This window comes from Zea mays, chromosome 9, assembly GCF_902167145.1.
Source record: "Zea mays cultivar B73 chromosome 9, Zm-B73-REFERENCE-NAM-5.0, whole genome shotgun sequence".
NCBI classification, from domain to species: Eukaryota; Viridiplantae; Streptophyta; class Magnoliopsida; order Poales; family Poaceae; genus Zea; species Zea mays.
This window is the reverse complement of record NC_050104.1, coordinates 110,265,252-110,407,847: the sequence shown is the minus strand read 5'-3', so window position 1 is coordinate 110,407,847 and position 142,596 is coordinate 110,265,252. Positions and strand designations below refer to the sequence as shown.

General features: G+C 47.4%; 5 protein-coding genes, 4 long non-coding RNA genes, 1 other non-coding gene and 1 pseudogene across 18 annotated transcripts; 5 read left to right on the top strand and 6 right to left on the bottom strand.

Moving 5' to 3' along the window:
* Window positions 1–26,345: 26,345 nt before the first annotated feature.
* LOC103638846 (uncharacterized) lies at window positions 26,346–29,241 on the bottom strand. 3 transcript variants are annotated; one of them, XR_002265060.1, is made up of 6 exons: window positions 28,931–29,241; window positions 28,142–28,844; window positions 27,353–27,408; window positions 27,145–27,263; window positions 26,806–26,978; window positions 26,346–26,543 (listed from the first exon to the last, which is right to left on the bottom strand). It is a non-coding gene; the product is annotated as an uncharacterized lncRNA (long non-coding RNA). The 3 variants fall into 3 exon arrangements; XR_002265059.1 differs by having other exon boundaries at window positions 27,353–28,844; XR_004852719.1 differs by having other exon boundaries at window positions 26,350–26,543; window positions 26,806–27,203; window positions 27,353–28,844.
* Window positions 29,242–30,152: 911 nt separating this feature from the next.
* LOC111590133 (uncharacterized) lies at window positions 30,153–32,125 on the bottom strand. 2 transcript variants are annotated; one of them, XR_002749217.2, is made up of 5 exons: window positions 31,868–32,125; window positions 31,411–31,641; window positions 30,708–30,922; window positions 30,550–30,591; window positions 30,153–30,465 (listed from the first exon to the last, which is right to left on the bottom strand). It is a non-coding gene; the product is annotated as an uncharacterized lncRNA (long non-coding RNA). The 2 variants fall into 2 exon arrangements; XR_002749216.2 differs by having other exon boundaries at window positions 30,339–30,465; window positions 31,479–31,641; window positions 31,868–32,098.
* A 35,811-nt stretch (window positions 32,126–67,936) lies between these two features.
* Window positions 67,937–69,589, top strand: LOC103640171 (ubiquitin carboxyl-terminal hydrolase 3). Of its 3 annotated transcripts, none has more exons than XR_002265079.2 (6): window positions 67,937–68,028; window positions 68,104–68,216; window positions 68,634–68,678; window positions 68,832–68,943; window positions 69,052–69,113; window positions 69,217–69,589. XR_002265079.2 is itself a non-coding variant. In XM_020544256.1 (6 exons), exons 2-6 carry the CDS (start codon window positions 68,173–68,175, stop codon window positions 69,313–69,315), a joined length of 324 nt encoding a protein of 107 aa, XP_020399845.1. In that variant the 5' UTR covers window positions 67,937–68,028; window positions 68,104–68,172; the 3' UTR covers window positions 69,316–69,585. The 3 variants fall into 3 exon arrangements, 1 of the variants encoding a protein (XP_020399845.1); XM_020544256.1 differs by having other exon boundaries at window positions 68,104–68,178; window positions 69,217–69,585; XR_002265080.2 differs by lacking the exon at window positions 68,104–68,216 and having other exon boundaries at window positions 67,974–68,028; window positions 69,217–69,328.
* Window positions 69,590–70,571: 982 nt separating this feature from the next.
* LOC103640170 (ubiquitin carboxyl-terminal hydrolase 3-like) lies at window positions 70,572–72,224 on the top strand. Of its 3 annotated transcripts, none has more exons than XR_002265105.2 (6): window positions 70,572–70,663; window positions 70,739–70,851; window positions 71,269–71,313; window positions 71,467–71,578; window positions 71,687–71,748; window positions 71,852–72,224. XR_002265105.2 is itself a non-coding variant. In XM_020544264.1 (6 exons), the coding sequence occupies exons 2-6, from the start codon at window positions 70,808–70,810 to the stop codon at window positions 71,948–71,950; spliced, it is 324 nt and encodes a 107-aa protein (XP_020399853.1). In that variant the 5' UTR covers window positions 70,572–70,663; window positions 70,739–70,807; the 3' UTR covers window positions 71,951–72,220. The 3 variants fall into 3 exon arrangements, 1 of the variants encoding a protein (XP_020399853.1); XM_020544264.1 differs by having other exon boundaries at window positions 70,739–70,813; window positions 71,852–72,220; XR_002265106.2 differs by lacking the exon at window positions 70,739–70,851 and having other exon boundaries at window positions 70,609–70,663; window positions 71,852–71,963.
* Window positions 72,225–82,931: 10,707 nt separating this feature from the next.
* On the top strand, window positions 82,932–84,077 carry LOC111590168 (chaperonin-like RBCX protein 1, chloroplastic; annotated as a pseudogene).
* Window positions 84,078–91,189: 7,112 nt separating this feature from the next.
* Window positions 91,190–92,937, bottom strand: LOC103638844 (E3 ubiquitin-protein ligase GW2). Of its 2 annotated transcripts, none has more exons than XM_035962620.1 (5): window positions 92,641–92,922; window positions 92,450–92,501; window positions 92,266–92,311; window positions 91,882–91,963; window positions 91,190–91,487 (listed from the first exon to the last, which is right to left on the bottom strand). In XM_035962620.1, the coding sequence occupies exons 1-5, from the start codon at window positions 92,857–92,859 to the stop codon at window positions 91,464–91,466; spliced, it is 423 nt and encodes a 140-aa protein (XP_035818513.1). In that variant the 5' UTR covers window positions 92,860–92,922; the 3' UTR covers window positions 91,190–91,463. The 2 variants fall into 2 exon arrangements, with proteins under 2 accessions (XP_035818513.1, XP_008659865.1); XM_008661643.4 differs by lacking the exon at window positions 91,190–91,487 and adding an exon at window positions 91,501–91,806 and having other exon boundaries at window positions 92,641–92,937.
* Window positions 92,938–93,046: 109 nt separating this feature from the next.
* On the bottom strand, window positions 93,047–93,119 carry TRNAE-CUC (transfer RNA glutamic acid (anticodon CUC)). Its single transcript has one exon. It is a non-coding gene; the product is annotated as a tRNA-Glu (tRNA).
* Window positions 93,120–101,006: 7,887 nt separating this feature from the next.
* LOC103638842 (uncharacterized) lies at window positions 101,007–102,070 on the top strand. The gene is made up of 4 exons (XR_002264781.2): window positions 101,007–101,077; window positions 101,151–101,205; window positions 101,353–101,506; window positions 101,954–102,070. It is a non-coding gene; the product is annotated as an uncharacterized lncRNA (long non-coding RNA).
* Window positions 102,071–103,289: 1,219 nt separating this feature from the next.
* On the bottom strand, window positions 103,290–104,899 carry LOC100283867 (GDP-L-fucose synthase 1). The gene is made up of 2 exons (NM_001156765.1): window positions 104,785–104,899; window positions 103,290–104,702 (listed from the first exon to the last, which is right to left on the bottom strand). Exons 1-2 carry the CDS (start codon window positions 104,804–104,806, stop codon window positions 103,738–103,740), a joined length of 987 nt encoding a protein of 328 aa, NP_001150237.1. The 5' UTR covers window positions 104,807–104,899; the 3' UTR covers window positions 103,290–103,737.
* An 8,760-nt stretch (window positions 104,900–113,659) lies between these two features.
* Window positions 113,660–117,184, top strand: LOC100191682 (hemolysin-III family protein). The gene is made up of 3 exons (NM_001137111.1): window positions 113,660–114,310; window positions 114,452–114,620; window positions 116,356–117,184. Exons 1-3 carry the CDS (start codon window positions 114,012–114,014, stop codon window positions 117,043–117,045), a joined length of 1,158 nt encoding a protein of 385 aa, NP_001130583.1. The 5' UTR covers window positions 113,660–114,011; the 3' UTR covers window positions 117,046–117,184.
* A 22,152-nt stretch (window positions 117,185–139,336) lies between these two features.
* Window positions 139,337–139,873, bottom strand: LOC109942403 (uncharacterized). The gene is made up of 2 exons (XR_002265173.2): window positions 139,780–139,873; window positions 139,337–139,639 (listed from the first exon to the last, which is right to left on the bottom strand). It is a non-coding gene; the product is annotated as an uncharacterized lncRNA (long non-coding RNA).
* Window positions 139,874–142,596: the final 2,723 nt, after the last annotated feature.

The window sequence follows — 142,596 nt, the reverse complement described above, 5'->3', positions numbered from 1 at the left end:
CCATGCGGCACAATTGACTTACAGACAGGAGGTTGTACCCTAATGACTCTACTAAAAATACATTTTAGATAGAGTGCTCGCTTGTGATGGCTATCTTTCCCAAACCTTTGACCTTGCCTTGGTTCCCATTTCCAAAAATAATTGTATCCTGGGAATCCCTGTTCTTGACGTAGGAGGTGAACATCTTCTTCTCCCCCGTCATGTGGTTTGTGCATCTGCTGTCGATTATCCAGCTAGATCCCCCGGATGCATAAACCTGCAAGGCAATTTAAGCTTGGGTTTTAGGTACCCAACTCTTGTTGGGTCCTACAAGGTTAGTCACAATAGTTTTTGGAACCCATATGCAAGTCTTATCTCCCTTGCATTTGGATCCCGACTTCCTAGCAACTACATTTTCATTCTTACAAGAAAGTATAAAAGAAGTGTTGCAAGCATAAAAAATAGTAGTAGGTTCATTACGCATTTTCTTAGGTACATGATGCACAACATGATTTCTCCTAGGCCTACTTCTACCATGAACACAAGTCGAACTAGAGGCATACATAGCATGTGAATTAAAAGCATCATGATCGTAACTCCTATTATAATGAGTATGATTAGCAATTTTCCTATCATAAATGAAGGCATGGTTCCTTTGAGGATTACTAACCATAGGTGCCTTCCCTTTCTCCTTGTTGGGAATGGGAGCCCTTTGGCTTGTTAAGTTCTTGATTTCCCTTCGAAAACCAAGTCCATCCTTAATTGAGGGGTGTCTACCAACGGTGTAGGCATCCCTAGCAAATTTTAATTTATTAAAATTAATTTTGCAAGTCTTAAGTAGAGCATTAAGACTTGCCACCTCATCATTTAATTTGGTAATAGAAATAAGGTGTTCATCACAAGCATCAACATCAAAGTCCTTACATCTATTACAAATAATGACGTGCTCAACACATGAACTAGTTTTGACTTCCTCTAGCTTAGCATTTAATTCCTCATTTAAACTTTTTAAACTAGAGACCGATTCATGGCAAATAGACAATTCAGAGGATAACATTTCATTTCTCTTAATTTCTAAGGCAAGGGATTTTTGCACACTAATAAATTTGTCATATTCCTCATATAAAATGTCCTCTTGTTTTTCTAACAATCTATCCTTTTCGTTTAGAGCATCAATTAATTCATTAATTTTTTCTACCTTAGCTCTATCTAAACCTTTAAACAAACTAGAGTAATCTACTTCATCATCAGAAGATTCCTCATCACTAGAAGAACAATACTTAGGTGTATCTCGAATACTTACTTTCTTCTCCTTGTCCATGAGACACGTATGGCGTTCATTGGGGAAGAGCGAAGACATGTCGAAGGCTGAGGCAACTAGTCCCTCATCATCGGAGTCGGATGAGGAGCAGTCAAAGTCCCACTCCTTTCCAAGGTGCGTCTCGCCCTTCGCCTTCTTGTAGTTCTTCTTCTTCTCCTTTTTGTCGTGTCTTTCTTGTGCCTGGTCATTCTCATTATCGGGACGTTGAGCAATAAAGTGACCAGTCTTACCGCATTTAAAGCAGGAGCGCTTTCCCCTTGTTTTGTTCTTATTGGGGTACTCCTTTCGTCCTTTTAGTGAGGTCTTGAAACATTTGATGATAAGCGCCATTTCATCTTCGTTGAGGCCAGCAGCCTCCACTTGTGCCACCTTGCTTGGTAGCGTCTCCGTGCTGCTGGTTGCTTTGAGAGCAACGGTTTGAGGCTTGTAGATGGGTAGTGGGCCATTAAGAGCATCATCCACGTATCGTGCCTCCTTCACCATCATACGCCCGCTCACGAATTTTCCGAGAATCTCCTCGGGCGCCATCTTGGTGTACCTGGGATTTTCACGAATAAGATTCACAAGATGGGGGTCAATAACTGTAAAGGACCTGAGCATGAGTCGGACGACGTCGTGGTCCGTCCATCTTGTGCTTCCATAGCTTCTAATCTTGTTGACCAGAGTCTTGAGCCTGTTGTAGGTTTGTGTTGGCTCTTCACCCCTGATCATGGCGAATCTCCCTAGCTCGCCTTCCACCAACTCCATTTTGGTGATCATGGTGGCGTCGTTTCCCTCATGAGATATCTTGAGGGTGTCTCAAATCTACTTTGCATTGTCCAAGCCTCTAACTTTGTTGTATTCATCCCTGCACAAAGATGCTAGCAAAACAGTAGTGGCTTGGGCATTTTTATGAATTTGCTCATTAATAAACACGACATTGTGAGAGCACCTAGAGGAGGGGGTGAATAGGTGATCCTGTAAAAACTTAAACTTATAGCCACAAAACTTGGTTAAGTGTTAGCACAATGGAATTAAGTGGCTAAGGACCAAGCACTTGTGAAACACAATGGTCACAAAGAAAACAAGCACAAGAGACACGATGATTTATCCCGTGGTTCGGCCAAGTATAACACTTGCCTACTCCACGTTGTGGCGTCCCAATGGACGAGGGTTGCACTCATCCCCTTTCAAGTGATCCAATGATCTACTTGAAAACCACGATTGTTTTCTTTCTTATACTCTTTCCCGTTTGCGAGGAATCTCCACAACTTGGAGTCTCTCGCCCTTACAACAAAGATCAAGGTGAAAGAACTAGAGTAAGGGAGGGAAGCAACACACACAAATCCGCAGCAATACGCACACACAACCAAGATTTGAGCTCGAATGAATCGCAACAAGTTCACCACTAGAACGGAGCTCAAATCACTAAGAAAGTCAATCAAGTGCGTGGAGACGGAGTGTGGAAGATTTAGAATGCTCAAAGTATGCTTGGGTGACTCCTCCATGCGCCTAGGGGTCCCTTTTATAGCCCCAAGGCAGCTAGGAGCCGTTGGAGGCATTCTTGGAAGGCAATTCTTGCCTTCTGTCGGTGGCGCACGGGACAGTCCGGTGCACCACCGGACATCCACTATTCATTGTCTGGTGCGGATCTCCTTCCTAAAATGACACAGCCGACCATTGGATCTTCAGGCTGGTTAGCGCACCAAACACTGTCCGGTGCACATCGGACAGTCCGGTGCCCCCAGCCGACCGTTGGCTGGAGACACGCGTCGCGCGCGGATTGCGCGGCCGACCGTTGCGCTGGCGGCCGTTGGCTCACCGGACAGTCCGGTGCACCACCGGACAGTCCGGTGAATTATAGTCGTATGCCGCCGACGAATTCCTGAGAGTGGCCAGTTCGCCAGAGCTGGCCTGGCGCACCGGACACTGTCCGGTGCACCACCGGACAGTCCGGTGCACCACCGGACAGTCCGGTGCACCACCGGACAGTCCGGTGCACCCAGACTGAGCAGCAGTTGGTTGTACGCAGCCAACTCTTTTCCAATCCTTTTCTTTTCCTGATTCTAGCACTTAGACAAATATATTAGTACATAAAAACTAATGTACTAAGTCTAGAAACATACCTTCTTGTTGATTTGCACTTCATTCATCATTTGGCACATAATTACTGACTCAAAGTGTGTTGGGCACTTAATCACCAAAATATACTAGAAATGGCCCAAGGGCACATTTCCCTTTCAATCTCCCCCTTTTTGGTGATTTATGCCAACACATCAAAAAGCAACAAAAAGAAGTGCAACATCAATGCAATTGAGAACAAAAGTAGTCTTTGACAAGATTTGACATATTTGGATCATTCTTTGCCACCACTTGGGTTGTTTTTGCAAATCAAATTCATTTTCTTATGTCTAAGTTAAACACTCATGTTTAGACACAAAAAGAGATAATCCAAGAGTAAAAATGATTAAGAGCCAAAAACTCCCCCTTTTTCCCATAATCAAACATTCTCTCCACAAGAGACCAAATTTTGATAGTAAGAGTTATTTTAAATATTTCACAAAAAAAGTCCTACTCTATTTTTTCAAAAAATTCACAAGTGGTAGCTGATCCATTTGCTTTGGCCTTATTTTCTCCCCCTTTGGCATCAAGCACCAAAACGGGATCAATCTTGGCCCTTTAACCCCATTGCCTCACCAAGTTGTCAATTAAGAGCAAAAAGGCAATAAGAGCATAGAGATGAACTTGGAGTTAGTTACCCTCACATCGGAGTGCAGTGGAAGTCTTTCATGGTCCAAGTCCACCTTTCCCTTTCAATTCACCTTTGAGACTAAATTAAGTAAACTCAAGCACACGGTTAGTTTCAAAAGGTCAAGTTGTAGCACATCTCCCCCAAAATATGTGCATCACTCACACATGGACTTTTGATGTCCGGGGATTGCTTGCACAACTTGAGCACCTTAAATAAACAACAAAAATGCATAAAGGAACCTGATCAAGGACATAACACACATGTATGCTATAGATCAATCCAAGTTATGCGAATCTAAGACATTTAGCTCACTACGCAGCCTGCAAAAGGTCTTCTCATCTAAAGGCTTGGTAGATATCGGCTAGCTGGTTCTCGGTGCTAACATAAAACACTTTGATATCCCCCTTTTGCTGGTGATCTCTCAAAAAGTGATGCCGGATGTCTATGTGCTTTGAGCGGCTGTGTTTAACAGGATTGTCCGCCATGCGGATTGCACTCTCATTATCACATAGGAGTGGAACTTTGCTCAGATTGTAGTCAAAGTCCTGGAGTGTTTGCCTCATCCAAAGTAGTTGCGCGCAACACTGTCCTGCGGCAACATATTCGGCCTCAGCGGTGGATAGGGCAACAGAAGTTTGTTTCTTAGAACTCCAAGACACCAGGGACCTTCCTAGGAATTGGCACGTCCCTGATGTACTCTTCCTATCAACCTTGCATCCAGCATAATCGGAGTCTGAGTATCCAATCAAGTCAAAGGTTGACCCCTTTGGATACCAGATCCCGAAGCAAAGCGTAGCAACTAAATATCTAAGAATTCGATTAACAGCCACTAAGTGGCACTCCCTTGGATCGGATTGAAATCTAGCACACATGCATACGCTTAGCATAATATCCGGTCTACTAGCACATAAATAAAGCAACAAACCTATCATATACCGGTATGCCTTTTGATCAACGGACTTACCTCCTTTGTTGAGGTCGACATGTCCGTCGGTTCCCATGGGTGTCTTTGCGGGCTTGGCATCCTTCATCTCGAACCGCTTGAGCAAGTCTTGCGTATACTTCATTTGTGATATGAAGGTTCCATCGTTGAGTTGCTTCACTTGGAACCCAAGGAAGTAGTTTAACTGGCCCATCATCGACATCTCGAATTTCTGTGTCATCACCCTGCTAAACTCTTCACAAGACTTTTGGTTAGTAGAACCAAATATTATGTCATCGACATAAATTTGGCACACAAATAGGTCACCATCACAAGTCTTAGTGAAAAGAGTTGGATCAGCTTTTCCAACCTTGAAAGCATTGACAATTAGAAAATCTCTAAGGCATTCATACCATGCTCTTGGGGCTTGCTTAAGTACATAGAGCGCCTTAGAGAGCTTACACACGTGGTCGGGGGTACCGTTCATCCTCAAAGCCAGGGGGTTGCTCCACGTACACCTCCTCCTTTATTGGCCCGTTGAGGAAAGCGCTCTTCACATCCATTTGGAATAACCTGAAAGAATGGTGAGCGGCATAGGCTAACAAAATGCGAATAGACTCTAGCCTAGCCACAGGAGCAAAAGTCTCCTCAAAGTCCAAACCTACGACTTGGGCATAACCTTTTGCCACAAGTCGAGCCTTGTTTCTCGTCACCACCCCGTGCTCATCCTGTTTGTTGCGGAACACCCATTTGGTTCCCACAACGTTTTGCTTGGGATGTGGCACCAGGGTCCAGACTTCATTTCGCTTGAAGTTGTTGAGCTCTTCCTGCATGGCCAACACCCAGTCCGGATCTAGCAAGGCCTCTTCTACCCTGAAAGGCTCAATAGAAGAGACAAACGAGTAATGCTCACAAAAATTAGCTAATCTAGAGCGAGTAGTTACTCCCTTGCTTATATCACCCAAAATCTAGTCGACGGGATGATTCCTTTGAATCATTGCTCGGACTTGAGTTGGAGGGGCCTGTGGTGCTTCTTCCTCCATAACTTGATCATCTTGTGCTCCCCCTTGATCACACGCCTCTTCTTGATGAACCTGTTCATCATCTTGAGTTGGGGGATGCACCATTGTTGAGGAAGAAGGTTGATCTTGCTCTTTTTGTTCCTGTGGTCGCACATCTCCAATCGCCATGGTGCATATTGCGGCCGATGGAACATCATCTTCATCTACATCATCAAGATCAACTTGCTCTCTTGGAGAGCCATTAGTTTCATCAAATACAACGTCGCTAGAGACTTCAACCAAACCCGATGATTTGTTGAAGACTCTATACGCCTTTGTATTTGAGTCATAACCTAACAAAAACCCTTCTACAGCTTTGGGAGCAAATTTAGAATTTCTACCTTTCTTCACTAGAATATAACATTTACTCCCAAATACACGAAAGTATGATACATTGGGTTTGTTACCGGTTAGAAGTTCGTACGACGTCTTCTTGAGGAGGCGATGAAGGTAGACCCAGTTTATGGCGTGGCAAGCCATGTTCACAGCTTCCGACCAAAACCGCTCGGGCGTCTTGAATTCACCAAGCATCGTCCTCGCCATGTCTATGAGCGTCCTGTTCTTCCTCTCTACCACACCATTTTGCTATGGTATGTAGGGTGCGGAGAACTCGTGCTTGATTCCTTCCTCCTCAAGATACTCCTCCACTTGAAGGTTCTTGAACTCGGACCCGTTGTCGCTTCTTATCTTTTTCACCTTGAGCTCAAATTCATTTTGAGCTCTCCTTAGGAAGCGCTTAAGGGTCCCTTGGGTTTCTGTTTTATCGTACAAAAAGAATACCCAAGTGAAGCGGGAAAAATCATCAACAATAACAAGACCATACTTACTTCCCCCGATGCTGAGGTAGGCGACGGGTCCGAAGAGGACCATGTGAAGTAGCTCCAGAGGTCTTGATGTGGTCATCACATTCTTGCTGTGATGAGTACTTCCCACCTGTTTACCTGCTTGATAAGCTGCACAAGGTCTATCTTTTTCGAAAGTTACATTGGTTAGTCCTAACACATGTTCTCCCTTTAGAAGTTTATGAAGGTTCTTCATCCCAACATGTGCTAGACGGCGATGCCACAGCCAGCCTATGCTAGTCTTAGCAATTAAGCATGCATCTAGATCGGCCTCCTCCTTCTAAAAATCAACTAAATAAAGTTTGTCGTCTAGTACACCCTTAAAAGCTAATGAACCATCACTCCTTCTAAAGACAGACACATCTACATTGGTAAATAAGCAATTGTAACCCATATTACATAATTGACTAACGGACAACAAGTTATACCCGAGCGATTCAACTAAGAACACATTAGATATGGAATGCTCGGATGAAATAGCTATTTTTCCTAGTCCTTTAACCTTGCCTTGATTCCCGTCTCCAAAGATGATCGAATCTTGGGAATCTTTGTTCTTGACGTAGGAGGTGAACATCTTCTTCTCCCCCGTCATATGGTTTGTGCATCCGTTGTCGATAATCTAGCTTGAGCCCCCGAATGCATAAACCTGCAAGACAAATTAGGCTTGGGTTTTAGGTACCCAACTCTTGTTGGGTCCTACAAGGTTAGTAACAATCGCCTTAGGGACCCAAATGCAAGTCTTGTCTCCCTTGCATTTAGCCCCTAATTTCCTAGCAACCAAATGCCCCTAATTTCCTAGCAACCACTTTCTTATTTTTACATGAGAGTACAAAATCAGTGTTGCAGGCATGAAAAACAGTAGCAGATTCATTTTGAATTTTCCTAGGCACATGATGAACAACATTGTTTCTAGGTATATTTCTACTATGCATAAAGGAAGAACTTGAAGCAATCATGGCATGTGAATCATAAGCATTATAACTCCTATTATAATGAGCATTCCTAGAAAATTTTCTATCATAAATAAATGCATGATTCTTTTGACTATTACTAGCCATAGGAGCCTTCCCTTTCTCCTTGTTGAGAATGGGAGCCCTTTGATTTGTTAAGTTCTTGACTTCCCTTCGAAAGCCAAGCCCATCCTTAATTAATGGATGTCTACCAATGGTGTAGGCATCCCTAGCAAATTTTAATTTGTCAAAGTCATCTTTGCAAGTCTTAAGTTGGGCATTAAGACTTGCCACTTCATCATTTAATTTTGCAATATAAGTGAGGTGCTCAACACATGCATCAATATTGAAATCCTTACACCTATTACAAATCACAACGTGTTCTACACAAGGACTAGATTTATTAACTATTTCTAGCTTAGCATTTAAATCATCATTCAAAATCTTCAAGCTAGAATTAGATTCATTGCAAATAGATAACTCAGAGGATAGTAATTCATTCATTTTAATCTCTAAGGCAAGAGACTTTTGAACACTAACAAATTTGTCATGTTCCTCATACAAAATGTCCTCTTTCCTCTCTAGCAGTCTATCTTTTTCATTCAATGCATCAATCAATTCATTAATCTTTTCTACTTTAGCTCTATCTAATCCTTTGAACAAGCTAGTGTAATCTACTTCATCATCACTAGAGTCCTCATCACTAGAAGTAGAGTACTTATGAGTTTCTCGAGCGTTTACCTTCTTCTCCTTTGCCATTAGGCAAGTATGGCGCTCGTTGGGGAAGAGCGACGATTTGTTGAAGGCCGAGGCGGCGAGTCCTTCGTTGTTGGAGTCTGACGAAGAACAATCCGAGTCCCACTCTTTGCCAAGGTGCGCCTCGCCCTTCGCCTTCTTGTAGCTCTTTTGCTTCTCTTTCTTCCCGCCCTTTCCTTGTTCCTGGTCACTAGAGTTATCGGGACAATTTGCTATAAAATGACCAGTCTTACTGCACTTGAAGCAGGAGCGCTTTCCCTTTGCCTTGTTCTTGTTTGAGTACTCCTTATGTCCTTTCAATGCGGTTTTGAAGTGCTTGATAATGAGGGCCATTTTATCCTCGTTTAGCCCGGCCGCCTCAACTTGTGCCACCTTGCTGGGTAGTGCCTCCCTGCTACTTGTTGCCTTGAGAGCAACCGTTTGAGGCTCGTAGATGGGCATTGGACCATTCAATGCCTCATCAACGTATCTTGCTTCCTTGATCATTATACGCCCGCTTACAAATTTTCCAAGTATTTCCTCGGGCGTCATCTTGGTGTACCTAGGATTTTCACGAATTGAGTTCACAAGATGAGGATCAAGTACAGTGAAGGACCTGAGCATAAGTCGGACGACGTCGTGGTCCGTCCATCTCGTGCTTCCATAGCTCCTGATCTTGTTGACTAGGGTCTTGAGCCTGTTGTACGTTTGGGTTGGCTCCTCCCCCCTGATCATTGTGAACCTTCCTAGTTCGCCTTCCACCAACTCCATCTTGGTGAGCATGGTGGCATCGTTCCACTCATGAGAAATCTTGAGGGTATCCCAAATTTGCTTGGCGTTATCCAAGCCGCTCATCTTGTGGTACTCGTCCCTGCACAAGGATGCTAGCAAAACAGTGGTAGCTTGTGCATTTTTATGAATTTTCTCATTAATGAAAATGGGGTTGTCAGTACTATCAAAAAGCATTCCGTTTTCAACGATCTCCCAAATACTTGGATGGAGAGAGAATAGGTGACTACGCATTTTGTGACTCCAAAATGTGTAGTCTTCTCCATCAAAGTGCGGAGGTTTCCCAAGAGGAATAGAAAGTAAATGAGCATTGGAGTTAACCGAAATACGCGAATAATCGAAAGAAAAGTTTGAGTTAACCGATTTCTTTTTCTCGTCGCTGTCGTAGTAGACTATCTTCTTGATGCGCCTCTTCTTTTTCCCATCCTTCTTCTTGTGACTCGAGCCAGAGTCAGTGGGCTTATCGTCTCTTGGCTCGTTGAAGATGGACTCCTTCTCCTTATCATTGACCACCATCCCCTTTCCCTTAGGATCCATCTCTTCGAGCGATTAGTCCCTTTTTTGAAGAGAACAGCTTCGATACCAATTGAGAGCACCTAGAGGGGGGGTGAATAGGTGATCCTGTAAAAACTTAAACTTATAGCCATAAAACATGGTTAAGTGTTAGCACAATGGAATTAAGTGACTAAGGACCGAGCTCTTGTGAAACACAATGGTCACAAAGAAAACAAGCACAAGAGACACGATGATTTATCCCATGGTTCGGGCAAGTATAACACTTGCCTACTCCACGTTGTGGCGTCCCAATGGACAAGGGTTGCACTCAACCCCTTTCAAGTGATCCAATGATCCACTTGAATACCACGGTTGTTTTCTTTCTTATACTCATTCCTATTTGTGACGAATCTCCACAACTTGGAGTCTCTCGCCCTTACAACAAAGATCAAGGTGAAAGCACTAGAGTAAGGGAGGGAAGCAACACACACAAATCCGCAGCAATACGCACACGCACAGCCAAGATTTGAGCTCGAATGAATCGCAACAAGTTCACCACTAGAACGGAGCTCAAATCACTAAGAAAGTCAATCAAGTGCGCGGAGACGGAGTGTGGAAGATTTAGAATGCTCAAAGTATGCTTGGGTGACTCCTCCATGCGCCTAGGGGTCCCTTTTATAGCCCCATGGCAGCTAGGAGCCGTTGGAGGCATTCTTGGAAGGCAATTCTTGCCTTCTGTCGGGTGGCGCACCGGACAGTCCGGTGCACCACCGGACATCCAATGTTCATTGTCCGGTGCGGATCTCCTTCCTAAAATGACGCAGCCAACCGTTGGATCTTCAGGCTAGTTAGCGCATCGGACACTGTCCGGTGCACACCGGACAGTCTGGTGCCCCCAGCCGACCGTTGGCTGGAGCCACGCGTCACGCGCGGATTGCGCGGCCGACCATTGCGCTGGCGGCCGTTGGCTCACCGGACAGTCCGGTGCACCACCGGACAGTCTGGTGAATTATAGCCGTACGCCGCCGACGAATTCCTGAGAGTGGCCAGTTCGCCAGAGCTAGCCTGGCGCACCGGACAGTCCGGTGCACCCAGACTGAGCAGCAGTTGGTTGTACGCAGCCAACTCTTTTCCAATCCTTTTCTTTTCCTGATTCTAGCACTTAGACAAATATATTAGTACATAAAAACTAATGTACTAAGTCTAGAATCATACCTTCTTGTTGATTTGCACTTCATTCATCATTTGGCACATAATTACTCACTCAAAGTGTGTTGGGCACTTAATCACCAAAATATACTAGAAATGGCCCAAGGGCACATTTCCCTTTCACATTGTCAGTGCTATCAAAGTGCATTCCATTTTCCACTATTTCCCAAATGCTAGGATGGAGAGAAAATAGATGACTACGTATTTTATGACTCCAAAATGAGTAGTCCTCTCCGTCAAAGTGTGCAGGTTTTCCTAGTGGAATAGAAAGTAAATGTGCATTCGAATTGTACGGCAAGCGAGAATAGTCAAAAGAGTAATTTTGATTAACCGTCCTTTTCTTTGACGAAGAATCGTCATCATTGTCGTCTCTTGGTGAAGAAGAAGATGCATCGCTGTCGTAGTAGATGATCTTCTTGATGTGCCTCTTCTTCTTTCTGTCCTTCTTCTTGTGACCCAAGCCTGAGTCAGTGGGCTTGTCATCTCTTGGCTCGTTGAAGATGGACTCCTTTTCCTTGTCGTTGACCACCATCCCCTTTCCCGTAGGATCCATCTCTTCGAGCGGTTAGACCCTTAGATGAAGAGTACGGCTCCGATACCAATTGAGAGCACCTAGAGGGGGGGGTGAATAGGTGATCCTGTAAAAATCAAACACTAATAGCCACAAAACTTAGTTATAAGTGTTAGTACGGCTAAGTGGCTTGAAGCGAGTTCTTGTGAACACAAACAATCATAGAGAGATCAACACAAGACACACGATTTTTATCTCGTGGTTCGGCCAAGTAACACTTGCCTACTTCCACGTTGTGGCGTCCTAATGGACGAGGGTTGCACTCAACCCCTTTCAAGTGATCCGATGATCAACTTGAATACCACAATATTTTTCTTAGACTTTCTTCCGTTTGCGAGGAATCTCCACAACTTGGAGCCTCTCGCCCTTACAATGATGATCACAAAAGAAGCACAGAAGTAAGGTAGGGGAGAGCAACACACACAAGACTCAAATCCACAGCACAACCACGTACGCAAGTCACAACTCGAGCTCGAAGTACAACACACGGAGTTCGCAACTCAAATGGAGCTCAAATCGCTAACACAGAGAATCAAATGCGTGGGAGCGGAGTCTGGATGCTTTAGAATACTCAAAGAATGCTTGGGTGACTCCTCAATGCGCCTAGGGGTCCCTTTTATAGCCCCAAGGCAGCTAGGAGCCGTTGGAGGCCAACTTGGAAGGCCAAACTTGCCTTCTGTCGGGTGGTGCGCCGGACAGTCCGGTGCACCACCGGACAGTCACTGTAGCTGTCCGGTGCGCGATCTCCTTCCTTTTCTGGCGCATCCGATCGTTGATCCTCGGGGGTAGTTAGCGCACCGGACAGTCCGGTGCACACCGGACAGTCCGGTGTGCCCAACCGACCGTTGCTGCGGGCCACACGTCGCCCGCGGATTGCGCGGCCGACCGTTGCGCTGGCGACCGTTGGCTCACCGGACAGTCCGGTGCACCACTGAATAGTCCAGTGAATTATAGCCACGTCGCCTTTTCCATTTCCTGAGAGCGACGAGTTCGCCGCGGATGACTCACCGGACAGTCCGGTGCACCACCGGACAGTCCGGTGAATTATAGTTGTACGTCGCCGTCGAGTCCCGAGAGCGGCCTTTTCACGCGGACCAGCCTGGCGCACCGGACAGTCCGGTGTGCCAGACCGAGCTGAAGATTGGCTGTACAGAGCCAAGTCTTTTCCTTTCCATCTTGTCTTCTTTTCTCACTGTTTCTAGCACTTAGAGAACTTCAATAGTATTCAATAACAAATGTACCAAGTCTAGAAACATACCTCATGCCTTGATTTGCACTTTTCAACCTTTGATACATTAGGATTTAAAGAACCGTGTTGGACACTTAATTACCAAAACATTATAGAAATTGCCCAAGGGCACATTTCCCTTTCAATCACACAGATCAAAATTGAGTTATCTTTCTCTTTTCTCAATGGGTTCAAGGCTCTCCACACACTTGGAGGCTCTTGATCGCTTACAATCTCAATGGGAGTCTATCTCCAAGCTCAAAGATCAGAAGAACATAGCACAACTCAGCTCACTCAAGTGCACTAGCTCACTATCTCACAAAGAAAGGCTACACTTAGCTCTTTATTTTACTTCTAGCACTTGGGACACTTTGGTATGTTGCTCTTGCATGTTGTTGAGTTTGTTTAGCTTTGGATGTTTAGAACACTAGTTGGGGCCATATATATATCCCCCAACCCTTCAAATAGAGGTTGCAACACCTCCCAAAAACAACACAACAAATGGGTGAACCGGACCGTGAATAGTGTTTGGTCAGGTGTGCACCGGACCTCTGACATCTATTTTGTCAGTAGCCTTTGGAGAAAGGTGTCAACCCTATCGGGTGCACCGCACCGGTCCTATACACTAGGTAGGTGCCACATCATCTGACCGTTGGACAAACTCATCGAATCGTTGGGTCTATTGTTGGTCCGATGCACACCAGACTTCAGTCAGGTGTACCAACTACTCAGGTTCTGAAAAGAAGCTCTCTATGCACTCAGTCCGGTGACCTATCTTGTGCACATCGGATTGGTCTGATGTGCCAAGCTTCAACTACCTAGAAAACATGCACTCTACAAAACTAGTCTGGTGCACACCAAACGTGAGTCCGATGCACCAACTGACTTATTCCTGAAGACAACCTCTCTAGGAACTTGGTGCAATGCACGATAGTACTACATACTTTGTCTAACTTGAGATATTCTTCTTTGGCTTTTGTTGTGTTGTTGTCTTGAGCACTTCTATAACTTAGACAAACATATTCTTAGTCTAGTTATACTCTCTGGGTCATAGGTCTTCATAGTTTTGATCTTTCCAACTCAAAATACTTACTTTGTCATAGAATTGACCCCTAGAACCCATATTTCCAATTCTTAGCTTCTCAAGGATTCCAACCATACCTAATATGTTCCTAGGGTCATTGAAACCTTTCTAAGTATTAAAATGGCCCAAGACACATTTCTAGCTTAATATCCCCTTTTAGTCTCAGTCTGGGATATTTCTCTAAGCTTGTGCTTTTGTTTTGATCTTATGATCATGCAATCATTCACTTATCAAATCAGTTAGTCCACAAGGTTGTGATGGTCATCAAACACCAAAACCAAAATAGAAATGATTTAAAGTCCATTTCCCTACCAATGAGTATAATACATCAGAGAGGTTTGGACTGGAACTATGAACATTGCATGTTGTGCATCTAATCACCTATTTCATAACTGATTTCTCGAGAAACTCCCCTATAAGTTGCTCAATGAAAGAAGTCGAATATCTCATTCTTCTAGGTGTTTGGGTGCAAATGCTACATCTACAAGAAGCATAAGCACCTACAGAAGTTTTAAAGGAGATGTGATATTAGTTTCTTACTTAGTTACTCATTGAAGGCAAGCATATAGAGTATTAAACCATGCCACTCGCTTGGTAGAAAAGACATATGATGTGAAATTTGATGAAACTAATGGCTCCTAAGGAGCAATTGACAATTTTGTAGGGGATGAACCATAAATGGAGGGAATGAATAGTATGGTTGTTCTTCGAGAACTTAGGCGCACAAGTGCTAAAACGAACTCCTTGGTTAACAGTTAAATAGTGGCAACGAAAACTCTTCATGTAAAACATAGGCATGATAAAGTCTCTATATAGCCGAGTTTAGAGGACTAAGCGAACGGGGAAGATCAAAAGACAACAGACCTGAGTAGACATGGGATATAGGAAACTTCCATCACCAAACGTGTAACTCCTAGAGTTACAATTTAAAACTCTCATACGCACAACTCTATGGCTGTCTGTCTTTCCCAAGCTCTCACACTTGACTATCCATGGGCTCACTAAGCCTCGACTCTGGTATCATGGCTCCTGAGGCCTCCAGCACCTTGACACGTGACATCCGAGGCCTAGTGCCCTAATACCCTTAGCCTTTGGTGCCCCAGATGCTCTTGGCCCTCGGTACCTTGGGTGCTCTGACGGGTTTTTAGAATTTGTTAGATATTTATGTGTCAATCTTAAAAATACTAACAATATATATACAAACGGTTCACCATGCAATGCGTTAAAATAACCTTTGAACATGTCAATGGACCACTTTAATATCGTGATAGTAAAGTGTCTAATACTACAACAAACCATAGCTATTCAATGCATCATCGTCTCAAGCACCCCTCCGACAACCATAACTGGCCTTCTGTGGTCATAAAATTTCAACTACCTGTATAGTCTGCATTTGTGGAAGTGAAAAATAATATCTCCGTTATCAATGGTCCTTCATTCTTTTACCTTATATAAATATCTATTAATCATAGAGGTCTTTTTTACTTCTCTCACCTACTTCCCATACAAGAGAAGGGGAGTGAGGGAGGAGTCTCTGACATAGCAAATCGATCTGGTTATTCCCTCCGTTCTAATATAAAGACGTAAATATCTTTGATTCAAAGACCAAGAAATATATTTAATTGTCCCTATCAACGTCAGTAGTACTGTATCTACATACGCATATTTAGATAGAGCATGCCGTATATCATGAGACCAGAATAAGAAATGATATATTAACTAATAAAGTGGGCTTCCGAGCAATTTGTACAGTCACGCCACGCGACATAGTTACTGTGGAGTACATTTGGTCAGAAGAGCATTGCCAAGTGCATACTCGTACTTACTTGGTTCACGGCCGATGAAATAGTGTTTATGCGACGAGACTATACGAGCTCAAGACATTTAGCTGCCAATTAATTTCTAGTACGTTTTCTCAACAACCAGGCTACATGTTACAGATGGGTAAAAAGTAATATACTAGCAGTCGCGCACATATGACGACGGTACGTTCGTCCTGGCCAACGCACATTATTGCCGTGACATGTTCGTGTACCTGCATGCAATGCCCGTTCCATTTCCGCTGGCCTGCCCGGCTCATTCTTTCATTAATGTTCAAACGTACACACTGAGGCTGACTGGCCTGCGTTGCTCGATCTACTAGTCACCAATACCGTGCCTTGGCTCTCAGTCTCAGCAGAGCAGAGTCACAGTCGCAGTCGCAGGGCTTCTCCCCTTGGACACCCCTACTGTAGTTGCAGTACTGTACTGTGGATGGGAATGAGATGGATCAGTGTAGCAGTAATTGTTGGGTGGTCTTGGCAGCACAGCGGAAACCTACCTCACCACGCAGCAGCACGCGTGAATAATGAGTAATAAATCAGTAAAGACTTGCATCACCTACGACTAAAGTTTAGATTGTACTAAAGTTGGGCTATAATTTAGATGGAGCACTTTTAGTCGAAGTGTGTTTGAATGTAGAGTAAAAAGAGCTAAAAGTGAAAAGATTTTGTGGACATAGACTCGTGATCACAGTTTAGTTGAACACCAAATTTAGCACCTGGACGGCCAGTCGGTCCGTCTATATAGCCCAGATGGTCCACGGGATATCCTAGACGGTCTGTAATTAGATTAATTCAGGCAGGAGTCCTTATCCCTTGCATGATTATCCTAATAAACCCCGCAGGAATTGTTGGAAAATAACTAGGAATGAGTCAAAACCTCCCCTATATATATATGAAGGAGTACGATCGATTGAAACACACAACAGTCAATCTATTAACCCAATTTTACCTTATGCATTAGGAGTAGGAGTAATTTAGCCTTACTTATAGTTTCTCAACCTCAATCTTCACCACACTTTGGCTCTACGTTGTCTAGAGGCATCTTAGATGACCTACCAATGCTAAGAAAACCCTAGGATCTTTTCTTCACACCGGGGTCTCTCCCGGGACGCGAGATCCAGGTTATGCACGAGATTCACAAAGCCCTCTACGCCCTCGTGAACAGTATGTCGCCTCCACGCGGATGGTATGTGCGCCCTCAGAGAGATCCACATGGTCTCGTTCTCTGTATGCGAGATCTAGGAGATCACCGATGTTTAGGACAAAAGGCGCCAACAATTTCATTTTAGTTTATTTTAAACAGTCTCCAGCATATTCCTCTATATTCTTTCTTACATCTGTTCTTTGCAGTCTCTTCAAAAGGATTCCCCTCATTTATATATTATGGTCCCTTATACATAAATATCTATATTAAAAATATATTTGCTTTAGATATTTAGAGGTGTATGTTTGCCATATCCTCAAATAATTTATACATATTTTTGTTTAATTTGTTGTTTAAAGTATTAAAATAGATAGAGGAGAGGAGAGACAATCTCTAAATATAGATGATACAAGAACATCCTCTATATTTAGAGGATGTTGCTGAAGAAGATACGGAAAGAAATATCCCCTATATTGTTAGGGGACATGAGCCTTTAGCAACTGCTACAACATAGCCTTAGTTCGTATTTTATAAATAATGGACTAATGGTAAATTTGGACTAACATTACAATCTATTTCAATTTTATTTACATGTTTGGATACCTAGGTCTACAGTTTGGATGACAAAAATTTAGTTGGATATCAAACATGTCCTAAAACTAGTTTTGGTGGTGGTTTTCATGCCACAGACTCACGTATGTTACAAAAAAACATAGATAAATTTCATCAACATGAAACTCTTGTCATCACATAAAATTTTATCATACTTTATCTATATTAAAATAGTTATAATCTCTACTTCTATAAATCACCATTTTTTTTAGTTTCCATTGTTGCTCCTTTTGTAAAAAAACTCCTTATACTTCTTTCTAATCTAACTGAAAGGGAAATGTGCCCTTGGGCCATTTCTAAGTGTTTTGGTGATTTAGTGTCCAACACAAGTGTCTAAGTGTCAAATGGTGGACGAAGCACAAATCAAGTATAAAGGTATGTTTCTCAGACTTAGTACATTGTTTTAGAGACTAATGTATTGTGTCTAAGTGCTGAAAACAGGAGAAATCGAATTGGAGAAGAGATGACCTTGTTCAGCCAAAGCCAGCTCTGTCTGGGTGCACCGGACTGTCCGGTGGTGCACCGGACAGTGTCCGGTGCGCCAGGCTGGCTCAGGCGAACTTGCGGCTCTCGGGAAGAAATAAACGGCGTACGGCTATAATTCACCGGACTGTCCGGTGTGCACCGGACAGTGTCCGGTGAGCCAACGGTCGCCGGGCCAATGGTCGACCGCTTAATCCGGGCGCAACGCGTGGCTGAGCCAACGGCTAGAAGGGGGCACCGGACTGTCCGGTGTGCACCGGACAGTGTCCGGTGTGCACCGGACAGTGTCCGGTGCGCCAACGGCTCCAAGCCTGCCAACGGTCGGCTTCGCCAAATAAGGAAGGAAATCCGCACCGGACAGTGTCCGGTGCTGCACCGGACTGTCCGGTGTGCCAGGCGACAGAAGGCAAGAATTGCCTTCTCGGATTGCTCTCAACGGCTCCTAGGTGCCTTGGGGCTATAAAAGGGACCGCTAGGTGCATGGAGGAGAACACCCAAGCATTCCTTGAGCACTCTTGATCACTCACACTCCATTCTTGCGCACTTGTTCGACATTCTAGTGATTTGAGCTCCGTTCTAGTGTGCTAGTCTTTTGAGCTTAAGTCTGGGTCTTGTGTGTGCGTATTTGCTGTGATCTTTGTGTCTTGTGTGAGTTGCTAATCCCTCCCTTACTCCGTGCTTCTTTGTGAACATCTTTGTAAGGGCGAGAGACTTCAAGTTGTGGAGATTCCTCGCGAACGGGATATAGAAAAGAAAAGCAAATACTGTGGTATTCAAGTAGGTCTTTGGACCGCTTGAGAGGGGTTGATTGCAACCCTCGTCCGTTGGGACGCCACAACGTGGAGTAGGCAAGCGTTGGTCTTGGCCAAACCACGGGATAAACCAATGTGCCATCTCTGTGATTGATCTCTTGTGGTTGTTGTGTTTTGTTGAGACTCCTCTCTAAGCCACTTGACATTATTGTGCTAACACCTAATCAAGTTTTTGTGGATTAAGTTTCAAGTTTCACAGGATCACCTATTCACCCCCCCTCTAGGTGCTCTCAATTGGTATCAGAGTCGTTCTCTTCTAGAAAGGGACTAACCGCCCGAAGAGATGGATCCTAAGGGGAAGGGAATCGTGATCAATGATAAGGAGAAGGAGTCCTTCATCAACGAGCCGAAGGATGACAAGCCCACCGACTCGGGCACGGGCCACAAACGAAAGGATGGGAAGAAGAAGACAAGGCGCATCAAGGAGATCGTCTACTACGACGACAGCGACGAGTCCACTTCTTCCCAAAAGGACAACGACGACAACGACTATGAGAGAAGGAAACCGGTTAATTCGAACTTTTCTTTTGACTACTCTCGTATTCCGCAAAGTACAAATGCTCATTTGCTCTCCATTCCACTTGGCAAACCTCCTCACTTTGATGGAGAGGACTACGGATTTTGGAGCCACAAAATGCGTAGTCACCTGTTCTCTCTCCATCCGAGCATATGGGAGATTGTGGAGAGTGGAATGAAATTTGATAGCTCGGATAGTCCTATGTTTATCAATGAACAGATTCATAGAAATGCACAAGCTACTACTGTGTTGTTAGCCTCTTTGTGCAGGGACGAGTATCATAAGGTGAGCGGCTTGGACAATGCCAAGCAGATCTGGGACACCCTCAGGATCTCACATGAGGGGAACGACGTCACCTTACTCACCAAAATGGAGTTGGTGGAGGGCGAGCTTGGAAGATTCGCAATGATCAGGGGAGAGGAGCCAACCCAAACATACAACCGGCTCAAGACCCTCATCAACAAGATAAGGAGCTATGGAAGCACACGATGGACGGACCACGACGTCGTTCGTCTAATGCTAAGGTCCTTTACTGTACTTGATCCACATTTGGTGAACAATATCCGTGAAAATCCTAGGTACACCAAGATGTCGCCCGAAGAAGTTCTTGGGAAATTTGTAAGCGGGCGAATGATGATCAAGAAGGCGAGATATGTCGACGACGCGTTGAACGGTCCAATCCATGAGCCTCAACCCATTGCTCTCAAGGCAACGAGGAGCAAGGTGGCGCAAGTTGAGGCGGCCGGGCTCAATGATGGAGAAATGGCCCTCATCATCAAGCGCTTCAAGACGGCGCTAAAGGGTCGCAAGGGGCAGCCAAGCAAGACCAAGACAAAGGGGAAGCGCTCATGCTTCAAATGTGGTAAGGTTGGTCATTTTATTGCTAATTGCCCTGACAATGATAGTGACCAGGAACAAGGGAACAAGAGGGAGAAGAAGAACTATAAGAAGGCAAAAGGCGAGGCACATCTTGGCAAGGAGTGGGACTCGGATTGTTCATCGTCCGACTCCGACAACGAAGGACTCGCCGCCACTGCCTTCAACAAGTCATCCCTCTTCCCCAACGAGCATCACACTTGCCTCATGGCAAGGGAAAAGAAGGTAAGCGCCCGTAACACTAGTACTTATGCTTCTTCAAGTGAGGATGAGTCTAGTGACGATGATGAAATAGATTATTCATGTTTATTCAAGGGTCTAGATAGAACCAAGGTGGATAAAATAAATGAATTGATTGATGCTTTGAATGATAAGAATAGATTGCTAGAAAAGCAAGAGGATCTCTTATATGATGAACATGATAAGTTTGTAGAAGCTCAAAACTCCCTTGCTTTAGAAATAAAGAGGAATGAAATGCTGTCTTGTGAATTGTCTACATGCCATGACTCTATTTCTAGTTTAAAAAGCATAAACGATGACTTGAATGCTAAGTTAGAAATAGCTAATAAATCAACATCTTGTGTAGAACATGTTGTTGTTTGCACTAGGTGTAAAGATTCTAATGTTGATGCTTGTAGTGAACACCTAGTTTCAATTTCTAAATTGAATGATGAAGTGGCCAGTCTTAATGCCCAACTTAAGACTAGCAAAAGCGAATTTGATAAGTTAAAATTTGCAAGGGATGCCTACACGATTGGTAGACACCCCTCAATCAAGGATGGACTTGGTTTCAAGAAGGAAGCCAAGAACTTAACAAGCCATAAAGCTCCCATCCCCGCCAAGGAGAAAGGGAAGGCCCCTATGGCTAGTAGTGCTAAAAAGAACCATGCTTTTATGTACCATGATAGAAGACAGTCTTATAAGAGTTGTAATGCTTATGATGCTTTTGAATCTCATGCCATGTTCGCTTCTAGTTCTTCCTATATGCATGATAAAGATATGTCTAGGAGATATTTTGTTCATATGCCTAGGAGAAATGTTGTTAATGTTCCTAGGAAAGTTAATGAACCTTCTACAATATATCATGCTTTAAATGCTTCCTTTGCTATTTGTAGAAAGGATAGGAAGATAGTTGCTAGAAAATTAGGGGCAAAATGCAAGGGAGACAAAACTTGCATTTGGGTCCCTAAGACAATTGTGACTAACCTTGTAGGACCCAACAAGAGTTGGGTACCTAAGACCCAAGCCTAAATTTGCCTTGCAGGTTTATGCATCCGGGGTTCAAGCTGGATTATCGACAGCAGATGCACAAACCATATGACGGGGGAGAAGAAGATGTTCACCTCCTACGTCAAAAACAAGGATTCCCAAGATTCAATAATATTCGGTGATGGGAATCAAGGCAAGGTAAAAGGGTTAGGTAAAATTGCTATTTCATCCGAGCACTCTATATCTAATGTGTTTTTAGTTGAGTCTCTTGGATATAATTTGTTATCTGTTAGTCAATTATGCAATATGGGATATAATTGTCTATTCACAAATGTAGATGTGTCTGTCATTAGAAGAAGTGATGGTTCACTAGCTTTTAAGGGTGTATTAGACGACAAACTTTACTTAGTTGATTTTGCAAAAGAGGAGGCCGGTCTAGATGCATGCTTAATTGCTAAGACTAGCATGGGCTGGCTGTGGCATCGCCGCTTAGCACATGTGGGGATGAAGAACCTTCACAAGCTTCTAAAGGGAGAACACGTGATAGGTTTAACTAATGTGCAATTCGAAAAAGATAGACCTTGTGCAGCTTGTCAAGCAGGCAAACAGGTGGGAAGCTCTCATCACACCAAAAATGTGATGACCACATCAAGACCTTTGGAGATGCTTCACATGGACCTCTTCGGACCCGTCGCCTATCTAAGTATAGGAGGAAGTAAGTATGGTCTTGTTATAGTTGACGACTTTTCCTGCTTCACTTGGGTATTCTTTTTGCAGGATAAATCTGAAACCCAAGGGACCCTCAAGCGCTTCCTAAGGAGAGCTCAAAACGAGTTTGAGCTCAAGGTGAAAAAGATAAGGAGCGACAATGGGTCCGAGTTCAAGAACCTTCAAGTGGAGGAGTACCTTGAGGAGGAAGGGATCAAGCACAAGTTCTCCGCTCCCTACACACCACAGCAAAATGGTGTGGTAGAGAGGAAGAACATGATGCTTATAGACATGGTGAGGACGATGCTTGGAGAGTTCAAGACCCCCGAGCGCTTTTGGTCGGAAGCCGTGAACACGGCTTGCCATGCCATCAACAGGGTCTACCTTCATCGCCTCCTCAAGAAGACGTCGTATGAGCTACTAACCGGTAACAAACCCAATGTTTCATATTTTCGAGTTTTTGGAAGTAAATGCTACATTCTAGTGAAGAAGGGTAGGAATTCCAAATTTGCTCCCAAAGCCGTAGAAGGTTTTTTGTTAGGTTATGACTCAAATACAAAGGCGTATAGAGTCTTCAACAAATCATCGGGTTTGGTTGAAGTCTCTAGCGACGTTGTATTTGATGATACTAATGGCTCTCCAAGAGAGCAAGTTGTTGATGTTGATGATGTAGATGAAGAAGTTCCAACGACCGCAATACGCACCATGGCGATTGGAGATGTGCGGCCACAGGAACAAGATGAGCAAGATCAACCTTCTTCCTCAACAATGGTGCAACCCCCAACTCAAGATGATGAACAGGAGGCGTGTGATCAAGGGGAAGCACAAGATGATCATGTAATGGAGGAAGAAGCACAACCGGCACCTCCAACCCAAGTTCGAGCAATGATTCAAAGGGATCATCCCGTCGACCAAATATTGGGTGATATTAGCAAGGGGGTAACTACTCGGTCTCGATTAGTTAATTTTTGTGAGCATTACTCCTTTGTCTCTTCTATTGAGCCTTTCAGGGTAGAGGAGGCCTTGCTAGATCCGGACTGGGTGTTGGCCATGCAAGAGGAGCTCAATAACTTCAAGAGAAATGAAGTTTGGACACTGGTGCCTCGTCCCAAGCAAAATGTTGTGGGAACCAAGTGGGTGTTCCGCAACAAACAAGATGAGCACGGGGTGGTGACAAGAAACAAGGCACGACTTGTGGCAAAAGGTTATGCCCAAGTCGCAGGTTTGGACTTTGAGGAGACTTTTGCTCCTGTGGCTAGGCTAGAGTCCATTCGTATTTTGCTAGCATATGCCGCTCACCATTCTTTCAGGTTGTTCCAAATGGATGTGAAGAGCGCTTTCCTCAATGGGCCAATCAAAGAGGAGGTGTATGTGGAGCAACCACCTGGCTTCCAGGATGAATGGTACCCCGACCACGTGTGTAAGCTCTCTAAGGCGCTCTATGGACTTAAGCAAGCCCCAAGAGCATGGTATGAATGCCTTAGAGACTTTTTAATTGCTAATGCTTTCAAGGTTGGGAAAGCCGATCCAACTCTTTTTACTAAGACTTGTGATGGTGATCTTTTTGTGTGCCAAATTTATGTCGATGACATAATATTTGGTTCTACTAACCAAAAGTCTTGTGAAGAGTTTAGCAAGGTGATGACTCAAAAGTTTGAGATGTCGATGATGGGCGAGCTAAGCTATTTCCTTGGGTTCCAAGTGAGGCAACTCAAGGATGGGACCTTCATCTCCCAAACAAAGTACACGCAAGACTTGATCAAGCGGTTTGGGATGAAGGACGCCAAGCCCGCAAAGACACCAATGGGAACCGACGGACACACCGACCTCAACAAAGGAGGTAAGTCCGTTGATCAAAAAGCATACCGGTCTATGATAGGGTCTTTACTTTATTTATGTGCTAGTAGACCGGATATTATGCTTAGTGTATGCATGTGTGCTAGATTTCAATCTGATCCTAAGGAGTGTCACTTAGTGGCCGTGAAGCGAATTCTTAGATATTTAGTTGCTACGCCTTGCTTCGGGATCTGGTATCCAAAGGGTTCTACCTTTGACTTGATTGGATACTCAGACTCCGATTATGCTGGATGTAAGGTCGATAAGAAGAGTACATCGGGGACATGCCAATTCTTAGGAAGGTCCCTGGTGTCGTGGAGCTCTAAGAAACAAACCTCTGTTGCCCTATCCACCGCTGAGGCCGAGTACGTTGCCGCAGGACAGTGTTGCGCGCAACTACTTTGGATGAGGCAAACCCTCCGGGACTTTGGCTACAATCTGAGCAAAGTCCCACTTCTATGTGATAATGAGAGTGCTATCCGCATGGCGGATAATCCTGTTGAGCACAGCCGCACAAAGCACATAGACATCCGACATCACTTTTTGAGAGACCACCAGCAAAAGGGAGATATCGAAGTGTTTCATGTTAGCTCCGAGAACCAGCTAGCCGATATCTTTACCAAGCCTTTAGATGAGCAGACCTTTTGCAAGTTGCATAGTGAGCTAAATGTCTTAGATTCGTAGAACTTGGATTGATTTATAGCATACATGTGTTTTATGCCTTGATCATATTCCTTAATACATTTTGTGTGTTTATGGTGCTCAAGTTGTACAAGCACTCCCTGGACCTCACAAGTCCTTTGCAAGTGATGCACAAATTTAGGGGGAGATGTGCTACAACTTGACCCTTTAAGACTAACCGTGTGCTTGAGTCTGCTTATTTTAGTCTCAAAGGAGGTTTGAAAGGGAAAAGGTGGACTTGGACCATGCAAGACTTCCACTGCACTCCGATGAAAGAGTAACTTTTCCAAGTTCATCTTTGTACTCTTATTGCCTTTTTACTCTTAGTTGAAGATTTTGGTGAGGCAATGGGGTTAGAGGGCCAAAATTGATCCCGTTTTGGTGTTTGATGCCAAAGGGGGAGAAAATAAGGCCAAAGCAATAAATGGATCAGCTACCACTTGAGAATTTTGAAAAAGTAGAGTTAGAGTTTTTGTTTGTCAAAATACTCTTGTTTGCTTCTTATTATCAAAAGTTAGTCTCTTATGGGGAGAATGGTGGATTATGGGAAATAGGGGGAGTTTTTGATACTGTGATCAATTTCTATTGGAACAACTCTCTTTATGTCTCTACAAGTGTGTTTGACTTAGAGATAGGAAATTGAGTTTTATTTGCAAAAACAAACCAAGTGGTGGCAAAGAATGATCCATATATGCCAAATTTGATTCAAAACAAATTTGGGTTCTTATTTGAATTGATTTTGTACTTGTTCTACTTGCTTTATGTTGTGTTGGCATTAATCACCAAAAAGGGGGAGATTGAAAGGGAAATGTGCCCTTGGGCCATTTCTAAGTGTTTTGGTGATTTAGTGTCCAACACAAGTGCCTAAGTGTCAAATGGTGGACGAAGCACAAATCAAGTATCACTACTACAAAACATGTTATATGAGACGGTTAATTTTCATTTCTTAAGACGCTTATGAAGTGTCCAAATTTGATGGAGTCATAAAAGATGTCCCACATTTAAGATGTTTAAAAACCGTCTTAAAAGATATTATATAAGACAATTTTTAATTTATAACCGTCTGAAAAAGGTATTTGTTTAAGTCATTTGTCCGATAAACCGTCTTAAATTAGGTTTTTGTTTAAGACACTGCTTCTAAAGAACCGTAGAGAATACAAACATTATAAGTCATAAAGTATTTATCAAACTGTCTCGAATATCCTACAATAATAGACGATTACAATAGGAAAACCATCTTATTTAGGTGACTAATAATGGACGTTTTAGAAACCGTCTTATTTAGGAGACTAATATTAGACATTTTGGTGACCGTCTTATTAAGATTTAAACGAAATGACTTACACGGCAATACATTCTTCAATTTATAATCATTTTTTCAGACATCACGTTATAATAATTTGAAAGAGGATTATACATACACATATATTGAACAACATTATAATTAATATAATATAAATAAGTACCATTCAATATATCATAAATAAGCATTGTCAAACAAGGCATACATAAGTGTACTCTAAATCTAAACTAAAATACAACTGTTTGCACTAATGTTAAGCCTAACTTTATATGAATTCAAGTCTCCACACTTTTGCGACCACCAAATTTGAATTCCATTCTATGTTTTCCTGTACAACAAATAGGAGAAAACTAGACATAGCATGCAAAAAGCTCCAAGCAGCACGTCGATGACCTCGAAGCTGCCCTTGTGCTTCTCCTAGTTCTTGATCACTCCTACACGCCCGGTGTTCCTCCCGCCGGTCACCATGACCACGTTATCGACGTCAAACTTGAAGAAGTCCATGATCTTGTTGGTCTCTAGATCGATCTTGAGAGAGAGAGAAGGAAGCTAACAAGGTATGAATGCTCTTGCTTACACAGATTCCGTATCTTGTTTAATTGTTGGAGACCTGACACTCCAACTGCATAGAGAGAACAAAGAACACATGAGTCCTATACATGGAAAAGAAGAGAACAAATCATCATCACACTATAAATATATAATGGCCAAAATTAGGAACAGGCAAGAAGCAAGACCGAGAGAGATGTGGTTAGGAGACTAAGAGAGTGACTAATTGTTCAAAGAAATCACACTATGGTCCAAACCGAAAACAAAAAGGGCAACAAGATGAATCAAAATGCAATATTTGCAGGAATTTTTTCTAAGATAGCCTTGGAACATACCTTGAATATGTTGAACCAAACAATGTCAGAATACAACAATCCAAACATTCCTGGTACATTAAGGAATTGGTAGTGCCACCTCCACTTATCTCCACTCACCAGGCATAGCTATATCAGTAATCTAATAATGAAATGGGAAGCACTTTGTAGACATCAATTTCAATTTAAGCGACCTAAGGAAGAAGGGTTAGAAAAAATGTTTATCTTATACACAGGAAAGGAACAGAAACACCTTTCAACTTCATACTATGGTCAGAAATGCATATTTACATTTAATTTAGAATAGCTTATCAATTTCTCACTAAACTACTGGGTAGCTCCCAAGAAGACTACTTGTACCTGTTGTTGCATTGACATGAATACGGAAGAACAGTAGCACGCCTTCTTTTTTGGTTTCACTGCAGGAGAAGAGCACAACCTTGTCATGGGAATAGGACAATCCAGAGCTTTATTTGGGGCTACAGAAGTAAATTATCGATGCCAATAGAGGCAGATTAGCTCGGAAAAGTACAATATAACCTTTAATATGTAAGAAGCTAAAAGATACCTGCCAATCCATATGGTAAACACTCTGACCAAGTTTCATCCTTGCACTGCAAATGGCTTCTCAGAAAGCAATGTGCTAAATGAATTCAAAATCACATCAATCATGTGAGCAAGAAACAGAAGGTATATTGCAAAATTCCATGCACATAATGTAGCTTAGACTGTAAAAGATAGGAATCCATTCAAGAAAATTTTCTAGAGTCAGTTTACCAGAATGGATTAATTATGATAATATTATGATACAATAATGATGCCAAACTGAGCAGAGGAAAAATGTGGTTCAACAAAAAATAGTGTATTCGTTTTGAGTTGAAACTATAAATTAAGGAAGAAGTCAATTCAAGACTCAAAAAATTTCAAGGAAAACTTCGTATGTGATTATTGGATTGCCAACAGTAGGGCTGCTATCTGCTAGCTCTTGTGGTCAGGCGTTGGGAGTGCTTTTGGGTGGTCTCGCCTACTACAACCTCATGCATGCCTCTGAATCAGGATGTGAATAGATGCAGTGTGTGAACAGATGAGAACAGAAGCAGTGTGAGTACTACAGCCTACTAATGTATCTTTAAGACAGAAACATATAATCTGCAATGCCACCAGTAAGTAATTAAGCTAAATATGTACCATTTAAGTAGCAGTTCACCTACTTCGCATGCACAAGTATCACAGAAAAAGAAACACCAAGCTAGGAGCCCTAAGCAAAAGACATTTGTCGAATTAAACTTTAATGTATCTTCCAAACACCGCCAATCACATGAGTCAGCCTCAAGAAGCAATATAGGTACACACATACCTTCACAAAAGCAGTCTGGGTAGGCTGTTTGTATCAGCAGCGATGTACCAAAAGATCACTGAAGAAGTCCTGAAGGAGGGGAAAACAGGGATGGGAAAGTGGACATTAGAAACCAAGCCAATACATCGTGTAATAAAGAGATCAGCTCCTGTTGCCAACAATGTTATATACTAGTAAAGTGCGCGCGCCATGCGCGCGTGGATTATAATAATGGGTGTGTGCTAAGTATATGATATAGTTTGGGGATATAGGCTATAAATATACTAAGAATATAGAAAGTAAATGTAACAAAATATGCGCCACTATGTACCAAACTGCATGGAACAATGGCTCATGCTAGTAGATAACACAGGGACCACATGTTGTTATATTTTTTTTGAAGTGTCTTGCAGAATCCAGATATAAAATAATTAAATTGTAATTTGAAGGGAAGATTGACTTGTATCTGGTCCTTTAACATAACAGCCAGAGAGAAAAAAGGAGCATATGAGAAGGTAGCACTCAGATGAGTTCTAACAGCAATAACCAATTCGGAATTCGTTTTAAAAAAACTTGTACATGCACCACAACAATTAGGAAATAAGGATATAAGGATGGTACTCAGTAGCAGCAACTGTGGTGTTTCCAGCTGATGCTTTTGCATCATCTTGGTTACATCGTTAGTCAACTGTAGTGGCTGTCGTGCACTTCCAGATGGAGTTTTCTGCAAGAAAAATGCAGTGAAGTTCAAAACTACATTGTGAGGCATCATGTTCATGTAATTCTGCTAGACAAATAATGGGATCATACATGGAAAAAAGGGTTGTTTACTTGTTTCTCTCCCAAATGATTGTCACAGTGACGGAACAGATCTATAAGAAGATTTCCCCCTTGCCTGTGCAGTGTCGAGAAAACGAATTTATAACTGTGTGCACAACAAATATGCTATGGACAGTAATATGAATAAACCAAATCACATAATATCAGAGTAGAAGGGAAATGGAAAGCAAACAACGTTGGACCTTGTTTATTTTCTAGAAGTATAGTAATTGAAATTTATCAGCATTGTGCAGTAATTGGCAAATAAGATGATAGGTGGTTAATGCACATTGTATAAGTTATTATCAACATGGTAAAACTGCAGCCAAATAAGTTGATTTCATTCGTATAGTTCGTTATGATTTGCTCAAACACGCTAGTATAGATATATGACACTCATAAGTCCTAATGTTTAAATATCAGAAATCTATATCACACATGTGCACGAAAACAGCGGGGAATGTACTGTACAAAGGAAAAAACTCAAATAGAAATATAAGATGAGGATCAGAGTACTGATGTTACCCTTTTTTTATTTCCTACTGTTTGTCAAATTCATGTTGCTTATTACTTTGTACAGAAACAATTCAGATTACTAAGTGCACATCTGTAATGTTATAAAAACATAAAATAGTTTGTTAGGGACGCCAAAGCAATTCAGAAATAAATGTTCTTAAGTAATTATCTTGTGTAGGTATAAGAAAAAGAGCTATAGTAGATTGTTTCAGGAAGTAAACAGAGGAATGGAGAGATAATTGGGAATTCTATATGTAAACATATTGTTTAATATATGTATATGTGCATCTACTATGAATATGTATGCAAACATATATGAATATTTATATCATCGATAGTACGATAGAGGGCCTGTTTGTTTCCTTGCAGTTCTATTAGAGATGTTTGTTTATATAAATTATTAGCGGGGGAAAGCGAAACAAATATTCCAAAATAAGCACCTAATGACATGTTTATGGACTATAATAAACTAGGTATCTACATTATATAATCCACTCCAATAAGTTGTGTTGTTTGTTTACCTCTTAGCTTATTTAAGTCCAATTATATAATCTAGAGGGTGAATAAACAGGGCCATATATATTATGTTGTGTTAATGTGTGTGTATATGTAACATTGTACACAATAAAAAAGTATAAAACCTAGACTATTGTCATGGAAAATGTGATAAAGAAGGGTACCTTTTTTCGGGTGATCGTATCCGATTTCCTAGAAGTTGTAGGCTTTGGAAAGAACTTTGCGATGGTTCCAAGCGACAAGCAAAGAAGGTGGTCAGCTCTCTGATAGATCGATCACATGCATGGTTGAATCCGAATAAACTGACCTGCCACGAGTAGGAATTCGAATCAGCGTCACTCTCGAATCAAACAAAGCAACGACGTCTCACCTGAACCATTCACGCGGCCACGCTGGTGGGGGAAAGAAGTCGCCGATGCAGCGACAACTACTGATTGCTGGACGGCATCGAGCGCCTCCACGCCCGCCTCCGCATCAGTTCGCCGATGTGCTACCTAGGGATAAAGCACCAAAAGTTTTAACGTGAGAACTTTATACCAAGAGTTTTATGATAGAAAAACACAGCTTCCCGAGACAACCTTTGCAATTTCAGTCCCCTTGTTTCCAAGAACATTTTGAGCCTGCATAACAGTGACAAGCTGATAAGAATACAGTTTGAACCAATATTGCATTTTAAGTTGCAAAAACATTTTCTGTTCTCCGGGAAATAGCTCAGGGTGAGGGGAACATGTCACACCTGTGTAATGTCCACGGGCGAAGTTGTTCGCATCATCTTCCTTGTGTGAGATGAGCTGCTCAGGATGGAAAAGCCGGCGGTACGCCCCGGTCTTCACCTCATCAATCACAGTGGGCTCCAAGTCGACAAACAGGGCCCTTGGAACGTGCTTCCCTGCGCCCGTTTCACTGAAGAACGTGTTGAACGCATCCCTCGCGATCCCGACAGAGGTGTCACTGCAAGCGAACGACCAAGGCTGAGAATTTGGATGATGTGAAATCTGTGAGTTGGACACAGAAACCGGTAGCTTGTCACATGCTTATCCTCGTTTCAGAAAACATGAGCTTCTTCTTTAATATGCAGGGTTTTATTTATCCTATCATGTATCTTTCTAACTTTTTAAGCAAGTGGTTTTGAACGCAGGGGTATCACATCGACTCTTAAGAGAAGATTTTTAGAGGTCAGAGCATCCAGCGAAGTTTCTCTAGCTTTTAAAGTGCTGTCTATGATCAACAAGTAAAGATCTTCCTCAGGATTATCTCAAAACCCCAACCTTTTTGAGACGACTGCTACAAGAACCCAGATGGTAGCCCTATCTTAAATGATTTTCTGAGCTAGAACTGGAATCATCTCGCATGGAAGTACAGAACAAAATTTGACATAATTCTCAAGGAAGGATGAGATAAACTGGAAGTGCATGAATTGGAATGGAAAGGGGCCTCACTTGGGCATGAGGCCATCAGGCTGGATACCATGCTCGAGGCAGTAGAGCTCCCAGCAAGAATTCCCTACCTGGATGCCTGCCTACGCGATATGGATGCTGATGATCTCCCTCATCTCCCTCACGCCCCCTTGCTCTGCCTCTGAATTAGGTTATGCAGCCTCGGGAGATTAGAAGCAATTATCCCTGCACTTGCACAGGGATGAAGCCTGAGGACCGAAAAGACCTGCACCACTGCAAACAGAAAAGGTGTGTACGGCAGGGTATAAGGGAAGGAAAGAAGACAAGGCAGCGTAGCGGCGTCAACCGGAACGAACGTTCTTCAGAAAGCAGACAGCGACCGATGGGTTGTGCTACACTACACACGTTAGCCGGAAAGCAACCCGGACAGATAGAGTTCTCAGCGAGCGCGGCGCGGAGGAGAGGGAGGAGGTGCGCAAGATGGTGTTGCGAGGTATACCGGGGAAAGAAGCCATGGCCCAGTGGGGTCGCGTAGGTGCGGCACGAGATGGAGAGGATGCCGCTCGGGACGGAGACCAGCCGATGCTGATCTTCTTCCCCAAGGACTCCAGCCCCAACGCTAGCGGGCCCGGGGGACGGCGGTTCACTGAAGATGGAGATGAGGACATGGCGGCGGCGGTGCTAGGGTTATGGGGTTTGTGGAAGACGAATGAGAGTGAAGTTGGCTCGCCGCTCGCATCGAACATGGAAGTGTAGGAGAAACCAACCCAATTTTGGGCTACTGTCAGCGACTCATTAGGTTTAGCATCAGGGTAGGTAGGATGGATTAAATTAAAAGAAAGTATAATGACATTTAAAAAAAGATGCACAAGATGATCGTTGAAACTAGTGTTTTAATATAGTATAAAATATATAAAAGATTTGTCAAATTAGTTTTATAATTAGGCTACTTTTAATACCCGTAATTATCATTCAATTATCATTCAAATATTTAATATGGTAGTGACTAAATTTTATTTGGGTGGAACCAAACATCCCCTGAAATATTTTTTTTAGTTTGAAGTCGCCCATAATTTTGATAATTTTTTTCAGGTCCGAAGTTAGAGCACATCCACATATCTGCAAGCTTGAGCACGCGGCACGCAGAAACGCAATGAAAGCTACAAACCCATTGGGTTTTAATAAGAAAAGATTAAAAGAAATCATTTTAAGGCTAGTTTGGGAACCCTGTTTTACCAAGGGATTTCCATTTTCCCAAGAGAAATTAGTTCATTTTCCCTTGGGAAAATTAGAATCCCTTGGGAAAACGGTGTTTCCAGACTAGCTCGGGTTTCCTTGTTTAGTCCGAAACTCTAAAGTGGTCGGGTTTTTGGAGTTTGACAATGTAAATGTAAAAGTACTGATATATTCATCATAGATGGATATATCTTCCTAAACCCCTTGGTAGGTAAATGATAGGAATTAAAGGAAAATGATGACTTATGTCTCTTGTGTGACACATTAATGATCGGGTCACATGTGGGTCTATTTTACCATCTATATCGAGTTGCAGAAATAAGTTTTACATTTTATATCATATATATAATCAAACTAAGCCGAATTCACTATTCACTACATTTTTTCATAATATGTCTTATTAGAAATATCATACAAAGAAGGTTTCATATTTAGAAGTGTCTAGTATACTTACTAACATTTAAGACAGTCCTTATAGTCTACGCGACTCTAATACTATCTTTATTTGAGATGGTTTCATATATAGACGTGTCTAATATACTAACCAAAATCTAAGACAATTCTTGCAATCTTAATGACTCAAAAGGTATTTTTATTTTAGGCGGTTTTCAATAACAATCTGTATTAAATCAATATAACACATTTCTTACGATGTAACTATCTCAAAACACTTCTTTATTAAAGACGGATCTCTAACAAACTGTCTTACCTTACTCATCACCATATGATAAAAGACGCTTCTATAAAATACACTAATATCCGTCTTAAAATGTGCGTCTTAAATAAGCATATCTCTAGTAGTGTATAAAGGTATGTTTCTCAGACTTAGTACATTGTTTTAGAGACTAATGTATTGTGTCTAAGTGCTGGAAACAGGAGAAATCGAATTGGAGAAGAGATGGCCTTGTTCAGCCAAAGCCAGCTCTGTCTGGGTGCACCGGACTGTCCGGTGGTGAACCGGACAGTGTCCGGTGCGCCAGTCTGGCTCAGGCGAACTTGCTGCTCTCGGGAAGAAATAAACAGCGTACGGCTATAATTCACTGGACTGTCCGGTGTGCACCGGACAGTGTCCGGTGAGCCAACGGTCGTCGGGCCAACGGTCAGCCGCTTAATCCAGGCGCAACGCGTGGCTGAGCCAACGGCTAGAAGGGGGCACCGGACTGTCCGGTGTGCACCGGACAGTGTCCGGTGCGCCAACGGCTCCAAGCCTGCCAACGGTCGGCTTCGCCAAATAAGGAAGGAAATCCGCACCGGACAGTGTCCGGTGCTGCACCGGACTGTCCGGTGTGCCAGGCGACAGAAGGCAAGAATTGCCTTCCCGGATTGCTCTCAACGGCTCCTAGGTGCCTTGGGGCTATAAAAGGGACCCCTAGGTGCATGGAGGAGAACACCCAAGCATTCCTTGAGCACTCTTGATCACTCACACTCCATTCTTGCGCACTTGTTCGACATTCTAGTGATTTGAGCTCCGTTCTAGTGTGCTAGTCTTTTGAGCTTAAGTCTGGGTCTTGTGTGTGCGTATTTGCTGTGATCTTTGTGTCTTGTGTGAGTTGATAATCCCTCCCTTACTCCGTGCTTCTTTGTGAACATCTTTGTAAGGGCGAGAGACTTCAAGTTGTGGAGATTCCTCGCGAACGGGATATAGAAAGGAAAAGCAAACACCGTGGTATTCAAGTAGGTCTTTGGACCGCTTGAGAGGGGTTGATTGCAACCCTCGTCCGTTGGGACGCCACAACGTGGAGTAGGCAAGCGTTGGTCTTGGCCGAACCACGGGATAAACCATTGTGCCATCTCTGTGATTGATCTCTTGTGGTTGTTGTGTTTTGTTGAGACTCCTCTCTAAGCCACTTGACATTATTGTGCTAACACCTAATCAAGTTTTTGTGGATTAAGTTTCAAGTTTCATAGGATTACCTATTCACCCCCATCTAGGTGCTCTCACTAACCCGCGGTCCACTGTCGTCGTGTGTCGTCAAGTGACGTCGGCCATTACCTCCTAGATGAACCGTGAGAAAACACCCAAGCCGAACACAAGACGAAGCCGCACGCACCACAACGCTTCCGGATAGTACCACCTTGCGAACTAAAGAAGGACGAGCGGTCGAGTTAGCTACAAAAAGGGGCACATCTTATTTTCAACTCATACCTTTATTAACCTTGTGGCTAAGATAAAGTGCAGCATCAGCAGTTTAATATTTGGCATGTTGGTCATATGTTCACTTTAATTTTAAATTTATTTTTTTGTGAGAAGTGTCCACTTTAATTTAAAATTTATTTTGTGTGTGGTGGGTCTGCCACACTAGCTTGCCACTGAGTGTGCCGTTACATCGGACGGACATTGTACTAGTTTTAAGCTTATGCACGGGGTATTGTACCTAAAATCCTAAAATAACCTTGATAGGTAGAGATAAGATATATTAGGCAGATAGAAAGATGTGATAGAAAAAGAGAAAGATGTGCACTAAACAAGAAAATCAAGTATTTTAAAATAAAAATTAGATATTACAATACCAACTAACTATTTTAAAACATAGAGTGTCTCTTTTATTAAATATCAAATTATTTATTACTCATCAACCTACTAGACTACCATGAAACAAAACCTCGTTCATGTAACACCCTAGGTGTTACTTAGAGTTTTACACTCAAGGCTACACAAGTAAGCCCATCATCACATGTGACTTAAGTTGGGAAAGTACACCAAACTTGGAACTCAAGATCCTAAGTAAGTGCAACCCATCTTAGATGTCATGCCTTGGCTTGTCATGCACATATAATGGGGAGAATTGCCCAAACCCTAATTCAAACCCCTTTGGACAAGTGGAGCACTAGAAGTAAGTATGATCAAAAGGCTATGAAAACCACATGATCATGACTTGGGCCAATTATAAAAGATGTAGTACACTTAATACCCTACAAATGATAGTAAGAAAGTGACCCCAAAAAGATTTCAGAAAAAACCCTAAAAGGTTCACCAAAGGGTTGAGCATAAAAGGAAAATCAGAATCTTTCTAAGTCCAAAACCAACCCTTTTGCAAAGATCAAACATGTTCACCTTGATCCCAAACTCAAAACCACTTGGCCCAATGGACAAAGTGGCGCCAAAATACCTCTAGAACACCCTGGAAAAGTTTGAACCCAACCCTAAGTCGTTTGACACGACTTGGCACAAGATTTGTCTCGGTTTGGACAGCTAGGACAAAGACAACTTCCCACCCCCATATCTCTCTAACCCGACCACATCTTCCCATGGAACTCACATGAACTAGGTAGCCCTAGGTGCAGGGAAGAGATCTCTCATAGGCCTTAGGGCAAGATTCGCACGTTTTGGCCGCTCAGCAGAGGGTAGAACAAGAACAGAAGCAAAGAGCCACATGTTCGACGCGCCCTGAGCTCACCAGAGCACGCCCGACGCCCGCCCCTGCGTGCCCCGCGTCGCGCCAAAGCCGAGCCGGCGCCGTTGCCCGCGCCCGCGCCTATAAAGCCCCCAGGGACTTCGATCGTACTCCTCCGCGCGCGCTCGACCTCACCGGAGCACAAGATCACCGGCATTGCCCCGCGCACGGCGTGCCGGCGGCCACCCGATCCCCCGCCACCGTAGACCGGCCAGCAGAGCCTCTCCCAGCCGCGTCCGACCCTTGGAGTAGACCCTGCGTGCCTTGGTGAAGCTCCTCGAGCAAGGAATCAAACTTTGCCTTGCCGGAGAAGCCAGTCCACGGTCGCCGGACTTCACCCGACCGCCGGTGAACGTAGACCGAGCTCCACGGTGAGTTGTTCTTCAATTCCTTGCACGTGTCAACTCATCAACACCCTGTGAAGCTCCCCGTGCCCTTGGATTGACCTATGTCGCCGTGGTTAGGCCGGAGCACTCGTCGCCGACGAGTTCATCCGCCTGCGCACGTGGACCGGCTGATTCCGGCCACCACCACCGTTGAGCCGTACCTCGCTGTGACCGCAATAACCTCCCGGAGCCAACCTCGCCCCTCGCCGGACCTCCCTCGCCGCCGGTAAGCCGCGTCGCCCTGTTTATTTCCGCGGTTGCCGTTTAATTAAGGGGAGGGACCTTGGGGGAGAAGAAGAAAAGGCCAGGGGGTTTTGTGCACTGTCAGCGACTCAAGGGAATAGTGGCGCAGGGGTATAATTGATAGGATTGTTTTAGAAAGAACCCAGGGTCTTCGATGCAAATAGATTTTCCAAAAAACCTTTTTAATATTCCTGATTTAAATGCAAACAGAACTTGAAAAAAATCATAACTTCAGTTTTGTTCACCCAAATCGAGTCAAACCAATTTTGCCAGATCCTAAATAATGTAAACTACTTAGAAAAGATATAAAACCCCTAAGTGTTGCAGAAAACTTCAAAGTTTAGATTTAAATGATTAACTGGTCAAAAGCTAAATAAAATAAGGAAAAATAGCTATACTATTAGACTGGGTTTAAGAAAATTCAGAGAAGCACTTAATCACTTCCTAATCTGTTTAAAAATAATAAACCCCTCTGTATACCCAATTAAAATAGAGTTTGCCATTTAAATCATTTTTTGCTTAAAGTTAAAGAAAATATAAAAGGTAGTTTAAAATAAGAACCAGGGAGCACCTTCATTTTTGTTAGCTCTCTTATTCAGTGTAGTTCACTAGGAAATTTTATTATACCTTTGTTTAGTACAAAAGAAATGAGATACCTTTTATTTTAGAAAAAACAAGGAAAACTTAGAAAAACCCTAGAAAAATGACCCTGAAGAGAAAACACCCCAAACCTTGGGATAACTAATGCTTTGTTATTATGAACATGGAAAAATTATGAGTTCTATTGTTTGACATTTTTCAAATAACAAGTTAGTTGTAAGTGACTTTTTAGCATTAAACTTTAGAAAATCATAACTAAATAACCACTAAGTAACCCTCTGTGAGTTTTGGCACAGAAGCATGTTATTACGTATAGATACCAGCAAAAATGACTCTTAGTACAGAACCCACACTTAGATAAGAGTTGTAGTGCAAAGTGACCCCTTTGCCCCAACTTTTGCTATTTTTGTCCAGGGATTATTCTAATTATTCTGGACCCCAAATTTACAGGACAGACTACAGTGACCAATAGTAACCTACTGAAATTTTTATAGAATTTTTGGAAGAATTTAAATCACTGTTATAGTTTAAACACACTCAAAAATCCTAAATAGAAAAAAGGGGAAATTGATGGTGGAGACTAATGTTACCCTAACCGTACCAGCAAAACCCCTTGATTGCCTACTAAAACATTTAAGAGGCAATCCAAGTCTTGATCCATTATGCTTATCACTCGGCAAAACCTTAAACCTAAATTGATAAGCCTAAAACCCTAAGAACCTCTTATAACAAGGAAACCCTAAGTGATTAACTAACTTAGTTTTTCTGCACTAAGGCGTAATTGTTATTAAATTCTACATATCATAGCATACATATATCTTATTCATTGCATTCGATAGATTGTAACCTCGCGGACGGAGAATACATCCTCATGCCGGAGCAAGGAGTTGCTTAGGAGGTAGCCCTGGATCCAGCACCAGAGCCTGCCCCAAAGGATCTGCCTGCCCCAGCTTTGGAAGGCAAGCCCCGGTTTTATGCATAACATATTTATTATGCTATTTTACTAGATCTAATGATTGTAGGATTGAGTGTGCACTAAAGTGTAGGAGTTGTTTGAAACCCTAGTTGCATGATCTCAGGAATCCTTTTGAAATGGATACTAGTATGCTAGGTCGAGTAGCTGCTTACTAATTAGGGTTCTCGGTAGAAGTCAAGTGATTTTTGTAGCACTTGCGCGAGGTCAGGATTTGGTTGTATCCACGTTCATAGCATAATGATGTTGATCTGTGGACAACAATCCATGGGGATTGATTGTCTACGAGGTGGAAATTGGAATAAGGATTAAGGTGTGGTACCGTGAGTCAAGCGTTTGAACGTACTAAACATATACCGAGAAATATGGTAAATCGGTAAGCCTAGTACCTGAGTGAACCTGGCAGCCGACATATCCCCTCGATTCGGATCGTCTGCTTACCGATTCGGATTCGGATTGTCTACGAGGTTTAAAAACTCGATTCGGATTGTCTACGAGGTTTAAAAACTCGATTCGGATCGTCTGCTTCTCGCAGCTAATGAGACTGCTTGATCCATGCTGCTACATTGAGTAACAAGTGGAAATGTGATGACTTGGCAAAAGTTGTTGATTGCTAAATGTTTGATACCATGTATGATTAGATAGGTATACATTTAGTCTTAAGAGAGTCACACTAAAACTTGATAAAGCTAAAACTTGATTTATAGACTCAGCTAGTGCTTTTGGCAACCAAACCCCTCAGCTAAACAGCTGCATGTCTAGAGGTAGAGGAGTAGACTCCTCACACCCGGTAAGTCTAGCTAAGTATTAGTATACTCAGCCTTGCTTGTGGCACAATTTTACAGGTTCTCTGGAGGACATGGTTGCTGGAGTGACTTGGCCGTCCATCTTGCCACCGGGTTGGACAGTCGAGTGGGACCCTACCTTGGCTGAGGAGGAGCATGAGGAGTGATGGGACAGGCTTCCCCATCTCTCTGTTTATTTATCGTTAGTTTTATTCTGCTGCATTCCGAACAATGATGACTACTTTTGCTAAAACTCCGATGATGATGTAATAAGTTTAATACTCCTTAATGTATGGTTTTATGCTTTATTGTATTTGCTCTATGCCTCACCATCGAGTGAGTACGTGGTACTTGATCCTGTCAGTGGCCTCGTCGGACTAGATCCGAGGGATTGACGTGTTATTCCCATTTAAGTGTGGTCTAGCCTCTAAGGCGGAACTTAGGCACTTAAGTTGGAATAATTCGGGCAATTCCGCCACAGCTGGTATCGGAGCTCGTACCACCACAGAGGAATCAATAAACTATAAATACCATCCTTTTTCAAAGTAAAACTTGGTAGAAACAAATGTTGGATAGATCGAAGGACGATCAGGATAGGCCTAGGACGTGGAGCCTTAGGATGATAGAGGGGTAGCTAGGTGGCTAATTGAGTAAGCCCTACAGGCTACTATAAGGGATGGGAGTTCTTCCCTAATCCCTCTAAATTGAAATGAGGTCGTTTAGACGTTTAGGACGAGCATGCATGCATCCATAAATTAAACTATTAAATACTTGGGTAAGAACTTTAATACACAATGATGACAAACTAAGTACACCCAGTGCCATTGTCGTAGTTATAGAGAGGCTGAGTTGCGATCCCTTTTCATTTTATAATTCTTTTTCTTTTACTTACGCTTAACCATACACAGATGACTTCTCACGGATCCTCGAACGAAGGGAATGCACAGTCCCACACGGACGAGCTTACACGACACCTCCCCAGTACGCGGTGCAGCTGTTCGAGAAGCACCGAGTGCCCCGTTGTAGGGTGAGGATGACCCTGGAGCCTCATCCCTTACAGCCAGGCTGGCGTTCGCTGGACTCTGAGTCTTTTGGATACAAGGCTGATGATACTATCGAGGTGATTGCTCTTCACGGACTGACCACCTTCTGTGGTTTCCACCCCTTGGAGCTGTCCACTCACCCCATTGGTTTGTTCCCCACGGAGAAGGAGGACGACCCAATGTGGAAGGACCGAGTGGAGCATGCCAAGGATATATGGGCTATCTACCCAGGTCAGACTGCTCACTTGACGGTGTGGTGCATGAATGCCCTATATCGTCTGCAAGTGATGCGAGGAGAGGCCATGTCTCATCTGATGGCACTGTTGGAGGCTACCAAGATCACTTTGGATAACAGGGAGGAACTGGTGGTAGACTTGTCCACTGAGATGGTGGAAAAAGACTTGCAAGTGGAACAATTGTCAAATGAGATCCAAGAGCTTGAGGAGCTAGTGGGAACTAGGGAGAACACCATCGAGGTTCTCGAGGATCAGCTAATCAACACTCAGCAGCAGCTTGCGGAGGCTAACCAGCATCTGGATATGCACCACTAGGAGATCCAGGACATGGAGGCCAACGAGGATGTCGACATCGAGGGAGGAGAGGAGCCTGCCTCCAGCTTGGACACTGCTGGCTCAGGGAGACCACCTTCCCCCGAGTCGAGCGTTGCCTCGTTTGCTCACTAGGTCGCAGAGATAGAGTTAGAAATCTATGGCGGTAGAACTCCTCGAAGGTAGCTTAGCTTTTGCACCCTTGGGGTACTAGGATAGATAGAGTTGAGTCTTTTGAGTTACTGATGTAATCGTGGCAAACGCTTTTGGAAGTATGGATGATAAATGATGTCAATTTAAATTTAAGAAGAAAAGTTTATGCCATGTGGAATCTTTTATAAACTATGCAAGAATATATTGGTTTTACCCCTTGACTCTTTCACCACGATTGAACCTTGAACCTCAGAAATATGATATTGAGAATATCCCTGATTTTTCAGATGACAGGAAGAGCGCGTCATGGACAGAATGAGTGCATTCCTCCACCACCGCCACCGCCTCCTACTCTGCAAGAATTGATGGCTCAGCAGAATGAGATTCTGCGACAGTTGGCGCAGCGCCAGCCGCCACCTCAGCATTATGGTGGTGGTGATCATCAGCGTCACCCCGCAACAGCCACTTATCAGGAGTTCCTCAGTACCCAGCCACCGTTGTTCACCAGGGCAGAGGACCCACTTGATGTTGATGTATGGCTGAGAGTAGTGGAATCCAAATTCCCGCTACTCCATGGAGTTTGTTCAGAGGTGACTAAGGTCTGGTTCACCACCCAGCAGCTTCGCGGACCCGCGCGGACATGGTGGGATCATTTCCTTGCTATGCAGCCAGCTGACCATGAGGTGGAATGGAGAGAGTTCAAGGCAGCTTTCAGGGGGCATCATATACCAGCAGACATCATGGACCGCAAGCTCAATGAGTTTTTGGCACTCACTCAGGGGAACCGGACAGTGTTGCAGTACGCTCAGGCCTTTAATGACATGTGCCAGTATGCCGGATATCATGCAGACACCGATGAGAAGAAGAGGGACAGGTTCAGGAGGGGGCTCAGCACTAAGCTCCGCGACCGTCTCAACACAGTCAGAGCCAACAGCTATAATGAGTTAGTCAACATGGCCATTTCTCAGGAGGATTGTATCGCAGCCCGTCAGGCAGAGAAGAAGAGGAAGACCCCTGTGGCAGGACCTTCAGCTCAGCCACAGCGCTTCAGGATCGTGTCTGACACTCAGAACAGGGGACCCCAGCAGCAGCAAGAACGTTGGGTGATCCGGCCACAGCAGCAGCAGCAGGCACCCAACCGCACCCAGTTTCCAGTTCAGAGGAACAATCAGCCACAGCAACAGCAGTACCGTCAAGTCAATGACAACAAGTGTTTCACTTGTGGTAACACCGGACATTATGCTAAGAATTGCCCTAGAAACCAGCAGAGGCAGGGACATAATGCCAACCAGAACCAAGGCAAGAGGCAAAAGGTGCAAGTGAGGCAAGGCAGGCTGAACTTCACCACCATGGCTGACATTCCGAAGGGAGCACCCATCATGACTGGTATCTTTTCAGTTTTGAATTATCCTGCTATTATTCTTTTTTATTCTGGTGCATCACATAGTTTTATCAGTACCAAATTTAGTGCCAAGTGCCAATGACCTTTTCACCACACCAATGGGGGTATTACAATTTCAACACCAGGAGGCAGGGTTGCCACCTACCAAATCAACAAGAATGTGCCTATAAAGTTTGGTAGTTTGATAATCAAAACCAACCTCCTCATTTTGGGTTTGGATAGCGTGGATATCATATTGGGAATTGACTGATTAACCAAACATTAGGCAGTGATTGATATTGCAGCAAGGGCCATTGAGGTGCACTCGCCTACTTGTGGTGAAACCACATTATATTTGCCCGATCAGGGTTGTACCTGTTCCTGTGCCTTCGTTATGATAGAGTCCCCAGTTGAGAGGATCCCAGTGGTCTGTGACTACCCAGATGTCTTTCCTGACGAATTGCCAGGAATGCCACCCGATAGAGACATAGAGTTCGCAATTGAATTGCAACCCGGAACTGCACCTATATCTAAGAGACCCTATAGGATGCCTCCCGTGGAATTGGCGGAATTGAAAAAAGCAACTGCAAGAGTTGTTGGACAAGGGGTTTATTCGCCCGAGTACTTCACCATGGGGATGTCCAACCTTGTTTGTAAAGAAGAAGGATGAAAGTCTGAGAATGTGTGTCGATTACCGCCCTCTCAATGCGGTGACCATCAAGAACAAATACCCACTGCCCCGCATTGATGTTTTGTTTGATCAGTTGGTGGGAGCCAAAGTGTTCTCCAAGATAGACCTTCGCTCGGGCTACCATCTAATCAAGATTCGTGCCAGTGATATTCCGAAGACGGCTTTCTCCACTAGATATGGGCTCTATGAATTTTTGGTGATGTCTTTTGGGCTGACCAATGCCCCGACTTATTTCATGTACCTGATGAACTCAGTGTTCATGCCGGAACTGGACAAATTTGTGGTGGTTTTCATTGATGATATTCTGGTCTATTCCAAGAATGAAGACGAGCATACTGAGCATCTACACATCGTGTTTTAGCGATTGCGTGATCATCGTATTTATGCTAAGTTGTCTAAGTGTGATTTCTGGCTGAGGGAAATTAAATTTTTGGGTCACACAATTTCTCAGGATGGGATATCAGTTGATCCTGAGAAGGTACAAGAAGTAATGAATTGGAAACCTCCTACCACAGTGCGGCAGATTCGGAGTTTTCTGGGATTGACAGGGTATTATCGACGATTTATTCCGGATTTCTCCAGAATTGCCAAGCCAATGACTGAACTGTTGAAGAAGGGAGTCAAGTATGAATGGAGCCAGAAGTATGAGGATGTCTTTCATACACTAAGGCAGCATTTGACAACAGCACCAGTGCTAGCTCAACCTGACAACACCAAGCCCTTTGAAGTTTATTGCGATGCTTCTAGTACTGGATTGGGATGTGTCTTAATGCAAGACAAGAGAGTCATTGCTTATGCCTCCCGAGCACTCAGACCCCATGAGCAGAACTACCCCACACATGATCTGGAATTAGCAACTGTAGTTCATGCTCTCAAGATATGGAGACATTACTTGATGGGAGCTCACTGTAATATTTACACTGATCATAAGAGTCTCAAATACATCTTCACTCAGGCTGATCTTAATATGAGGCAGAGAAGATGGTTAGAATTAATCAAGGATTATGATTTGGAGGTGCATTACCATCCTGGCAAAGCCAATGTTGTGGCAGATGCTTTAAGCAGGAAGGCCCAGTGCAATTGTATGAACATGGATGCAAGGGTCACCACCCTATGTGATGAGTTGTGCAAGCTGAACCTAGAAGTCATTTCCTCCGGTGCTTTAAGTTATATTTCAGTGGAACCCACATTACAAGAGCAAATAGTCATGGCACAGATTGGAGACAAGGGTGTTCAAGTCATTAAGGAAATGATCAAGCAAAAGGTGGACAAATACAAATGCTTCCATCAGGACAGCAAAGGAATCCTATGGTTTGGAGACAGATTGGTTGTCCCCAAGAACCCTGAGCTCAGAAAGAAGATATTGGATGAAGCTCACCTTTCAAAATTCTCCATGCACCCCGGCAGTAACAAGATGTATCATGATCTCAGATCCCTGTACTGGTGGACCAGAATGAAGAGGGAAATTGCTAAGTATATATCCGAATGTGACACCTGCCAGAGAGTCAAGGCCAGTCATTTGAAGGTAGCAGGCACTTTGCAACCCCTTCCCATACCATCTTGGAAATGGAAGGATATTTGCATGGATTTTATCGTGGGATTGCCCAATACCTCACGACACCAAGATTCCATTTGGGTCATTGTGGATAGATTGACTAAGACAGCTCATTTCTTGCCGGTACACACCACCCTCAGGACGGAAAAGTATGCTGAAATTTACATTGACCAGATAATTCGCTTGCATGGAATACCAAGGACTATAGTATCTGACAGAGGAGCACCATTCGTGGCACGATTTTGGGAGGAATTGCAGGAGTCACTTGGGACCCATGTAATAAGATGCTCAACATACCATCCTCAAACAGATGGTCAGACAGAAAGGGTGAATCAGATTTTGGAAGACATGTTGAGGGCATGTGTGCTACACTGTGGAAAGGATTGGGACAAGTGTCTTTCTTTGGCAGAGTTCTCTTATAATAACAGCTACCAGTCCAGTCTAAAGATGGCACCTTTTGAGGCCTTGTATGGGAGGAGGTGTAGGACCCCGCTGAATTGGTCTCAAGCAGGAGAGGGAAATATTTGGACCAGACTTGGTACTTGAAGTAGAGGAAAAGGTCAGAGTTATTAAGAAGAACCTAGAAGCTGCTTAGTCCAGGCAAAAGAGCTATCATGACTAGAGAAGGAAGCCTCTACAGTTTGGAGTGGGAGATCATGTTTATTTTAAGGTGTCACCCACCAAAGGTGTCCAGAGATTTGGAACCAAGGGCAAGTTAGCTCCTCGCTACATGGGACCCTATGAGATCAAGGAAACTTGTGGGCCTGTAGCATATCAATTGAAGTTGCCACCCCACATGTCAGCAGTTCATGATGTGTTTCATGTATCTTAGCTATGGAAGTGCGTCCGCTTACCCACGGAAGTGCTACCTGAACCAGAATTGGAGATAGAGCTGGATCTGTCCTACCAGGAGCACCTCATCAAGGTATTGGACCAAAAGGAGAGATCAACGCGGGCAAGGTCGATCAGAATGTATAAGGTTCAGTGGAGTCACCATTCAGTAGAAGAGGCTACATGGGAGACTGAGGATTTTCTACGTTCTCACTTCCCCGACTTTCTGCCCAAAGGAGTTGGTACGTAATCCAAAACCCCACCCCACCTGCCCTTTGAATCTAAATATAAGAAAAACTTAGATGTTAAAGGTAGTGTAAGCTTTGAAAATGACTCAAAAAGGACTTCCTTCTGAAGTCGCAAAGAGAATGACATTCGAAGAGCAGTTAACTAGAGAAACTTAGATAAAGGAAGGAACAACACACCAGCACACCTTCATGGCACCCCTCCAAAGGACTCTACCTAAAATCTCGAGACGAGATTCCTTTAAGGGGGGAGGACTGTAACACCTCAGGTGTTACTTAGAGTTTTACACTCAAGGCTACACAAGTAAGCCCATCATCACATGTGACTTAAGTTGGGAAAGTACACCAAACTTGGAACTCAAGATCCTAAGTAAGTGCAACCCATCTTAGATGTCATGCCTTGACTTGTCATGCACAATGGGAAGAATTGCCCAAACCTTAATTCAAACCCCTTTGGACAAGTGGAGCACTAGAAGTAAGTATGATCAAAAGGCTATGAAAACCACATGATCATGACTTGGGCCAATTATAAAAGATGTAGTACACTTAATACCCTACAAATGATAGTAAGAAAGTGACCCCAAAAAGATTTCAGAAAAACCCCAAAAGGTTCACCAAAGGGTTGAGCATAAAAGGAAAATCAGAATCTTTCTAAGTCCAAAACCAACCCTTTTGCAAAGATCAAACATGTTCACCTTGATCCCAAACTCAAAACCACTTGGCCCAATGGACAAAGTGGCGCCAAAATACCTCTAGAACACCCTAGAAAAGTTTGAACCCAACCCTAAGTTGTTTGACACGACTTGGCACAAGATTTGTCTCGGTTTGGACAGCTAGGACAAAGACAACTTCCCACCCCCATATCTCTCTAACCCGACCACATCTCCCCTTGGAACTCACATGAACTAGGTAGTCCTAGGTGTAGGGAAGAGATATCTCACAGGTCTTAGGGCAAGATTCGCACGTTTTGGCCGCTCAGCAGAGGGTAGAACAAGAACAGAAGCAAAGAGCCATGTGTTTGACGCGCCCAGAGCTCGCCAGAGCACGCCCGACGCCCGCCCCCGCGTGCCCCGCGTCGCGCCAAAGCCGAGCCGGCGCCGTTGCCCATGCCCGTGCCTATAAAGCCCCCAGGGACTTCGACCGTACTCCTCCGCGCGCGCTCGACCTCACCGGAGCACCAGATCACCGGCATTGCCCCGCGCACGGCGTGCCCGCGGCCACCCGATCCCCCGCCACCGTAGACCAGCCAGCAGAGCCTCTCCCAGCCGTGTCCGACCCTCGGAGTAGACCCTACATGCCTTGGTGAAGCTCCCCGAGCAAGGAATCGAACTTTGCCTCGCCGGAGAAGCCAGTCCATGGTCGCCGGACTTCACCCGACCGCCGGTGAACGTAGACCGAGCTCCACGGTGAGTTGTTCTTCAATTCCTTGCACGTGTCGACTCATCAACACCCCGTGAAGCTCCCCGTGCCCTTGGATTGACCTATGTCGCCGTGGTTAGGCCGGAGCACTCGCCGTCGACGAGTTCACCCGCCTGCGCACGTCGATCGGCTGATTCCGGCCACCACCGCCGTCGAGCCGTACCTTGCTGTGATCGCAAGAACCTCCCGGAGCCAACCCTGCCCCTTGCTGGACCTCCCTCGCCACTGGTAAGCCGTGCCGCCCTGTTTATTTCCGCGGTTACTATTTAATTAAGGGGAGGGACCTCGGGGGAGAAGAAGAAAAGGATAGGGGGTTTTGTGCACTGTCTGCGACTCAAGGGAATAGTGGCACAGGGGCATAATTGATAGGATTGTTTTAGAAAGAACCCATGGTCTTCGATGCAAATATATTTTCTAGAAAACCTTTTTAATATTCCTGATTTAAATGCAAACAGAACTTGAAAAAATCATAACTTCAGTTTTGTTCACCCAAATCGAGTCAAACCAATTTTGCCAGATCCTAAATAATGTAAACTATTTATGAAAAATATAAAACCCCTAAGTGTTGCAGAAAACTTCAAAGTTTAGATTTAAATGATTAACTGGTCAAAAGCTAAATAAAATAAGGAAAATAGCTATACTATTAGGCTGGGATTAAGAAAATTCAGAGAAGCACTTAATCACTTCCTAACCTGTTTAAAAATAATAAACCCCTCTGTACACCCAATTAAAATAGAGTTTGCCATTTAATACATTTTTAGCTTAAAGTTAAAGAAAATATAAAAGGTAGTTTAAAATAAGAACCAGGGAGCACCCCCATTTTTGTTAGCTCCCTTATTCAGTGTAGTTTACTAGGAAATTTTATTATACCTTTCTTTAGTACAAAAGAAATGAGATACCTTTTATTTTAGAGAAACAAGGAAAACTTAGAAAAACCCTAGAAAAATGACCCTGAAGAGAAAACACACCAAACCTTGGGATAACTAATGTTTTGTTATTATGAACATGGAAAATATATGAGTTCTGTTGTTTGACATTTTTCAAATAACAAGTTAGTTGTAAGTGACTTTTTAGCATTAAACTTTAGAAAATCATAACTAAATAATCACTAAGTAACCTTCTGTGATTTTTGGCACAGAAGCATGTTATTACCTATAGATACCAGCAAAAATGACTCTTAGTACAGAACCTGTCGGGGACCATAATTAGGGGTACCCTCAAGGCGCCTAATTCTCAGCTGGTAACCCCCATCAACATAAAGCTGCAGAGGCCTGATGGGTGCGATTAAGTCAGGGATCAGTCCATACGAGCGACTCGATCACGCCTCCCCGAGCCTAGCCTCGGACAAGGGCAGCCGACCCCGAGGGATTTCCGTCTCGCCCGAGGCCCCCCTCCAACGGCGGACACATCTCCGGCTCGCCCGAGGCCTTGCCTTCGCTAAGAAGCAACCCTGACTAAATCGCCGCGCCGACCGACCGAGTCGCAGGAGCATTTAACGCAAAGGTGGCCTGACACCTCTATCCTGACGCGCGCCCCCCGGCAGAGCTGAAGTGACCGCCGTCACTTCGCCGCTCCACTGACCGGTCTGACAGAAGGACAGCGCCGCCTGCGCCACTCCGACTGCAGTGCCACTTGACAGAGTGAGACTGACAGGCAGTCAGGCCCTGCCAAAGGCACCATAGGAAGCTCCGCTCCGCCCGACCCAGGGCTCGGACTCGGGCTAAGCCCCGGAAGACGGCGAACTCCGCTCCGCCCGACCCAGGGCTCGGACTCGGGCTAAGCCCCGGAAGACGGCGAACTCCGCTCCGCCCGACCTAGGGCTCGGACTCGGGCTAAGCCCCGGAAGACAGCGAACTCCGCTCCGCCCGACCCAGGGCTCGGACTCGGGCTAAGCCCCGGAAGACGGCGAACTCCGCTCCGCCCGACCCAGGGCTGGGACTCGGGCTAAGCCCCGGAAAACGGCGAACTCCGCTCCGCCCGACCCAGGGCTCGGACTCGGGCTAAGCCCCGGAAGATGGCGAACTCCGCTCCGCCCGACCCAGGGCTCGGACTCGGGCTAAGCCCCGGAAGACGGCGAACTCCGCTCCGCCCGACCCAGGGCTCGGACTCGGGCTCAGCCCCAGAAGACGACGAACTCCGCTCTGCCCGACCCAGGGCTCGGACTCGGGCTCAGCCCCAGAAGACGACGAACTCCGCTTCGCCCGACCCCAGGGCTCGGACTCCGCCTTGGCCTCTGCCGAACGACCTCCGCCTCGCCCGACCCAGGGGCTCGGACTCGGCCTCGGCCATGGAAGACAGACTCGACCTCGGCTTCGGAGGAGCCTCCACCTCGCCCGACCTAGGGCGCAGGCCAGCCACGTCAACAGGAAGCGCCATCATCACCCTACCCCGAGCCGACTCGGGCCGCAGAGAACAAGACCGGTGTCCCATCTGGCTAGCTCTGCCAGATAGGCAATGATGGCGCCCCGCAAGCCCTGTGACGACGGCGACTCTCAGCTCTCTTACGGAAGCAGGAGGACGTCAGCAAGGACTCAACTGCTCCGACAGCTGTCCCTCCACCAGGTTCCGTTGCTCCTCCGACAGCCACGACATCACACCAGCTGGGTGCCAAGATCTCTCCGGCTGCCACATCGGCGTGTACTTAGGGCGCTAGCTCTCCCCCGCTAGACACGTAGCACTCTGCTACACCCCCATTGTACACCTGGATCCTCTCCTTACGCCTATAAAAGGAAGGACCAGGGCCTTCTTAGAGAAGGTTGGCCGCACGGGGACGAGGACGAGACAGGCGCTCTCTTGGGGCCGCTCGCTTCCCTCACCCGCGTGGACGCTTGTAACCCCCTACTGCAAGCACACCCGACCTGGGCGCGGGACGAACACGAAGGCCGTGGGATTTCCACCTCTCTCACGCTCGTCTCCGGCCACCTCGCTTCCCCCCTTCGCGCTCGCCCATGCGCTCGACCCATCTGGGCTGGGGCACGCGGCACATTCACTCGTCGGCTTAGGGACCCCCCGGTCTCGAAACGCCGACAGTTGGCGCGCCAGGTAGGGGCCTGCTGCGTGTTGACGATCAGCTTCCCGTCAAGCTCCAGATGGGCAGTCTCTAGCAGCCTCTCCGTCCCGGGACGCTGCTCCGTTTCGGGAGTCTTGAGTTCATGTCCTTCGACGGCAGCTACGACATGATACTCCTTCCACCGCCGCGCGACAACGACAATGGCGGCCGACAACCCGCCCGCCGGCGGCGGAATCGACGACATCTTCCCCGCGTGGTGGAAGAACAACATTCGAGCTCACCCCGTCCTCTCCCCCGCCAACGGAGGAGGAGGCGGGGCAACCAAGGCCAAGCGAGAGGCCGCGCTTCGTCGGCTGTCGAGCGAATCGACGTCCCCAGCGCCTCAACGGGGGGCGCGTCGGGCCTCGACCTCGCGTTTGAGACGAAGGCGAGCGCCGTCCCCCCGCGACACGCCAATCCCGAGCAAGTGGACGACGCCAGCGCGCTCGCGGAGAGCTTGCAGGACGTCGCCCTCGTACCTGAGACGACGGCGCAACCAGTCCCCGACGTGACTATGTCGCTGCTCGTCAACCAAAAGGTACCGACCGATTCCCGTCCTACGTCATTTCGACTCAGCCTCAACCCGCCTAGCGACCTCGCTTTGGTGGGCGCTCTCGTTGAGGCGAATGCAACCCCTCTGGGGTTTCGTATGCGGTCACCTTGGGACCGATTGACGGACGTCTCGACCTACGGGCCCTCTGGGTCCGAGGAAGATGACGATCCCAGCATCTGTTGGGATTTCTCTGGATTTGGCAACCCCAGTGCCATGCGGGACTTTATGACCGCATGTGACTACTGCCTCCCCGACTGTTCCGACGGTAGCCGCAGCCTCGATGACGAGGACTGCGGCCCAAGCCGCGAATGTTTCCACGTCAAGCTAGGGGATCCCTCCGAAGGCAACCATCTCGGCATGCCGGAGGACGGTGATCTCCCTAGGCTGGTGCCTCGCGCTGACATCCCGCGGGAGCTAGCTGTGGTCCCCGTTCCGGCGGGGGGTCACGACCCACAGCTCGAGCAAGTCCGCGGGGCGCGGGCCAGGCTCGACGAGGCAGCAGGAGCGCTTGAGCCGATCCACCGGGACATCGGGCAGGTATGGGCGGGCCAACCCCCGGCCGGAGAAATACGTCACCTGCCCCAGGATTTCCAGCACCGCGTCGCCAACGACGTCAGGGTCAGGCCGCCACCCGCATCCAGTGGGGTTGGTCAGAACCTGGCAGCCGCAGCGATGCTCCTCCGAGCGATGCCAGAGCCATCAACCACCGAGGGTCGGCGAATCCAGGGAGAGCTCAAGAATCTCCTGGAAGGCGCTGCGGTCCGACGGGCCGAGAGCTCTGCCTCCCGAAGGCAGGGATACCCCTCGGAGCCTCATGCCGCGACTTCCCGATTCATGCGGGAAGCCTCGGTCTACACCGGGCGCACGCGCAACACCGCGCCTGCGGCCCCGGGCCACCTCGGCAACAAGCACCATCGTCACGACCGTCAGGCCCACCTCGACGAAAGGGTGCGCCGAGGCTACCACCCCAGGCGTGGGGGACGCTACGACAACGGGGAGGATCGGAGTCCCTCGCCCGAACCACCAGGTCCGCAGGCCTTCAGTCGGGCCATCCGACGGGCGCCGTTCCCAACCCGGTTCCGACCCCCGACTACTATCACAAAGTACTCGGGGGAAACGAGACCGGAACTGTGGCTCGCGGACTACCGCCTGGCCTGCCAACTGGGAGGAACGGACGACGACAACCTCATCATCCGCAACCTCCCCCTGTTCCTCTCCGACACTGCTCGCGCCTGGTTGGAGCACCTGCCTCCGGGGCAGATCTCCAACTGGGATGACTTGGTCCAAGCCTTCGCCGGCAATTTCCAGGGCACGTATGTGCGCCCCGGGAATTCCTGGGACCTCCGAAGCTGCCGGCAGCAGCCGGGAGAGTCTCTCCGAGACTACATCCGGCGATTCTCGAAGCAGCACACCGAGCTGCCCAACATCACCGACTCGGATGTCATCGGGGCGTTCCTTGCCGGCACCACCTGCCGCGACCTGGTGAGTAAGTTGGGTCGCAAGACCCCCACCAGGGCGAGCGAGCTGATGGACATCGCCACCAAGTTCGCCTCTGGCCAGGAGGCGGTCAAGGCTATCTTCCGAAAGGACAAGCAGCCCCAGGGCCACCCAACGGAAGATGCTCCCGAGGCGTCTACTCCACGCGGCGCCAAGAAGAAAGGCAAGAAGAAGTCGCAAGCGAAACGCGACGCCGCCGACGCGAACCTTGTCACCGCCGCCGAGTACAAGAACCCTCGGAAGCCCCCCGGAGGTGCTAACCTCTTCGACAAGATGCTCAAGGAGCCATGCCCCTATCATCAGGGGCCCGTCAAGCACACCCTCGAGGAGTGTGTCATGCTTCGGCGCCACTTCCACAGGGCCGGGCCACCCGCAGAGGGTGGCAGGGCCCGCGACGACGACAAGAAGGAAGATCACCAAGCAGGAGAGTTCCCCGAGGTCTGCGACTGCTTCATGATCTACGGTGGGCATGTGGCGAATGCCTCGGCTCGGCATCACAAGCAAGAGCGCCGGGAGGTCTGCTCGGTGAAGGTGGCGGCGCCAGTCTACCTAGACTGGTCTGACAAGCCCATCATCTTCGACCAAGCTGACCACCCCGACCACGTGCCGAGCCCGGGGAAATACCCGCTCGTCGTCGACCCCATCGTCGGCGACGTCAGGCTCACCAAGGTCCTGATGGACGGGGGCAGCTGCCTCAACATCATCTACGCCGAGACCCTCAGGCTCCTGCGCGTCGATCTGTCCTCCGTCCGAGCAGGCGCTGCGCCCTTCCACGGGATCATTCCCGGGAAGCGCGTCCAGCCCCTCGGATGACTCGACCTTCCCGTCTGCTTCGGAACGCCCTCCAACTTCCGAAGGGAGACTTTGACGTTCGAGGTGGTCGGGTTCCGAGGAACCTACCACGCGGTACTGGGGAGGCCATGCTACGCGAAGTTCATGGTCGTCCCCAACTACACCTACCTGAAGCTCAAGATGCCGGGCCCCAACGGGGTCATCACCGTCGGCCCCACGTACGAACACGCATTCGAATGCGACGTGGAGTGCGTGGAGTACGCCGAGGCCCTCGCCGAGTCCGAGGCCCTCATCGCCGACCTGGAAAGCCTCTCCAAAGAGGTGCCAGACGTGAAGCGTCATGCCGGCAACTTCGAGCCAGCGGAGACGGTTAAGGCCGTCCCCCTCGACCCCGGTGGCGACACCTCCAAGCAGATCCGGATCGGTTCCGGGCTCGACCCCAAATAGGAAGCAGTGCTCGTCGACTTTCTCCGCGCAAACGCCGACGTCTTTGCGTGGAGTCCCTCGGACATGCCTGGCATACCGAGGGATGTCGCCGAGCACTCGCTGGATATTCGGGCCGGAGCCCGACCCGTCAGGCAGCCTCTGCGCCGATTCGACAAGGGGAAGCGCAGAGTGATAGGCGAGGAGATCCACAAGCTAAAAGAAGCGAAAAGCGTCAAGCTCAACCCTGAAAGGTGGGTCCTCGGGGCGTCCCGGGGCATGGTCTTGGAGTTCATTATCTCCAAACGGGGCATCGAAGCCAACCAGGAGAAAACCCCGACCATCGCACAGCACCCCGAGCCCTTGCTGGGGGTACCCGAGGGCTGCACACACCCCTGGAAAAGGCCGCTTGTCATCGCCGACGTTCTGGAGCCCGGAACATACAAGCTGGCCGGCGGTCAAGGTGAGGTCTACGGCAACGCTTGGAACATCCGACAGCTACGTCGCTTCTACCCTTAAGATGTTTTCAAGCTGTTCGTATACCTCGCTCCCACACAAGTCTCAGTCGTCAAGGAAGGGTCGGCCTCGCCTCGGCAGAGCCCGACCCTCCCTCGGGGGCTAAAAAGGGGGAACCCCTCTGCGTCAAGATTGGGCGTACTTCTCCGCATCCAAAATTTTCGATCAAAAAAGGCTTTTGCGTTCTCCCAGCTATGTCAGAAGCAGGGTCCCAAGGAGCGAACGTGGGTACATGTAAGTGGCAAGGCCGACTGAGCCGAGGAACTCCTATGCCTCCGGGTTAGGGACACCTCACTCATCACCTGCCACGAAAAATGACCCAACTCAAGAAGCCACCCTATTATTGACAAGCTAAGCCGGACACGCAAATTGAAAGAAAGGAGAGTACGACTTCATGCAGGAAAAACAAAGTGTTCAGGCCTCAGCGGCCGCGGTAAGACACACGGACATCCAACAGAAACTATTCCAACAAGAGTTAGGCGCTGCCTTGGGAAGGAGCCGCGCCTTCAGTTCCGTCCCCGCCTTCGGTAAGGTCCATCTCGGCTTCCGGCGACGGCGCAGGGGGAAGGATCTCCGCCTCAAAGGTGGTCGCCAGCACCGCGCTCGGACCCGCGGCGACCGCGTCGAGCCGCTGAACTTCTGCCAGGGCAGCTTCATCTTCGTCAGGAAGACAATACCCCTCACTAACCCGCTCCAGGTCCACAACGTAATGGGAAGCGAGCACGTCGAAGGCCCGCCTGACGCCGTGGTGTAGCGCCTCGCGGACTTTGCCACGCGCGTGATCACCCAAGGCTTGAAGGCGGCTTTGAGGGGAGCTTCCTGAAGGGACGTCGCCGGAGCCAAGGATCCGATAAACGTCCGAGACGGCCTCGGACATGGCCGCGAGGTCAGCCTCCCTCTGCTCGGCAGCTCCGGCAAGCGCCTCGGCGAGCGCCTTGGCGGACTCGTCAAGGGCGGACTCGAGCTCTGCGAACAACCAGAAGAAAGACCTCAAGCACAAGCAGAGGAAACAGACAAGAACAAGAACCAGGGACGGCCAAGGCGTACCTCTGGCTCGGGCATGCTGCTCCGAGGCCGCGACCTGGGCTGCGGCTAGGTCGGCCGCGAGGGTCTCAGCCCGGCTTTCGGCCTCGGCAGCCCGGCCCCGAGATTGGTCCCGCTCCTCGACGACCTGGATGAACTCCGACCGCTGCCGTTGCGCCTCTGCGCGCGCCGCTGCCGCCTCCGCGCGCGCTGCTGCCGCCTCGGCTCTCAGGTCAGTGCAGAGCAACTGGAGGTCTGCTACCTTGGCATCCTGCTGAGAAAGGCGCGCAGCAGCCCCAGCGAGCGAGGTCCTCAGGGATCGCAGCGAGCCCCAGACATCGACCTCGCGGCGGATGAACGACGACTTGGCGGCGCTCCGATCCGTCAGATCCTGGGGGAAGGAAACAGGGTGTCACGAAGAACGCCTCGCCCACAGAAAAGAAAAGGTATGCCTGAAACCATTACCTGGAGGATTTTGGGGACGTCCCTGCAGAAAACCTCCAGCGACGACCGGAGCGACCCCACCGTTGCTTCAGCACACTCGCGAAGCTCATCCCAGGACTGGTCCTCCTGTTCATCGTCGAGAACGAAGACAGGGTCCGAGGCCTCGCGGGTCCGAAACCGGAGCAACTGGCGCCGGGCCCCGGGGCTCCGCCGCACAGCGATGAGGCTGCCGCCCGGCTGGACGGATCGCGCCTCCACGCCCACCTCTTCCGAGGCACTGGGCGCCGACGCATCAGCCACCTCGACGCCGGCGGCAACCGGTCGCTCTCCGACTGGGACGGCGACGACTTCGGTAGCGGCAGGCGCCAGCATGGCCGGCACGACAGGCGGGCTCGGGACCACGTCGGCGTCAGCCGCCTCCCCTATCACGATGGCCGCCTCGGCAGAAGAGCCAGCCTCGGGAACCTGCTCCCCAGCGACAGGTGACGCCCGAGCCCCCTGCGGTGAAACGCCCTGCGAAAGGGTCGGCTGAACGACAAGGCCCGGGGCGGCGCTGGCCACACAGGCTGGCGCCGTCTTAAGGGCCTTCCGGGGTGCCAGGTCGGTCTGGCCAAGGCTTCGCTTGCTGAGGAAAAAAGGAAAATCACGGCCGAGACATATGAATGGAAAGCCAAGACGAAGACATTCCGAGATACTTACCCACTCCGGGCCATGATCCACCGCGCCTGGGGGGAAGTTTCTTGGATCCCGGCCCCCGGAACAGCCGCTGAGGTCCGCTTCGCCGGCAACTTCGGCGCCACCCTTGCTTTGGACACCCGGGGAGCAGATTGCCCTAGCATTGTCACGATGACTTGAGGGTCACCTCCATGCGCTGCCGGTACGAGCGGCGGCCCTTGGGGAGCAGACGCCTTGACCTGGCCCTCCGGAGCCACCTCAGCTCCTCCAGCCGAGGGGTCAGGTGACCTCTTGGGTTGCCCCCGTGCCTCGGGCCGGGACCCCGACGCCCCAACTCCGGGGACTGACGGTGTCGGCCCGCTCGGGGGCTGGCTCGACGGATCCTGGCCACACCCCAAGCCGGGGCTGAGGCCGAGACGGGCGGCCATGTCGTCCCCCTCCTCATCATCATCGTCGTCGTCGTCGTCGGGCGTCTCCGGCGACGGCTCCCTCGGGAGTCCCTCCCTCTCCTGCTAGCGACGGCGCTTCTCCAAGGCGTCCCGAGCCCGCATTCGCTCGTGGGCCCGGGCTTTCTACGCGTCCTTTTTCTTCTTCTTCTCCTCCGCGGCGACCCGCCGCGCTGCTCGGTCCACCGCGTCCTCCGGGACCCGTGGCCGGGAGGGCTTGTGCCACCCCACCTCCTGAAGAAAGGGGGGGGAAAGAAGCTCGATCGTAAGAACCAGGAGCAACCCGATGTATGAAGAAGGAAGGAGCGAACACTCACCAGAGTTACGCACCCCTGGTCGGGGCGCATCCGAAGCTGGGAGAAGGCGTGGGAGTCTGGCTTCCCCATCGCAGCCGACACCCGCCATTGGAGGGCGTCGAAGGGAAAAGGATCAGGGGACATCCGTGAGCCCTCCCAGTCAGCCTCCGGGGTCATCTCCCAAAGCGGCAGCCGTCGCTCCGCCAAGGGAAGCACCCTCCGATGGTGGATGGCGGCAATCACTCCCGCAGCGGTGGGTCCCCCCTCCCGCAACGCCTCCAGGACCTGGAGAAGGGGTCCGAGGTTCTTCTGTCTCTCGTGTGGGGTCCCGTGACGCCAGGCGTCGGTGACGGCGGTGACTACTCGCTGGCAGAACGGCGGGAGCAACTCACCGTCATTCCGGAGGTAGAACCATCGGCGCTGCCACCCCTTGTTCGAGGACGCGAGGATGGCAGGAATGTACTGCGACGCCCGCGACTGCCTCAGCAAGAGGGTGCAGCCGCCGGCCCGCACCGCTGCGCGGACCTTCCTCTCCCCCGTCGGCGAGGCAAAAAGCTCGGCGAAAAAGAGATGAGTCCACAAATCCCAATGGGGGGCGATCCCCAAATACCCTTCGCACACCGCTACGAAGATAGCGGCCTGCGAGATGGAGTTGGGGGTGAGGTTGTGCAACTCCACCCCATAGTGGAACAGGATTGCCCGCATAAAGCGGCCCGTCGGCACACCGAATCCCCGCTCGTGGAAGGAGACGAAGCTCACGACATACCCCGGCGGTGGGGATGGAGCGACTCCGCCCACGGGAGGAATCCATTCTGGTCGCTGCTCATCGGTGAGAGGGCGAAGCAAACCCTCGCCGACCAGCTCCTCCAGATCGCTCGCCGTCACCGTGGAAAAGGGCCACGGATCGCGCGGTGAGATGATGGTCACCCGGTCAGCCATCACCAAAACGGAAGGGATGGCGGCGCAAGGGGCAGGAAGGGCGGTTTCCTCTTCTCTGGCTAAAGTCTCTCGGGTTGCGAAAACCTAAAGGAAGAGGCAGGAAGCGGAGCGAAGAACCGTCACCAGACTCTCTCCCGGGTATATAAAGACCAGGATGAGACCGTTTCCAGCGTTCCGCCCGGACCGGACGCGGGATTCAAAAAAAACGCGAAGCGAAACAGCCGTTCCTCGAACGGCTCGCGCACGCAACGGCCGCCCTGCCAACAACTCACCCCGTCGCATTAACTCCGCGGCAGGACAGGCGGCGCTTCTGGCGGGAGAAGCGGGCGACGCTTCGCCTTCGCCGTAATAACCGCGCCAAAAAAGGTACGCCACGTCATTCGATTTCGTATCCTTTTCCTTTTTTCCTCTTTCTCTATCTCTTGCAACAGGGACCGGGAAAGGGGGATACCCCGAAAAGGATCCTTCCCTGTGAAGGAACAGGGCTCCGAGCCCCCCCTACTGATCAGAGGTTCGAAGGCTGGCCCCCCGAGGGGTTCAACAGCCGCCTCAGATCGCGTGGGCCCTACACCCACTATTGGTCAGAGGTTCGAAGGCCGGCCCCCCGAAGGGCTCCACGGCCGCCTCAGGCTACTCGGGCTCCGTGCCCATTACTGATCAGGGGTTCGAAGGCTGGCCCCCGAAGGGTTCACAGTCGCCTCAGACGCCGAGCGAGGGATGACCAGGGGTACGTTCGATACATAGCCGAGGCTCGGGCTGTGCTCCCGAGGTACCCTAGGACATTTCCGAGACCAGCGGGAGCGATCTTGTAATGGAATCCCATCGGAGGGAGGCATCGAGCCCTCGGACCCCGTCGCTAGGGGACCGGGTCCGGCAGATCACCCGCAGGTACTTTTGGGCGTGCCTCTGGGCCCCTAGCCGACCCCTAACGAACGGGGCACGGACGTCCACTCGGATTACCCACTTGCAGCTCACCGGAGACACCATGTTCGGTGCCCATCGAGGGTAACATGGCGCTCTCCCCCCCCCCCTCCTCCTTGCGGAAAGGCGACGTAGGGGCGTATGTAAAAAAGCCGAGTCTGTCCCTGATCGCTATCTCGCCCTGTGCGGAGGCTCGGGGGCTGCTCTCGCAAACCTGGCTCTGGCCGAACCGTTGACAGCGTCAACATACCAGCCCGAGAACTTGGGCCCCGACCGTGCACCCGGGCTACGGCCAGTTCGCATGAGGGAACAACCAGACCAGCCGAAGCATTGCGCAAGGCATTAAGACCTCGAAGGAGTGAAACCACTCCTCCGAGGCCTCGGGGGCTACACCCGGCGTGTGCGCTCGCGCGCACCCACCGGAACAAAATGCAACCGAGAAAGGCTGGTCCCCTTGCAAAAAAGTGCGACGAAAGCCTCGAAGCGAGTGCTAACACTCCCTTCGAGGCTCGGGGGCTACTGTCGGGGACCATAATTAGGGGTACCCTCAAGGCGCCTAATTCTCAGCTGGTAACCCCCATCAGCATAAAGCTGCAGAGGCCTGATGGGTGCGATTAAGTCAGGGATCAGTCCATACGAGCGACTCGATCACGCCTCGCCCGAGCCTAGCCTCGGACAAGGGCAGCCGACCCCGAGGGATTTCTGTCTCGCCCGAGGCCCCCCTCCAACGGCGGACACATCTCCGGCTCGCCCGAGGCCTTGCCTTCGCTAAGAAGCAACCCTGACTAAATCGCCGCGCCGACCGACCGAGTCGCAGGAGCATTTAACGCAAAGGTGGCCTGACACCTCTATCATGACGCGTGCCCCCCGGCAGAGCTGAAGTGATCGCCGTCACTTCGCCGCTCCACTGACCGGTCTGACAGAAGGACAGCGCCGCCTGCGCCACTCTGACTGCAGTGCCACTTGACAGAGTGAGACTGACAGGCAGTCAGGCCCTACCAAAGGCACCATAGGAAGCTTCGCTCCGCCCGACCCAGGGCTCGGACTCGGGCTAAGCCCCGGAAGACGGCGAACTCCGCTCCGCCCGACCCAGGGCTCGGACTCGGGCTAAGCCCCGGAAGACGGCGAACTCCGCTCCGCCCGACCCAGGGCTCGGACTCGGGCTAAGCCCCGGAAGACGGCGAACTCCGCTCCGCCCGACCCAGGGCTCGGACTCGGGCTAAGCCCCGGAAGACGGCGAACTCCGCTCCGCCCGACCCAGGGCTCGGACTCGGGCTAAGCCCCGGAAGACGGCGAACTCCGCTCCGCCCGACCCAGGGCTCGGACTCGGGCTCAGCCCCAGAAGACGACGAACTCCGCTCCGCCCGACCCAGGGCTCGGACTCGGGCTCAGCCCCAGAAGACGACGAACTCCGCTTCGCCCGACCCCAGGGCTCGGACTCCGCCTTGGCCTCTGCCGAACGACCTCCGCCTCGCCCGACCCAGGGGCTCGGACTCGGCCTCGGCCATGGAAGACAGACTCGACCTCAGCTTCGGAGGAGCCTCCACGTCGCCCGACCTAGGGCGCAGGCCAGCCACGTCAACAGGAAGCGCCATCATCACCCTACCCCGAGCCGACTCGGGCCGCAGAGAACAAGACCGGTGTCCCATCTGGCTAGCTCCGCCAGATAGGCAATGATGGCGCCCCGCAAGCCCTGTGACGACGGCGACTCTCAGCTCTCTTACGGAAGCAGGAGGATGTCAGCAAGGACTCAACCGCTCCGACAGCTGTCCCTCCGCCAGGTTCCGTTGCTCCTCCGACAGCCACGACATCACACCAGCTGGGTGCCAAGATCTCTCCGGCTGCCACATCGGCGTGTACTTAGGGCACTAGCTCTCCCCCGCTAGACACGTAGCACTCTGCTACACCCCCATTGTACACCTGGATCCTCTCCTTACGCCTATAAAAGGAAGGACCAGGGCCTTCTTAGAGAAGGTTGGCCGCGCGGGGACGAGGACGAGACAGGCGCTCTCTTGGGGCCGCTCGCTTCCCTCACCCGCGTGGACGCTTGTAACCCCCTACTGCAAGCGCACCCGACCTGGGCGCGGGACGAACACGAAGGCCGCGGGATTTCCACCTCTCTCACGCCCGTCTCCGGCCACCTCGCTTCCCCCCTTCGCGCTCGCCCACGCGCTCGACCCATCTGGGCTGGGGCACGCGGCACATTCACTCGTCGGCTTAGGGATCCCCCGGTCTCGAAACGCCGACAGAACCTACCCCTAGATAAGAGTTGTAGTGCAAAGTGACCCCTTTGGGCCAACTTTTGCTATTTTTGTCCAGGGATTATTCTAATTATTCTGGACCCTAAATTTACAGGACAGACTACAGTGACCAATAGTAACCCACTATAATTTTTACAGAATTTTTGGAAGAATTTAAATCACTGTTATAGTTTAAACACACTCAAAAATCCTAAATAGAAAAAAGGGGGGAATTAATGGTGGAGACTAATGTTACCCTAACCAGACCAGCAAAACCCCTTGATTGCCTACTAAAACATTTAAGAGGCAATCCAAGTCTTGATCCATTATGCTTATCACTCGGCAAAACCTTAAACCTAAATTGATAAGCCTAAAACCCTAAGAGCCTCTTATAACAAGGAAACCCTAAGTGATTAACTAACTTAGTTTTTCTACACTAAGGCGTAATTGTTATTAAATTCTACATATCATAGCATACATATATCTTATTCATTGCATTCGATAGATTGTAACCTCGCGGACGGAGAATACATCCTCGTGCCGAAGCAAGGAGTTGCTCAGGAGGTAGCCCCAGATCCAGCATCAGAGCCTGCCCCAGAGGATCTGCCTGCCCCAGCTTTGGAAGGCAAGCCCCGGTTTTATGCATAACCTATTTATTATGCTATTTTACTACATCTAATGATTGTAGGATTGAGTGTGCACTTAATTGTAGGAGTTGTTTGAAACCCTAGTTGCATGATCTCAGGAATCCTTTTGAAATGGATACTATTAAGCTAGGTCGAGTAGTTGCTTACTAATTAGGGATCTCGGTAGAAGTCGAGTGATTTTTCCAGCACTCGCGCGAGGTCAGGAATTGGTTGTATCCACGTTCATAGCATAATGATGTTGATCTGTGGACAACAATCCATGGGGATTGATTGTCTACGAGGTGGAAATTGGAATAAGGATTAAGGTGTGGTACCGTGAGTCAAGCGTTTGAACGTACTAAACATATGCCGAAAAATATGGTAAATTCGTAAGCCTAGTACCTGAGTGAACCTGGCAGCCGACATATCCCCTCACGCGACCTGAGACGTAGTCTCCCATTCCGGTTATGGTGGGTACAAGTGCGGTCACTGCACGACGGCAGTCGGGGTCAGTGAGGCATTGTACGCCAAGGCGGTGAGCCCTGGTCTACTGACGGGGAATCGATGGGGACAATTGATGTGTGTGGGGACGGAGTGCCTTGCCACGTCGTGTGTTTAGGTTTACCTTGCAAGGTTTAAAAACTCGATTCGGATCGTCTGCTTCTCGCAGCTAATGAGACTGCTTGATCCATGCTGCTACATTGAGTAACAAGTGGAAATGTGATGACTTGGCAAAAGTTGTTGATTGCTAAATGTTTGATACCATGTATGATTAGATAGGTATACATTTAGTCTTAAGAGAGTCACACTAAAACTTGACAAAGCTAAAACTTGATTTATAGACTCAGCTAGTGCTTTTGGCAACCAAACCCCTCAGCCAAACAGCTGCATGTCTAGAGGTAGAGGAGTAGACTCCTCACACCGGGTAAGTCTAGCTGAGTATTCGTATACTCAGCCTTGCTTGTGGCACAATTTTACAGGTTCTCTGGAGGACATGGTTGCTGGAGTGACTTGGCTGTCCATCTTGCCACCGGGTTGGACAGTCGAGTGGGACCCTACCTCGGCTGAGGAGGAGCATGAGGAGTGATGGGACAGGCTTTCCCATCTCTCTGTTTATTTATCGTTAGTTTTATTCTGCTGCATTCCGAACAATGATGACTACTTTTGCTAAAACTTCGATGATGATGTAATAAGTTTAATACTCCTTAATGTATGGTTTTATGCTTTATTGTATTTGATCTGTGCCTCACCATCGAGTGAGTACGTGGTACTTGATCCTGTCAGTGGCCTTGTTGGACTAGATCCGAGGGATTGACGTGTTATTCCCATTTAAGTGTGGTCTAACCTCTAAGGCGGAACTTAGTCACTTAAGTTGGAATAATTCGGGCAGTTCCGCCACAGTTCAGATCCCTGACTAATAATATAACTAGTGTCATGATATTTGCAGTCAACCTCTTAGCACATCAATATCCATACCACTATATATATATAATCCAACAATTTACATTTTGAAAAAACCACCAACCAAAATCACCCTCACACCGATAACCTCACTTAATCTATCAAACAAATTGCACCCAGACTTAACACTCCATCAAAATAATGGTTCAGATATCTGGATAACTCACTCTTCCTTACTCAAATCCAATAAACAATATTATTTAGATCACCCCTCATTATTCATCCCCTCCCATGCAACCTCGCCCCCTCCTCTCCCTCACTCCCACCGTCGCCACTGTCAACCCCTCCCCTCACATCACCGTCGCCGTCGATCTCCTCCCCTCCGCAGGATCCTAACGTTAGCAGGGCTATATGCTAGTAATATATGGTAGTAATAGTTAGATCTTCACTATTAATATGTAACTAATTATCTCCCTCGTAAAAAAAAGTTTTTGGGTTCTTGTGTCTGAACAGACTATAAATCTACAGCTACTACTCACTCTTATCTTCTCCTCCATCCCAGCATACTAGCTATTATCTATACTACCTATTAAGAAGGTAAGAGTAGTCTGCCTCCCCTATGTTCTACCGTTCTGCCATCTCTCAATCTCCACCGTCCATCTCACATCTATGTTTTTCGTGCGTCGTACGTGCGTCGCCTCCCGTCCGCCCCTTCCCCGTCCGCGCGCGAGCAACCTAGCTCCCTCTGCCCCCTCCCGTTCGCAGTTCTCCGCGCGCTGGCAACCGCTCCTTGGTCTCGCTCGACTCGCTCCTGCTCCACCTCACCGCGCTCACCCCCGCGCCGCGGCAGTCGCACTAGACGCCGCCGCCGCCGCACTCCTTCCTATCCCCCACCGCGCAGGCACTGGTGCTCGCCATCTCCTTGCACCTGCTCCCCACGCTCGCGGCCTTCCTGGCCTCCCGCCACGACGAGCTCCTCCGCGCCATGGGCGAGTCCAACCTCGAGGTTGCTCCATGTACCAGCGCCCAGATCCCACGCTTGGCGAGATGAACTTGCTGGGGACGGGGTCTGAGCCTCGGCCTCGACCCAGATCTCCCCCAATCTCTCCCTCAACTGCCTGGGCGAAGATCTAGGGCGCGACATCGGCCATGGAGAGCTCCAGACTCACCTACCCCGACCGCTTCTACACTGTCGCGGCCTACGCCCCGCACAAGGACGAGGCCATCGTCGGCTCGCCATCTCCCTCCCTTCTATGGGATGAGCCCTTCCCGTCCTCTGCGACGGCGACGGCCGCGGCTGCGGGCGGCATGGGCCAGCTCCTCCTGATGTGCAGCTTCGGAGGCCGGATCATCCCATGTTCAACCGGTAAGTCGCTTTGCTACTTGTGCGGAGAGATCCAGATCATGGCCGTGAACCAGCACGCATCACGCGCCGACATCCACGCTTGCCTCTCGCGGTTGCTGCTGGGCGGTCGACCTGTCATGCTCAAGTATCAGCTACCCACTCTTCTCGCGGTTGCTGCTGCCCGCTCGTCCGCCCCCCGCCGTCCTCCTCTCGTGGATCCACGGTGCACGGTGCAGGATCCACTCTTCTCGTTTCCTCCGCCTGCCCGTCGTCGCCCTCCTCCATGGATCCACTGCGCTCGGCGCAGGAGCTCTTCACGCGTGTCGCCCTCCTCCATGGATCCACTGCACTCGACGCAGGAGCTCTTCACGCGCGCACCTCGCCTTTCCTTCTCCTGTTGTTGGGGACGGTGCAGCCGCACGCGCGGTGGTTCTCCACGGACCCATGGACGTCGACGCGCACATGGACGATCCCTGGAAGCACAGGGGGAATACGGCGAGGTGCACAAGGTGAACCAGATCACCGGGAGCAGGAGAGTGGGTGCTAGGGATGGAGATGGCCACCATCACCGTCGACATGGAAACTAGAGTTGTCCCTCCACTAGCCGCATGGATCCTCTCTGCCTTTAGTTCCTCACCTCTTCTCTCTCTTTGCAGGTCTGCGAGGTAGTACCATCGACGAGGCTTCTCCATCCCCTCCGGCGAGCTCCCCTTCCAAAAAAAAGTGGTGAGGTATGCCTGCCCTCATTCCTTACCTCTCGTACATGCCCTTAGTACTAATATCACCATAGATGGTGCATACGAAACGAAACTGCTTTTGTTGACCCCGTGCAGCAGGATTATTGCTTAATAATGGCGGTGAATGAAGGAATGAACGAAAGCAAACTTTATGCAACCTGTTCTTGGGCCCAAGAATCTCTCTATATTGACTGAAACTTAATAGGTTTTCTGAGTGAGCAAACCATGACGAGATCGAGATGTGGCCTCGGTCCTATTTTTTACTGTGAGCTACTAGCTGAAGCTGACCCTTTTCAACTGCATCTACTGCATGGATTATACACGGGCGTCGTCGCAGCGAGCAGCCCGGCCCACCGGTAACAATCTCCGGAATCCTATCATTTTTGTGGCTTTGTTTAGGTATCATCGTCATTCACATGCTTTTGATGGATCAAAAGCGACCGCATAGATAGCACAGAGTGGCATATCCTCCCTTGGGGCAATTTTCATAATTGTCTTGATATTTTAGGAACCATTTTTCTTTTGCATTTGATGATGCATTTATTGATTTCAGTTCAGAACTCTATTTGTACTTATGTTTGCATATGCTACCGTGCTCTAATTTCACACGAGATTTTGAGATACTTCTTGGCACTTGTATTTTTTTTGTCCTTGAAGCCCATATGCTCTGTTGCTATGCCATAATGGACTGCTTGGATGATGCCGACCTTCCAGCTATTAATTTATATTTATCTATAAAAAACAGAAACATACTTGTGACAGTCTTGTCAGTAGAAGTATCTGCAGGTTTATTGTCCTTTTCCAATGGATGTTTCAGCTCATATATACCAAAAAGGTTTCCCATGGTTAAAAAACAATAGCAGATTAAAGTTGTTCTCATGTATGGATGTGTGATTGGTTGCTCTTTTTCTTTCCATAGTTAGATGATATGGTGAATCGAGGATAAGTGACCCAAACTTAGACATATTATGTGTTCTGCACTTTCTTATCGTGAATAGAGGACAAGTGACCCAAACTTTAGACATATAATGTGTTATGTACTGCCTTATCATGTACGTGTGTGTATTGTGGTGTTGTTGTAGCCTTAACAAGGGGTTATACTTTGATAATGTGTAGTAGTTAATGTCATATCTTTGGTTTATGTTCTCCAGGTCATCAAAAACCACATCTTTAAGTTCCTTGCCATGAAATTCCTAATTAATCGAGCCCTAAAACCCGCACGGACACTTGACTTTTTTTTGGATCGTCATTTTTTTATTTTGCTTGTGAGGCTTGTTCTACAAATGTTTATTATACTATACTCTATTGGTTCAGATCTGAACATTTTGTAAACTTATACTTGAAAAACTAAAAAGAAATAAATTTGTGCTTTCATTGATGTAGTGGTAGGTACATGAACGGAAGAACACAAGACGATCACTATCAAGGTCTCAAAGGTCTCGATCCCACTGCAATGGTGAAGCGATTTATAAAAACTAAATGTTAAATTATTTTTTTTGTAACCTACTTGGCATGTGAAATATAAAGACACTTAGTCTGAGATACTTCACTGTTGATTTTTTTCCAGATTTTCAGTTATACTATCAATTCTGAACACTTCCAACTTAACACTACTATTTTCTCTTAATTTTGAAAATATTTAAACTAACAAAACAAACTAAGATCATTTCACTAACTGTAGGTGCTCATTTGTTATGCTGTTTTGGTACATTCGATATGATTGTTGGACCACTGCATTGGGAATTGCGACCTATTCGATTGTTAGGCACTTATTGGTTTAAGACTTAAGGGTTCTGTTCTGATATAGATTGGAGTGTATGGACATAGCTGGCTCTTTGATGTTGTATATCGTTTTCTTATATGTTTGTAGCTCTTGAACACCGAAGCTCCTGACTTGTACATAAGGCAGAATCCTGTTCCAAATGCCTACACCTTAGCAATCAACGGCAAAAAACCATTCATTGTCGTTCACACAAGCCTTGTGGAGCTGCTTACTCCAAGGGAATTGCAGGTAATGTTGTTTACTCTAAACAAACTCATCGGCTGGTATTGCCTAGATGAACAATCAAAACAAGAATTATTATTTGCTTACCTACTGCCTGAATGCATTGATTACTCATCATATTGGATTTGTTTCAATTAGGCTGTTTTGGCTCATGAGCTGGGTCACCTCAAGTGTGATCATGGTGTTTGGCTCACTTTTGCCAATATACTCACAATGGGAGCATACACTGTCCCTGGTAGACCATCTGACTACTTGAAATCTCATTAGATTGGTGGGCTATGTACCTAAATACACTTCATTTGAACTACATCTCATGGTAAGTACATGCACTTTTATCAGGTTTCGACATGGTTGCTGGCTTTTTGGAAGAGCAGCTATATAGATGGCTACGAGCTGCAGAGCTGACTTGTGACAGGGCAGCTCTTGTGGTGCAAGACCCGAAGGTACCTTTACTGCCTTAACTCTGAAACTACCTCAATTTTTAAAATATAAGACCATGAGCAATCTGCATGTTCTTATTCCTGTCTAATACCTCGCCACGTCTGGACATTTGTAACTACTGAGTTCTCTTTATAACTGATTAGTGTCCAAAATGGTTTAATGTCAGTATGTTTTGTTTTGTGCTTGGTGCAGAGATGGAGAACCAGAGAGCGCTCAAGGGCATCATCCCCGCCAAGAGGATGTTGTTCCGTGCCATGGCCGCCACATCGGTGGCAACTGACGAGATCGCGACAGCAGGAAAGGGTCGATCCAATCAGGCTAATAGATGACGACACGTCAGGGGAAGTCCAATTCACCATAAGACTTTTTTTTCTTAAAACCTCTATGTGGTGCTCATATTTTTTCAATCTACAGGTTGTCGAATACTTTTGTTGCAGATGATCCAAATGTTGTTGCTATCCACATGAGGAAAGGCGTGAGGCGATAGCTGTAGAGACATGACATTGCCACAACAGCGGTAGTGCCATATCGGTGGGCTTGTAGATGCACCCTGCTATCACAACAATCGTTCTTACATGCGGTCTGCAGGTTAGTCCTCTTCTACATCCTCTGATGGTTTGATCACAAACATGTGCACAGACTGATATGGATAAACTCATGGTCTTCTTTAGCTTTAGAGGCGAGTGACTTATTAAGTTGTTTCCATGTCAAATCAGATGACAGTGACCTCCTAGTGGCGGTGGTGCTAGATCGCTGGGGCTGAAGAGGCGCCCTGTTGTCACAACAAGTCTTAGACGTGGTCTGCAGGTTAGTTCTCCTACATCCTCCGATAGTCTGATTGCAAACATGTGACTTAATGATTTGTTATCATGGGCATGGTAGATTAGATGATAGTGACCTCCCTTCCTTGCGACTCATGGTTTGCTGGAGCTGTAGGATTCTCCCGGCACAATGGAGGTGCTATCGTCTGATTTGGAGCAACAAGGAAATATAAAGTAGTAAAACAATTTCTTTACAAAAGATAAACTTTTCAGGGTCATTGAAAATTATGAGTCAAAACCTAGAGCATAATCTTCAGAATGCCTTGCTTTTAATAAGTGATTACCTATTTTGTTACAGAGCCGAAATCTAATTCTAGATGACCCTCAGATTTGACTGTGCAATATAAGTTTGATCGTGCAATATAAGTTTGTAACCCTCAGATGAAGTAACCGTAGTGACTGCTGGTAGTGTTGAGTAATGACCAATTAGTGCCTAAACAATTTTTACCATGCTGCATATGTAACCCAACTCGTCCAAATACGAATGTTTCTCTCTTAATGTGGGATGCACATAAAACTTGTTTTCATATTTATGAGCTCAGTAAGCAAGTTCAGTTTTTTTTACTGAGATACACTATTGTTCCACTGCAGGATGCAAGTTACCCTTCAGAACAACTCTTAATTTCTGGAGAAAAGGTGAACAATTACGTTCCTTGTAGATGCCTCCCCCCCTCCTCATGTATGATTTGCAGTTGATTTCTCCATCATCCAAAGCTCTGATGGTTTTATATCAAGTTGCCCATATCCCTTTACTGTGCATGGTGTTTCATGCTGCCTTGTGTAACATAGGAAACACAGGACCAGATTTACTTTATAAAACAGATCGAATCATTGGGAAATGCTTGTGGAACTATTGCTCTACTCCATGCTGTTGGAAATGCATCTTCCAAAGTCAATTTAGGTGACCTGAAACGATTATATGCAGCACACAGAATTCTATAAGATGGTTGCAATCTTTCTTGTTCTCTCCTTGTTTCTGAATTGAATTAACCTATCTGGTCTTTTGTAGTGGAGAATTCATGCTTGGACTTGTTCTTCAAATCAACTGCTACCATGGATGACCCTCATGAGGTTCTTGTTTGTTTTCTCAAAATGCATTCTCATCACCAGGATAGCTTGACCAGTCTTGCAGTTTTTTCCCATACGCGGTTATGCCTCATGCTATGTTTTACAGCGTGCTGTGTGTCTGGAGAAGGATGATACAATGGCAAGGGCTCATTTACTTGCTGCCAATGATGGTGCCACTGAGGTACTGGTTTATTTGCATATGTGAACTGGAAATCAATCTGGAAAACATCAAAGAATAATAACTGTCGAACGTAAGGCTATGCACTAAATACAGTTCATGATGTTCCACTATATTTTTCTTTAGTTAGCATAGTTTCAAGGTCTGAGCTGAACTGTGCTGTGCTGTGTGCATTGACAACAAAGTAAAATCGTGAAGCTTAAATTTGCGATTCTATTTTATATAGATAGATGAAGCATTGTTATGGTTATTGTTTTCTTCAGCTGAAAATAGATAAATAATTTTGTTACAGGTCATACACATGAAATTCATTAGTGGGTTTCAATTTCAACTCGAGTTGTCCCAAACAAGGGAAAAATAATAGCCAATTTTTTCTCATCATTTTTTTGCACATTAAAAATCTTGTTTTGAAGTTTTGCTTTCTTTGCACTCCTATGATTACCTGTTCTTTTTTCTTATAGGGTATGAGCCCAGATGTTGCGACAGCCCCAAAGAGCAAAGGATGCCTGATGATTGGAGAATATAACAAGGTCGCCAAAAAGTGACCGTGGCGTTACCTAGGACGACGCTCGCCGTGGACCTGCAAAGTGGCATCGACGACCACCGACACCGGGGACGGGACCACGGGCACACCGGCGACATGAGGTACTTCATGAGCCCCTTCCAAAATCCCGATTTTTTCCTTTGATTTTTTCCTTTATAACTGATTAGTGTCCAAAATGGTTTAATGTCAGTATGTTTTGTTTTGTGCTTGGTGCAGAGATGGAGAACCAGAGAGCGCTCAAGGGCATCATCCCCGCCAAGAGGATGTTGTTCCGTGCCATGGCCGCCACATCGGTGGCAACTGACGAGATCGCGACAGCAGGAAAGGGTCGATCCAATCAGGCTAATAGATGACGACACGTCAGGGGAAGTCCAATTCACCATAAGACTTTTTTTTCTTAAAACCTCTATGTGGTGCTCATATTTTTTCAATCTACAGGTTGTCGAATACTTTTGTTGCAGATGATCCAAATGTTGTTGCTATCCACATGAGGAAAGGCGTGAGGCGATAGCTGTAGAGACATGACATTGCCACAACAGCGGTAGTGCCATATCGGTGGGCTTGTAGATGCACCCTGCTATCACAACAATCGTTCTTACATGCGGTCTGCAGGTTAGTCCTCTTCTACATCCTCTGATGGTTTGATCACAAACATGTGCACAGACTGATATGGATAAACTCATGGTCTTCTTTAGCTTTAGAGGCGAGTGACTTATTAAGTTGTTTCCATGTCAAATCAGATGACAGTGACCTCCTAGTGGCGGTGGTGCTAGATCGCTGGGGCTGAAGAGGCGCCCTGTTGTCACAACAAGTCTTAGACGTGGTCTGCAGGTTAGTTCTCCTACATCCTCCGATAGTCTGATTGCAAACATGTGACTTAATGATTTGTTATCATGGGCATGGTAGATTAGATGATAGTGACCTCCCTTCCTTGCGACTCATGGTTTGCTGGAGCTGTAGGATTCTCCCGGCACAATGGAGGTGCTATCGTCTGATTTGGAGCAACAAGGAAATATAAAGTAGTAAAACAATTTCTTTACAAAAGATAAACTTTTCAGGGTCATTGAAAATTATGAGTCAAAACCTAGAGCATAATCTTCAGAATGCCTTGCTTTTAATAAGTGATTACCTATTTTGTTACAGAGCCGAAATCTAATTCTAGATGACCCTCAGATTTGACTGTGCAATATAAGTTTGATCGTGCAATATAAGTTTGTAACCCTCAGATGAAGTAATCGTAGTGACTGCTGGTAGTGTTGAGTAATGACCAATTAGTGCCTAAACAATTTTTACCATGCTGCATATGTAACCCAACTCGTCCAAATACGAATGTTTCTCTCTTAATGTGGGATGCACATAAAACTTGTTTTCATATTTATGAGCTCAGTAAGCAAGTTCAGTTTTTTTTACTGAGATACACTATTGTTCCACTGCAGGATGCAAGTTACCCTTCAGAACAACTCTTAATTTCTGGAGAAAAGGTGAACAATTACGTTCCTTGTAGATGCCTCCCCCCCTCCTCATGTATGATTTGCAGTTGATTTCTCCATCATCCAAAGCTCTGATGGTTTTATATCAAGTTGCCCATATCCCTTTACTGTGCATGGTGTTTCATGCTGCCTTGTGTAACATAGGAAACACAGGACCAGATTTACTTTATAAAACAGATCGAATCATTGGGAAATGCTTGTGGAACTATTGCTCTACTCCATGCTGTTGGAAATGCATCTTCCAAAGTCAATTTAGGTGACCTGAAACGATTATATGCAGCACACAGAATTCTATAAGATGGTTGCAATCTTTCTTGTTCTCTCCTTGTTTCTGAATTGAATTAACCTATCTGGTCTTTTGTAGTGGAGAATTCATGCTTGGACTTGTTCTTCAAATCAACTGCTACCATGGATGACCCTCATGAGGTTCTTGTTTGTTTTCTCAAAATGCATTCTCATCACCAGGATAGCTTGACCAGTCTTGCAGTTTTTTCCCATACGCGGTTATGCCTCATGCTATGTTTTACAGCGTGCTGTGTGTCTGGAGAAGGATGATACAATGGCAAGGGCTCATTTACTTGCTGCCAATGATGGTGCCACTGAGGTACTGGTTTATTTGCATATGTGAACTGGAAATCAATCTGGAAAACATCAAAGAATAATAACTGTCGAACGTAAGGCTATGCACTAAATACAGTTCATGATGTTCCACTATATTTTTCTTTAGTTAGCATAGTTTCAAGGTCTGAGCTGAACTGTGCTGTGCTGTGTGCATTGACAACAAAGTAAAATCGTGAAGCTTAAATTTGCGATTCTATTTTATATAGATAGATGAAGCATTGTTATGGTTATTGTTTTCTTCAGCTGAAAATAGATAAATAATTTTGTTACAGGTCATACACATGAAATTCATTAGTGGGTTTCAATTTCAACTCGAGTTGTCCCAAACAAGGGAAAAATAATAGCCAATTTTTTCTCATCATTTTTTTGCACATTAAAAATCTTGTTTTGAAGTTTTGCTTTCTTTGCACTCCTATGATTACCTGTTCTTTTTTCTTATAGGGTATGAGCCCAGATGTTGCGACAGCCCCAAAGAGCAAAGGATGCCTGATGATTGGAGAATATAACAAGGTCGCCAAAAAGTGACCGTGGCGTTACCTAGGACGACGCTCGCCGTGGACCTGCAAAGTGGCATCGACGACCACCGACACCGGGGACGGGACCACGGGCACACCGGCGACATGAGGTACTTCATGAGCCCCTTCCAAAATCCCGATTTTTTCCTTTGATTTCAACCCTTCATTTTCCTCTGCTTCGTCCTCTGCTCCAATGCTTCAGGAATATAGATAGTCAGAAAAAACAGAAAATGAGCGGAGGGGAGGCATCAAAATTGCAAATCCCTAGTTCCCCACCTCGCCGCTCCCAGCATCGCGAATTTTGAATGGCAGGAGTTTTTGTTCCAGGATGAGCACCGAGCCAGTGGAGCTGCTCGAGTTCGACCCCATCGAGCTCCTATTCCCATGTATGTGTTTTTATTTTTGTTATATTTCCTTCCTCAATGATTCTATTGATTTCCTTGAATTTTTTAGCACCCACCATAGCTTCACAGGTATTCATGGAAAATTTAATGCACTGTGTCGAGCGCTCATTCGATAATTCTCTATTGGTTGTTTCTTGGGTTCATCGTTTTTTATCCTTTTTGGAGTTCAATTCAATATTTGTTATGTGTTTTCTAATCATTTTGAGGTAATTCGTGGTCATCCTATATTGTTCTTTAGTTTCCTGATTTCTTCTCTAAATCATGTAGTCGAATTAAATAAGCAGATCTCTTGCACGCTACCGCTGACGAACAACACAAACAAGCAGGTCGTGTTTGATAGTCGCCTAGAGGGGGGGGTGAATAGGGCGAAACTGAAATTTACAAATATAAACACAACTACAAGCCGGGGTTAGCGTTAGTAATAATAAACGAGTCCGCAAGAGAGGCCGCAAAACAAATCCCAAACGAATAAGCAAATGAGACACGGAGATTTGTTTTACCGAGGTTCGGTTCTTGCAAACCTACTCCCCGTTGAGGAGGCCACAAAGGCCGGGTCTCTTTCAACCCTTCCCTCTCTCAAACGGTCCCACGGACCGAGTGAGCTTCTCTTCTCTAATCAAAGCCGGGAACAAAACTTCCCCGCAAGGGCCACCACACAATTGGTGCCTCTTGCCTTGATTACAATGGAGTTGTGATCTCAAGAACAAGTGAGAAAGAAAAGAAGCAATCCAAGCGCAAGAGCTCAAATGAACACGGCAAATCACTCTCTCTAGTCACTAGGGTTTTGTGTGGAATTGGAGAGGATTTGATCTCTTTGAATGTGTCTAGAATTGAATGCCTAGAGCTCTTGTAGTAGTTGAGAAGTGGAAGACTTGGATGGCAATGAATGTGGGGTGGTTGGGGTATTTATAGCCCCAACCATCAAAAGTGACCGTTGGCTGGAGGCGTCTGCTCGATGGCGCACCGGACAGTCCGGTGCACACCGGACAGTCCGGTGCCCCTGCCACGTCATCACTGCCGTTGGATTCTAGCCGTTGGAGCTTCTGACTTGTGGGCCCGCCTGGGTGTCCGGTGCACACCGGACATGTACTGTTTGATGTCCGGTGCACCGGCATGGGCGATTCTGACTTCTGCGCGCGCTGCGCGCGCATTTAATGCACCGCAGGGAGCCGTTGGCGCCGCAGGGAGCCGTTGCTCCGCTGGCACACCGGACAGTCCGGTGTACACCGGACAGTCCGGTGAATTATAGCGGAGCGGCTGCCGCGCGAACCCGAGGCTGGCGAGTTCAGGAGGCCGAGCTTCCTTGGAGCACCGGACATGTCCGGTGCACACCGGACAGTCCGGTGAATTATAGCGCGCCGTCTTCCGAGAAATCCCGAGGGTGAAGAGTTTGAGTCTGAGTTCCCTGGTGCACCGGACAGGTACTGTTCACTGTCCGGTGGCACACCGGACAGTCCGGTGCGCCAGACCAGGGGTGCCCTCGGTTGCCCCTTTGCTCCTTTATTGAATCCAACACTTGATCTTTTTATTTGCTAGATGTGAACCTTTTGCACCTGTATAACTTATACACTAGAGCAAACTAGTCAGTCCAATATTTGTGTTGGGCAATTCAACCACCAAAATTATTTAGGAACTAGGTGTAAGCCTAATTCCCTTTCAATCTCCCCCTTTTTGGTGATTGATGCCAACAAAAACCAAAGCAAATATAGAAGTGCATAATTGAACTAGTTTGCATAATGTAAGTGAAAAGGTTACTTGGAATTGAGCCAATATAACTACTTACAAGGTATGCAAGGAATGTTTCTTTCTTATATAACATTTTGGACCACGTTTGCACCACATGTTTTGTTTTTGCAAATTCTTTTTGTAAATCCATTTCAAAGATCTTTTGCAAATAGTCAAAGGTACATGAATAAGAGTTTGCAAAGCATTTTCAAGATTTGAAATTGTCTCCCCCTATTTCAAATGCTTTTCCTTTGACTAAACAAAACTCCCCCTAAAAGAGATCCACCTCTTAGTGTTCAAGAGGGTTTTGATATACCATTTTTGAAATACTACTTTCTCCCCCTTTTGAACACAATAGGATACCAAATGATAAATACTTTTGAAAAGCACTAAGTTTTTGAAATTGGTGGTGGTGGTGCGGTCCTTTTGCTTTGGGCTCATTTCTCCCCCTTTTTGGCATGAATCGCCAAAAACGGAATCATTAGAGCCCTAGAAGTAATTTCTTCCCCTTTGGTCATAAGAAAATGAGTTAAGATTATACCAAAGACGAAATCCGGTCCTTTTGCTTTTTGAGCTTTTACTCTCTCCCCCAAGGATGAAGTCCTTTTCTTTGATGCTCATTTCTCCCCAAGGAATAGAGAGTTGCTCGGAGTGATGGCGAAGCATGAGTTACGGAGTGGAGGCCTTTGTCTTCGCCGAAGACTCCAATTCCCTTTCAATATACCTATGACTTGGTTTGAAATAGACTTGAAAACACATTAGTCATAGCATATAAAAGAGATATGATCAAAGGTATTCTAATGAGCTATGTGTGCAAGCTAACAAAAGAAATTTCTAGAATCAAGAATATTGAGCTCATGCCTAAGTCTGGTAAAAGATTGTTCATCAAGAGGCTTGGTAAAGATATCGGCTAATTGATCTTTAGTGTTAATGTAAGAAATCTCAATATCTCCCTTTTGTTGGTGATCCCTAAGAAAATGATACCGAATGGCTATGTGCTTAGTGCGGCTGTGCTCGACGGGATTGTCGGCCATTTTGATTGCACTCTCATTATCACATAGCAAAGGGACTTTGGTTAATTTGTAACCGTAGTCCCGCAGGGTTTGCCTCATCCAAAGCAATTGCGCGCAACAATGTCCTGCGGCAATGTACTCGGCTTCGGCGGTGGAAAGAGCGACCGAATTTTGCTTCTTTGAAGCCCAAGACACCAAGGATCTTCCCAAGAACTGGCAAGTCCCCGATGTGCTCTTCCTATTGATTTTGCACCCCGCCCAATCGGCATCCGAATAACCAAGTAAATTAAATGTGGATCCCCGAGGGTACCAAAGTCCAAACTTAGGTGTATAAGCCAAATATCTCAAGATTCGTTTTACGGCCGTAAGGTGGGATTCCTTAGGGTCGGATTGGAATCTTGCACACATGCAAACGGAAAGCATAATGTCCGGTCGAGATGCACATAAATAAAGCAATGAACCAATCATCGACCGGTATACCTTTTGATCCACGGACTTACCTCCCGTGTCGAGGTCGAGATGCCCATTAGTTCCCATGGGTGTCTTGATGGGTTTGGCATCCTTCATCCCAAACTTGGTTAGAATGTCTTGAGTGTACTTCGTTTGGCTAATGAAGGTGCCCTCTTGGAGTTGCTTGACTTGGAATCCCAGAAAATACTTCAACTCCCCCATCATTGACATCTCGAATTTCTGTGTCATGATCCTACTAAACTCTTCACATGTAGACTCGTTAGTAGACCCAAATATAATATCATCAACATAAATTTGGCATACAAACAAGTCATTTTCAAGAGTTTTAGTAAAGAGTGTAGGATCGGCCTTGCCGACTTTGAAGCCATTAGCAATAAGGAAATCTCTAAGGCATTCATACCATGCTCTTGGGGCTTGCTTGAGCCCATAAAGCGCCTTAGAGAGCCTATAGACATGATTAGGATACTCACTGTCTTCAAAGCCGGGAGGTTGCTCAACATAGACCTCTTCCTTGATTGGTCCGTTGAGGAAGGCACTTTTCACGTCCATTTGATAGAGCTTAAAGCCATGGTAAGTAGCATAGGCCAATAATATGCGAATTGACTCAAGCCTAGCTACGGGTGCATAGGTTTCACCGAAATCCAAACCTTCGACTTGTGAATACCCTTTGGCTACGAGTCGAGCTTTGTTCCTTGTCACCACACCATGCTCATCTTGCTTGTTGCGGAAGACCCATTTGGTTCCTACAACATTTTGGTTAGGACGTGGAACTAAATGCCAGACCTCATTCCTCGTGAAATTGTTGAGCTCCTCTTGCATCGCCACCACCCAATCCGAATCTTGGAGAGCTTCCTCTACCCTGTGTGGCTCAATAGAGGAAACAAACGAGTAATGTTCACAAAAATGTGCAACCCGAGATCGAGTAGTTACCCCCTTATGAATGTTGCCGAGGATGGTGTCGACGGGGTGATCTCGTTGGATTGCTTGGTGGACTCTTGGGTGTGGCGGTTTTGGTTCTTCCTCATCCTCCTTTTCTTGATCATTTGCATCTCCCCCTTGATCATTGCCGTCATCTTGAGGTGGCTCATCTTCTTGATTTTGCCCTTCATCAACTTGAGCCTCATCCTCATTTTGAGTTGGTGGAGATGCTTGCGTGGAGGAGGATGGTTGATCTTGTGTACTTGGAGGCTCTTCGGATTCCTTAGGACACACATCCCCGATGGACATGTTCCTTAGCGCGATGCATGGAGCCTGTTCTTCACCTATCTCATCAAGATCAACTTGCTCTACTTGAGAGCCGTTAGTTTCATCAAACACAACGTCACAAGAGACTTCAACTAGTCCAGTGGACTTGTTAAAGACCCTATATGCCCTTGTGTTTGAGTCATAACCAAGTAAAAAGCCTTCTACAGTTTTAGGAGCAAATTTAGATTTTCTACCTCTTTTAATAAGAATGAAGCATTTGCTACCAAAAACTCTAAAATATGAAATGTTGGGCTTTTTACCGGTTAGGAGTTCATATGATGTCTTCTTGAGGATTCGGTGAAGATATAACCGGTTGATGGCGTAGCAGGCGGTGTTGACCGCTTCGGCCCAAAACCGGTCCGGTGTCTTGTACTCATCAAGCATGGTTCTTGCCATGTCCAATAGAGTTCGATTCTTCCTCTCCACTACACCATTTTGTTGTGGCGTGTAGGGAGAGGAGAACTCATGCTTGATGCCCTCCTCCTCAAGGAAGCCTTCAATTTGAGAGTTCTTGAACTCCGTCCCGTTGTCGCTTCTTATTTTCTTGATCCTTAAGCCGAACTCATTTTGAGCTCGTCTCAAGAATCCCTTTAAGGTCTCTTGGGTTTGAGATTTTTCCTGTAAAAAGAATACCCAAGTGAAGCGAGAATAATCATCCACTATTACAAGACAATACTTACTCCCGCCGATGCTTATGTAAGCAATCGGGCCGAATAGATCCATGTGGAGTAGCTCAAGCGGCCTGTCGGTCGTCATGATGTTCTTGTGTGGATGATGGACTCCAACTTGCTTCCCTGCCTGGCATGCGCTACAAATCCTGTCTTTCTCAAAATGAACATTTGTTAATCCTAAAATGTGCTCTCCCTTTAGAAGCTTATGAAGATTCTTCATCCCAACATGGGCTAGTCGACGATGCCAGAGCCAACCCATGTTAGTCTTAGCAATTAAGCAAGTGTCGAGTTCAGCTCTATCAAAATCTACCAAGTATAGCTGACCCTCTAACACTCCCTTAAATGCTATTGAATCATCACTTCTTCTAAAGACAGTGACACCTACATCAGTGAATAGACAGTTGTAGCCCATTTGACATAATTGGGATACGGAAAGCAAATTGTAATCTAAGGAATCTACAAGAAAAACATTGGAAATGGAATGGTCAGGAGATATAGCAATTTTACCAAGACCTTTGACCAAACCTTGATTTCCATCCCCGAATGTGATAGCTCGTTGGGGATCTTGGTTTTTCTCATATGAGGAGAACATCCTTTTCTCCCCGGTCATGTGGTTTGTGCACCCGCTGTCGAGTATCCAACTTGAGCCCCCGGATGCATAAACCTACAAAACAAATTTAGTTCTTGACTTTAGGTACCCAAACTGTTTTGGGTCCTTTGGCATTAGATACAAGAACTTTGGGTACCCAAACACAAGTCTTTGATCCCTTGTGCTTGCCCCCAACAAACTTGGCAACTACCTTGCCGGATTTGCTAGTAAGCACATAAGATGCATCAAAAGTTTTAAATGAAATGGCATGATCATTTGATGCATTAGGAATTTTCTTCTTAGGCAACTTAGCATGGGTTGGTTGCCTAGAACTAGATGTCTCACCCTTATACATAAAAGCATGATTAGGGCCAGAGTGAGACTTCCTAGAATGAATCTTCCTAATTTTGCTCTCAGGATAGCCGGCAGGGTATAAAATGTAACCCTCGTTATCCTGAGGCATGGGAGCTTTGCCCTTAACAAAGTTAGACAAGTTCTTAGGAGGGGCATTAAGTTTGACATTGTCTCCCCTTTGGAAGCCAATGCCATCCTTGATGCCAGGGCGTCTCCCATTATAAAGCATGCTACGAGCAAATTTAAATTTCTCATTTTCTAAGTTGTGCTCGGCAATTTTAGCATCTAGTTTAGCTATATGATCATTTTGTTGCTTAATTAAAATCATGTGATCATGAATAGCATCAATATCAACATTTCTACATCTAGTACAAATAGATACATGCTCAACGATAGATGTAGAGGGTTTGCAAGATTTTAATTCTACAACCTTAGCATGCAGCATATCATTTTTAGTTCTAAGGTCAGAAATTGTAACATTGCAAGCATCTAGTTCTTTAGCCTTAGTAATCAACTTTTCATTTTCTACTCTAATGCTAGCAAGAGAAATGTTCAATTCTTCAATCCTAGCAAGCAAATCATCATTATTATCTCTAGGAGTGGAAAATGAAACATCACAAACATGAGAATCAACCTTAGCATTTAAAATAGCATTTTCATTCCTAAGGTTGTCAATTATTTCACGGCAAGTGCTTAGCTCACTAGATAATTTTTCACATTTTTCTACTTCTAGAGCATAAGCCTTTTTAACCTTGACATGTTTTTTGTTTTCTTTAATTAGACAATCCTCTTGGGAATCCAAAAGGTCGTCCTTTTCATGAATAGCACTAACTAATTCATTTAACTTTTCTTTTTGAGCTATGTTAAGGTTGGCAAAAAGGGAACGCAAATTATCCTCCTCATCACTAGCATTATCATCACTAGAAGATTCATATTTAGTGGAGGAGTTGGATTTAACCTTCTTCTTTTTGCCGTCCTTTGCCATGAGGCACTTGTGGCCGACGTTGGGGAAGAGGAGTCCCTTGGTGACGGCGATGTTGGCGGCGTCCTCGTCGTCGGAGGAGTCGCTTGAGCTTTCGTCGGAATCCCATTCCCGACAAACATGGGCATCGCCGCCCTTCTTCTTGTAGTACCTTTTCTTCTCCTTTCTTCTCCCCTTCTTGTCGTCGCCTCGGTCACTGTCACTAGATATAGGACATTTAGCAATAAAATGACCGGGCTTACCACACTTGTAGCAAACCTTCTTGGAGCGGGACTTGTAGTCTTTCCCCCTCCTTTGTTTGAGGATTTGGCGGAAGCTCTTGATGACGAGCGCCATTTCCTCATTGTCGAGCTTGGAGGCGTCGATTGGTTGTCGACTTGGTGTAGCCTCCTCCTTCTTCTCCTCTGTTGCCTTGAATGCAACGGGTTGGGCTTCGGATGAGTCGCCAAGCTCGTTGATTTTCCTCGAGCCTTCTATCATGCACTCAAAACTTACAAAATGCCCGATAACTTCCTCGGGGGTCATTTTAGTATATCTAGGATTGCCACGAATCAATTGAACTTGAGTGGGATTAAGAAAAATAAGAGATCTTAAAATAACATTTACCACTTCGTGGTCATCCCACTTCTTGCTCCCGAGGTTGCGCACTTGGTTCACCAAAGTCTTGAGCCGGTTGTACATGTGTTGTGGCTCCTCCCCTTTGTGAAGCCGGAACCGACCGAGCTCCCCCTCGATTGTCTCCCGCTTGGTGATCTTGGTGAGCTCATCTCCCTCGTGCGCAGTTTTGAGCACATCCCAAATCTCCTTTGCATTTTTCAACCCTTGCACTTTGTTGTATTCTTCCTTGCTTAGAGAGGCAAGGAGTATGGTTGCGGCTTGAGAGTTGAAGTGCTCGATTTGGGCTACCTCATCCTCATCATAATTCTCATCCCCTATTGATGGTACCTGTACACCAAACTCAACAACATCCCATATACCTTTGTGGAGCGAGATTAGATGAAATTGCATTAAATCGCTCCACCTAGCGTAATCTTCACCATCAAAAGTTGGTGGTTTGCCTAATGGGACGGAAAGTAAAGGTGTATGTTTGGAAATGCGAGGGTAGCGTAGGGGGATCTTACTATACTTCTTGCGCTCTTGGCGCTTAGAAGTGACGGAGGGCGCATCGGAGTCGGAGGTTGATGTTGATGAAGTGTCGGTCTCGTAGTAGACCACCTTCCTCATCCTCTTGTGCTTGTCGCCTTTCCGATGCGGCTTGTGGGAAGAAGATTTTTCTTTCTTCTCTTTGTGGTGAGAAGAAGATTTCTTCTCCTTCCCTTTGTTGGAGGAGCTCTTCTTCTTCTCCCTCCTTTTGGTGCGGGACTCTTCCGATGAAGTGCTCCCGTAGCTTGTAGTGGGCTTTTCGCCGGTCTCCATCTCCTTCTTGGCGTGATCTCCCGACATCACTTCGAGCGGTTAGGCTCTAATGAAGCACCGCCTTTGATACCAATTGATAGTCGCCTAGAGGGGGGGGTGAATAGGGCGAAACTGAAATTTACAAATATAAACACAACTACAAGCCGGGGTTAGCGTTAGTAATAATAAACGAGTCCGCAAGAGAGGCCGCAAAACAAATCCCAAACGAATAAGCAAATGAGACACGGAGATTTGTTTTACCGAGGTTCGGTTCTTGCAAACCTACTCCCCGTTGAGGAGGCCACAAAGGCCGGGTCTCTTTCAACCCTTCCCTCTCTCAAACGGTCCCACGGACCGAGTGAGCTTCTCTTCTCTAATCAAAGCCGGGAACAAAACTTCCCCGCAAGGGCCACCACACAATTGGTGCCTCTTGCCTTGATTACAATGGAGTTGTGATCTCAAGAACAAGTGAGAAAGAAAAGAAGCAATCCAAGCGCAAGAGCTCAAATGAACACGGCAAATCACTCTCTCTAGTCACTAGGGTTTTGTGTGGAATTGGAGAGGATTTGATCTCTTTGAATGTGTCTAGAATTGAATGCCTAGAGCTCTTGTAGTAGTTGAGAAGTGGAAGACTTGGATGGCAATGAATGTGGGGTGGTTGGGGTATTTATAGCCCCAACCATCAAAAGTGACCGTTGGCTGGAGGCGTCTGCTCGATGGCGCACCGGACAGTCCGGTGCACACCGGACAGTCCGGTGCCCCTGCCACGTCATCACTGCCGTTGGATTCTAGCCGTTGGAGCTTCTGACTTGTGGGCCCGCCTGGGTGTCCGGTGCACACCGGACATGTACTGTTTGATGTCCGGTGCACCGGCATGGGCGATTCTGACTTCTGCGCGCGCTGCGCGCGCATTTAATGCACCGCAGGGAGCCGTTGGCGCCGCAGGGAGCCGTTGCTCCGCTGGCACACCGGACAGTCCGGTGTACACCGGACAGTCCGGTGAATTATAGCGGAGCGGCTGCCGCGCGAACCCGAGGCTGGCGAGTTCAGGAGGCCGAGCTTCCTTGGAGCACCGGACATGTCCGGTGCACACCGGACAGTCCGGTGAATTATAGCGCGCCGTCTTCCGAGAAATCCCGAGGGTGAAGAGTTTGAGTCTGAGTTCCCTGGTGCACCGGACAGGTACTGTTCACTGTCCGGTGGCACACCGGACAGTCCGGTGCGCCAGACCAGGGGTGCCCTCGGTTGCCCCTTTGCTCCTTTATTGAATCCAACACTTGATCTTTTTATTTGCTAGATGTGAACCTTTTGCACCTGTATAACTTATACACTAGAGCAAACTAGTCAGTCCAATATTTGTGTTGGGCAATTCAACCACCAAAATTATTTAGGAACTAGGTGTAAGCCTAATTCCCTTTCAGTGTTCAAGGTAAATGAATCCTTATTGTGCATTTTAGGTTAGAAGAAGCTATGTACTTATATGTAGGAATAGACCTGGTACCCGGCAAATATCTCCTACGCCATTTTTGACTTTATATCCACGCGACGCCTATCTGGCATACTTTCAGGTCCACGTTGCATCAGTGAAGAGCGCTAGAGCAGAGTGAGTGTGCGCTTCTTGGTCATGGAGTGCAGTGTCGCCGTCCTTCCGCTCAAAGGTGCCTAGGTTGGGCGCGTCCTCCTCCCAGTGGAGGTGCAGCAAGATGTACGTTCTAGGTACCTAATCGTTCACTTCTCGACTCTCCATCTGCATCTACTTTGCTCCTCCTTGATCCATTTAGCAACTGCACTGCATAGTCACCGCACTTATATATTATGGTTGTGGTTGGTGATCATTCAGTCTTTGGGGAGGGTTCACTGGAGCAGAAGGCAATGATCAACCTCAAGCCACTTCTTTAACTACATCGATGTCCGCATTGTCCTTGCTCAGCTTGAGGTTGGCATTCTTTATTCTGAAAATTAATTTGTATACTAAAATTAATTTGAGATTTCATGTCCCAAGTGATTGCCAAAGGGACTCCAAATGGTACTTTGATTACTTTTTCACTCGTTTATTTGGATCATCAATAAAAGTTACAATAGGGAAGCTTAATTCAAGTTGAATGAGTTCATCACCGGTACCTCTATGAATGACACTGAGATTTTCTACGAAAAGATGATACACGAGTCTCCAAGGCTCAAGGGACTCGGTAAGTCCAGTTCTTGAACCGCATGCTGTTTTACTGGCTTCGATCCTTTGGTGAAACAGCGTATGAAATTACTGAGGCATATGTGGTTTCATCTCTCGTCTCGTCCTGGAAGCAAACAACCATGAGGATTCTAGAGGTGCGTACTGATCAGAGAGCATTCGTAACTGGTGCCATATTCTAATTCAACTTAGTTTTCACTGCCTATGTTTGGAAGGGATTCAAATGAGTTAGAATGGGAAACCCTAACCCTAACAGGGGTTGGGTGATGTATTAGTGCGACTGTAGGTCCAATCTGCATATGTGAAGAACGAATTTTAGCGGAACAATTTGAAGAAATTATCATTCAAGGTTGAGTTATTAATCTTCTGCCCCATCTACTATTTGTTGCTCAGTAAAATCGTGTCAATTATCTCCAAAAGACAGATCACATCCAGTAATTTTTTAGAAAAAACAACATTGTTTAGTGTCGCAATTTGTTATGCTCTGTTGCCTTCCACTGTCTACAGATTGTTGATGAGGCCAATACAAAGCTCATGAGGGATTATGTCGTGGAGGTTAGCCACATTGAAGACAAAAACTAAAACGTCTGAGTGATGATATAGGAAGTCTGACTAAGCTAAGGATCTTGTGAGTATCGCCATAATGTAACTTTTTCTTTTGAAAGATGCTTCTATGTTTCACAGTTTACACTACGACTCAATCACTCACTTTCTGAGCATTGCTTTGCAGAGATCTGGCTCAAACAGATATCTTGGTGGTCCATTGCCAGCTGCCATTGGGAAGTTGCTTAAGCTTGAATATTTGTAATTATGATTTCCGAGCATTCATTTTCTGTTTATATTTTTGGATTAGAGATTACAGTATCAGATAATTTTGATATGAGAATATAGCTTTGATATGACAATGATATTATGACTTTCATTTCTTTTTAGGTAATTGATGTACTTTTGCCTAGGAAATTTGATAATCATATCTGTGCATTTTAGCATGTTCTAAGTTCATTCAAGGTGCTACTTATGGAGTTCTATGATAGTGTACTAGACTTAGGTGGTTGTATAAAAGCACATATGTTATTTGAATTCAGAATCGTACCAGTTTAAACATTTTCTCAGCTATAGGCCATTAAGCATTCAAGTCTATAGTATCCAAAATGCAACCGGACCATACATTTCTGATGTGAACCAGTGCTGGTTGTGGTTGCAGAAGCTTGTGCCACAAACCAAACATGTTCATATCGTGGCCGTTTCGGCCATATGTTGGGCCATCTAGAAATCAAGGAATAGAATATGCTTTGAGAATATTCTAATTAAATCACCTAATGAAATTATCTGCCATGCGAGCGCTCTGATGATTTCATGGACAGGTTTGAGCAAAAGGGAGTTGCAGCCTGCAGGGCTTGATTCAAGAAGGTGCAAAGCTGCTGGTCTGGGCACCGAGCGTAACGTTGGATGCTCGTGTTGTCGATCAAGTGGAAGAGGATAATGATGATACAGAGAATTAAAAGTTTGGTATAGTGATCAACTTTCCGGTGGAAGCCCACGAAGATTGTCTACTTCTGGATCTTGGCGGTGTAGCTTTGTTCTGCTTCTCTTGTGATGTTCTTGTCCAAGTATAAGGTCTACAATGGCATAATGTTTGTACCATCTTTTTCTGTGGTAACTTATTTTTTCTCATGCAGTGCATGTGACTTGAAACTTTGTTAAGACATAGTTTGTGAAAGGGGAAAGGATCCAATATTTTCTATAGTCGATTTTGGTATTTGACGTCCATCACAAACGATTATTAACAGAAGCTATGTACTTGTCTGCATTTTGTATATCATAGTGATGTCTGTCGATCTGTATCTATTTTTTACTCCCGTCGCAACGCACGGGCATGTAACTATGATTTAGTGAAGTACCTAGATCAACTCACTTGTTATGATTGTTGAGTTGATTCTTGATAGTATCACTAAACAATGACATATTTGTGTATAAGTGCCCCCGTTGCAACGCACGGGCATATACCTATTATATATATACTTGCTGTCTTGCTCTAGTGGTTACCTCTGTCCGTACCGTACAACTTGTACCAGTGCTAGTACGCAGCTGCCTGCCGAGGTAAAACTGCCATGCTCTGCTGCGTTGCGATGGCAATCAAGCTGTTTTAAATTTCGCGGCCAGTGCCCCGGCCAATCGACCTGCGTGCGTAGCCTGGCGTTGGCCACTCAGCGCGCGCTAGCTCCCGCAGCGGCCTCATTATTATGCCAGTCTCAGTCTCCCCGGCGGTGCCCAGTGCCCACTGTGCCGACCACCGGGCTGACGACCGCTGCTGCAACCGCGTCCCCGTCCGCCGTCCCGGCCTCCCGAGTCCCCGGGCTACCTGCCAATGAACAATAGCCCAGCCGGTAGCGCGCGGGAAGGCGGCGAGAAGCATCCCCACGCGTCCGCATGTGCGGTTGGGAGTTGGGTTTTGGATATTTTCTCGGCGCTCTCGCAGCCCTTCCTCCTCCCCTGCTGTCTCGTTCATCATAGACTCCTGTCTGAGCGAGTCCATTGCATTTGCTGCTGCGGCAGGTCCTGCCGCCATGCCTGACTCCCTCGTGCTCCAGTCCAAACACAGGCATCTGTCTTCTGCTAGCCATTGATTTCGTGTAGAACTGTACTACTGTAGCCTGTGTGGCTGCGGGCACCTGTACTTGTACTTGCACCGCGCACCGCTGTCACCGGGTTACAGTAGGGAAAGCTGATTAGGGCATATACAATGTTGTTTAATGTAGATGTTTTAGAGGTGTTTAAAAATTGAGTTTTTTAAAAAAAAATCGTGAAGTCATCTATGCTTGAATAGATATATCTGGCTCGTAACCTAAATAGCGACAGACGTCTCACTTTGCACTGTAAGAACTCGTCTTCCGTTTTATCGATCTGATGTTGTATAGATGTATCTACTTCTGTATTTATTAATAGTTATCTCTTGTGCTTTGAGAACCGTTTTGATATCTCTCCACTGTACCTGACTTTAGATGCACATGCGAGGCCTTTGGCCTTTGCGGTGAGTGCGATACTCCTACGGATGCAGCATCGCAAGTAGCTACTTATTAGTAGCAGCATTAGTTATACTCTAAATGTGCAAGGCCTGAACTAATCAACTTCAGCAGTGTTTCTGGCTACTGAGCAATATAAATGCCACAGTCCATACATTTGCGGGATTAACAGAAAAGTGAATGCGTTCAAATGTTGCTCGGACTATGCAGAATTGCAGACGAGGGCTAGTTAACACTTGTACAGTGAGGTTATATCTGTTCCATTCTGAATTCTTTTTTTTTCCTTCGTTTTCATGGATCCGCCCCTGTGATGTGGACGGTGTTTTGAGGCCATATATCACACACGCTCGTACTGCGCAGGTCATCATGACTTAAAGACAAGCATGGCATATAAAAAAATCAGAAAATAATAATACAGAGATCGAGTATGTCACATGTGTTCAGACAACAACAGCAAGGGATTTGAAGACGTTTACTAAAAACATGTAGAAATCACTTGAGGCAGTGGACTGGGTCGACCGGAACCGTTGGCAGGAGGTTATGCGCGAACGAAGCAGGAAGCAGCGTTGGGCCGGCCGGGATGCATGGGGTCTGCGCGGGTGGTCGGGAGACCTGGTCACAGCTGATGATGAGCTCGATCGGAGGCGGCACAAACGCCGCCTGAAACTTGAATTCGCTGCGCTGGAGCTGGAGCTGGAGTGTGGGCGGCTAGCCCGATCAGCGACGGCCGCACCTGAACTGCCACTCCCCAACTAATAATAACTGATCGCCGCACCGCACCTCCCCCCCTTGACGCTGGTAATTGGGTCTGCCCGAATAATGCCGCCGGCCGGTCACACAGGTCTCCCGGCCGCGTGGGCAAAGTCGTCAACGATTCAGATTGATCGATGGTGCCTGCAAGTTTGGCATTCCTATTATTCCTAGCAATAATCATGCTTGCGAGCCGCCAATCCGCAAGTGCAGTACCTTTCGACAAGGCCAAAAGATCGATCGATATGCCAAAACCGTAGAGTAATATGGGCGCGCGTTGGATAGTTGCATGATTTCGTACACGGCGGTGTAGTATTTTATTTTATTAACGAAACACGTACTATTGATTGCATGTGTTGGTAGTAGCGTTGGACTAATTAAGAAACATAGAGAAGGCACAAATGTATCTTTGTGGTTTTTCTATCAATCTGTCGTAAAAAAAATAAAATTCTCGAACGCGCTATATTAGAAGACCCCTAGCTAGAACAGTACGTTGCAATAATAGAGAGAGAGACCGAGAGAGTACAAACACGACGGATCGAGCTTGGCAGACGACGCTATTACATTGCACGCTGGACACGGGACTACGGGAGCAATCGCGTCTCGGTCAATGTCTCCGTGCCGAGTACAAGTGACCATGCTGCCGCCGTGTCCCGCTGCCATCGGCCGGCCGGCGATCGGGGCCGGGGTGACGCGACGTCGGCCGCGCCGCTGCACACGGGAAACCGGCTGGGCGTGCCATGGACTCCTCAGTCATAGTCATAGTCGTAGTCATAGAGCCGCCACCTCTCCGCCCATCCCAACACCGCCCCCACCCACCCAACCCAAGTCTCTAATGGCTCTGGGGTCAACGTATCCATCAATGCGCCATCACGTTCAGGAGGGGACGTGCATGCATGCCAAAACTGAGAGTAAAAACTGACGAGTAGGTCGCACGAGGCACGAGCTCCCGGGGGCGCCTTCCCATGCAGCACATTATTTGCTTGCATCCCCGGATGTAGTGCTAGGAATTAGGCCGGACCCGCGCAGCACAGCCCGAGCCTATCCTGCTTTGTGTCAAATGTGTCCAGGCCAATAAACCTTAAAAATTTTATGGATCATATTGTGCCAGCCAAATGTAAAAAAGCGCGTCCCTAAATTACGATATGCCTTCGTTGAACCTTATTGGTCTAAGACCGACCCATATATTTGACCCTCATAAAACTAAAAATATTAAACAATAATACTAGCATCATTTGACTATATAAATTCCAAATATCAAAAAAAATATAAAGTCTATACTAAATTAAACAATATATATGAACTTCATTGGCCGTGTCGGGACTTGATGGGTCTGAATTTGAGGCCCGACTAAGACCCGCGTTCAAATTATGCTAGCTTGATCTATATTATTTTATGTCAGGTTATATGCTTCGGGCTCTTATTTCTAGGCCATGGTCGTGGTCGCGGTCGTGCTGGGCCAAAAATCCTGGTCCATATTTCCAGCAGTATCCGCATGTTTGCACCCACATTGTGTGTCGAGATTGCACGGTCCGCATGGTTTTCAGGCGGGCGTCGTGTTTGTTTAGAGTACGTATACAGAAGACGTACCGATCCCGGACGCACACTGCTTGCGCGCACCAAAGGAAAATCGGGAGAACGCGTAGGCACACTGCTTTACACACATGCATGCAAAACCTGCAAAGCCTGGGCGACACTACAGCTTCCGCTGTCGCGGCGGACGGAATCCATGTGCCGATGCATGCGTATTCCGTGGCGTGAGTGTGTTTGTGCTTTCGCGTGACTGGGGGCTGCTGGGGCCGCTGAATGGCGGATCGATCATATTCATGTCCGGAGCGCCGAGACTGGCGCCGTGCTCATCTATCGATGCGTGTCGAGTGCATGCCCTGCGTGACTCGCTAGGGCAGCCGATCGATCACGAGGACACTTGAAGATTTGGTTACGACTTACGACACTGAAGCAAGACGGTACACGAGTTTATTTGTAGGACGAGCCTAATCACTCCCAGAACAAAAGCAAACGAAATTTTTTTTGAAGTGCACGCGCACACATACACGTCGGCGGCGTTGCTGCATTCTCAGTCACACTTGGACTGATGAACCTAATGCTGCTTCTTCTTCCAACCGGAGTTCCCACCGCCGGCTCCAGCTCCGAACCCGAACCCGTATCCTGCTCCGAGCCCTCCGCGCGCCGCCGCCCATCCCGAAACGTTGGCCAACAGCAGAAACCTGACCGAACCCAAGGCCGCCTGAGCTGGACGCTGAGCCGGACGAGGAGCTAGACCAGCTAGACGACCCGGATCCGGAGCTAGAGCCGGACCAAGAGCTCGAGCTGGAGCTCGAGCCGGCGTTAGAAATGGCACCAGCGCCAGCGTCAGGTCGCGACGACGAGCCGGACAGCGTGGTTGAGCTTGCGCCAGAGTTTGAGCTGGACCATGCGCCCGATGGTCCTGCGCCTCCTTCCGACCCGGCGCTGGACCCGGACCACGAACTCGATTCGGAACCAGAGCCAGCAGCAGATCCTGCAAAAAGGAGTACGGCAGGCAAGAATGCGCGTCACGAGCTGTTCCAGATGCATCCTTTTACTTCAGAGCTAATTCATTTTTCCGTGCGGCATCTATAGTAGTAGTAGTAGTAGTAAACCTGAGCCTTAGCGTGACATGGAGTTTGATCCACTGCCTGACGCGCTGTCGCACTCGGCTCAGTTCCACTAGATGAACCGGAACCAGAGCTCGAACACCCACCGCTCGCCCCGCCGCTGAACCCGGCTGACCCGCCTCCAGTTCCTGAGCGGCTGAGCCTGAACCCGTACCAGCACCGGAAGACCCGCGTCCGCGTGAAGGGTACGAGCCTCGGCTCGACGCAGAGCTCGAGCCAGGCCCGGCGTCACAGTCTGACCCCGACCCACCGTTCGCACCGACGTCGATGAGTCGATCGATGTGCATGTGCCTAAGCCGCCCGCAGACCCGGATCCCAAGCTAGACCCCGAGCCAACGCACGACGACGTGCCCGAACCACAGCCAGACGCTGAGCCCGCGTTCCCAGCCGAGCCGGAGCCGGAGCCGTAACCAAACCCAGAGCCCGTACGGCCGTACCCGACCCGTGGCCAGACGCGGTGTATGAACCGCCACTTGGACCGGACCAGGCGCTGTACGCCTGTACCCTGGTCCCTGGCCCGAGCCAGATGCTGCTGACCCAGTAGTACCACCGAGCCCAAGGACGAAGCCTCCGCTGGCACCGATGCCCAGGCCAAGGTCGCTCCTCGCTGGCCTGGCCTTCGCAGCGCCCACTGAAGCTAGCAACAGCAAGAACAGCGAGAGCATGAGCTCTACTGGCCGCCATTGCTGGGCACTGAACACTGATGACTGATCAAGCCAGTGTTTGCGATGGCGCGGCTGATGGTGTATGTTCAGGGAGTAGTGGTCTAAACTTATACCCGCAGCTCTCGAATAATGTTTTGTGCCGCACATCGGCACATGATGCTTTTACTACTCTGTAAAAGGTGACCGGACATATCGGTTCCCGCATGGGTTGGGCGCATGTGGAGTGGTGGTGACCTAGCTAATGCTTTGGAGCCTCGTCATTGGCAGTTCGTTCGTCTTGTCCTAGGAAGTTTCTAGATTGGGCGTGCCTCGTGTGAAGGCTCATTCGGACAGTGATGATAAAACCTCTTGATTATTCTAGTACAGCAAAAAAAAAAGGAAGTTTACTGGTACAGTGGAGTTCGACCAGTTACCGCAAACAGGTCACAGGTGGAATGGAGCTATCGAGAACGTAGCATGTGGTTAAGACCTTGTTCGTTTGTGTCGGATTGGTGGGTCGGAACGATTCCTAACCAAATTGTTTCTCTAATTTATATAAACTTTAATTAGCTGGAACGATTTCGGATACAATCCGACACAAATGAACAAGACCTAAACGAGCCAAAAATATCGCGACGACTGGGCTGAGTTTTGAACTTAACCGGCACTCCGGCAGTATTATGATGAGAAGATGCGCGAACCGTTGTGTCTTTTTTTGTGGGGTATAAAGAATACAGAAAACACAAGAAGTTGAAGGCAAAAAAGAATACAGAGATGTTGAAGCGTGCCAAGTGCACGGCGCGGAACCCAAAGTGTTTGGTGTCGTATAACTGGAGTGCTGACGTGGAGCCCTCGCTCACCACCAGTGCTATTTAAGACAAAACACTTTGGAGCCTAATTTTTTGACTTGAGAGCCACCTACAGAATCAACGCACCAACTCCGCATTATTTTTCTGCATTCCACTAGATAGAAGGATATTTTGCTTCGTTATACAGTAGAAGAAGCACATGCTGAATCGGACTTTTTTTTTTCTGAACGAATTGGTATTCCAAAACAATTCAGTCAGGATGAGTCATCATGGCAGTCCAGAAAAGAAAAAAAAAACTTGTCGTCAGGTCAGAAAACTTGCGGAAGCGTAAAATTGGACTAGCTAATTCTAAGGCCGAACAATTCCGCCGGTAATCTGAGATTTCAAATGAACACACTCGGTTTAGTCTCATTGACGTTCGGTTCTCCCTGCACGAGGTCAGGTTGCAAAAATAATTAGTAGTACTGTAACAAATTCAGAATCTACAGGAGTAGAAAGCATACCTCTTGTTTGATTTCCTTGCCGCTTGTCATTTGAGCGCCTTGGTATTCAATTGCATAGGCCTTAGTTTTGCAGAAAGGGCAGCTGCGTTATTAGCTAAGGACCCAAGAATTGAGATGAGAGAAAAAAAACTATTATTTTCATCTACGGTATGTATGATTTGTGTCTTAACTTAAGACTACATGTCTAATGCTTAAATCAAACTGAATGCGTATTTTTCAAGACCAGCTGCGCCAAACAAGCGTGAAGCGCTGATCATTTCTGAAATTTTATGTACAGCAGGAGATGTTTCTCGCGCGTCTATTGGACACCTGTATATAATGTACTTGTACTACAGTGCAGATGTTAAGCCAACCGTTCAAATCAGAAGTCGCAAAGTAGGATACTGGACAAGTTTAGAAGCCTCGGATGGCATCAGCTGTAAGAAGCATTCTGCAGGCAGAAGCAACATGAAGCAATTCAGTGGCTACAAGCTTTAACATGGACATAGCATTCGTTAAGCATGACGCGTCAGTATTGTGATATCGGTGAAAGAAAAGGCACTGATGAGAAGATGGAAGTTGAACTCACCAGTGCAGATCCCTTTGCCGCAGCACCTGGATCTATTCAGACTCGGGTAGAACTGCATGCACAGCAAACAACAACAACAACAAACAGTTAGCACGAGAGATTAATTAATAAATAAAGTGTCACGCGCAATTGCTCAAACAGGTAGAAAATGGGAGGCGCCAATATTATCTGGAACGGGTGACCGAGCATACAAAGAAGCAAATCGGGCACTCCTCGGTGAGGCCGGCGCTGGCGTCCTCGGCGGGGTCAAAGCAAGGCGCGAGGTCGCCAGTGCGGATTAGACGACGCAGGCGGCCGGCGTCAAGGTCGGGCAGCTCGCGGACGAGGCGGCGCGGCCGCGTGAGGCGCTCGTCCACCGCAGGCGGCCGCCGACGGACTTGCACTCCTCCGGACGCAGCAACGTTGCCCATGCCTGAGTGCGCTTGCGGAGGAAGCCGCGAGATGTGGACCAGGGAGCGTGGGTGGCTCCGCTTTTTGAGCTGAGGAGGCAAAGGAGAAATGGAGGGAGGGAAGCAAGGCATCGTTTGATTCTTTTTTGAAATGTCTTGGACGGCTGCGATGATCCGTTGCCAAACAAAACGCACACAAAAAATGAATTTCCGTTGCCGGGACTCGAACCCGGGTCTTTCGGGTGAGAGCCGAATATCCTGACCAGCTAGACTACAACGGAAGCTTGTTGGTTTATGTTCCGTTTATTTAAAATGTAAGCAACGCTATCCAATGTAATGAGGCAATGTGATTTCATTATATTAAGTTTTGAAAGCCGGACCATTAATGTAATCTATACTACCTATTAAGGCTGTAAGGGGTAGGCTGCCTTCCCTTGTTCTGCCTTTTTTTCATTTCCTGTTTTGCCCTTTCCATTACACACCTGATCAGTGTGATCCCGCACTCCGTAACGGGCGCAAGGCACAGCTCCGCACTCCCTCTCGAACCCATCCCAACGCATACAAACCACTACCCAGCAGGCCATTTCCTTGCCAAGCAAAAAACATGTCTACGCGGTCTGAACCATTCCCACCAACGCCATTGTGCCACAAACAAGTTGACATTCATGGCCGCATCAACGCTTATAAGCCGCTCTCTTCCTGTTTCCCTGGCCGGTATGGCACTAAGCACAACAGTAAAGAGAGCACCACAACAACGTCGATGTCCTGGGCTGAAATCTTAGTGTGGCCCGTATTACAGTGATGCTTGGTGAGCCCAGATAGCGAATCTATACGACAACTATCATCCTCTTCTTCGACAACATCCGCCTGAGCAACTGCTCGCTCAGCTTCACTCCTGTGACCTCTCTCTCCACACGAAAATGGCCGCATGCGGTTGCTCTGACGGCCTCGCCTGCTCCTCACCGCGCTTCCACCGCCTTCCTTCCCATGCCACCGCCTTCCCATACCGCCACCGATGCTGTGTCCCATCGCCATGCCCTTCGCGACCACTCAGACACCCATAGCGCCTCCGACGAGATCCACCTCTCCACCGGCGACAACAAGGAGTGGGGGCCTAAGTCTGTAGGCAGAGGGCGGAGGAGGAGTCGAGTCGAGGCGAGATGATGGGGCAGCAGTCGCTGATCTACGTGTTCGTGGCGCACGCAACAAGTTCACCTACAACTGCGACAGCCACACCTTCAACTACCTCATCGAGGATGAATTCGGTGAGTAGCTTTCCTCCCCTTCCATCGCTCTGGCTCTGATCCACGCTGTCCCTCCTCAATCCTCCTCGATTTGCATTGCCGTGGGCTCAAATCGGGGCTTGTCTCGCTTGGATCTCGTAGATTTCGCATTGATCCGCCTGGTACACGTCATCGGCAGACAGCACTGCTCCCCTCCCCATACTGGCCTCCTCCTTCCCCTTCCCGTTCCCATGCCAGCCTCCGGAAGGTGCCAATCTTCATCAGACCAATCTTCATCAGAGGTGCCAATCTTCATCAGACCAATCGAAGCCGAGCAGCTATATTGGCTAAATTTGGCTAATTTTTTTAGGTATTAATCACTATCACTCTATGTCTGATGATGAATGCGTGTGTCCAACTGAATGAGAGTTGGAGTCTGAAATTAAAATGGGCATCCAGCTCGTCTGAAATGTTCTATTTTTTTGTGTTCTGTGTTTCTGATACAGGAAGTACTGTTTCTGAGTCAATTAAAATCTTATAAGTATTCAACTTATAAGTTCATAGGAATTGAAATGGTTGCAATGGGATTCCTCGGTTACCAACGGTTCTTTGCACTGGGGTGATTTGGTACTAAAATTACTGATGCCATCTTAAGACATTGAAGTTTATGCCCTCAACAATCTGAACTGCTCCAGCTAAATATGTTCAGAATGAGATAAGCACGGTTGGGTCATAGGACATGACAATAGGAGACATTTTTCTCGAAAATACCGTGCAAATGTCGGGGTAAGGCGTCCACTTCAAGTTTGTTTGGATGCTGTTAGCTAGCAAGAGCATGTACAAAAAGTGGCCTCGATCAGCATTTGGATGTGGAAAAGCCAAGTTCCTTGAGTCTTGAGCACGAAACAGAGGCGTCTTGTATGTCGTCTTTTTTGACCAATTAATCATGTATACCGACCGTTACTGGAAATTTGGTGTCGAAGAGTGTTTTAATTATTGTGTACAAAGCTAATGACACATGATTATGTTCATGCCGTTTATCGAATTTATTCCTTTTGTTTTTATCTTTGTTGCATTGACAGTTCATGTCCCAATTCTTTTTATTTCCAGCTTGATGGTCACAACTGGCTCACTGGTTGTAAACTGTTGGGTGCTCCAAGGTAGCAATAGGTTTTGTCTATAAAGTGTGGGACTAGACAGACATAAGGCAACTTCTCAATCCTGATCAGGTGATATAGTTTCTGCTCGTGGAATTCATTTTTACCATGTATATCACACTATTCGATCTACAACGCACTTGCTATATTAATTAATTTAAACAATTTTTAATCTGTCTCAACAATAAATAACACATATCGGTTTTTGCTGATCGAGCGAGATAAGGAATGCTCATCATAATGCTCCCATTTGGACTTATAGATCAATACCTGGATGCTTTTTATCTCTTTGTCTGTATGGGTGGGGATGAATTTTGGGCCTGCACCTATCTGGTTTATACATCCACATGTTTTTAGGCTCTAGCCATAGCCATATTCAGATAGCTTCAGACTTCACGTGTTAAATTATACTGCTCCTGTATATCTAGACCACTTTATATCTGGTTTATACATCCACATGTTTTGCTTCAGTGAAGTTGCTTCGTATGCATACTCCTACCACTGTTTGTTTCCGTGAAACCACTAAACTTATCATTACTATTGAGTGGAGTCTTGTGCAGCTGCAATATATCAAGTTATCAAGTTTTGATGTGAGATTGCAATGTAGCAAAATTGAGTGGAGTACTATTCGGTTGTTATTAGTTACCTTTGTATTAACTTATCTATTCTATTCTAGGCTCAGACACTAAGATAACATTTTAGGAAGAAAACAGGAAGATGCAGTTTAACTAAGTTGATTTTAGGCTCAGACAATCCATCAGTTAGTAATACATTGTCAAAATTCCATGTTCGAATGCATTGTATCCCAGTATATCCTAATATCTTGGGAAACCGATTTTTAATGCTGTGCATCTGCAATACTGTCCAAGTGATTAACTTATTATGCATTTGCTTTTTTAGACTAAGCATTTTATCTCCAGCTTGATGGTCACTGCTAGCTGACTGGTTGCAAACTGTTGGGTGCTCCAAGGTAATATAGTTTCTGCTTGTGGAATTCGTTTTATCATGTATATTGATTTGTGCTAATGTCAAACTCTCCCTATAACAATTTGATGTTAATGTTTTCTAACTACGTGTGAAACAGGATAAAGTAATTAAGTATATGCATGTGTTAATATATGCTAATGTCAAACACTCCCTATAACAAATTTATGTTTATGTTTTCTGAAGTCATTTTATGTTTATGTTTTCTGAAGTCAATATAATCATGGTGACACACGACCATGATAAAGTAATTAAGTATATGCATGTGTAAATATATGCTAATGTCAAACACTTCCTATAACAATTTGTTGTGTATGTTTCCACACTAAGTGTGGAACAGAATAAAGTAATTAAGTATAAGTATGTGTTGCAAATTAGATTTGCCATAGTGCTTTAAAATATTCTGTTAATTAGATTTCCAAAACATCTCTACTATCTCACCTCTTGCTGCTCACCACCAAGGCGGTTGTACTTCTTGTTGTGACTATGCATAATATTAGTGCTTTAGCCTCAGATTATCCCTTCTCTAGACCTTTTGCTCTTTTCTCCATACTTTTCTACTTAATATTAGTGCTTTAGCCTCAACAGACCCTTTACACTCTTTAATCAGCAAGATATAATAATAGCCTCAATAGACCCTTTATTCTCTTTATCATTTCATTAAGATATAAGTCTGCAAACAACAAACACTATAAATACCTTATGATTATGTATAAATAAAACATGGTTCAGACATGCAAAAAAACCCCCACAGGCTCAAGCTGAATAGCATACACATGTTTTTACATCTCTTTCAGTAGATTAACATTTAGTATACCACAAGTGACCTGTCATACTCTATTTATAAACAATACTTCAATGCATTTAACTTCATCCAGTTCTACTATCTTGGACTCTTGGTGAGCGGTGACTTACAAAATTATAACTTTTACCATCTTGACAATATTGCTACACTACCACAAAAAATGAAGTAGTATGTGTTTAAGCTTGTCCATTGCACATGTTTGACGTACCATCCAAGTGTTGACGGAGTGTTCCATTATTGACGTACTCAACCAGAATTAGGCGTTCATCCTCGTATTCCACATACCCAAGAAACTTTACCAAGTTCAAATGCTCGACCTTTGACAGCATCTGGACTTCACTTCTGAACTCTTCAGATAGATGCCCACCATGCATCTGCCAAATCCAGATGTTGCATCAAAACTTTTTCTTGATTTGATTGCTGCAAGTAACTCGGTGGAGTAAATATGTACAACATTTCTTCTGTTGAAGGAATATTCACCTACAAACCTTAGTAGCCCTCTTTACAACTATGATGGATCCATCCCTGAGTTTCGCCTTATACACCGTGCCAAAATTACCTAAACCAATTTTGTTTTGTTCACTAAAGTTTGAAGTAGCCTGGCAAATTTCCTGAAACGAGAACTGCTCTTGCCAGGACTTTGTTTGGCTGTTGTCACCTCTCTGCCTGGATATATTATGTATATTATTGCTTGTGCTACTTGTCGATGACATTCTGGAGACTGCAGGAAACAATTGGAAACCATCTTAATTGGACTCAGATTTTATTTAATAGTTGAGCAGTTTGATTAAGAACACATCCTCACAAAGTATATTCAGCATTGAGCAGCTATGTATGTCTTGTTTTGGGCCACATATGGCCATATGGGCGCTATTGAGTTTTGTAACTTGCGTAAAGCTTAACGATCGACCGCAAAAGCATGTGAATAGAAATGTCAGTTGAAGAGCAATGCTAGGTTGTTCTTATCAGTTTGGGTTGGTGGCTGTATGGATTCACCTTCACCATGTCATGTTCTCTGTGCATGTGCATGTAGCTATTTCTTAAACTGTCCTTTCGAATGCCACCACCCAGATTTACTGAACATCCATGTTGTTCTATACGGTCCTGTTTTCTCAGAAAATTGTGCCCAAGGTCACTTGTTGAGGGAGATATGGTAGAAAAGATTGACTATGAATATATTATTGAAGATTTCATTACAAAGAACACAAAGAGATTGATGATTTTCATGTGAATATTATGTACCAGGTACAATACTAAGTTTACACCTTTATCACATACTACTATTTTTATTTTAGTATGTTAAATTAGGCCTCTACTTTCATTTCGCACTCTGGGACGCCCCTGACCGGAGCGTAGTGGTAAGGGATGATGGAGGGAGGTAGCCGCGCGGATGGGCAGAACCCGAACCAGCTCCGGCTGTTCACCTGCACCGGGAACTTGCTCCACCGCGCCCACGGCTGCGCGCGGTGGGCGCAGGGCGGAATCGTCGTGCTAGCCGCCGTGTATGGGCCCAAGCCGGGGACCGTAAGGGGGAGAACCCCCGAGAAGGCCTCCATCGAGGCCGTGTGGAAGCCTAGGACCGGCCAGATCGATACCCCGCTCTTCCCCTCAAGTTCATTTTGTCCCACGGCTGTGCGTGTTACTGGGTCACTGAAATGGCGAGTTGTTTTTGCAGGAAGGCAAGAGAGGGAGTATGAGATGACACTCAAGAGAACGTTGCAGAGTATTTGCTTGCTCACAGTTCATGCTAACACCACCACCTCTGTCGTGCTTCAGGTAATGTTCGCCTGGCTGGTAGCTACCATGCTACTCTTGATTTACTTCTGTTGTTCTATAAACAGTTCCACCATTGTTGTTGGCTGTGTTAGGTACAATGTAGCTAGGTGCATTATATAGTAAATCATATATAGTACTACTTTTGGCGAACCGATGGAAAACCAGTGGACATATTTTTACTCTTATTAGAGCCAATTATATCAATTGCACTGGAAATGCCATAAACAAAGTAAAATGCACCTCTTAGTTCTCTTATTTTAACCTTAATAACTACCTTTCTCAGTGCATCTCCAAGGGTGCAGACTTGATGTGCTTATGTGCACTAATGAACAACTTATAGTATTGATGGTAGGTACAATAATTACTAGGATAGAATGCCCACTTCCAAAACTCTTATGTTGGCTATCACTGTTTCTAAATCTTTACTTAAAACAATAGATATATGGAAAGCGTTACAACATTTCTGTTTTTGAATTGTTCAATTCATCCAGTAAAGCTAGAATATTTTGTGATTGCTTCTTAACTTCCTTAGTGTAATTTATCTCATTTACACTCAACCGCACAATCTTAACTTTCTGTTTTCACGATCTATCATGTGCGTTTAGAACCTTTCAGTGGAACGATTTGCTTGTATAACAGAGATAGAAGAGAAAAACTGTCAGAAGACTTCTACTTTCACATACTTCCAACAGATATGCAGGATGTAAGCTCTCAGCGCTAGTTGCTTTCTTCTTCTTGTTTTATATCTGCATATATAGAATATTGTAGCATGTTAACAATGTTAAGTTTACACTAATCAAATTTCTATTCTTACTGATCATTTAACTTCCTCTGGGCTTAACAGGCTCAGGGTTCTTTGGATCGTCGAAGCGTTTTTTCATTGGACACACATTCACCATCGGTCTGCCTTTTGATTCAATTGGAAAAGGCTGCTACTGAAGAAGGGGGAGTAACACCTTCTGTTTATTCTCATAAAGAGCCTGTAAGTTAAAAAGCGTTATTCATTATAATATTAGTGTTGTGCTGCCTACATCGATTGCGTGTTCTCATATTATTTCTGCACCCATTCTTTGTCAGGTGCACTTAGCTGAGAAAGAGAAGCAAAAGCTGCAAGTATGGTCTCGAATTATGCCTTGTAAAGAGTCATTTGCATGGGCCATGATTCCTCTGTTTGAAGGTAACCATGCGGGTGGTCTTAGTGATACTGCTCACAAATATTATATCTCAAATCCTTTTCAAAGCATTACGCGTTACCATCTGCATGTGACTCCTTATTTAGCTCCGATTCTAACAAGAACCTTCCTATTGCAGTTGAAACGGAAACATAACGACATAACATAAAATGAAGCTGCCGAATCAAATGACTGGATGAGCCCTGGATATGCTAATGCTGGCAGCAGCCCAGTTCCTACACCCCCTTCAGGGAAAGGTTTAAAAGCATCCACCAAGCCTAAGGCTACTGAGGGCCAGAAATCTGGTCCTCAGACCCCTTTGGGTTTTGGTGAGTGATGCCACACTTGTAATGTAAACCATAAATCATCCTATTTGGGACCAATACTCAATTCAATTGCAAATACTCTTCCTCAGGTTCTCCGGGCAATCCTTCTACTCCTATTGGTGGCTGCCGCTATGATAGCTCCCTCGGTGAGAAGAATCAGCTATGGTTTTCCTGTTCTTTTGTTCACATCTCCATGGCATCTTGATGAGTTTTCCTTTTTTTAATTGCCAGGTATTGTTGCCTTTTAGGGCTCTTGACAAAGGTCCTGAATTTGCTAAAAGGTGCACCTGGTGGCATTGTTGATCTGAATAATGCTGCAGAAACTCTAGAGGTTGATCACAGCTGAAATGTTGATCACAACTGTTCATCTACTACCACACAACTAAGCGACCTGTAGCACAAGGAGGGTCGTCCATGGCGCCACACTATGCCCCTTCTCGCTCGCTCGTAGCTTATTTCAATTCATATTGGTTGCTAGCTGTAGCTAGGTTAGCCCCACCGTACCATGCTGTTTTAGCTCAATGATATATATATATCCAGGTTGGTCTACTGGCTGGCTTGGTTGATCACAGCTGTTCAGATGATATTGATGTTGACTAGAGGTTGGTGCTTTCCTTTTGGTACCTTGATTCAGTCATGGTTTCTTTTGTTAAACATATGCATATATAGCTTTTTTCAGGTATAGAAAAGGCGTATATATGACATCACTAATGTTCTTGAAGGGATAGGACATCACTAATGTTCTTGAAGGGATAGGACTGATAGAAAAGAAGCTTAAGAACAACATCCGTTGGAAGTAATTATTCTCATTGTCTGTATCTATAATTGGTGGTTTATGGGCATTACTTAATTCATGTGGCCTTTTGTAGAGGAGTTGACGACTCTCGACCCGGAGAAGTTAGTGATGATATGTCCATTTTACAGGTACCATTGTTCACTTCTCTCTGACTAATATAGTTCTTCTGAATTCTCATGACACAATTTATCGAATTGGGAATGCAGATGCTTCATGCTTAAGTAATGGTTTTTCTCTTGGAATAAATATTTGTTCTTTATATTTGTTATCAACAGGCAGATATCGATGCTCTCACACTGCAAGAGCGCAATTTGGATGAACGAATAAGGTTAGACACCAGTTGTTAAAAGGCTAATTTGTTCTTGCGATGGGGACAACGAGATACGGTTCTGGAGCATCAAGCATGGAAATGCTGTCCGAATTTTCAAGGTTTCTCAGCTTGACTTCGTTTTTTGTCGACCTGTAATTTTCTTAACTTGCTGCTAACACACAAGAGTTGTCCACTTGAGGCCTTGTTTGGTTATTCCAATTACATGCGGATTGAAGTGTATTGGAATGGATTGAGATGGATTTTGACTTGTTATTGATTTAAATCGACTCAATACCACCCAATCCACATGGATTAACGGTGAAAACGAACAAGCCCTGAGTTACAATCTATTAGATAAAGTAGCCATTTAATATCGCATCGACGTGTGATGGTAGCAAGCATCGATAATATATGTATACTGATGTGAGTAGCACCAGGCATAATCAGCAACTTGTCTCAAATGTGACAATACTATCACCTGTGTATTTTTCCATCTTTTTTCCTTGAACATGTAGAGAGCTGCATGGCAACTAAGAGGATTTTTTCTGTATGCTACACCTTTTCAGGGAGGTTCGACCCAGCTGAGATTCCAACCACGTTATGGAGGACTCCTTGCAACGGCTTCAGACAATGTAGTCTCTATCCTGGATGTGGAGAGGCAAGCTTTCGTGAGGAGATTTGAGGTTCGTGACTGAGGTGCACTCTTGAATATGTTTGCAAGTCACACCTGCTTGGTGCAGAGGCTGGAACCTTGTTGACTACAGTTCTTTATTAATCACTACAGGTCCCCTGTTGTTATTGAGAAAGAGATACTTGAAAGCAGTTGTGTGACAATCTGTTTTTTTTGTTTTTTTGAAATTGCAGAGCCACACTAAGGGCGTCGATTCCGTGTGCTGGGATCCCACCGGCGAGTACGTGGTGTCTGTCAGCGAAGACACGGTGAAGGTGTGGTCTTTGAACGACGAGAGCTTCATGAACGAGCTTAGCTGCGGCGGGAGAAAGTTATCGAGATATTATATGTTCCAGATGTAATGCACGGGCACTAACCTATCTTATATAATACACTAGGTGAGTGTCCGTGCGTCATAGGTCCAAATTTCTCTTCAATGTCATCCCGGACAGCTCGCATATATGTCATCATCTATCTCATAACTATCTTATAACACATATGTGCATATATAAGTTATCGAGATATTATATGTCACCGTTGCAACGCACGGGCATTGACCTAGTAATATATAAATAAATGGACTCTAAAAGAGGTATATATATATATATATATATAGCAACAGTTGAGGCTGAAAGTTATAATGATGATTGATGAATTAGGCATGCCTTGTATCCAGTTTGCTCGATTTTATGTAGCATTAGAAAAACATAAAGCTGAAATATTTGCTGCTGTGGGACCATGAGGATACTGCTACGTTAAACTATTGATGAAGAAATCAAAGATATTTCCAGTTGTGCTCTCCTGGACTCCTACCTTACCACTCAGGTCATACAAAAAGGACCGCTGACGTCTTTTTTTCTCAGGAATAACTTCTATCTGATGTATGTATTTAACAAGATATCTAGAGTTAATCTCATCTTCAATAAGACGTTGTTCGGTTACACGAATTTGAGTGAATTGAGGGATATTAAATTCTTTTCTATTCAATCTTGACTACAATGATTTAGTCTCTTTCTAACCGAACATGTCCTAATGAAGAACACGGGAATAAGCTTTCACGTAGGATATAGTATTGCCAGGCACACATGAGTTACTGACTACCCAATACATTCCAGAAAATGTTATTTCCCCCCTCTGAACTTCTCTAGTAAGTTCATCTGAAGACAGTTACTTCTGAGTTGATAGAAGTGCCTACTCAAACAGTGGTTACCCAAATACAAAAACAGTCGCATACTAATTGGCCTTTTGAACTCTTGGATCCAAATCATAGCATTACAATCAGTTGAAAGCAACATCTTCTTTGATCAGATGTTCCTCTCAATGTGATCAGTAGAGTACAAACTAAAGGAAATGAAGCAATGGATGTTTCTGAACACATTGTGGTATCTCAGAAATCAAACAGAGCTTGGTCAGCAAGCAGTTGTTTCTAGACCAAGAACATCAATCCATCATCATCTTGGTCATTAAACTTCCTCTATTCAACAAAAAGTGTTCCAGATCAATTATGCTTGTAGCAGTATACTAACTTGACCCACAGATTATTCAGGTGAGGCAACACATAACATAACAAGCCTCTTCTATGTGGGTTAACTTAAAACTGATAACCGTATGATCAGATATCCAACCACCTTGTGGAAGCAGCAACGGAGAGCAAGACAGCACCACTGGCATGTCACGGCCCTACTTCTTGTTCGAGATGACATTCTCGACGTACCATTTGTAGGTTTCCACGAGGCCTTCCTTGAGGGCGATCTTGGGCTTCCACCCCATCCCCTGTATCTTGGAGCTATCCATGAGCTTCCTGGGTGTGCCGTCCGGCTTGCTGGAGTCCCACACCAGGTTCCCCTGGAAGCCGACCACCTCCTTGACTAGTTCGGCGAGCTCCTTGATGGTGACCTCACTCCCACTCCCCACATTGACATGCTCCATGCCGGAGTAGTGATCCATCAGGAAGATGACGGCGTCGGCGAGATCATCGACGTGCAGGAACTCGCGCAGAGGCGAGCCTGATCCCCAGACGACGACCTCGGGGGCGTTAGTAGCCTTGGCCTCGTGGAAGCGACGGATGAGCGCGGGCAGGACGTGCGAGTTCTCCGGGTGGAAGTTGTCGTGCGGGCCATACAGGTTGGTGGGCATGGCAGAGACGGCGTCGAGGCCGTGCTGGATGCGGTAGGCCTGGCACATCTTGATGCCGGCGATCTTGGCGACGGCGTACCACTCGTTGGTGGGCTCGAGCGGGCCGGAGAGGAGCGCGCCCTCCGTGATGGGCTGCGGCGCGAACTTGGGGTAGATGCAGGAGGAGCCGAGGAAGAGGAGCTTGCGGACGGAGCCGCAGCGCAGCGCGGCGTCGACGACGTTGGTCTGGATCTGGAGGTTGGCGGCGATGAAGTCGGCGGGGAAGGTGGAGTTGGCGTGGATTCCGCCGACCTTGGCGGCGGCGAGGACCACGTAGCGCGGGCGTTCTGCGGCGAAGAAGGCCTCGACGTCCGCCTGGCGAGTCAGGTCGAGCTCGGCGTGGGTGCGGACGACGACGGAGGTGAAGCCTAGCGAGAGGAGGCGGCGCACGATGGCGGAGCCGACGAGGCCCCGGTGGCCGGCGACGAAGACCTTGGCGTCCTTGTCGGCGAGGAAGGACGGGTGCGGATCTGCGAGGGGGGAGAGGGGTCGGAGGTAAGCCCAGCACGAGAAATCGAGCTTGCGGAGGGTGAGGGAGAGGACGCCATTTACCTGCGGCAGTGACGGTGCCCATGTCGACGGAGGGTCCGGAGGGAGCGGCGGCCGGAGATGATCGGGTTCGGATGAGAATTGCAGTCGCCGCTGCCTCGCTGGACGGGGAATTGGGATTTTGGAGGGCCGTTATTAAAGATGGGTTCGTGGGCCGGGTTACGTACATCGAACTGCTCGAGAGTCGAGAGTCCACACCTCAAAGCCGTTGACCCGTTTTCCCCATAAATTCGCCCTTTTTCCTTTTTAAGTTTCGTCCATTCCCAGTTTCCAAAAGCCATGCCATCAAAACGTCTTACAATTTAGAACGAAATGACTCAGCATGATTAGCACTATAAAGAGGTATAATAAATTTGAACTTGAAAATTTTAGATATAATTAGAGTAAGATAGAAATAATATATGTATGATTTTTTTATAATTTTGTAAATATGTTTGTTTTTCAAATTTTACCCTGCAAACAGCAAAATCCCATATTTTACAGGATGAAGACAACTTTAGAGACAGAGTAGTCCAATTCTCACGTTTTAACTAGATCCTAGAACAAGCATCCCGTCAAGAACAAGCATCCCGTCAAGCGACTACTACGCGAGAAGAGATCATATCAGGATTGCGTGAGGAAGCGCTCAGTTAAAGGAGGGCACGTGAGGCGTCGCGGGATCCAAAGAATGAGAAGCGTGCAGGTCAGCAGGCTGTTCTACTTGCACGCATTCCTTCGTCGTCAACAGTAGGTTCCTGGCTTGCTTCACGTGTTCGTTACCAGGATACAAACATGGCTCCATGCGGGCCTAAATCAGTGCGCGCACAAGCCCATCTGACACAATATTGGGCCATAAAAGGCCAGTGCAAAGTCCGATATATGTCCAGCCCGCATCCCACAGCCACGCGACCCAAACATGATGCCGGCATTGGCCAGCACCACTGGAGGCCAGCACTGTGGTTGGGTCGGATCGAAGTTCAGGCCGGACGCTTTTCGTCTGGACAATTCACACATTTCCTTATTATTAAACCAGCAAGGAATCCGGCTCCCAGGATCGTCCATGTCGCCAAAAATTCCTTGACCGTTAGATCGTTATCAAGTGGTGGCATTCTCTCATGTGTCCGTCGTTTGCAGATTCTTCTAGGACTCTCCACCTCCCCAGTCTCGCGCTCTCTCTTCCCCAAAAAGCCTGTCGCCTCCGCTGCGCGTCGTCCGACCAGACCCACCGCCGTCCCCCAGTCCCCGGATCTCCTCTGTCCCCACCGCCGTCGCCGACGCACGACTCCAGGTCAGGTTAGGTGAGTCTCTACCATCCCCTCCTCTCCCCGCTCCCCCTCAATCTCGCCCGCCCGCTCGCCCGCCCGCTCGCTCGCTCGCTCGCTAGGGTTACTTCGCCGTCACCCGCGCGGATCATCGCTTCCCTCCGTGCTTTTGCTTCCTCCCGCTCGCTCCTTCCGTCCACCCTAGCGGTCTCCTAGCGGTCCGCGCCCCGGCCCAGAATCTCCCCCCAGCAAACCCCATTCCCGCGCCCTCCCTTCGCCTCAGCACGGGGCCGGAGCCCCGCCCAGCACCGTTCCAGCCGCGGCCCAGCATTTCGCGCGTTGTTGCTTAGTCTGTCCGCCTGAAGCAGACACGGTCGGTGGTGGCCAATATTTCCAGGAACTGAATGCCTGAATCAACTCAAGCTTATAGTGAACGTCCTCGGCACCATGAGTGAGGCTGACCTAGAGTTCATCGACAATCCAAAGGCTCGGAGATACATCAAGTCCCTTCCCTATACCCCTGGTGTTCCCCTCGTAAGTATGTACCCACACGTGCACCCTCTTGCCATTGATCTGTTGCAGAAGATGCTCATCTTCGACCCCACCAAAAGGATCAGCGTCACCGAGGCTCTCGAGCACCCTTACATGTCCCCTCTGTATGATCCAAGCGCAAATCCCCCAGCCCAAGTGCCCATCGATCTGGACATAGACGAAAACATCAGCTCAGAGATGATCCGGGAAATGATGTGGCAGGAGATGCTTCACTACCACCCTGAAGTTGCTACAGCAATAAGCATGTCATGAGAGATTCCACAGCCCCCAGGACATCAGCGGGGCTCACCTCTTCTTTTTTTGTCTTTGATAAAAAGTCTACTGCGGTTAGCCGATTATTGCGGCACCTAGCTGTTATAGTACACTTAATGTCTGCTTGGAACCAATTATGGCGCCTAGCTGTTGTAGTACCCTTAATGTCTGCTTGGACACTTCCACTTGTGTAAATACGCGTGCGAGCCCGGTCTTGGGCTCCAGCTGCACCGCGACGGTGACCCCGGACGCGGCGGCGAAGGCAGACTCCACCTACGAGCTCCACACCTTGGCCACGGCCCCAATTTCCTCGTTCTGTGATGTCCTCTTTTGTTAGCTGAGAAAAAAAGAATTATAGTGTATTTGATGTATTATACGGCTGTATTTAGAGTCTTATAAGTCACAACAGACTCCACCCACGAGCTCCACAACTTGGCCACGACCCCAATTTCCTCGTTCTGTGATGTCCTCTTTTGTTAACTGAAAACAAAAAAGAATTATACTGTATTTGATGTATTATACGGCTGTATTTAGAGTCTTATAAGTCACTGATTAGAGCACTTGCACTTGAGTCTTTTGTCAGTGTTTGTTAGTGAACGAAACTTACTCTCCTGGAAAACATATTTTTTTCTATTCTTTTTTCTGACGCCAGGGCACCATTTAAGGGAATTTATACTACAAATGAATAGATAAATACTGGGTCAGTAGTACCTATTTCTTTCTACAATTTCATCTACAACATCAGCCATAGATTTCTGATGTTATGTGCAAGCATCCCAAGTGAGAATGACTGTTTTGGGAGGCCTAGGCTCTTCTGAAAATTAGTTTGTCTGGACATACATTCATAACTTATGTTCAGTGAAGTATCTGCACAGTACGTATAAGCTATAATAACTAAATAGATTTGAACAGCGAGTATCATAGTATGTAAACTCATATATATATATATATATATTTGATTTGCCTAATATTTCTCTATAGTCTAGATCAAAAACACCATGGATATGATTACTGTCATTTCACTTTTAGGTTGTCAGTTTTATTTAACCTTATTGATCAACTCATTTTTGCTTCATGTTATGCCTAAGAGCTGCAAAATTAACTGAAAAATTGATGGCATAGCATAACTTCTCCATGAATTACAGTGGGTTATGAGATCGTTAACACATACATAAAAAAGGGTGCTCTTTGTTGGCTTCCTGCTCCTGCGTATAACATACTAATATTGCTATTTATGTACCTTAATTGTGTCAGCTACTGAGTTTGATTTTTCTTCATAACAGGCCAATAGAAGCTGGAATTCCAAATCATAGTCCGTGTGAACCAGTTGAATTTCATCCATCCTATCAGTTCATCTCAAGTTCAGTGACTCATCAACCAGGTATTTAATCTACCAATTCATGCACTTATGTACAATTGCAACTCTATTTTTTAAAATTAAATTATGAAACATTGTATGTGTTCCTATACAATTATGAATCCATTTTTTTGTTAAAAATATTAAACACTACATGTGTTCCTTGTTTTGCTAACACAATAGTGTATATTTATATACCGAATGATCACTATATACTTGATCTAGGTATATATACTTACGTATTCTTAGAAAAAAACATAGGTTGAAATAGAATGATTGAATTTAGCTTACAAATTATCATTGAATCTGTCCTAAATATGTCATTATCACATGGAGTTGAGTCTGAAAAAGAAGCTTGTGTACACCAGGAAATCAGACAAGGGAAGCTCTCCGAATTTCAGCTGTACATACTCATTCTTTTCAACCATCTAAGCAAACTGACACTTTTTCTTTTAATCACAAAACGTTGACGAGTATACAGACCGGCTAACCAACAATGAATTGTCATCACCAACCAAAAGGTATGTAAGCAAGTACATTGGTTATTATAAAATGAGAACAAAGCATGTCGTTTAAGCTTACAACTACAAATTTTATTCCATATTGCTATAATACACAACACATGCAGGATAAAGCACACCCAGGTTAGCAAAGCCATGCCGGATTCTACATGTTCCAAGAATGACAACATTTAGTCCACCCTGAAATACATCAAGGTATGGCACAAAACTTTATTTCCCTAGATGTTGTCCATGTCATCTCTCACTGTCAAGCTTGGACCATCATCAAAGCAACCTCCACGTACTGTCATGTTAAAATGACTATCATAAAAATCAGTAGTAAAAAGGTTTTTCAGTGTTAGGTGCCAATCAAAAACTGATTGACGGTGTCTATAGTGCCATCTTAATATATATAAGTAAATTGTTGCATAGGGCCACTGAGGAAGGTTGTTAGAACATAGAACAGTCCAGCGTTGACTGTGAAGGGAAATGCACCCAACTTGAAAGTTGGAAGGATCTCGTTAGCAAGCTTTTTGGGTGTAGAGAGGCCATTTACAGTCTCATAAAGGCTCAGTTAAAACAGGAAAGTACTAAGGATATGCCAAATTACCAACGTTATTGTTTGGCTTCATTTCCATATAACAAAAAGGTCCAATCAGTCACAGCTGACACCGAGGATGACTACTCAGTGGCTTCAAACAAAAAAAAACTTCATTTCACACCCCTTATATGTCTAGTAATGTTCTTCCTACACTTTTATTTTCCCTTATAGGAGCATCCATCTTCTCTACAAACTGCTGTTGTGTCTGCTCCTTCTCCTCTTCTTCTGGTTAGCATCAGCAAAAAGCAAAAGCCACCACAACAGACGAGCTAAATAAGGCAGAGATAAATCAGAAACTTAATCCTTTTGGTGCAAATAGTAACCGGTCCAGTCGATATGGTTCTGAAATGGAGAAAAATCATACTACTGATGCAAATTTGAGTTCTGTCCATTGCTCGCTGTCCAGTGGACAACGAGGTACCCCGACATCTAGAGCATCACTAAACCTTTCCCGTGCTCATAGCAGATCTCCTTCTGGGTCCAGGTCTCGATCCCCACATGATTGGGCACCTAGGAACAGAGGCAAGATCATGGCAAATGGAGGTTCAACTTTATGGAAGCATAGTAGATCTCCACCTAATCACATGACTAAAGGTGAAATTGGTAGAATGGCTTCACCTCGGAGACAACCTGGATATGATGATCGAGCTATGTGTTATAGTCCACTATCAAGAAACAACACTTACTCCAAGAATGCTTCGACATGGGTTGATGGAAGGAATGGTTCGCTTGAAAGACATGCTCTTAAAAGAGTAAGTCTGCCAGCATAGGGAAAAAGTCTCCCTCTCCATCCAGCTATTCTCTTATCTATCACAGGTTGTAAATCAGCTCTCTTCAATTTAGTAAAGTGAAGAGGCACACCGAGGTATTTGATTGAGAAACCCCCTTGTTTGCAACAAAACACTTCTGCAAAACTATTAGCATTATCTGAATCCAAACCAATAGCAAGAAGATCACTCTTCTCATAATTGTCTTCATCCCTGATATCTGTTCAAAAAAAGATTAACAGCCATCTCAAAGTCTTAGCCTTTTCTAGATTATTTCTAAGAAGAAAAGAGTGTCATCTACATAATACAGAGTGGTCACACCACCTCCCATGACTTGAGGAAGAAGCCCAGAAATCAAGTCCTGTCTAGCTGCTTTCTTGAGCATCCTGGTAAAGCTATCAGCTACTAGGTTCAAAAGAAGGGAGATAAAGGGTCTCCTTGCCTAAGACCTTTTCCAGGTATAAAAAGACACTATCCATATCATTTATTCACACACAAATAGATTCACTCTGTACCAGACTCCTGATCCATCTAATCCACTTGGGGCTAAAGCCCCTAGACTGATAGGGTTTCGCATGTATAAATTCAATGGGGCATGATTCAAAGTATGTTTTGGATGATCTCTCACAAACCAATCCAATCCAATCTGACAACAGCCAATGCCAACCCATCGCAATGGCTCAAAGAACCTAAAAAAATATCTTCTTTTTTTGCAAACATATAAGTTCAAAACGAAGGGAAGAAAATGAAAGGGAAGATCAAACCAAGCCCCCTAGACATCTAGATAAAAACTGTGTCCCCGGTGGTGCTAGCTTTCTCAACTGATGCCCGTCAGCTCCAGCCTGATCCGCTTATTCCTGGCCGACACCGCTGTGGCAAAGGCGGCGGCAGTGTCCGTAACATCATCAACAAGAACAGAATGGTATGTACTGGTGGCAATCTCGTTGGAGCCTGAACATGGCAATGATCTCTTGCTACCTCTCCTGTTATTGTCCCCAACCATCATTCTGTAGCAAGCATGTACATGTTGCTGGTCCAAGAAACAGACACATTCATTTAAATAAAAAATGGTATAGTGAAATTTTTCTAATCCAAGGTTCATCGGGACTAAACATTCATATGGTCAAAATACTATACAAGTAGTACAGTATCGAAATGTAAACAAGTGACTCACATTCTCAATAAGACAAGATGGAGAAAGGTAGCTCATCTTGGAATCGAGTGCTTCTTTGGTCAGTAGAGGTCCATAGGTTTCAAACAAGATTGCAGCTGCAGCCACTGTGGACGGCCTGTGATCAAGCACGCTACCAGCTGCACAAATAGTCCAACACCGAGCAGACCAGACAGTCAGAGCAATGCACGCAAGACAGATCACTAGGTGTCAGACAAGAGAAAGAGAGAGAGATTAATAAACACTTTATATAGCAATGATCTTAATATTATCAGATTAGTTGTGGTTTTCTATTACTAATGCCATTTAAAATCGTATAGTGAATTTAAAATGAATTGTTAGTACTGTTACCATGATTATCATTTTATTTGTGGCAGTTAATTATTGTTTGGCAAATATACACTTCCAAAACCGTTTGCTTACATGCAGTTTACCTGATCATTCTTGAACTGATGTCCATCACTTTGGTGTTCATAGTAAAGATTGTTGGTAACAGAGTTCATTTATTATTGTGTCAGAAAACTGGTCATAGACTCAACACATGGCTTTTTAGTTATACAAAATATATGCAGTTATTTATTAATAGCTAAAAAACTGAGTTCCACTATCTCTTTATTCTGGAGCTGTTCAAACAAAATTATTCTGAAAATACATAATTCATGTGGGATTGTTAAATATAAAAAGAATTTAGACCACTAGATGTGTTAGTTACAACTCAGCGTAATTTTCGCGGCGGAGTGCCAACGAGAACACCGTAGCAGGAATATAAAATGTTTTTATTTTTTCCATAATCCTGATATTACATTGAGCTCTTTAATGTTGTCTATTCTAACATACTACTTTCATTTATATACAGGTATGAGGCTCCATCACTTTTGGTCATTAGACTTATGTACATATTAACCTGATGTCGAAGCCTTCCTAAAACTGTGTCTATGCAAGAATGGCTAGGTCACTCTTGATCAGTAGACTTATTTGCACGCATAAAAAAGGTCCCATCACTTTTGGTCATAAGACTTTTATGTACATATTAACCTGATGTTGAGGCCTTCCTAAAACTGTGTGGATGCAAGAAAAAACTGATCTTTTGGTCAGTAGACTTTTATGTATATACAACTCTACTATTGGAACCTTTCTAGAACTATGCTTGCCTATATAAACCCTACAGATACACTATTACTGGATACTCAATTATGTCAGTTTAATGCAACTTGCTATTTATTATAATCTAAATCTGTATTACTACTGCTATTTTGCTACTGGTATATATATATATATAAAAACACGCGCGCAGGGGCGCGCGTAACGCACTAGTGATTAAGAGGCCGGACGCTTTTCCATGCCCTGCACATGAAGCTTATTGCAGCCTGCTGCTCACCACGTGCGATCTGATCGACCATTTGGATCCTTGTTTTTTATGCGAAATATTTGTACAGTAATTTTGATTGTGTTTGAGAGATATTTATGTGCTACGAATCTACTGTAGGCAGGGAGGGAGCCGAAAAGTTTATAAATTGCATAGTGTAAATATAGTGTGTGGTGTACATAAAATCAATTTTTGAACCTTCAGCCTACTATTAATCTAGATAGATAGGCTTGCCAGTTTGGTACAAGCACATACACACACACAATCGTCGTGCTATATACAGCGTGCCAGTTTGGTACACGCAACGTTGGACACGTGCTGATCAGCGCGCCACTGCGTTGCACGGACTAAAACACATCCAGCTGACGTTCGTTCGCACCACGTGGCGGGGCTCGGCTTTTGCTGTTGCTGTCTCCACTCGTGCGTGTTGGGTTTGGCCGCGGCGGACGGCAGCCCAGACTCTCCCCACAGATCGTTCACACGGTACAGTACAGCTGCGGCCGGTCACCGTCCTCCCGCCTCCCGCGCCGCCGTGTTCCCGACCGGCGACCGCACCGCAGCCCCTCGGCGTCTTCCGTTGCATCCAACACACAGTACTGGGGAGAAGCCGAGGCCCGGGAAGGGGTAGGAATGTAGGATGGGCCGTTGTCCAACCTGATCCAAGTCCACGACCGATGGATCTTTTGGGCAATGACATTCCAATTCAACGGCGGAACGCAAGTACGCGACGGGGTACTCCCACGAACTCGGCTGGAACTTTCCGACGCCGATCGCAGCCGCGTGTCATGTCTGGTGTCAGCAGCGGCGCCGGTAGTCCAAGGTCAAAGGCTAACCCAATCCCATCTAGAAACGAGCTACTCTCCCGCGGCGCGACTCGTCGAAGGAAAGAAATGAATTGAAGCCGCCTCCACAGGTGCGTCGCGTCGCGTCGCGCCAACTGGATCGGCCAACCTCCCCAACCCTCCTCGCCTCGCCGCGCCGCGCCGTCCATGGAGGCGAGGACTGCGTGACCGATGATATAAAACGTGAAGCGATCCGGGCGCCAAGGGTGCACGCCACCTCCGGATCCGACGATCAGGGCATTTAGGCAGAGGGAGTATCCCGCGAATCCGAATCCCTGCCCGTCCAAGACCATAGTGACGCAGCAGAATCCGAGCTGTAAAGGGCTAACAAAAGCCACAAGTACTCTCCCTGCCGGCAGAGCACCTGCTGCGTGGGTGGCTGTGTCCGGTCCGGGTGTCTACATAAGCTGCGCCGGGCGTGAGCGTGAGCAGCTCGGTCACAACTCACAATCACCCAGCGACAGCGACAGACAACAACTACCCAGTCCGTCGTCCCGGCTTCCGTGCGGGCCGGGGTTTCCCACGAGCGCGCACGGCACGGCGCCGCCAGCAAGGTCACGAGTCGGGTGGAGGCATCGGACATGGCCACCACGACGGTGACGACGACTGCGGAGGCGGCGAGCGCGCCCGGGAAGCGGCGCGGCGGGGGGTGCTGCGCCCTCGCGGCGGCGGCGGCGGCGGCGAGCGTCGTGCCCGTGAAGGCGGCGGGTGAGCAGGGGCAGCAGCCGCTGCCGCTGCCGCGGCTGGTGCGGTTCGAGGAGCTGCCGGACTACCTGCGCGACAACGAGTTCATCCACGCGCACTACCGCTGCGAGTGGTCCGTCCGCGACGCGCTGCGCAGCGCCTTCGCCTGGCACAACGAGACGCTCAACGTCTGGAGGTACGCGCGCAGAGGAGTGCCTCTCGTCGATCTCTCTCTCTCTCTCTCTCTCTGCCTTCTCCGTCGTCCTGCCGTTCGGTGCGCCGTCACGACGTCGTCCGCCTTAGGCTGACTGCCTGCTTTGCTTTGCTTTGCTTGCAGCCATCTCGGAGGCTTCTTCCTGTTCCTGTACCTCGCCGTCGCCGAGCCAACGGGGACGGTGGCCGGCGCCGGAGCCGGAGTCGGAGCCGGAGCCGCCCCGAGTATCGTGACGTTCGTGCTCGCGTCGGCCAACACCTCATGGTCTTCGTGGGAGGCCAGCAGTAACTCGGTAAGCAACGGAACCGTTGGAAAATTTTCCGTTTCCGTTCCGTGTTGGACCTCTTGTTGCACGCACATTTTTTTTATAATGCATTGCGCGCACGCCCCCTCCTGCGTGTTGGAGAAAATACACCGCACGCTCTACGTTTTCTTCTAGCCAAACACAATTTTTACCGGTACATTACATGCCCCTATAATGACAATATTGTCATGCATCTAGGGGTGACAATGAGCTTTTAATTTTACACTATACAATTTAAGGATTAAATCAGATTAAGATTAAACCCTATTTCTATGTAATTTTGAACTAAATTTTATTTAGGGTCCTGACATTCTGTGAATAATCATTTGTAGCACGATCCATTACCACTGTACATGCATCCATCTGTTCTGTCTACCATACCAGGAACCAACACATTAGCATCATTTTCTTCCAATAAGAAAGGAGCCACTCCCAGTCCCAGCTGTGCAAATTATTGGCAGCGTCCACAAACTGAGCAGAATCCTATATATACCTGGATCCAGTTCACGACCGTTCCGCCACAAACTCCAGTCTAGCAGTATACTATACTATACCGCTGCAATAAACAAGCACAAAAGCGCCCACTTGGTTAAGGCCGAGATCGCATCCACCACAACTGTCAGCTGCGCGCAAACCCGTCCCAGAAGAAAAGAAAAAAAAATAGACGCACAGCTAGGCGCCAAGCAGCAGGCAACAGCCAGTTGGGGCATGATATTCCCTGTGGTTCAAGATTTTCTCTCCTTTTCTTCTTCCTCCCTACCTCCCTTGTCGAATGCTTAAGAAATTAGGTTGACAGACACTGCGTTGCGCTGGGCTGGGACCAGCAGCATTGCATGGGTACGACTTCGCCGCATCTGCTGCTGAGTTTTCAAACCAACAACAGCTCAGTGACGATACTTAATGGTTAAGCACGATAAGCCTGAATGTGCTCATGCATGGCATGGTCCTAGATTACGTCACTGTCTATGCCCGCAACAAAAAAAGTCGACAATATGGTAGCTGGGAAAACTGTTGCGCTGTGCATTAGTCTTCCCGATCGAGCTAGCTGGACAGGCCGTTTCTAATCAATGGACCCGCACGGCCGCACCCGGCCGACCGATCTCCCCGGCTCCCCGCACCTAACTGCATTCATCCATCTGTTCCGCGCTCAAGCTTGCAACGTGTGCACTTTGAGAATTCCTTAAAAAAACATTTGGTGGGCTAGGGCCGAAAACGAGAGGATAATGTTATTATTACTGTATTACTATCTAAATTATGAATTGTCATATATCTAACATTAAAGGCAATTAGACATAGCTTACGAGCCGGAACAGCTCGCTTGAATATCACGAGCTACCTCGAGATCAAGCCCGCAATTTTTAAGCTTATTTTTTAGTTCTAGTATGGGCTTTGGCCCCTTCAGCTCCAGTTTCTTTAAACGAAGAAAGAGATCCAGCCAGCGCGATCCTCGCGTCTCGAGGCTTGAGGCACCAACTTGCAGACTTGCAGTCTTGTCTTGTGATTAAAAACCACTGTCGTTTGTTGCACATGGCGATGCCGAGCGAGATAAATAAAGCGTTTTTTTGAAACAGTCCGGGGAAATATTTATTCAAAATTTCCGCTGTGACTCTGTCGGTTGATCGCTGCGTGTCTGACAGCAGTTTGGCGGTGGTCGTTGATGCAGATCTGATGCTTTCTTTGATGCCGTTTATTTGTTTATTTATTTATTTGTTTATTTTTACAGAGCTTGACGGCCAGCAAGGGTTTGATGGCCGTGTTCGGGAGCAGCGACGGCGACGCCCACGCGGTGCCGAGGTGGCCGCGGACGGTGTTCCTGGCGGGCGCCATGGCGTGCCTGGCGGTGAGCGCGGCGGCGCACCTGCTGGCGTGCCACTCGCGCCGCTTCACGCGCCTCTTCTGGCAGCTCGACTACGCGGGGATCGCGGTGATGATCGTCGCCTCCTTCTTCCCTCCCGTCTACTACGCCTTCCTCGGCCGCGCCCGCACGCAGCTCGTCTACCTGTCCGCCGTCACCCTGCTGGGCCTGCTGGTGGTGGCGCTGCTCCTGGCGCCCGCGCGCTCGTCGCCGCGCCTGCGCCACCTCCGCGCCGGCCTCTTCGTGTCCATGGCCTTCTCCGGGGTGCTGCCGGCGCTGCACGCGCTGTGGCTCAACTGGGCACACCGCGAGTGCCACCTCGCGCTGGCGCTCGAGCTCCTCATGGGCCTCGTGTACGCCGCCGGCGCCGGGTTCTACGTCACCCGCGTGCCGGAGCGCTGGAGCCCCGGCAGGTTCGACTGCGTCGGCCACAGCCACCAGATCTTCCACTTGCTCGTGCTCGTCGGCGCGCTCACGCACTACGCCGCCACCGCCATCCTCATCGACTGGCGAGAGGCGATGGCCGTCGCCGCCGGCGGGGCATCGGTGCTCTCGTGATCCGTGACTGTGCAAAGCAGTGCAGTGTATGTAGGTGAAGGGGGTGCTATCGATTCGTTCATTCTTTGTACGCGATGTCGATTTATTTACCTCAATCGAAATATTTGTTCGTGGCATTCCAGATGGGAAGTGGCCCAATATAATTGAGTCTGAAAACGTGCGCAGCTATTTTGCCACTTTGTTACGCACAACTCACAGGTCACAATAGAATTGGACTTAGTAGTAACATTTTTTCAGATGTATAATTGGGCCCAGCCGCCCAGGATACAATCAAATGTTAAATCCTCTAGCAAAAAGTCCTCTTGACCTCTTAAGGATCGGTTATAAATTAGAGTGCTGAGTGTTTGTACTCAAACTGAGTGTTTGCACTCTTCAGAATATTGAAACCACAGATTTAACCCGTTGAGTGGATTAAAAGCGTTTTTGACTAGCGGGGTGCCATGGCTGTCGTCCTACATGATGCCACGTTACTAACGAGTGATACAAGTGAGGTAAATTAGATTTTGCGCCCGTACAACAAGATCATTTAAATTTTATAAAAAAATACACACACTATATATATATATATATATATTGTATATGTCGGATACCATAATTAGGGGTACCTCCAACACTCCTAAACTCGGTTGGTAATCACCATCAGCACAAAATACAGAGACTGATGGGCGCAATTCAGGTCAACGCTTCGTCTACCCAAGGGACACGATCTCGCCTCGCCCGAACCCAGCCTCGGGCGGGAACTGTAGTCCCAGGCGAACTCACGCCTTGCCCGAGGGCCTCCTCAAGCAACGGGCGCACCCCCGACTCGCTCGAAGCCCAGCTCGGGCAGGCTTCGTTGTGAAGCAACCTTGGCCAAATCACCTCAACAACCGACTGTATCGCAGGCGCATTCAATGCAAGGATTGTCTGGCGCCTTATCCTGACACGCGTGCCTCAGTCGGCAAGGTCGAAGTGACCACAGTCACTTCGCCCTCCCGCTGACTGACCTGACAGGAAAACAGCGCCGCTCGCCCCTCTCCGACTACTGTGCCACCCGCTAGGGTGAGGCTGACAGCAGCTGAGTCCAGCCTCAGGCGCAACAGGAAGCTCCGCCTCGCCCGACCTTGGGCCTCGGCCTCAGGAGGAAGTCTCCGCCTCGCCCGACCCCAGGGCTCGGCCCCCGCCTCGCCCGACCCCAGGGCACGGCCTCAACCTCGACCTCGGAAGGTGGTCTCCGCCTCGCCTGACCCTAGGGCCCGGCCTCAACCTCGACCTCGGGAGAAATCGCGTCCTCGCCCGACCCCGGCCTCGGCCTCAGGAGGAGTCTCCGCCTCGCCCGACCTTGGGCTCAGACCGGCCACGCCGCAGGGGGTACATCATTACCCTACCCCTAGCTAGCTCAGGCTACGGGGGAACAAGACCGGCGTCCCATCCAGGCTCGCCCCGGTAACAAGTAATGATGGCTCCCCGCGTGCGTCCATGACGACGGTGGTTCTCAGCCCCCTACGGAAGCAAAGAGACGTCAGCAAGGTCCCAGCAGCCCCGACAGCTGTGCTTCTACAGGGCTCAAACGCTCCTCCGACGGCCACGACACCGCGTACACAGGACTCTAGCACCTCTCCGACAGCCACGTTGGCATGTACATAGGGCTCTGGTTCCTCTCTGCCGGGCACGTTAGCATATTGCTACACTCCCATTGTACACCTGGACCCTCTCATTGCCTAAGTCACACCCGTAAGGGCAACAACACACTTAAACCGGAATAACCCGTCAGTCCCTCGGATCTAGTCCGATAAATCCACTTACCAGGATCGAATACCACTAGCTCACACGAAGGTGAGGCATAGAGAAATACAATAAAACATAATACCACAATTTAATAAGTATCATTAGTGATTACATTATCAGAGTTTCAAAAATAATAACTATAAGTTTTAATGCAGCGGAAATAACTATCGGAGAAAAACCGAGTAACATGGCGAAGCCAGGCCACGCTACTCCTTCTGGTCCTCTCCCGCGGAAGCAATAACCCACTCAACCGTCTATCCCGGTGGCAGGGATGGAGGCCAAGTCACACTATCAACCAATCATCCTAAGGATTACATGCAAAAATTATGCCACAAGCAAGACTGAGTATACTAATACTCAGCTAGACTTACCCGGTGTGAGGAGTCTACTCCTCTACCTCTAGACATGCAGCTGTTTGGCTGAGGGGTTGGTTTGCCAAAAGCACTAGCTGAGTCTAAAAATAAGTTTTAGCTTTTCAAGTTTTAGTAGAATCCTTTAAACTAGATGTGTACCTAGCTAATCATACATGGTATCAAACATTTTTACCAATCAACATCTTTTGCCAGTCACCTCATTTCCACTTATTACTCAATGTAGCTGCATGGATCAAGCAGTCTCATTAGCTGCGAGAAGCAGACGATTCAAATCGAGTTTTTAAACCTTGCAAGGTAAACCTAAACACACGACGTGGCGAGGCACTCCGTCCCCACACACATCAACCGTCCCCATCGATTCCCTGGCAACAGATCAGGGCTTACCGCCTTGGCGTATAATGCCTCACTGACCCCGACTGCCGTCGTGCAGTGACCGCACTTGTACCCACCATAACCGGAATGGGAGACCACGTCTCAGGTCGCGTGAGGAGTAAAGTCTGCGGGCAGGTTCAATCAGGTACTAGGCTTACCGATTTACCATATTTCTCGGCATATGTTTAGTACGTTCAAACGCTTGACTCACGGTACCACACCTTAATCCTTATTCCAATTTCCACCTTGTAGACAACCAATCCCCATGGATTGTTGTCCACAGGCCAACATCATTATGCTATGAAAGTGGATACAACCAATTCCTGACCTCGCGCGAGTGCTAGAAAATCACTCGACTTCTACCGAGATCCCTAATTAGCAAAGCAGCTACTCGACCTAGCATACTAGTATCCATCTCAATAGGAATCCTGAGTTAATGCAACTAGGGTTTCAAACAACTCCTACACTTAAGTGCACATTCAATCCTACAATCATTAAGTGCAGTAAAGTTATATATATATAACTGGTTATGCATAAAACCGGGGCTTGCCTTTAATTTAACACTTAGATAGTGTTTGCTGGGGTGTGTACTCGCTTGGCGAGCATCTACTGGTTATGTCCATCCTTCCTTAGGTCGTCCACCGACTGCATCTTGTGGGTGGCACCACATCACTTGCACGATCATCCTCTCTCAGTCCTAAATGAGATGCAAGATGCATATGTATGAATACAATGAAAAATATCACAAGATATATAATTACATGGTAGTGAACTAAACACTAAATAGCGAGACATCGTGAACAACCACAAACACAAGCGCTAGCTATCTACACATCAACGGGCATAACAAGTCAACATTACTGGAAATATGACGATTACTACCTATAATTAACCAACGCAAACACAACATCACATGTACAAGCATTTACCATGTTTACTTTAATCGTTCATTGGCTACTTATGATTAAACTAGTTAAGTACACATAATTTACGATGACTTACACATAGACTGACTTAGTTAAAAAGGAATAGTTACTTAATCTGGTTTTACAATTGTTCGCAATACTCTAATGTAAGCATACATCCAAGGGCACACAAGAAAGTGATAGCCTAATCACACTGCTTATTATACTAATCTATTGAGGTTGGTTATTTAGTAATACTCAGATTAGCAGCATAATTATTAGAAATGGTAACATCTCATTAATTTTGTTTCTCATCCATATAGTGACACTTGCTAAATTGACGTTGATTGAAGCTGATTACTTACTAGACTTTAACAATTTAATTTACTACTTAGGAACGTGCACTAGTTACTTACATATAACCTAATTATATTAGTTACTATCATTGTTACTCATATGCACTTAACACCAAAACAAGCAAGCAATCACTCAAGACAAACACAATAGAGTAGAGTAATCAATCACAATTAACATGACTAAGACAACAACACATCAGTTACTTGTTTCAGTCATAACTCACAAGATATTTATCCAAAAATAGTGATCAAATACTTTTTGGAAAGCATAAGAAACACTCTACAACTTTGGTATTGTCATCTAAAGGTGATTAGACACTTAACAAGGTTAAATAGTGACAAACGGCAACTCTGTTCATATTTAGACAGATTCAGGGTTGCGACTACAAAAATTCATAACTAGAGACTCAGACCTCCAATTCATTTGAACTTAGACTTTATGGAAATATAATTAAATTGTCTACAAATCATTTATAAACAACTCTGGTTGATTTAACGTGTATCAAGGTTAAAAATACACTAGGAAGGCTTTGCTGTCCAGATTTGGACAGATTCAGACTTCACACTTTAATTGCCTATAACTTAATCTTTAGACCACCAAAAAGGGTGATCCAAGACTTTTTGGAAAGCTTAGAAACTTACTACATAACTTTTATAATCACCAAGAAGTGATTCTATATTGAACTGAATCAAACAATTCAGTTTTCGAAATCTGTTCTGTCAGTGGACAGAATACAGCAACCAGTTTATAAAATTCATAACTCCTAATCTGTCAGGCCTATGGTTATGAAATTTTAACATAAGCAAGATAAGAAAAGCATCTACAAATTTTTTATAACGACCATGAACAGATTGTAATATTAAATTAGGCAAATAATGTATTTTCTGAAATCTATACAGAATTTGGGCAGATTCAGTTACTGAATTTGTGAAAAGCATAACTCCTAAACGATCAGACTTATGGCTATCAAATTTTAACACCAGCAAGATAATAAAGTTATCTACCACTTTTCTATAGCACATATCTACAGAAAATATGATTTAGTTCATCAAACATACAAAACAAGAAAATCACTGCTTGCAGTCCAAAACAGCAACTAATAATTTTCAGCCCCTATTTACTTCAAGAATTGCCGCGTTTCAGATACTTGAATTATTCTAACACTTTACCATCCGTTAGAGTTAAAACAATCATATTAGGATCAACAAGTAGACTTACTAATTTTATACGAGTTATTTCGTGTACTAGAATTACCTTACACCATTAACAACGCATTCACCAAAATAAAACACTTCGGCACACATGTCCGACATCACACAAAATCATGATGAAGAACTATTAATATTTATCTTTAGAACACCATGACACAACCATTAAATCTCTAATTAGTTTTAAGGTGTAACTCAAGCATTCCATGAAACATGCATGATTTTGTTTTCTCCTAATTTTTCACTAACTCTTGTAATTATAAAAGGGGTGTTATTTTAGCACCATATGAAACTATCTAATTTGGGGCTGGAATTTTTATGAGACATAGGTAATGACAAGTCATGACTAATGTATAAATTTCACATGCTCAGATTTTATATTTTATTTACTACAAAAATAACAAATTGTTAATGCAATAAAGCATGTGAGAGCAAGTTAAATCTAAAACTAATTATTTTCTGTGGATGCATGACCATATTAAGTTTTCTTAGGCCAATATAATACCATGCAAGGACAGTGGAACACCATTTTCCATTTTTACACTCAGACATTATTTATAAACCATTTAAAACTACCTAAGGTACATTAAACAAGTTAAATCACTAACTTAATCATACATGCACAACAATTCATGAAATTTTTACCAGTCACCAAGCATCACACCAAGAGTCTAATTTAAAAATTTCAACCCATTTGAAGCAATAGAGCTACAGATCCAAAAATAATAAGCAAATAAATCTTCCTTTTCCTATTTAACATGATTTAATTAGCACACCAAGAAAACAGTGAACAACATATAAGTTTTCTATTTTTCCTTGATGGAGTATGACAACATCTAACTAACAAAACAGGTTTCATCCTTTTTGGATTTTTATAAATAAAATTATGGAGAGAAGCAAGTTCGTTTATTCTCTAAACCAGTTTTTAAATACGAATTTCTACAGAAAAACTTTTCCACTAAAATATACAAACATATAGATCCAATAGTTAGAGAATTTTATAAGGAAGCCAACAAAACAAATTTCGTGATTTTTGGAGCTTCGAAACTCAAGATATGAATTTTAGAACATAACACAAAAATCTGCAACTTTATATACTCACATCTCGCCTCGGGCCCACTTGTATAGACTCAGGGGTCTTCTTCTACCTTGGACCTGAACGTGAGCACACCGGTTTGCTGCAGGTTTGAGGGCTCCATGGTCATGGGAAGGGATCCTTGCTGCTACCATGGGAGAAGAGAAGAGAGGGATGGCTCCACAACAGCGCACCAAGGAGAGCCCGAGCAGAGGGGGAGAGATGGCGTGGGGGAAGAGAAGGGAGAGGGCAGGGGCTGCCATTTATAGAGCCAAGCTCTGGACATGTCAGGAAGCTGCAGCAGGTGGCAGGTGCTACAATGACAACCTTGGACGATGTGTTTTAGCATTTTCTGCTTGGAATCGGATCTTGGTTGCTGCACAAAATATCTTCCTTGATCTACACTCTACAATTTTTGTATAGAACTTAAGGTGATTCGGGCACTGGTTAGAGAGTTATAGACCCACGAAAATTGGTTTGTCAGTGGTTAGAAATCAGTGGAAACTGGTGAAAACTGAGTGTCAAAGCATGTCAAATGGAATCGGATGAATACCATCTCTTAACATGTTGTGCCCCTATTAATTATTAACAACTTTTATATTTAGAAAAACTTGAGTTGTTCAACAAAAATTTGGGAACGCGAGACGTCGACCCGAACGATGCTGATTTCAGACTTGGAAGAATTCGAATCCTGAAATCAGATTTTTATTCTGTCTTGATGGCACTGTTTGAGATACTTAGACATTGAATCAAGGCTTGGTTTAAATATAAAATTTGTTGTATAACATAGGTTCTACAACTTTTATTAAAGGTCTAACCCCATATCTTGAATATAAATAAAAGTTTCACTTTGGTCAAGGTAGTATCATTATAAAGCTCTCAATTATATTTTTAAGGCAATCGGACTATTTTCTTGACATTTTCTTGGCATTTTCTCTGCATGAAACCTTAATAACTTTTGTTGTAGAGTTCATATAGAGTGTTTTGGGAAAGTTGGCATGACTTGGTTGAATTTATAAATTTTGTTTTACTTAATCGAGCAGTCTCAGACAAGCGTAGGATTTATCTTTTCATGCGTGTATTTGGTTTAAACTTCTAGAAATCTTTAGGTACACTTGATAGATAGAGATGAATGATGATATAGATATAACAAGTCCATTTGAATAAGAATTAATTAGAGGTTGACACAAAGAGATTCTGCGGGAGAATGCGAATTCAGATTAAGTATTTGGACGTAGACCAACTATCGAGAAAGTGGATTCGGACACTGATTGAATAACATAGCTAGCAACTATCGAGAGTCAGAATAAATGAGTCTAGACAGGAGTTGCGAGACGAGATTGACTTTCGAATTTGCCTTTGCTCTGAGAAATAAAAGTTCTAACAGGCTCCAAATTTGGCTGTTCTTGAGATCGAATAATTCCAAACTTGGTGAAACTTTCATGAGTAACTTAATAATGGAGATAAATGTGATAAAGAGATAGAAATTTTCACTGAGCATTCGAGATTAGGATAAATCTCCCAATATAACGCGAAATAGACACCTGGGGTGTCATAGTCGCGCAGGAGGAGGGGCTGACGAACCGGCTCGCACTCTTTCTCTCTCCCCCACGAACGCTTGTAACCCCTACTGCAAGCGCATCCTCCCTTGGGCACAGGATAACACGAGCCGCGGTTTTTCCCCCCTTCGTGTTCCATCTCGCGCCAACCCATCTGGGCTGGGGTACGCAGCGACAATTTTACTCGTCGGTCCAGGGACCCCCCGAGGTCGAAACGCCGACAGTTGGCGCGCCAGGTAGGGGCCTGCTGCGTGTTGACGAACAACTTCCCGTTGAGTTCCAGATGGGTAGTCTCCAGCAACCTCTTCAGCCCGGGACGCTGCTCCGTTTCGGGAGTCTCGAGTTCATGTCCCTCGACGGCAGCTACGACATGGTACTCCTTCCCCTGCAGCGCGACAGCGAAAACGACGGCCATCATCTCGCTCGCAGGCGGCGAACTCGACGACGTCTTCCCCCCGTGGCGGAAGAGCAGCATCCGGGTTTGTCCCGCCGCCTTCCTCGCTGCAGGAGGAGGAGGCGGGGCAACCGTGGCCAGGCGGGAGGCGTCATCTCGTCGGCTGTCGAGCGAGTCGACGACGCTGGCACCCCAGCGGGGGACATGTCGGGCGTTGCCCTCGCGCCTGAGACGACGATGAGCGTCGTTTCCCCGCAACACGCCAACCCCAAGCGGACAGATGACGCCAGCACTCTCGCGGAGGACTTGCTGGGCGTTAGCCTCGTACCTGAGATAACGGTGCGGTCCGTCCCCGATGCGACCTCGTCACCGTCCATCAATCGAGAGGTACCGTCCGTTTTCCACCCTGTGCCTTTTAGATTCAGCTTCGATCCACCAAGCGATCCCGCTTCGGTGAGCGCTTTCATAAAGGCATATCCTAACCTTCCGGGGTACCATATGTGGTCAACCTGGGACCGACTGGCGGCCGTCTCGACCTACGGGCCCCCGGGTTCCGAGGAAGACGACGAGCCCGACTCTGGATGGGATTTCTCTGAGCTCGGTAATCCTAGTGCCATGCGAGACTTCATGACCGCATGTGACTACTGCCTCTCCGATTGCTCCGATGATGGCCACAGCCTTGACGACGAAGGTTGTGGCCCAAGTCGCGAATGTTTCCACGTCGATCTAGGGGGTCACGATGAAGGCAACCACCTTGGTATGCCGGAGGACGACGATCCCCCTAGGCCTGCGTCTCGCGTTGACATCCTGCGAGAGCTAGCTGTGGTCCCAGTCCCTGCGGGGGGTCAGGACACACAGATCGAGCAAATCCGCGAGATGCAGGCCAAGCTCGACGAGGAAGCAGGACAACTTGTTCAGCTCCGGCAAAACATCGAGCAGGAGTGGGCAGGCCGAGCACTAGCCGGAGAAGCGCGTCATCAGGCCCAAGACGTCCAGCGCCGTATCACTGACGATGCCAGGGCAAGGCTGCCCCCGGCCTCTAATGGGGTCGGCCGAACCTGGCTGCAGCGGCAATACTACTCCGAGCGATGCCGGAGCCATCCACCACCGAGGGGCGGTGTATCCAGGGAGAACTCAAGAATCTCCTGGAGGACGCCGCGGTCCGACGGGCCGAGAGCTCTGCCTCCCGAAGGCAAGGGTACCCCCCGGAGCATCGCGCCGCGACTTCTCGATTCATGCGAGAAGCCTCGGTCCACACCGGGCGCACGCGGGACGCGACGCCTGCAGCCCCGGGTCGCCTCGGCAACGACCACCGCCGCCACGACCGTCGAGCCCGCCTCGACGAAAAGGTGCATCGAGGCTACCACCCCAGGCGTGGGGGACACTACGATAGTGGGGAGGATCGGAGCCCCTCGCCCGAACCACCTGGTCCGCAAGCCTTCAGCCGGGTCATACGACGGGCGCCGTTCCCGACCCGGTTCCAAGCCCCGACTACCATCACCAAGTACTCGGGGGAAACAAGGCCGAAGCTGTGGCTTGCGGACTACCGGCTGGCCTGCTAGCTAGGTGGAACGGACGATGACAACCTCATCATCCGCAACCTCCCCCTGTTCCTCTCCAACGCCGCCCGAGCCTGGCTGGAGCATCTGCCTCCTGCGCAGATCTCCAACTGGGACGATCTGGTCAAAGCCTTCGCTGGAAACTTCTAGGGCACATATGTGCGCCCTGGGAACTCCTGGGATCTCTGAAGCTGCCGCCAGCAGCCAGGGGAATCCCTACGGGAGTATATCCGGCGATTTTCGAAGCAGCGCACCGAGCTTCCCAACATCACCGACTCGGATGTCATCGGCGTGTTCCTCGCCGGCACCACTTGCCGCGACCTAGTGAGCAAACTAGGTCACAAGACTCCCACCAGGGCGAGCGAGTTGATGGACATCACCACCAAGTTCGCCTCTGGTCAGGAGGCGGTCGAGGCCATCTTCCGGAAGGACAAGCAGCCTCAGGGACGCCAGCAGGAAGACGTCCCCGAGGTGTCCGCCCAGCGCGGCACGAAGAAGAAAGGCAAGAAGAAGTCGCAAGCAAAACGAGACGCCACCGACGCAGATCTTGTCGCTGCCGCCGAGCACAGGAACCTTCGGAAGCCTCCCGGAGGGGCCAACCTGTTCGACAAGATGCTCAAGGAGTCGTGCCCCTATCATCAGGGTCCCGTCAAGCACACCCTTGAGGAATGCGTCATGCTACGTCGCTACTTCCATAAGGCCGGGCCCTTGGCGGAAGGTGGCAAAGGCCATGACAACAACAAGAAGGAGGGCAACAAGGCAGAGGAGTTCCCCGAGGTCCACGACTGTTTCATGATCTACGGTGGGCAAGTGGCGAACACCTCGGCTCGGCACCGCAAGCAGGAGCGCCGGGAGGTCTGCTCGGTGAAGGTGGCAGTGCCAGTCTACCTAGACTGGTCCGACAAGCCCATCACCTTCGACCAAGGGGACCACCCTGACCGCGTGCCGAGCCCAGGAAAGCACCCGCTCGTTGTCGACCCCGTCATCGGCAACGTCAGACTCACCAAGGTCCTCATGGACGGAGGCAACAGCCTCAACATCATCTACGCCGAGACCCTCGGGCTCTTGCAAATCGATCTGTCCACGATCCGGGACGGTGCGGCGCCCTTTCACGGGATCATCCCCGGGAAGCGTGTACAGCCCCTTGGACAACTCGATCTGCCCGTCTGCTTTAGAACTCCCTCCAACTTCCGAAAGGAAACCCTTACGTTCGAGGTGGTCGGGTTCCGAGGAACCTACCACGCGGCGCTGGGGAGATCGTGCTACGCCAAGTTCATGGCCGTCCCCAACTACACCTACCTCAAGCTCAAGATGCCGGGCCCCAACGGGGTCATCACCATCGGATCCACGTACCGACACGCGTACGAATGCGATGTGGAGTGCGTGGAGTACGCTGAGGCCCTCGCCGAATCCGAGGCCCTCATCGCCGACCTGGAGTGCCTCTCCAAGGAGGTGCCTGATGCAAAGCGCCACGTCGGCAACTTTGAGCCAACAGAGGCGGTTAAGTCCGTCCCTCTCGACCCCAGCAATGACGCCCGCAAGCAAGTCCGGATCGGCTCCGAGCTCGACCCCAAATAGGAAGCAGTGCTCGTCGACTTTCTCCGCGCAAACGACGAGGTGTTTGCGCGGAGTCCTTCGGACATGCCCGGCATACCGAGGGATGTCGCCGAGCACTCACTGGATATCCGAGCCGGTGCCCGACCCGTGAAGCAGCCTCTGCGCCGTTTCGATGAAGAAAAGCGTAGAGCCATAGGCGAGGAGATCCACAAGCTGATGGCTACAGGGTTCATCAAAGAGGTATTCCATCCCGAATGGTTAGCCAACCCTGTACTTGTGAAAAAGAAAGGTGGGAAATGGAGGATGTGTGTAGACTACACTGGTCTAAACAAAGCATGTCCGAAGGTTCCCTACCCTCTGCCTCGCATCGATCAAATCGTGGATTCCACTGCTGGGTGCGAAACCCTGTCATTCCTCGACGCCTACTCAGGGTATCACCAAATCAAGATGAAAAGGTCCGACCAGCTCGCGACTTCTTTCATCACACCTTTTGGCATGTACTGCTATATTACTATGCCATTTGGTTTGAGGAATGCAGGCGCGACATACCAAAGGTGCATGAACCACGTGTTCGGAGAGCACATCGGCCGAACGGTCGAGGCTTATGTCGATGACATCGTAGTCAAGACGAGGAAAGCCTTCGACCTTCTCTCTGACCTTAAAACGACATTCAAGTATCTGAGGGCAAAGGGCGTGAAACTCAACCCCGAGAAGTGTGTCTTCGGAGTCCCTCGAGGCATGCTCCTGGGGTTCATCGTCTCCGAGCGGGGCATCGAGGCCAACCCAGAGAAAATCACGGCCATCACCAACATGGGGCCTATCAAAGACTTGAGAGGAGTACAAAGGGTAATGGGATGCCTTGCGGCTCTGAGCCGTTTCATCTCACACCTTGGCGAAAGAGGCCTACACTTGTACCGCCTCTTAAGGAAGACCGAGCGCTTCTCTTGGACCCCCGAGGCCGAGGAAGCCCTCGGAAACTTAAAGGCACTCCTTACAAGTGCGCCCATCTTGGTGCCCCCCGCTGCAGGAGAAGCCATCTTGATCTACATAGCCGCAACCACTCAGGTGGTCAGTGCCGCGATCGTAGTCGAGAGACGAGAAGAAGGGCATGCACTGCTCGTCCAGAGGCCGATTTACTTCATCAGTGAAGTACTGTCCGAGACTAAGATTCGCTACCCGCAAATTCAGAAGCTACTGTACGCAGTAATTCTGACGCAGCGAAAGTTGCGACACTACTTCGAGTCTCATCCGGTGACTGTGGTGTCATCCTTCCCCCTGGGGGAGATCATCCAGTGCCAAGAGGCCTTGGGTAGGATAGCAAAGTGGGTGGTAAAGATCATGGGCGAGACGATCTCGTTCGCTCCTCGGAAGGCCATCAAGTCCCAATTCTTGGCGGACTTCATGGATGAATGGGTCGACACCCAGCTACCAACAGCTCCGATCCAACCGGAACTCTGGACCATGTACTTCGATGGGTCGCTGATGAAAACAGGAGCCGGCGTGGGCCTGCTCTTCATATCACCCCTCGGGAAGCACCTCCGCTACGTGCTGCGCCTCCATTTCCCAGCGTCAAACAACGTGGCCGAGTACGAAGCTCTGGTTAACGGGATGTGCATCGCCACCGAGCTAGGGGTTCAGCGCCTCGACGCTCGTGGCGACTCACAGCTTGTCATTGATCAAGTCATGAAGAACTCCCACTGCCGCGACCGGAAGATGGAGGCCTACTACGACGAGGTTCGGCGCCTAGAAGACAAGTTCTACGGGCTCGAGCTCAACCACGTCGCTCGATGCTACAACGAGACTGCGGATGAGCTGGCTAAGATAGCCTTGGGCAGACAACGGTTCCCCCGAACGTCTTCTCCAGAGACATACATCAACCCTCCGTCAAGACCGACGACACGCCCGAGTAGACCTCGGCCCAGCCCGAGGAGGCCTCGGTCCGACCCGAGGAGGCCTCGGCCCAGCCCGAGGCATCCTCGGCCGCCGAGGGTGAGGCATTGCGTGTCGAGGGAGAGCGGAATGGGATCACGCCTAATCGGAACTGGCAGACCCCGTACCTGCAATGTCTCCACCGAGGAGAGCTCCCCCTCGACAAAGCCGAAGCTCGGCGACTGGCGCGGTGCACCAAGTCGTTCGTCTTACTGGGTGATGAAAAGGAGCTCTACCACCGCAGCCCTCAGGCATTCTCCAACGATGCATATCCATCGCCGAAGGGCAGGAGCTATTGCAAGAGATACACTCAGGGGCTTGCGGTCACCACGTAGCACCTCGAGCCCTCGTTGGGAACGCCTTCCGACAAGGCTTCTACTGTCCCACCGCAGTGGCCGACACCACTAGGATTGTACGCTCCTGCCAGTGGTGTCAATTCTATGCGAGACAGACACACCTACCCGCTCAGGCCCTGCAGACAATACCCATCACTTGGTCGTTTGCTGTGTGGGGTCTGGACCTCGTCAGTCCCTTGCAGAAGGCACCCGCGGGCTTCTCGCACCTGCTGGTCGCCATCGACAAATTCTCCAAGTGGATCGAGGTCCGACCCCTAACCAGCATCAGGTCCGAGCAGGCGGTGGTGTTCTTCACCAACATCATCCATCGCTTCGGGGTCTCGAACTCCATCATCACTGACAATGGCACCCACTTCACTGGCAAGAAGTTCCTCGACTTCTGCGAGGACCACCACATCCGGGTGGACTGGGCCGCCGTGGCTCACCCCATGATGAATGAGCAGGTGGAGCATGCCAACGGCATGATTCTGCAGGGACTTAAACCGAGGATCTACAACGACCTCAACAAGTTTGGCAAGCGGTGGATGAAGGAACTACCCTTGGTGGTCTGGAGTCTGAGGACGACGCCAAGCCGAGCCACGGGCTATGGGGCTGAGGCTATCTTGCCCACAGACTTAGAATACGGTTCCCCGAGGACAAAGGCGTACGACGACCAAAGCAACCAGACCAGCCAAGAAGACTTGCTGGACCAGCTGGAAGAGGCTCGGGACGTGGCCTTGCTACACTCGGCGTGATATCAGCAGTCTCTGCGATGCTACCACACCCGAGGGGTTCGGCCCCGAGACCTCCAAGTGGGAGACTTGGTGCTTCGGCTGCGGCAAGACGCCCGAGGGCGCCACAAGCTTACTCCCCCCTTAGGAAGGGCCGTTCATCATCGCCAAGATTTTGAAGCCCGGGACATACAAGCTGGCCAACGATCAAGGCGAGGTCTACACAACGCTTGGAACATCCGACAGCTACGTCGCTTCTACCCTTAAGATGTTTCGAGTCGTTCATATGCCTCGTTTTCTTTACATACACAAATAGAGTCTAACCATCAAGGAAGGGTCAGCCTTGCCTCGGCAAAGCCCGACCCTCCCTCGGGGGCTAGAAGGGGGGAACCCCCTCTGCGTCAAAATTTTCCTCGGAAAAAGTCTTTCTGCCAGAACATCTTTCGCGCTTTTCGACTGCTTCGATAGCGGGATCCTGAAAACGACGGAGTACGCGTAAGCAGCAAGGCCGACCGAGCCGAGGGACTACTACGCCTCCGGGATACGGATACCTCACTCATCACCTTCTGCGATAAGTAACTCACACTCGGATAAGCGATTTTGCTGACCGAACAAGTCTTAACGCTCGAAAACTTTTCTGCCAGAATGATTTTCGTGCCTTCTCGACTATATCGATAACAGAATCCTACGAACGAGTAAGAGTGCACGTAAGCGGCGAGGCCGACCGAGCCGAGGGACTCCTATGCCTCCGGGATATGGATACCTCACTCATCACCTTCCGTGAAAAGTAACTCTCGCTCGGATAAACGATTCTGCTACCGACGAACAAGTCCTGATACTTGAAACAAGAGGAAAGGAAACACAACTTTACAACACGACAATAATATGTTTGGGCCTCGGTGGCTGCAAAAAACATACGCACACTATAGACAAATTGTTCCTGCAGGTTCAGACATCGATAGAGGGAGCAGCAACACCCTCGGCGTTGTTTCCACCTTCGGCGGAATCTGGCCCGGCCTCGGACGGCGACATGGGCGAAAGGATCTCCACCTCGAAGGAAGACGTCAGCACCGCGCCTGGGCCATCGCAGCCAGGGTCTCCTCTAGGGTCCCGGCCCGAGCAAACATCTCGACCGGCCGCTCCGTAGCCTCAGCCAGCTGTCCCCCGAGGACATCATCCCAGCTCACGGCCTCGGCAGCGTGACTCCGAAGTTGGTCCCGCTCATGGATGACCTGGCTAGGCTCCAGCTGCCGCAGCTGCGCCTCCTCGGCCAGGGAAGCCACGTGCCCCCGGGCCGACGAAGCCTCTTCTCGAGCCGACTCCGCCTCTGTCCACGCTGACACCGCTGCCTTCGGCTCCGGCTCATCGTAGAGCAGCCGAGGGTTCCTTAACTGAGCAAGAGAAGCCTTGAGTGGTAAGGCCGACCGAGCCGAGGGGCTCCTACGCCTCCGGGATACGGATACCTCACTCATCACCTTCCGCACAAGGCAACTCACACTCGGTTAAGCGGTTCAGCTAGCCGAAAGGCGAGTCACGGCGCTCGAAATGAGGGAGAAACACAGCTTCACGCCCAAATCCTCAGATGTTCAGGCCCCGACAGCCACAATGAACACACACCGGCACTCAAGGTGCCATTACAAACGGAACTCCGGTTCCACTCCCGCGGGTATGAACAACCTCCACATCGGAGGGCCTGCGGGACGACAAACTCCAGGTGGCTCACCGCCGACCACTGCTGCAGCAGCATCAACGACCTCCGTCTCGGACAGCAAGACAGCTGCAGCGACAGCCTCAGGGCAAACGCAGCTGCTAGAGGTCCCTCGCCCATGCTCCCACACAAGGGGCGAGGATAAGCCATCAAGAACGAAGAGCCGAAGGTCTGACCGCAGGTGGCACCGACGATCTCGTCGGCGGAGAAACCTCTCTGGCTGCCACCACCTCAGCACCGACGACGGCAACCACCTGCCCACCAACACCGCACCAGCGAGCGCCGGCCGCCCCAAAGCGCACCGGTAGGTCCTCACTCCCGTTCTCGCTGCAAGAACGGGAATGGGACCGTCCCAGAACACGAGTACCACCATCGCGGCGTACGACGTGTTGTGCGACCCCCCCGGTGCAGCCGTCCACAGTCGCCCGGGCGGAGGACGGAATGCTGCACCCTGGCTGGGCAGCAGCAGTTCGCCTTCCCCGCATGGCTGGAGGACGCCTCCTCCACGGAGCTGGAGGATGGTTTCCACCCCCAGATGACGGAGGAAGAAGCGGGTCGCCAGCCCACACGAAGGCAGGCCCCGGCTCGCCTCGCCCTCCTCCCCAGCAAGGATGATGAAGATCCTTGAAGCTGAGGGCGGGGCAGAGGCCGCAGCCCGGCTTGCTTCTCCCCACCACCGAACTGGTGGTCACCATCTTGGGTGACCATTGGTGAGGGAATGCAGCTGGACTGCCTGATAAAAATCCTTGAAGTCGAGCGATGGCTGAAGGGTGCCAACCTCCGTGAGGTTGCGCTCCTCCAACAACAAGACGAAGGCAACGTGGGCGCTCCCCATCCGGGGGCTCGGAAGGTGGAAGGGCGCGATGCATGAGGGGAGTGCGAAGGCATGGCTACCGCTCGGGGGATCGATCCCTTTTTAAAGGCGGCTCTCCCTCAAGCGTCGCGGGCTAAGTCCTCACCAACGTGCTCCAGGGTCCTCCCCCTACGACACGGGGGCTGGGTCCCACACGTCATGCAAGCTGGCCCAGAACGGAAGGAGCCAAAGCCGCCGCACGCGGAGCGTGTAACCGCCCCGCGGTTATAAGCACTCCTCCATCCTCGTCGAAACCAGCGGTTGAAAGGGCAGACCGCCATGCAGGTGGCATGCAACCGCACCACGGGGACGCACCCCTTCGACTTCGACGCATCCAGCATGGAAACCCAGGCCCACACGTCATGTAACCAGCGTGCCGGTTACTACGTGCGAGAAACTGCACCGCCATTTGCGCCAATGCCGCGCCTTCTCGACTACGGAGCCAGTGCCACGACTCGAGGCAACCCTGCGCATGGCCCAACTGTGACAACCGAGCACATTGGTCACGGGTCAGTCAACCGCGGGAGGAGGCGCGACGGTCGATATGGCCAAAACTGGGCCGACAGTAATGGCGGCAGCAGGCGAGCGGAAGCAGCTGTCAAGTCGTCTACAGGCTCACGTCCCCTCCTGGAGCAGCAGGGGAGCCCTCTCCCACGGCGTGAAGACGACGCGCCTGTGTTTCGTCCCTCGAACGGCTTACGCAACGGCCGCCCCGCAAACCACCCGTCCCGTCGCATTAACTCCGCGGCAGGGCAAGCGACACCTTTGGCACGCGAAGCGGGCGACGTTTCACCTCCACCATAATGACCGTGTCAAAAAAAGTGCGCCACACAGTTTAAATTCATATCCTTTTCTTCTTCCCCTTTCTCTCTCTTGCTACAGGGACCGAGAAAGGGGACATTTCGAAAGGGATCCTTCTCCGCGAAGGAAGCAGGCCCCGAGCCCTCCTACTGATCAGAGGTTCGAAGGCTGGCCCTTTGGAAGGGTTCGACAGCCACCCCAGAGCACTCGAGCTTCAGGCTCACTACTGATCAGAGGTTCAAAGGCTGGCCCCTCGGAAGGGTTCGACAGCCGCCTCAGAGCACTCGGGCTCCGCGCCCACTACTGATCAGGGGTTCGAAGGCTGGCCCCTCGGAAGGGTTCGACAGTCGCCCCAGAGCACGCAGAGTGAGGGATGACTCTGGGTACGTCTGATACATGGCCGAGGCTCGGGCTATGCTCCCGAGGTACCCTAGGACATTTTCGAGACCAGCAGGAGCGATTTTGTAACGGAATCCCATTAGAGGGAGGCATCGAGCCCTCGGACCCTATCAAACGGGACCGGGTCCGGGAAATCATCTGCAGGTACTTTTGGAGCGCGCCTCTGGGCCACTAGCCGACCCTTATCGAACGGGGCACGGGCGTCCACTCGGATCACCCGTTAGCAACTCACTGGAGACACCATGCTCGGCGCCCTCCGAGGGCAACATGGCGCTTTCCCCCCTCCTCCTTGCGGAAAGGCGACGAAGGGGCGTATGATAAAAGTCGAGTCAGTTCTTGATCGTCCTCTCGCTCCGTGCAGAGGCTCGGGGGCTGCTCTTGCAAACCCGGCTACGGCCAAACCGTTGACAGCGTCAACAAACCAGCCTGAAAACTCGGAACCTGACCATGCACCCGGGCTACGATCAGATCGCATGAGGGAACAACCAGACCGGCCAAGAAATCACGAAAGGCATTAAGACCTCGGAGGAGTCAAACCACTCCTCCGAGGCCTTGGGGGCTACACCCGGCGGGTGCGCTCGCGCGCACCCACCGGAACAAAATATAACTGAGAAAGGTCGGTCCCCTTGCAAAAAAGTGCGACAAAGCCTCCAAGCGAGTACCAACACTCCCTTTGAGGCTCGAGGGCTACTGTCGGGTACCATAATTAGGGGTACCCCCAACACTCCTAAACTCGGCTGGTAATCACCATCAACACAAACTGCAGAGATTGATGGGCGCAATTCAGGTCAAGGCTTCGTCTACCCAAGGGACACGATCTTGCCTCGCCCGAGCCCAGCCTCGGGCGGGAACTGTAGTCCCAAGCGAACTCACGCCTCGCTCGAGGGCCTCCGCAAGCAACGGGCGCACCCTCGACTCGCCCGAAGCCTAGCTCGGGCAGGCTTCGTTGTGAAGCAACCTTGGCCAAATCACCTCACCAACCGACCGTATCGCAGGCGCATTCAATGTAAGGATCTCCTGGCGCCTTATCCTGACACGCATGCCTCAGTCGGCAAGGTCGAAGTGACCGCAGTCACTTCGCCCTCCCGCTGACTGACCTGACAGGAAAACAGCGCCGCTCGCCCCTCTCCGACTACTGTGCCACCCGCCAGGGTAAGGCTGACAGTAGCTGAGTCCAGCCTCAGGCGCAATAGGAAGCTCCGCCTCGCCCGACCTTGGGCCTCAGCCTCAGGAGGTAGTCTCCGCCTCACCCGACCCCAGGGCTCGGCTCCCTCCCGCCTCGGCCTCAGAAGGTGGTCTCTGCCTCGCCCGACCCCAGGGCTCGGCCTCAACCTCGACCTCGGAAGGTGGTCTCCGCCTCGCCCGACCCCAGGGCCCGACCTCAACCTCGACCTCGGGAGAAATCGCGTCCTCGCCCGACCCCGGCCTCGGCCTCAGGAGGAGTCTCCGCCTCGCCCGACCTTGGGCTCGGACCGACCACGCCACAGGGGGTACAACATTACCCTACCCCTAGCTAGCTCAGGCTATGGGGGAACAAGACCGGCGTCCCATCCAGGCTCGCCCCAGTAACAAGTAATGATGGCTCCCCACGTGCGTCCATGACGACGGTGGTTCTCAGCCCCCTACGGAAGCAAGGAGACGTCAGCAAGGTCCCAGCAGCCCGACAGCTGTGCTTCTACAGGGCTCAAACGCTCCTCCGACGGCCACGACACCGCGTACACAGGACTCTAGCACCTCTCCGATAGCCACGTTGGCATGTACATAGGGCTCTGGCTCCTCTCTGCCGGACACGTTAGCATATTGCTACACCCCCATTGTACACCTGGACCCTCTCCTTGCATCTATAAAAGGAAGGGCCAGGGCCCTCATACGAGAGGGTGGTCACGCGGGAGGAGGGGCTGACGAACCGGCTCGCACTCTCTCTCTCCCCCGCGAACGCTTGTAACCCCTACTGCAAGCGCATCCTCCCTTGGGCGCAGGATAACACGAGCCGCGGTTTCTTCCCCCCTTCGTGTTCCATCTCGCGCCAACCCATCTGGGCTAGGGCACGCAGCGACAATTTTACTCGTCGGTCCAGGGACCCCCCGGGGTCGAAACGTCGACAGTATATTACAAGCCCTGATCTAGCTATGGGAAGTCATGTCTCAACGCTGCCATCCGGTTCAGCCGCGCCAGGTACCAGGTATCTATAAAAGGAGCCACATACCGTTAGGGTTCAGTTTTTGACACACCACCCCGATACATGAGCGACGACGCCTGCCCAAGCGCGCCCCACGGCGGTTCCCCCGAGTGCGAAAGGCGGCGGCATCCCGAGACGTGCAAGACGGCGACGCCAAGCCTGGCGGCAGCCTCTGGACGCACGACGACATCGGTTCCCCGATCCAGAAGCAAGGCGGCGGCGGCTCCCTGGAGGCGCGCGAGGGGTTCACCCTCCGCGACGCGGGCTGCGTGACATCCTCCGATCCAGTGTGCCTCGGGCAACCTTCGATCCAACGGCTTTGGGGCATCCTGCGACGACGACCTCATCAACTCCATGTTTATGCCTCCAAGATTAGTTTTATGTCGACCATTGCACTACTTTACGCATTCCATTCGAGGATTTTATGGTGATGATTATGACGTCTCTCATTTGGCTTCGTATTTTTACAATAATAATATTTACACTATATCTGCCACTATTTTATGCTCAAACTTGATGATTTTTATGATCATAAATACAACACGTTTGAGTTATAGACAACTCTTACATTGGCTTGGTTTTACGATAAAAATGAGGATTTTTACGCTAAAATTTAAAGGATTTTACACAAATCTGGGAGTGCGCACCACTGTCATAATGCATATTTTACGCGTGCACAGTGAAAAAGAAAACCCCTTAATTTAGGGTGTATGTAACTGCTATGAAAATTCAAATCCCTTAATTATCTCCCATAATTAAATCCCATAATCAACTCTGGTAATCAAATCTCTTGATTTATGGGGATTGCGTGGACGTGGTGGTTGTTGGTTGGGATTGAATCAACGTTTACTTCTATCTAACACTATTTTATGCTCAAACTTTAGGATTTTTACAATAATGAATCTAACACGTCAGAGTTGTCAACATATCTCACGTTGGCTCGGTATTTATGGTCAAAACTGAGGAGTTTTACGCTAAACACTGAAGCATTTTACGCTCGGACCTGGAGTGCGTCCACCAATATACCACTTGCATATTTTTCGTGAGCACAGTGAAAAAGGAAATCTCTTGATTTATGGTGTCCGTGACTACCATAAAAAATCAAATTTCATAATCAACTCATCTAATTAAATCCACCCTAATCAAGTTCGCCAATCAAATCCCTTGATTTATGGTGGTTGCATGGACGTGGAGGCTGTTACTGGGAGTGAATCAACATTTACGTTATATGAGACATTATTTACGCTCAAATCAGGGTTGTGCCCACATAGTATCCTGCATGTAATTTTTTTGCATGCACCATAATTTTGGACCTGCCATATATATTTTTGGATCTGAGAGCGCACCTGTCATAAAAATCAAAAATTGCATGCACATCTGGTGGGTGACGATTATATCTTCCATAAAAACAGCATCCCACATGCGAGGTGATGAAAAACAAGATTTTACGCTATGTCTGACACTATTTTACGCTCAAATGTGAAGATTTTTACGATCAAATGTGGCATCGTATCCATAACTGCCTGCCATAAAACAAATCCCTAAAATAACGCGACCGCATGATTTGCACGTGATATGTGGGTGATGGGGGCCACACGGGCGTGGGTTGCGAGAGCCAACCAAGGCTTCCTATAATTATTTGGAGCCCTAGGATACAAATAACCACACCCTATATATATACATACATACATATATATAAGAATAAATATACATTTAAGAAATGCTAAAACTGATTTCGTATTGAAAAATATATGTGGTTTTAACTCAGAAAAAATGGTTTGATAATATATATATATGTGTGTATATATATAGACACACACACGCGCACGTGTGTGTTTATTATAAGTTCTAAATTTAATATTTTATTATTTTATTTATATATTTTCAGGCAGGTATGTGTCGCATGTATTTCTAGTTTTGACGGGGAATCGAAGATTACATAAAGAGATATATCTTGTCAAGTCTTAGGGCATATACGATGGTGTTTAGCGATGAAAACGGACGGAAAAACCCTTCTCCCGTTTCCGCTCCTGTAATTCTTCGTCGGAAATGGGAGCGGGAGCAGAACAACCACGGGCGGAAACGGGTCCGGGTTATACGGGTTTACGGAAACGAACCAAAACGACCGAAAATTAACCGGAAACGAACGAAAATTGCCTCAACGGAAAAATTATCCGGAAAAAAGTCCACATGACCACATGATTACATGACCAGTTAACCACATAGCCATTGAACAACAGGAAAATAAGTCCACCGACATAGCCATTGAACAACAAGAAAATAAGTCCACAATAGTACATGAGCACATAGCACAAATCCAAATCCAACAAGTAAACTTACATAAATTCAGTCCAGACACAATAATAGTTAAGAGAATAATAGTCTCAGTCACACACGGACACACACATATGGACACAATATAAGTTCTTCAATGTCTTCATGAGTCCATGACATCAAACACACATTCGCAAGATTTCTTCATAGCTCGCCATCTTCATTCATGAATTGGGAATCACTATCTCGGCCATGTTCCTATATTTTAGAATAGATCTGTATAAGTATTTGCAAATGATAGGTAGCAGTAAAGACAGTAGGAACATGGGCACATGGCAGCAAGGTCGCAGCAATCAACAAGTTCCAGCAAGGCATCAAGGTAGCAAGCAGCAAATTACCTCATCATCCATCAAGTGGCTAGCATTAGGGGATAAAGGATCTATCTCTAGGGGTTTTAGTTCAGCCACAATTGAAAGAACGCTTTTAGAATCTGAAAGTTAAGAATATATACATATGTAAATCAATATACATAGTTAAAGGCAGACATATAATAAATACATAAGAATAATTGGACAAACATATACCTTTTCTTACTGCATTGATCCAATCCTTGGTGCATATTAGAGCTTCCACCACCTCAGGGTCAAGTCTATTACGATATGGATCAATGAATCGGCCACCAGCACTAAATGCTGACTCAGATGCTACTGTTGACACTTGAACAGACATTAAGTCACGAGCTATTTGGGAAAGAATTGGATACTTATCTGTTTGGTTCTTCCAATATGCTAAAATGTCAAACAGATCTTGTTTGATAAGTGGCTCAACCATATATTTATCCAATTCATTAGACTCATCTCTATCAGGCAAGTCATCATACAAGTAACTCTCAAGTTCCAAATTTACATTCCTCTTTTGTGATGAATTTGTTGGGATGATATGTTCAGTAGTCTTTGCCGGACGTGGTGTTTCAGAAGCATAAAAGCTATACAACTTCCTTAAAACACTCATAAATTCTTCAAGGGTCACTTGATAATAGTCACCATAAAACCTTTTCATGTAGAACTCTATGACCCTTCTCTTATACCTAGGATCAAAGAAGCATGCCACAGCAAGACTCATACTAGAAGAACTCCAATATTTCTCAATTTTTTCTCTCATACCAGTAGCCATGTGCCTAATAGTCAAATATGTATTGATACACCAGTCATCAATTAAGTCCCTAACCTCACAAAATCCTTTGTAGAATAGATTTGCAGTGGGGTATGATGTACCAGAAAGCAATTCAGTGAGATCATAAAATTTGCTTAGACATTCAAAAACTGCTACAGCCATGTTCCATTCACTTTCAGAAGGAGATATGTTTTCATACTTACGGCGATTTGATGTCTTGAGCCTACTAAAAGCATCCTTATAGTGCAATGCATCCCTTAGCATCATGTAAGTTGAATTCCACCTTGTGGAAACATCTAGTTGAATTCCCTTTGATGTATCCAATCCACACTCAGTAGCACGCTTCATAAGTTCCTCCCATTGCAAGGGAGAGCCCTTCACAGTTAGTACCAAATCTTTTATCTTTTCCAGTGCTTTTAAAATAACAGCAAGCCCATCTCTAGCAACCAAGTTGAGTATGTGGCATGCACATCTAATATGAAAGAATATTCCATCACAAATCAAACAAGAAGAAGCATTCACTCTAAGATCTTGAATAATGTCTTTGACTGCCACTAAATTATTTGATGCATTATCCAAGGTCAATGAAAACAATTTCTTCTCAGCAAACCATTTTACCATCACTTCAGTAAAGCACTGTGCCAACTTAATACTAGTATGCCTTCCTTCTACATGAAAAAACCCCACAATTCTCTTCTGAATATGCCAAGAATCATCTATCCAGTGCAATGTCACACACATGTATGATTTGTTCTGGCATGATGTCCAAATATCCATTGTTGCACTAAAGCGACATGTTACATTTTTCAATTGGGCATACAATTTTTCTTTTTCTTCAAAGTATATATCAAGTATATCTTTCCTAGCAGTCACTCTAGACTTGAAGGCAAAATTAGGCCTCAACGACTTGATGAAATCAACAAAATAATCATGCTCAACAATGTTGAATGGGTACTCATGCATGATTACTGCTAAATAGAATTTTCTAAGAGTAGCATCCGGATCATACCTAAAAGGCTGAATAGTGGTGACATCTTTTCCATTATCCTTTTCTGCCTTTAGTTCTAGCTGTCCTTTGACAATACTGTGATGTGACCTCAGATGGTTGCAGAATGCATTTGTTCCATGATTAGACTCAGCTCTATATCTCTGCTTACATTTTGGAAAGTTACAGTAGGCCCAAAGCTGCTCAAACTTCTTGCCATTCACCTCCACTTCCACAGTTTCTTTGGTAAAATACTTCCATACAATAGATGTGCGCCTCTTTTGCCTCTTTCCTGTTCCAGTCATATCCTCTGGTATGTCCTCCTCATCATCATCAAGGCCCGCTATATCAACAGAAGCTACAACTCTAGTACCAGTATTACTTGTGTCTGCGACAACCAATTTATTTGCATCTTTATTTTCAGCTGCTTGTGCTGAAGATGACGACTGAACAATTGGTGCACCCATAGAGCTTCCACTTGTTTTTCTCTTGTTTCCTTTCAAAGAATTGACAATACACTATTAGACATGTTCAAGTTCATACTCTGAAATCAACAATACACTGCAACTCTACAATAAAAAAACACATGCCTGCTGAAACAGAGCTGTTGCTGCTGCCTCTCATAGAAGGAGGTAGTGGTGGTCGCTGCGGCTGTGGAGGCAGTGGCAACATGCTTTCCAAACCTAGGTTGTTGTTCCCAGTCTCTGACTCCGCAGGCATTGAGTCTAAATGGCGTGCTCCTCCTCCTCCGGGCCCCATTCCAGAGTGAGACATATCGAGTCTCAACTACTGCAAACAATCAAATGCCAGTATGCCACTCTATGAACAATTGAACAATTAACCAAACAATCAGTTAACCAAATGCGCTGGATGCCTGGATTGGATTTGGAGCTTGGCGAGAGAGACATACACGTACTGCGGTACTGGTCGTGTCTTCGGCACTCGGCAGACGGCAGATGGAGCCTGGAGGCTGGAGAACGACGCCTGGATGGCTGGACCGACGGCTTCGACGGCCGTGTCTTCGGCAGACAGCAGCTGGAGCCTGGAGAACAACGCC

What these genes read in the sequence shown, in the direction of transcription:
- LOC103640171 (XM_020544256.1), top strand. An exon ending in TCTTAATTTCTGGAGAAAAG is followed by an intron (nt 68,679 to 68,831) that starts GTGAACAATTAC and finishes TGTGTAACATAG; the next exon opens with GAAACACAGGACCAGATTTA. An exon ending in ATCTTCCAAAGTCAATTTAG is followed by an intron (nt 68,944 to 69,051) that starts GTGACCTGAAAC and finishes GGTCTTTTGTAG; the next exon opens with TGGAGAATTCATGCTTGGAC.
- LOC103640170 (XM_020544264.1), top strand. An exon ending in ATCTTCCAAAGTCAATTTAG is followed by an intron (nt 71,579 to 71,686) that starts GTGACCTGAAAC and finishes GGTCTTTTGTAG; the next exon opens with TGGAGAATTCATGCTTGGAC. An exon ending in CCATGGATGACCCTCATGAG is followed by an intron (nt 71,749 to 71,851) that starts GTTCTTGTTTGT and finishes TATGTTTTACAG; the next exon opens with CGTGCTGTGTGTCTGGAGAA.
- LOC103638844 (XM_008661643.4), bottom strand. Translation starts at nt 92,859, where the DNA reads ATGGGCAACGTTGCTGCGTCCGGAGGAGTGCAAGTCCGTCGGCGGCCG. An exon ending in CGGCAAAGGGATCTGCACTG is followed by an intron (nt 92,312 to 92,449) that starts GTGAGTTCAACT and finishes TTCTGCCTGCAG; the next exon opens with AATGCTTCTTACAGCTGATG. An exon ending in GCAAGGAAATCAAACAAGAG is followed by an intron (nt 91,807 to 91,881) that starts GTATGCTTTCTA and finishes GACCTCGTGCAG; the next exon opens with GGAGAACCGAACGTCAATGA.
- LOC100283867 (NM_001156765.1), bottom strand. Translation starts at nt 104,806, where the DNA reads ATGGGCACCGTCACTGCCGCAG. An exon ending in GGGCACCGTCACTGCCGCAG is followed by an intron (nt 104,703 to 104,784) that starts GTAAATGGCGTC and finishes CCCCCCTCGCAG; the next exon opens with ATCCGCACCCGTCCTTCCTC.
- LOC100191682 (NM_001137111.1), top strand. Translation starts at nt 114,012, where the DNA reads ATGGCCACCACGACGGTGACGACGACTGCGGAGGCGGCGAGCGCGCCC. An exon ending in GAGACGCTCAACGTCTGGAG is followed by an intron (nt 114,311 to 114,451) that starts GTACGCGCGCAG and finishes CTTTGCTTGCAG; the next exon opens with CCATCTCGGAGGCTTCTTCC. An exon ending in GGGAGGCCAGCAGTAACTCG is followed by an intron (nt 114,621 to 116,355) that starts GTAAGCAACGGA and finishes TTATTTTTACAG; the next exon opens with AGCTTGACGGCCAGCAAGGG.